Source organism: Empidonax traillii, unplaced genomic scaffold, assembly GCF_003031625.1.
Source record: "Empidonax traillii isolate 1590-97213 ecotype Southwest subspecies unplaced genomic scaffold, ASM303162v1 scaffold53:size2875158, whole genome shotgun sequence".
NCBI classification, from domain to species: domain Eukaryota; kingdom Metazoa; phylum Chordata; class Aves; order Passeriformes; family Tyrannidae; genus Empidonax; species Empidonax traillii.
Genome location: NW_020955246.1, coordinates 1,719,608 through 1,836,448, shown reverse-complemented (window position 1 = coordinate 1,836,448; position 116,841 = coordinate 1,719,608). Strand labels below are relative to the sequence as shown.

The 116,841-nt window shown below is 37.3% G+C and overlaps 1 protein-coding gene and 2 long non-coding RNA genes across 3 annotated transcripts; 1 reads left to right on the top strand and 2 right to left on the bottom strand.

Annotated features, from left to right (window-relative positions):
* Window positions 1–1,467: 1,467 nt before the first annotated feature.
* On the bottom strand, window positions 1,468–25,226 carry LOC114055319. The gene is made up of 3 exons (XR_003570707.1): window positions 25,208–25,226; window positions 6,722–6,951; window positions 1,468–1,575 (listed from the first exon to the last, which is right to left on the bottom strand). It is a non-coding gene; the product is annotated as an uncharacterized LOC114055319 (long non-coding RNA).
* Window positions 25,227–28,676: 3,450 nt separating this feature from the next.
* On the bottom strand, window positions 28,677–85,254 carry SPRED1 (sprouty related EVH1 domain containing 1). Its single transcript, XM_027879297.1, has 6 exons — window positions 84,582–85,254; window positions 51,341–51,515; window positions 44,440–44,608; window positions 43,165–43,214; window positions 34,605–34,763; window positions 28,677–30,450 (listed from the first exon to the last, which is right to left on the bottom strand). The coding sequence occupies exons 1-6, from the start codon at window positions 84,611–84,613 to the stop codon at window positions 29,791–29,793; spliced, it is 1,245 nt and encodes a 414-aa protein (XP_027735098.1). The 5' UTR covers window positions 84,614–85,254; the 3' UTR covers window positions 28,677–29,790.
* On the top strand, window positions 47,339–56,046 carry LOC114055318. Its single transcript, XR_003570706.1, has 3 exons — window positions 47,339–47,587; window positions 54,183–54,307; window positions 55,350–56,046. It is a non-coding gene; the product is annotated as an uncharacterized LOC114055318 (long non-coding RNA).
* Window positions 85,255–116,841: the final 31,587 nt, after the last annotated feature.

Genomic DNA, 116,841 nt, shown 5'->3' with positions numbered 1-116,841 from the left:
GGGATATTCCATATCGTGTGGCATCATGCTCAGTATATAAAGCTGGGGGGAAAACGGTGGAAGGGGGGATGTTTGCAGTGATGGCATTTGTCTTCTGAAGTAACTGCTGCCCTGGGGGTGACTGAACACCTGCCTGCCTGCCCATGGGAAGCAGTGAATTAATTCCTTGGTTTGCTTTGTTTGCATGCATGACTTCTGCTTTACCTATTAAACTATCTTTATCTCAATGCACAGCTGAGTCAAAAGTCTTCTAGCTTTTATTCCTTACTTCTTAACCTCTGAGTGTTCTCAATTTTACTCTTCAGATTCTCTCCCTAGTCCCACTAGTAGGGAGAAGGTGAATGGCTATGTGTTGCTTAGTTGCCAGATGGGGTTAAACCTTGACAGTCCTTTTGTTTTTTTTACCAGTGTTTTCCTGCAAGGACCTTCAGAAAGTCCAGCAGCTGAATCTGTGATGGGGACCCATAAAGACATGCAATCTGATGAAAGTAACTACAACATAGATATTCTTAATGCATGAAATCTCCACAATTTTTGAAGCAACTATTTTGCAATATTAATTATATATATTCTTTAACAGAAGACGTGGCTTTCTTGAGTGCTAAGCTTTGAAAAGTGGGAAGCAGGACAGCTGTGACATCCTCCCACACCCACGGACAGGAATCTAGAAATTAAAAACATTATTGATGGCAGTTAGTGGAAAGAAGAGCATCCTAAAGCCTGATACGCTTATGTCGACCATATGTGTGCACCAGTGCCAGTAACTCTGCGGTCTCTTTCACAGCTCTCAACTGTTGCGTACCATATGACTGAGATTTAATACGACTTTTGTTTCAAATGGGTTAACGTGATCATTTCTGTAAATGAAGGAGCATGCACCTGAGAGCAGATATTCTGAACATAAACTCTTGATCCTTTTTAAACGTTAACATCCAACTAATAGAATGAGAAAACAAGATGCAAAGAAATAGACAGACATAGCCAGTTCTCTTTGCTTTTTCTTTCCTTTTTTAAAGCTGTATCTCTGTGGTACCCACAGTGAATCATCACTGTACAGTTCTGTAGTTTTCATACCACCCAATAATGCAGGCTAAGAAAAAGAACTGGGAAAAACTGGAAGAGAAAATACCATAACGTAATCTATCAAGACTAGAAAGTAAACTGGTAATTTAAGAGATACTGTGTGGTACAAGTAGGTGGCAGCATTGTTCCCTGGATCTTTCTGCACATTTTCCTACATGCCATGAAAGTATTTTGCTAATCTGTGTTACAGGACAATACATAAATTAGTTATTTCTCCCACTGTCTTTTGATAACATTGCATATATATGATAGCCAAACACATGCATCAATCGCTGTTTTAATTGCACAGGATTTCTTTGAAAAATCATAACTTTTCTCCATAGTAGAGACATTATGTATATGAGGAAAAATAACTTTAAGTTTCACAAATTGTGTATTAACACCCACAATTGAAAGACATTTTTGCTTGTGGGCATATACTTAGGTTTTTCCCACAGGGTTGCCATTCTTTCAGTCCACAGCTTTCTCCATGACCATTTCTGAGCTTCCCATCTGTGAGAGGGGAAAAAGAATCTTGATAGCACTCCTGTGCCCTCTGCAATATACAAACATGAATATAAAAACACAAACTCACAAGCAAGAACATCAAAGGAAGATATCTCAGCATACAGCCATCACTTTCAAACAAAAGGTGCATGTAGCTTGAATTGGGTCATTGCCCTAGAGCTTTTCAACTTTTGTCAGGATTTCTTTTTCAATAGTCTGCCCGTTAGCCATCTCCCTCAGCAATCAGATAACTCTTGGTATTAGCACGAGGAAGGAGTATAGGTACATAGCCAACGTCAGAAAATTAGGATAGCGCTAGGATTGGCACTGATTTGAATCAACTTGAACTGATAAAAAATGGCAGCTGCAGCTGTCGGCACAGTGAGGTGAAGATGGGGATTTCGGGGACAGGTCTTTTGCCAATTCATATTAAATCTACAATTACAAGGTGCCTGTAATCTTACTAAAACCCAAAACACGTAACTCCATTTTCTATTGAGGTAGGTAAACCTCAACCACTTACCAAACTACTTGTATGAATGTGACAAATCACAAATGGTTATGCAGTTCAAAACTGCTTGAGCAGTGTTCTTTCTGCTGGGCTTGCAACGGGCACTGGACATTCCCATACAGCCTAATGGCAAGAATGGGGTGGAAGGGTCCTGCTTACTCCTGCAGCAGACTTCCTGGTCTGTACTGCCAACAGAGTGGGCTGTGGGTTCTACGTGGTGGGTACAATCTGCCTGCTCCTAGTATGGAAAGTAAAGTGCCCACATATGTGTTAGCTGCATGTTTCAAAAGATTTTTTGCTTTGTTCTTACATGCAGCACATAAATGAAAAATGAGATCTGAATTCAAACAAGAAGGAGACAGATATTACTTTAATGCAGAAGAGGTACAAATAATTTGTAGTACTAAAAACATGTAGCAGACAATTAATTGACCACTAGGGGGGATCATAGGAGTGGAGAAGGACTTGAATGTACTACATGATAAATTCTTTCACAGAAGCTTGCCTGTGTGCGATGTTGTATTGTATGAGCACAGTTCAGAACTTATTGAGAAAAGACAGCACTTTGTGTGTATTTAAGTTAATATAAGCAGCTTATATTGAGTTTTTAAAACAGACCAATAACAGGTTTAATTGTTGCAATGAAGGAACTTCTTTACACAGGTATTTTTTCATCAGTTTAAATTAGTATAGGATAAACCTGTTCAGCTTCCACCATCAGCAAATGAAGTAGATGTGAATGATGTGATAATAACTTCACCGAACCTGATAAGTACAAGAATCCTGCCCATCAATTTACAGGCTACCCTACTGAAATTGAAGTTGATACCCTATCATAAGCATTTGATTTAGAAATCACCCTTCTAACATCTTCCAGACCAAACCAAGCCCCCTGAAGTAGTGACATTAAAGTTTTCAATCCAAAGTTAATTCCTTCAAGAAACTATGCACAGTGATAAGTTCTGCAGAATTCAAAACTCAATTTCTTGACAATGGACTGCTCTCAAACTACTTTTCCGGGCACATCTCTCTCCACAGGTGGTGGGGGAGAGATCAGAACCAGGCAGTCATCAATACCGTGCACAACGGCTGGAACATACATCTTGACTAAGAAGATGGTGAATTTCCATTGTCCTGGAGTTGGAGTAAAATTAATAAGGCACAGTCTAGCTCTGTGATGTTACAGACTCATGTGCACATAGTTGAAGTTACTGAAATTTTTGCCATTTACTTTAGAAGTAATAGGTGTGGGACCTAAATATTTCAGTGAGATGTGCTGGTACCTTTTAGCATCACTAAATAAATATAAGTAATTTGCTTCTGTTTTGTTTCTAGTAGCATATTACGAGAAATATTATGACTATTGAAAGAACCTAGACTTCTATTGCTTAAATGGAGTCTCACATTGAATATATTAATACACGACAATATAGATCGTTTAATACAGACAATACAGGCATTGAACATAAGCAGATTTACAAAAGGGAAAGCTGAGTGACTTGTGGAATTACCATCAACTTTCACCTCTGTCAGGGGACTCAGTTTAATTGTCTTCTCACTACCAAGATAGTAATTACACTGTGAGGACTAATTACTTCTGAAGTTTCTTGTTTTGTTTTGTTTTGTTTTGTTTGTTTATTTGTTTGTTTTTAAGAGAAAGTGAGAAGATAATTTAGCCGGTAGGTGCCCAGTGAAGATGTCTTTGCAGAAGAGGCTGCAGAGTACTGGTCATAATTTTGTAGACACCATTCCATTATGAATGAGATTGAAGGCACAAACTAGTGCAACACATTAAGTGAGCAAAAAAAGACAGACCTGCAGTAAGTCTGGCCCCTGCTACAGCAAATGTTCAGCCTGGCAGGACAAAGCAATGAATATTCCAAGTTCATATTTCTCATTCTTTTAAAAATAAACTGTGCCCGTTTTGCTCTTCAGACCATATGGCATGAATCATTTCAGTGAAGCATTCATCACATCATGATTTACACTGACATTATTTCTTAGAAGTTAAGTGGTGGGGTTTCACTGTGAGGAGCTTTATGTATTAAAGCCATTCTCTGTTGTCTTTCACTTGTTTCACTGAAAGGTAACTTAATCTCAGCTCAAAACTGGAGTTACTGAAGTGAAAAAGCAAGCAGAAAGTGTTCCTGCTTTTAGGTTTTCTGTTTGAAAATTGATTTCCTTATAAATGTACACAAGCTTTTTATTTTAAGTTTTTATACTCATGTATGATGTAGGCATAGGTACTTGATTGCTATTTATTCTGTTTTCATTTTAAAAAGTACAACAGAGGTAAGTCTTATAACAGTTCTTATGCCAATGCAAATTTAATTAGAAAATGCTGAATATTTAAGTGGCAAAGAAGGTATGTGACCAGGGGTGTCAGTTATCTGAGAGGGATTCTCTGATGTCAGAAACCTGCTACTGAGTCCCGACAAGCTGTGTCAGTAACACTGGAAGGCTGCAGAGTTCTCTAGGAAAGTGTGTGTATGAGGTACACACTGTTCACAGCAGCTGTGCTGCATCCACAGGGAAACTGGGTATACAGATTTGCAGTCCCTTCTTTCAGCTCATAACTTTTTTATCATTACCTGTTTATTTATTCCATGGATTTGCCATGGAATTACATGAATTTTCTGTGTTTTTTTCCCTTCTTAGCTTCTTCCTGATGAGAAATCGGGAAGAACTTCTGCATATAGTAAGATAAAATTATTTCTCTGCTAGTCCTTTGCCTCGTGTGACCTTTGTAAATCACTTAACACCCTGTGATTCAGGTGTAAAACCAGTGTTATCTGAGTAGTAAAGATGGTAGACCAGAACTTAATACATTTAAGAAATAATAATAATAATTATTATTATACTATCCCTAACTGATAAAATGTAAAGTCTCAGAATATCTATCTTAATTAAAATAAAAGATAGGAAACAGAATATTGTTAAATGAAGGGGATAGATTACTTCTTAAAAAAACCCAAGCCAAAACATCTTCAGGTGGCAAATTTTGGGTCTTGAATGTAAAGCTGAGACTTTCAGAGTATGAGACATCCATTCCACTGGGGCTTGACTCACAAGTCATACTTCACAATTTATAGCAAAACTGGATTCTTAACATATTGGAATAAAGATTTTTAACAAGCTTCCATCTGTTAAACCATCAAGTTGGCTTGGTCTGATCATGCTTGCTGTTTTAATAAATAGCCAGCATAATTTTTCAAACCACAGCCTTCAAATTAGCTTGGAGCATTTGAACTCCACTAGTTGTGGTCAGTCCTGAAAGATTGACGTTGCTTGTACGTTTGGAGCAGCCCAGACCACAGGGAGGGCCCAACCTCCCGTCCCCGTGGCTTGGAAGAAAGGCATACCAGTGCCATTTAGGAAGGGTGGGCTGAGAAGTGACCTCAGGGATAGCCACTTCCTTGACTAATGGTATTGCAAATGAGACATAATTGGTCTCAAACAGGAAGGGAGTAAACCACTAAAGTCGGAGTGCAACTCCCTGTCTGGAAGGTGTGTTTGCCACAGCAAAAAAAAAAAAAAAAAAAAAAAAAAAAAAAAAAAAAAAAAAAAAAAAAAAATAAAAAAAAAAGCTTCTTTGTTAGCATGGGAAAATGAACTGAGGGCATATTTGTCTTTTTGTTGTGTTATTCTTTTTCAACAGCACAAATGAAAATGTCAAAAAAGAAGTGTGCATGGAATGAAAGTTTTGCTTTTCCCTCTCCAAAGTAAGACACGCTTCTGATGTAAAGGCTTCAGTAGTGCTATACAAGCAGTTTTCAGGGAGGCCAGTAATGGAAAGGCTTCAACAACCAAGATTAGAATCCAGTGTTTTGCATTCACTGCCAGAAATTCCCTCCTAGGAAGGGAATTAAGGTACAAATCAAAGTGTGACGTGAATGTAAATTGAGATAAACTTGTGATAATGAAACTGAACACAGGCTACTCACTTCTGTGTGTTTAACTTGGAAAGTAAATAATGATGTATCAATAATGAGTACTTTGTGATAATCATGTTTTGAGGGAAAAATCAACAAACAGCCCCCTACCTTACCTATCTAACACATTTATCCTAGCACTCGCTAGTGCCAAATTACCTTTCCTGTATAATCACTGTATGTGAGAATAGAGAGAATTAGTTCAATATCTTAAATGGTTTTCTCTGAACAACAGGCATTAAATTAATAATCTGCTGTATGTATGCTCATTGAAAATGAAAACTGCTAGAGTTTGTGGATAAGAATCTGAAAAGGAGCAACAGGAGTCTGTGAGAAGGAGGGAGAAGGAACATTTATAATATATATATTTTTTGATAATTTTATATATTAGTATTAAAGGTTAAAGCAAAGCATCAGTAAAGTTAAAATAAATGTTTGTGGTCCAGAGTAAAGCATTCAAGAAGCCATCAAAAAGAATTCATAATGGAGAGGTGATTTAAAAAAAAGGATTAAAAAATGGCTAAATATTAACAGCTAAAAAGATACACTAGCAAGAAAGCCTGTGCATGCTTGCATTATGTCCCATTCCTCTCAAGCCCTGAGTGATAGAAGTATCCAAAATAGGAAGTGATTTGGATGCTAACCAAGTTAAACCTATACCGTGAAAGGTTTTCTTATGAGACTATAGGAATAAATGAATTGTGCAGACTTTTGTCTCTTCTCCATCTTCTCCATTTCTACATCCATGCTCGTCAGTTTCTCATGCATGCTTTCATGGAGTGTTTGATCCAGACTTTTTCTCCTCTCCTTCTCAATCTTGTCCTTGTCCCAGTTCCCCTCATGAACTTCAAGAGACTGCAAAGCACAGGAAGTGCTAAGGATTCAGTGAAATGGTTTCTTATATAATCTGATCTGTGTGAAGCAGCTGGGATGACATGGCTGAAATAATAAAAAAATGAGTAATTAAAGGGGCATGAAGCATTTGAGCCCAAATTATTGAAATCTGACAGCACTGGAAGCAAACAAAATGTCTTATGTGGGCCTCAATGCATGCAGTTTTCCTCTCATGGAAAATCTAGTACAAGCTCGCATACATGCACACATTTATACATATACATATATATAAGAGCAAGGCCCTAACTTATATTTCAGATTGGGGTGAGGTTTCAGTTCTTAGGCTTTCTCTTTCAAAATGATTCACCTATCTACTGCTTTTGTGAAAAGTTCTTAGCATAATTCCATTGGATTCTCCTGTAAAAAAAAAAAGGTATTTTTAGAAAGCTTATTTTGCTTTGCCTTGAACTGTAGGCCTTTTTTTTTTTTTAATAGTAACTTTTTGGTTTTCTTTCACCCCTTTCACCCCCTCTGTTGCTATTCCTTGAGAACTGTGGGTGGCCGATGAAGCAGTGAGCATCACATGATGTCACTTAGCAACCTGATGTTCATAAATAGCAACAATCATTTTCTAATGGCTATTTTTCCCCATCAGGAAAAATGTTTAGATCCAGTCTATTCTGACAGTGCCAAATTCTTCTCCTGACCTTCCAGTACATTTATTGCTTTTTCTTTCCTTTTGGAGATCCAATATGACATGATAGTATCATGGCTGATGCTATTAGAATGCTTCTAATATATTTCTGAGCTTACTAGTTACACATAATGACAGTAATTTTTAGCACACAGCTCTTTAAGAACAGTGTCCTCTCCCTTTTCCCAAATGCCTGCATTGCATAAATCTCAGATGCTCTCAAAATACTGTTTGTGAAATGAAATCAGAAGGGTCATCCACAAGTGTTTTTTCTATATTTTAAATGCCTCTGGGCAATGCTCAGGAAGCTCGAAACTTTTTCAGTTCTTTCAGAAAGAATCTGGCAGGATTTGTGTGTATCCTCTTAATATTAGTATAATTGTTTGAAATAAAATACAGCTTTGCTGTAAAGGACTGTCTTTTGTCAAGTTTTTGCAAATAATTTATCTTCATTTGAGTATTAAGACAGAACTCAAAAGATAAGATTATAAACTACGAAAAGTAGAATTGTGCAAGCCTTTGAAAAGGATCTTGCAAAAAATCACTTAAGAAATATAGCAAAATTATGCAACCACCTAAGCCCTGCTTGTCCCCAAGATCTCTATCTGAGAGCATAGAAAGAAAATCAACCCCAAATCCTGTCTGTGCAGCATCAGTTCCCCTCTCCCTAACCATATGGCTGCCCCTCAAAGAGTTGGGGGCTCTGTAGCTGAGAAGGGGGAGTAATGTGGGTGAAACCACGACACTGTCATCGTTTGTGCGTGACCACTTCCACAAATCCTGCAGCTATTCAGTATATGCTCTTCTCCCTCTCACTATTTGCATTGCTAATTCATATACCAAGTAAGTAGTGGCTGAACTACATGGATAGCAAAAAGTGTCTGTTTTTCTTGCACCTTTTGGTTTTTTTATTTGATTTTTTAAAAAAAACTTAATATACCACAGAACAGAGAAGTAAGGAAGATTTGACTTCATTTCTATTTCCAAGACATCTTTGCCATTCATACCTTTTTTCTGTGGAGCTGCATTTTAATTCCATAAAACTAGGGCGGATAAGATCTTCTTCTGATAAGAACATTTATCCAGAGAGCTCTATAGTGCTCTCACATAGCTGTGCTATCTCATATCAGCAAACTTTGCTATCTGAGCCACTTTAGGCACAGCAGCTCATACCTGGAGGGTGACAGAAATAAAATTGCTACAAGCAGTCTTGAAATGTTAACTTCAATGTGTCTGGTGGAAGCCAGAAGAATAGGAACTGTGAAATACACCACTTCCTCTTGTTGGGGGAAGTGAGGACAGAGGGACCTAATCAACAGCTTTCACTCTACTAAAACCTTTAAACTCAGCTTAACAGGAGAGGCAGATAAAGTGATCCATGTAATATATTTCTACAATTTCTTCTTGCAAGCGAGTAAAGTTAAGACTAGTGTTACAAAAGATGAATTCATCCAAGCTGGGATTTTATGTAAGTTCTGAAGACTGCAAAAATGAATGAGAGATTATGGCCTCTCCAAGTGCATGCTTTGTTCCCTGCCAATGCAAGAATGTTGTTTTGTTTTGGTTTAATTCATACTTTTATTTCTATATACATGATGGGATTACTCACAGAAATTGTCACATTCAGGACGTGCTGGGTGGAGACATAAGCAGAGCAAGTCCTTAGCCTGATTACTTCCCAACATATTTTTATTTGCCTTACAATCCTTTTACACGTTACAGTGTAAATTAGAGCTGGAAAACATAGCTAAATAGAAGACAGATGTAGCAAAACTAAAATCTGAAACAGTTACGAGCTTCAATGAAGATGAGTTAGGAATATTCCTTGCCCTTTGTATGTCAGTAGATGGTGCTCTGTTTATATATGCAGACACAATGTATGTGCACAGAATGGCTTTATAGACAGTGATTATTATGTAGCCTCCTCTTGGTGCAATGGAAAGGATTTCTGGGGAGAAAAAGTATATTAAATTCAAGCTATTCATAATTTTAGTTATTTTTACTTGAAAATATACGTTTTGCCCCTTATTTTCTTTCTAACTCCTCTTTCAGTTCATGTTGGTTCAAAGAGGGGTTTTGATTCAGTAGATCCTTCTGGCTTCTGCAGCAGCATATCAGGTTGCAAATAAAAACAAACTAGTGATTAAGTTTGCTTCACAACTTAACTGATTTTCATCATAAAACCCATACACACAGCTATATGTTGCTCCATATAAAGATCCATTTCAGTCCTTAACTGAGAATGATGTTCTTTAACAGTGTCTCAAAACCCCCATTGTAGCAATAAACTTACTTTTAATACATTTTATGTTAGCTCTTGATGCTAATCTTAACCAATTATCATTTTCCTTATTTGTTCTGAACATTAGGGGACACCTATAACATATTTGTATTAAGAATACTCTTGTTGGAGCTTTTGCTCATCCTTATTTTATTTTTTTTTTTTAAATACAAACACCCATTCAGATGCCAAACTACCTAGAAGTTTTCCAATCATAAACGTGAAAAAAAAATTAGGTAGTGTTGAGACATGACCAAACTTTGAGGTATGATGTTTCCTATTTGCTTAACTAAATGAAGAGTCAGCATCTTGCAGGACAGGAAGCTTTTTGTTTGGGACCAGTTAGAAATCACAGCATGTATAAGTATGTAAGATGTCAATGGCCCACTATGGTGTCAATGGAAAAGTTCCTTTAAGACAAATTGAGTACACCTTGTAGCACTCAAGGATCATTTCACCACTCCTTTCTCACACAGGGTTGGTGCTCCTTGCTGTCAGTTTAAACATAAATATAAAATAAAGGTAGTGAAAAAGTATTTTTAGATGGAAAAAAGTGGTTTTAGTTGGTGATTCCACTGAGACACTACTTTGCCTCAAGAAGAAGAATAGGGTGGACAGAAGGGAGGAATCAGGACAACATGTTGGAGCAGTTTCCAGGCCAGTTTTCAGCTCTGTCCATATTCTTGCAGACAAGTTAATGGAGTTGCTCAAATCTTCCTCTGGGTTTTGCATGCTACCAGCTGTAATGCATGCTGTGATGTAAGCATCCAGCCTATATTCTACAAAGCATGAAAAAAGACTGAGAAGTCAAAGGCTGAAGCTTGTAAGACTGATTGATCTGAGCAAGAGGTAGCTTAGTTATCCAGTGGGAAATATCAAGGGGCATGCAAGGGTCTGTGTTGCTGTTGTTCTGAGTAACAGTGACATTTAGTTTTTAATCCCTAAAAATACAGGGTTGAAGGTGGTATACTTCAACTCACTATTTCTGCATTTTATTTGTGGGAGATACAAATTCCTACCTCTACTGTGTAGCCTTTGGTCACACCCCTCAGGTCACACCTCTTCAACAACTCCCCAGAGCCTTCTGTCAACCCCCACCCTGGCTGCTGTCCCAACATCATTTCCCCAATCCCATCCCTCCATGGCCTCCCAATTTCACCCCCATCACATCCCTATCCCCATATCACTAGGATGTCTGAGGCTTTCTCATGCAAGCCACCTTCTTAAAGATTGTCAATTATTAATAAATTGGTTTCACAGAGAAATTTCTAGAACTGAGTCCTCCCCCACCCAGCTGCATGCCTTGAAAATGTGCCTTTTTGATACAGCAGATATGTGTTTTATAGAAAGCAAACTGCACTAGAGAAATTTGTCAGAGTACCCAGTGGATGGAACAATCACCTAAGAACAATTCCAACAGCACTGATGGGGCCCAAGCCTGGGACCCACAGCCTTAGAAGGTTACTCAGACAGGCTGAACTATTGGGACTACCTCACATGCCCTTCTTACTGGAGAATTTTAGGTTATAAATCAAGACTCATATATAAAATATTATGAGGAACCTCTGTTTTGTGAATCCTGGCAGAGCCCCAGAGCTGCCAAGCAACCTGCTGTTTGATACGATTGCAACTTGATGCACCTGTAGGTCTGGCCAATAGATAACATGAAGTCACACATGAAACATTAGGTATTGAATGATTTCAGGTGCTTTTGACTGCTGAGTAGATAAGGAACTGAATGTATCTCTAAGTGTCTACAGAGACACTTGAGGAAAAAAATTCTTGCTCTGAATTTTAGCTCACAATCCCTGGTGAGACTCACTTGGCTGTCCATGAAAAGAGAATACCTCCTGGAATTATTGTAAAGGAAACCACTTGGTAAGATTCAGAAGTGTATGGGAAGTATAGCTGTGCAGAAAGTGAGGCAGGTTAGTGTGTTTGATAGAATAAGACACTTTCTTAAAATATAGATTTCAGGAAAAGAAAATACATTTTCAATCAAAAATGTTTTTTTCCTAGATCCTATAACTGTAGTAAACATTTATGAAGAAATGACCGACTTGAAGAAATGACTAAAGATTAACAGCTTTAGTTTTATATCCTAGCAGCCAAAGCAGTTTCTCACTTTGTGGAATTCATCCAGGCTTCTACTCTCTAACTTTAGTGACTTACCCCAGATTTAAACCAGTGTAAGCAAGGGCAAGTTAAAAATACTTGTGCCACAATTGGCCTTGGAAAATACATTTCTCCATGATAGACATTAAACTGACTGCTGAGGCAGACAGCATGTCTTGCCCATAATAATTTTGTATTTGCTTCTTTTCCTCAGTCCTTAAAATGAGTTCATGACTTCATAACTCTAAGAGTAAATACATTGTATAATGAATACACTTTTTATTCAATATTTGGAGGAAATTAAAGTAAATGTTGTAAGTAATAATACTGCATGGAAAAAGCAATGATAATTATCTGATGAGGGAGTTAATATGAAGGGCACTTAGTTAATCTTGTGGTCTGAAGTAAATAGCAGACAACCAAGTAAACCTAATTAACATCAAAACAAAGAGCATTAGCCCACCAGTTCTTAGCTAATTTCTTATTTTCTTCAGAATACCATTACATGAAAAGGTTAGGGCTTATATATTCAGTTAAACCTAGTTCCATAAATGGATGGTCATGCTTTAGTCAAAGTTGACCCAGACTCTCAATCTGCATTCATGCAAGCAGGCCTTGCTCACACAGACAGACCTCAGAGTTCTGCCTATCGACATTTCCACCGCATTATTCTGGTACCTGAGCACTGCACAAGGAGAGGGGCATTAGTGAGGAAAAAGACAAACCACACAACCATTGCAATAATTATGTTATCAAATTTCAGTGTGGACACATAAATGAGAGCAACCGTGCTGAAGCATCAGCACCTGGGAAAAGCTCCCAAGAACAAGTACATTTTCTTTGGATTATATATTTGGTTTTGGGGGAAGGATTTCTGACATTTTCTTTGGTGCTTTATAAAGTGAATATCCATTATGTATCATTAAATTTAATTTCTGGTCATTCTGCTGGTTGCTTCTACTGTTCATTAATCCTGGAGGATTCTACATCACTTTTAGATAGTCTTTCCATGAATAGTCTTTCCACTGTTGCTAAACATTATGAGTGTATTTTGGATGTCACATGGGTCATTTCTTCATACATTTATACACAGAGACTTGGACAGAATAACAGGGAACAAACAATAAAAAACCTTTTTAAAACTGGTTATTTTTACAAATTAACTTAAAATTGAGTGAATGGGACTCAGAAGGGGTTTTAAAAAGCAAATATTTCTTTTTATCTACATGAGCCATTTGAGGTGAACTAAGTTTTGTCTCTCAGATGAAGAGGAATACCATCTTAAAATATCTACCAGTATGATGAACTAGCATATTTTTCCTAGGGAAAAGAGTAATAAAGCATTTTTTTTTCCTGTTTATGCAGTCCATATATGTTGTCCAAGAATAAGCAGTTCACTTATTTCATTATCTTGACTGTTGAAAGGTAAAACCACTAAAATAGGGTGCCAGCCCTGAATCTTTGTCCCTCTGTAGTCCTGACCGGGCAGGTGGCCATCCCTAAGAAGAGTCAGTAGGGATTTTGCCATGTATATTAGGGGTGACTGGGAAGGCACACAGAATAGGAATTGTCCATCTGCTGGAAATCTCTGTTATGTTGATCCGTAGAAATGCTCAATTTTACCTAAGCATCTTCACCTACTACAGGAAGAAGGGAATAGAAGAAGACTGGAATAGAGAACAGCTTTTCTACTTTACATGTAGGATTTGTGCAGAATATTGTGTGCTTTGTCCATGATTCATGAATTTCAATGAGCATTAGCTATAAACTGCAGAATTTTTTTTTGTTTTGTACAGATGTCACTACGATAGAGTTTTATTAACCTTTCTATGCATTTTGTATGGTTTTACTTTGTTAACAGTATTGCCCTTTTCCTGTTGCCTTTCATGTTTGTTTTTTCTTATTTAATCCTAATGACAAAGCGGTGTCTAATTAGATTTGTAAAAAAATTACCCAAATATTAGTCTTTATTGAGAATTAATAGAATAGAGAACTCACTGTTAAGAAATAAAGCAAGTTAAGAGGGGATACGTGCACGTAGTAAAGAGGTGTCATGGAATGACAGGAAAAGGGCAGCAACTTTAAATTAAGAAAGGAAAATGATGTAATAATGATTAAACCACAAAACAGAACTCCAACACAGTGAATGAGCAATAAAAATAAGGTAATAAAAAGGAGTACTGAACTAGCTCATGAGACATGTTATTACAGTGAACATTATGCTAGCACTGTTTATTTTGCTTAGCATTATGGACACCTTCAAGGTTGCTATGACAAATGTGTGTGAGTGTTTAACGGAAAATGAACATTTTTTTTTTTTTTTAGCTAAGAAGGCATCCACCAGTTCTCTGCCTACTCAATTTCCTAAATTACGTGCCACATAAATTTAACTTTATTGGCACTGGACAAATGTTAACATTAACCACTTACTGGTTAAAACAATCTTCAAAATATTCAGTGTGTTTCTCTGTTGACATTCCTCAACCCATAAATTGTAATCCATGCAGTTTTGCTTGAAAAAAGTATTCACTCAAATTGTAAAGCACAATAACAGCACCTAAATAAGAAGTTCTACTAGCTAAAAAGATAAAATTAATATATACAGCTTCTACTAGATTTAAGGGAAATTATTTTTTTTCATAACTGGCCTTTGAATGACTTTTTCATGGCATTGAAAGAGTCTTATTCATTAAGTGACACTTAAATTTATGCAAGCTTGTTACAGCACAGGGAGTAAGGGAGGAAAAACTCAACAGGGTTTCTCCATGTGACTTACACAAACATTATCAATGTGGTTCATTCACTGAGCCAATGACAAACTCAGAGGTCTGTTACTAGCTGGAATAGATGTACTGGACCAAACAAAGAGGGAAAGTGGAACTGGGACAACCCCAGTCTGAAAGTGAGCTAAAAATAGATCACAACAAGGTCATTGGAACCCAACACACAGGAGGGTCACACATTGACAGTGCTGTTCTCCAGGTTGTAATACACTTTATAAAGATTAAACCAGGTATTTGGGATCTTTGGTGACATAGGAAGCAGATGAGGTGTTCCCACTTGGCCTGTCAGGATGTGTAAGGAGAGTTGTAGGTGGCTAGATTATCCTTGCAGCATTTGAAGCTGTGCAGGTACTGGTTGATAATGTAATTAAATAATGAAAACACTAAACGGTGAGTGGGGTCACAAAAGCTATGAGGCAAGATGAAAAGATGCTGTAAAAAGGTGAATAGAAGACCAGGGAGCCCAACTAATCAGATCTCAGCATTTCAATAGAAATGGATCAATTTCCTTTCTTGGGACCTTGAGCTGAAGGTACTCTGCCCTCTAACCTGATAACTAAAGAATTTTATGATATTATTGATGGAAACCTTGTTATACGTTTTTTCTTTCCTGAAACATTGTTTAGGACATGCTTTTTTTACCCTTTTTTTTCTGTTTGTTTCTATAGGATGACTGGAAGAAAACTGTCATGATTTGTACATCATCACTGAGGTGACTGATGAAATGTAACACTGTCACTACCAGCCTAACAAAAAGCATCAGGTGGCTTCAAGTCACAGCACAGGGGGCAAATAAAAACCTAAACTTGCTGCTCAAGAAATACTGTATGTAAGTAAACAAGTGACTGAGAACAAGAGGAAAAAAAAAAAAAAACAAACCCAGAACACTTTTCTGGGATGTACTTGGTGATGGAAGAGAAGTATAATCTCCTGGCTGTGGAGATTTTGCCTGAGATACCACAATCTTTTTCAACACCAGAGTGGATATTTTTGCCATTCTGTGGGACATGTTGTGGTTCACTCAGCTCTGCCCAGCTGAAAAGAAACTCTTCACTATGCCTCTGCAGAGTGTTGCATGAGATATTTGCATTGGTAGAAGAGCTGAAATGGTTGTGTTTGAGTTAAACACGAATAGAACTAATGCAGGGGTTGGGAAAGGCTGAATACCACACTGCTAAGGTAAACTCCATCTCAGCTGTCTCATTCTGGTCAGTTAATGGCTTGAAAAAATGGAAGCAACCTTATACAGCTGATGCTTACTTAGCATCATCCCATACTAATTTATCTGGATCTATTTCACCTGAAGAAGACTGTTAATAAGCCACCGTAACACACTGTCTACATGTCACCTAGCAGACTGATTAACTGCTGCTTGCTCACAGACATACCTAATGGACATAGGCCTTCAGCAAGCTTAAGTTTTTGGAAACACAAGTGCACAAGACTGTGCACTCAGCAATTCTTTGCATTCACCACATTGTATATGAGCCCAGTTACTTTTTTTAAGCAATTTTACATCCTGAATGGATAATATGTATGGCCACTATAAGTTGCTATATTCCAATATATAATTGATCTGGAGGATGCTATCAAAAAAACCCCAACCTGTTTGGGAAAGACTTGCAGTTTTGAATTGGCATCACAAATTACTGTTGACTGTGATCCAACAGTTCAGTATCATAAACAGAGAAAGGTAAGAAATTAATTTATCAGATTTTGTGCTGATACATGATGACATGGCAGACTTTTGAATAACTCTGCATTCTAGCTGAGTCCACTGACACTAAGAAGCACCAGTTGATACTGACCTTCTCTTGACCAGTTTTCTCCACTTTTGTAAAAAATCAAGATGAATGAACAGACAGTCTTTCACAATCCTCTTTAAACTGTCACTGTAGATGTGTTACTGACAAATTACTTACTGTCCAAAAAGGGAGGCAAAGAACTCACTGAAAAATTACATTAGCGTGTTGTTACCAACCATATCTCAGAAGTTGCTTAAAGTCTGGTGACTATCCAAGCATATCAGCAACTGATAATATTACTGCAAGTAGAGTTGATCTTCAAAGTCAAAAATAGAGTTAAGCCCTAACTACACCATGTAGTGGAAATAGAAAAAAATAAATCATTGCAACACGGACTGCAGCTGATTAAGTGCCATCTGATCATCCATGTAAATGTGCAATCTGAAATTCTCCTTGGGCTGCATCACAGATGCCAAAGTTCCACCAAATCCAGGCAGTGTGTTCACCAAATGCTCTGACAGCCAAGACTTTTATCTCAAGTGATGTTGCGATAGTATGTCAGTTGCTCTGTTTTTGCAGACATGAATCGTTAATGATGTCAACCTTTCCTAAATGATCTTCGCAACACATAGGAGCAGTTCCATTTAAATGTTCTTATAGCCAGTTACCACACACACAGTTTCAAACTGAGCACACCCGAAGACCTTTTCTACAATATAATCATTGATTACATGAGGTGAGATTTTTCACACATGCAAAATTTTCAGAAGGAAAATAATCCCTGAAGAGGTCCACACACATAGCAGGACCTAGTCTGTCCATTTACAAATCTGTATCACTTCCGCATCTTTAACTAACAGCCTAATAAGGAAGCCTACATTTGTTATAGGTCATTTGTGGAAAAACAATAGAAACAAAAATCATCACTCATTTTGTACATGCTACTCATGAATTGAAGAGCAAGCCCAGATGGTGTTCTGTTCACGTGTACAAAAAAATCTTGACTGTATTGCCTGCTCTGTGAAGAGGAAGGCTTCTACATCATCCTCAGAAGATTAAAAGTATATTTTCAAGTGCAAGTACTCAGGAAAAGAGTGAAAAATAAGCAAATCAAGGGACTTGAAATAAGCAGTTGTCCAGCGCAAGCAGCTTTGCACTCAAGATGTAACTGAAGCCTAAACCCCAGGGCTATGGTTAAAGATAACTTCTATCTCATACATCCTCTAGCCAAATAGAAATACCTGCACTGGGCAAAGCACATTGTAAATGTTAGTTTGGAAGATCTGAAACTATTCTATGTCATCTAGAAATATATAGGTCAGCTGGTTGAGTCCGTTTTCTAAATTCTTCTGAGTAATAGTAACTGTCCTAACAAACTGTTACAATACAGATCTGCTAACATTCTCACCCTTCTTTTCCCACCTTGCTGGAAAGAGCATTTTTAGGGGTTTTTTTTGGTTAATTTTGGGGTAAAAAACTTCTACTTTCCTTACACTACTGTAAAGCCTCATGGCAGCATTTACCAAAAAATGAGATTAATAAATATTGGAGGACTAAACTATCAGTGGTCAGAACTGCTCCCACACTCATAAATGTGAGTTGGTTCAGAGGTGTCAGGCTGAACAAATGAGGACTGAGGGGAGAGCAAAGACAGGACTGGTCTAAAAGGAAGAGATACTTCAGACAATAATAGAACATTTTTTGGAAAGACTGGTAGATTAATGGAGAGAAAAGCTACAGAGAGCATTAAATCATCAAGGATAGTGCAGGAAGGACTTGAGTCATGATCAGCATGTTACTGAGTAAGCTGATGAGCCAGACTTACCACTTCAGTGCTGGCTGGAGGTAAACTAGAAGGATCCATGGGCAACAAGACACCCAACAAGCAAATGATGCAGTTCAGGTACTTTTGAATTTTCCAGAAACACAAAAAGGGGCAAAGTTTTTAGAATATTTCATAATTTTAAACTTCATGAGAGAGAAACAGGACTAAGAAATGTGAACTGTCAATTATACAGTTAAAATCTACGCTAGTATTCACTTGAGACAAATGTCTGTCTAAAAATGGGATGGATGTTTGTGTGCAGTAATATTACTTCCATTTTTTAGTAGAGGCATGAAGGAGAATGACTCAGTCTCCTCAAGTCCCCACCCATCCTTTGGCTCTGGCTACTAAGAACAGTTTAAATTTTGTAGTAGGTACAGGGTCCCAGAGCCTGTGACTAGCTGCTAACTATGCCTGTGTTAACACACCCACGTCCAGTCTCACTGTGTTGCTGCTGCTTCAGTCTGAGCAGGTGCGTGTGCCTTCCAAATTAACTCTGCTCAGACACTTTTGCCTGGCTTTGCTCAGGCCTCAGGTTCCAGCCAGGTTTTAGAGATGCTTTTAAGATAGACTGCTAATCTGGAAAAGGTTTGGAGGCCCTGATTTTTTTTTTTTTTTTTTTTTTTTTTTTTTTTTTTTTTTTTTTTTTTTTTTTTTTTTTTTTTTTGGAAAATAATCTATCTTGAAATTAGTAAGCAACTCTGGGAAAACATTTTTCATGCCAAAAGGGCATGTGAAGCAGCTGATCAGTACTTATGCAAACACCTGTGCATATTTTTAAGCTTACTAACAGTTGGAATAGCTTTCCCCCTCACCTCAATACCATGTTAATACCTATTCCTTATATTAAAAAGCCTTTGTTCATGAAATATATTCATATTTTAATAATTCTAACAGTGAAAAACACTGAGTTATAATGATGACATGACTAAAATGACAGTCTCGGTAACTTGAAAATTCAAGCATTAACAGTAGTATTTGCCTCCAAATTAGAGACCAGATTTAGCACGCACAAAATTATATCACTTATTTTGAAACTGCTCTGTTGCTTCAAAAATTTTAGGTTTCTTGAAAAACAAAGCCAGAGAATTGCTGATGCAGTAACTGAGTTCTGGAGATCACCTAGTCCAACCTTCCCTCCCCAAAACAGGGTCAGTTTGAGCAGATTGAGTTCTGAACATCTCCAAGAATGGAGACTCATCCTCCTCTCTGATTAACGAGCTCCAAACGCACTAAAGCCTTCTGGATACTCCTTCACAACTATAACTTACATAAGTTTACTCTGTTAATGTAGCTAACAAAGAGATGTCTATGCAAGTCTGCCACAAGCTAGAATTACTCACAACTCCAGATACCACCACCATTTTAGAACGCAGCATTAACTGAAATGTCTGGAGAGCAGTCAACCTTCAATATCAATCAATTAGCTGTTCATCTGTGCAAATCCTAGACATGCATTATTTACAAAGAGAAATGTTCTGTACTATCACTTGGTGGATTTCTGAGACAGTGCCTATTATGGAAGAGCCAGGACCTGGATTGTATCAGACATGATCACAAAAATGCTGAGATAGAAGGGACCCACAAGGATCATTAAGTCCAACCCTAAGCCCTGCGCAGGACCATCCCCAAGAATCACAGCGTGTGCCTGAGAGGATCATTCAGATGTTTCTTGAACTCTATCAGTCTTAGCGCCATGACCACTTCCCTGGGGAGCCTGTTCCAGTGCCCAACCACTATCTGGATGAAGGACTTTTTCCTAAAATCGAACTTAAATGTCTCCAGATACAACTTCAGGCCAGTCCCTTGGGTCCTGTCACTGATCCATAGGGCAGATCAGTGTCTGCCCCTCCTCTTCCCCTCAAAAGAAAGCTGTAGACTTCAATGAGGTCTCACCTCAATCTCCTCCAGGCTGAACAGAACAAGTGACCTCAGCCGCTCCTCATACGGCTTCCCCTCAAGGCCCTTCACCATCTTCATTTACATCCTTTGGACACTCTTAAATAGCTTAATGTCTTATGTTGCAGTGCCCAAAACTGCACACAATATTCAAGGTGAGGCCACACCAGTGCAGAGCAGAGTAGAACAATCCCCTCCCTTGACCAGCTGGTGATGCTTTGCCTGATGCCCCCCGGACACAGTTGGCTCTCCTGGCTGCCAGAGCACTGCTGACTCATATTCAACTTGCTGTCAACAAGGACCCCCAGGTTCCTTTCTGTGGCACAACTTTCCAGTTTCTCATCCCTCAGTCTGTACATACATCTGGGGTTGCCCCATCCCAGGTGCAGAATTCAGCACTTTCCCTTGTTGAACTTCCTGTGGTTGGTGATTGCCCAGCCCTCTAATCATTCAGGTACACAATAAGACTCAAAGGCCCTGGGGAAGTCAAAAGGTGCACAGCTTTATTCAGAATGTTTGAAATCTCCTGTAAGTACTGCATCGCATAACTCATTCCAAAGAGGTTAATTTTGTGAACAGGGCCCAGATGATGCTCCTCTTCCTCTGCCCTCCCTCTCCATTCTCATGATTCCACACACAAAATTTAACCTCTCTCCCACAGCATACCTCTTCAGCTTGTGAGCATCACCATTCTCATTTCTCATATCTCCACTAATTTCCAGTTTTTTTAAGAACTGAAGACCACCACACCTAAATAAGAAGGAACAGTCATTTCAGTATTCTCATAACAAAAGCAGCCCTGAAAGAAAAAGAGCTCTCTTCTTCATAAAGAGCATTTTTAACACTTAGTTGTAACATCATGGAAAACAAGAAGGGTGGATCCTGCCCAGCTAGTGCCTCAACCATTCGTAGCACTGTTGAAGGCCAGTGGTGACAACTGTCCCGAACTAATTTGTTCCATCATGTTAGTTTCAACATAGTTTCAACAGTTAACATTATTTAACTGTATTACTGATGTGATTGTTAGGACACAAGAGCAAACCAAGAATTGTTTAGAGCTTCACGGTTTGGTTTCACACCTCCCCTTGGAAAGAGTCACCCAAAAATGTTCTGCAGAGTTCAGCCCATTACTTGTCTTGTAGACAGCTAAATGCAAATAGGCAAGAGACAAATGTAAACATAGGCAAAACCACATCAGACTTGGAAACCATTTCTTTGGATTGGTCAGTTTGTGGCTGCATGCCCACAGAACAGGGAAAATGTCTCAGCATTACCATATTCAAGAGTGACGCAATATTTTAAACCTTTTGGCCCTTGCAATACAACTTCTAAATACTGTTTATAATGGGCACTTGGTAATCAGCAGCTATCATCATCAGATGTACACACAGCCTGTAAAAACCCTATAGGCTGGCAGAGAAAGCTGAAGAAGACTTCAGACAACACAGAAGGAAAAAGGGAATGAATTATGGGAAAAACATAGGAAAGATCAAGTCACTATAACACTTCCCTCAAAGGCAATATAATGCAAAAATGGAAAAGCACCTAAGCACTCTGGTAGGCACAAAGAGGCAGCCAGCTCCAGCAAAGGGACAGTGATAACTAATGACAGCAGTAATATGTTTTCACAACCCTTTTTTACTTCAGAAAAAATAGTCTCATATCCTCACTTTGAAAAAAATGGTTCACTACACTACTTGCTGTTTATACGGGATACAAAACGGCAAGGTACCTACATGGATGGCTAGGAGATCTCAAAATAACTGTAAATGGATTTGTATCCTACAAATGTAGTACTGAAAGGAGAGTTCATACAGGAATGGCTTGGCAAGTTGCCATATTGGAGTAGGGGAGATTAGCCCATAACTTAAGGCCAGTTTTGCATGCAATAGGAAGTTTAATCATCTTAACAGGCTTTCTTACAGCTAATTGTAGCACTGATAAGAGAAACAGATTTGATTGATCATTAGTGTATCTATGTTTAGAGGTAACTCCTTTGCTTTCAAAGAGAAGAACTGGCTGGATGGCTAGGCCCAGAGAGTGGTGGTGAACGGGGCTGCATCCAGTTGACAGCCGATCACCCAGGGATCAGTGTTGGGCCCAGTTCTATTCAATATCTTTACTGATGATCTGGATGAGAGGATTGAGTGCACCATTAGCAAATTTGCAGATGACACCAAGTTGGGAGGGAGTGTTGATCAGTTGGAAGGCAGGAGGGCTCTTCAGAGGGACCTGGACAAGCTGGAGAGATGGGCTGATTCCAAGGGCATGAGGTTCAACAAGGCCAAGTGCCGGGTTCTGCACTTTGGCCACAACAACCCCCTGCAGCGCTACAGGCTGGAGAGCAGCCAGGCAGAAAGGGATCTGGGGGTGCTGATTGACAGGAAGCTGAACATGAGCCAGCAGTGTGCCCAGGTGGCCAAGGCCAGTGGCATCCTGGCCTGGATCAGGAACGGTGTGGCCAGCAGGATGAGGGAAGTGATCCTTCCCCTGTACTCTGTGTTGGTGAGGCCACCCCCGGAGTGCTGTGTCCAGTTCTGGGCCCCTCAGTTCAGGAAGGACATTGAGGTGCTGGAGCGGGTCCAGAGAAGAGCAACCAGGCTGGTGAAGGGACTTGAACACAAGTCCTGTGAGGAGAGGCTGAGGGAGCTGGGGTTGTTAGTCTGGAGGAGGCTCAGGGGTGACCTCATCACTCTCTACAACTACCTGAAAGGAGGTTGTAGCCAGGTGGAGGTTGGTCTCTTCTCGCAGGCAACCAGCAGTAGGACAAGAGGGCACGGGCTTAAGCTCTGCCAGGGGAGGTTTAGGTTGGATATTAGGAAGAAATTTCTTACAGAGAGAGTAATCAGACATTGGAATGGGCTGCCCAGGAAGGTGGTGGATCCACCGTTCCTGGAGATTTTTAAGATGAGACTGGTTGTGGCACTTAGTGCCATGGTCTAGTAACCACGGTGGTGCTGATTCAAGGATTGGACTTGATGATCACAGAGGTCTTTTCCAACACGGTTGATTCTATGAAACTTATTACTGATTCCACTGATTACGGTTCTACAATCACAACACTCCCAGTATTTTGCATTGTTTGAAAGCTCATTAACATCTGCATATTGTCCGTCATGGTGAAATCAGGACTATCTCATAGTGAGGTTGCACATTGTCATGGAAAGCAGCTACATCTGTCTTTCTATAAAATCTCCATTTTTAGACAGCAGATCATACTGCAACAGTTTTCATTTAGAAGTTGCTTCATTATTTACTTACCAGGGTAGGAACTAAAGGGAGCTTTCCTGGTCATGTTTTTTTTTTTCCTCTCCATCTATCCTGCCACCAAACACTGAGTTTTTTGGTCACCTTACTTATTAGTCAAAAATATATTACTCAAAACCAGAATGCAGAAGATGTTTTTGTTGAAGGTTTAAAAAAAAAACCAAACAAAACCCCAAACAGTAAATGCCAAACATGAAGTAATTGTTTCTGTGCGTTACCTCCAACTGACATAAATAATCACACATTGCTAAAACCCCTTTGGTGAGTACTGAGATGTGCCTGAAATCTGCCAAACCAGCACTTAAATGAAATCACAATTCACCTGAGAAGCTTATTCTGTCAGTCATTATTTTCTGTATTCTCAAACTTCTCCAATCAGGGCATGGATATATCAGAGATACAGGCTTCTGAAGAATGGACTTATCTCTTTTTTTCTTTCCCTTCTAAGTAAAACTAAATATTGTTATTGATTCACACTGTACATTACTCAAAGCATAATCTAGTCAAATCCCATTGTGTGTGCACACACACGCTCTCCAGCCTCAATTCTAAGGTATAAAACGGGGTATTATTTTTTTACATTATTTACTTGCTATGTCTGTTTCTAAGCTATTAAATTAGAACTCAGTGTTCTCAAATGATGGAAGTGATGATACAATCCTACAAACTGAAGTCTTTCTGTTCTGGTACAGGAGCACATATCAATCCATGGCAGTAAGCTAAAAGGTTCAAGAAACAGTGATGCTACATACTGAGTATTAACTGCTTAACGACAAAGACTAACTGGTATACTTTTATGAATTCTTTTTAGAAACTGGCGACCAGGTCTGTGATCTACAGACTGTAGTCTGTGGATTAACTTCAGTTTTTCCATTTAGTTTATGAGCTCCAGCAGCTGAGTTTGATGTAGCTGGAAAGAAAAAAGAACAAGGAAAAGAAACAAAAAAAATAAACAAATGAGAAAAAAAGAGAAGAACGAGAAAAAAGAACACAATGAGAAGAGCTCCTCACCTATCCCTTCTTCCTGTTCAAAACCACAAGACTGCATTATCCCTAACATTAAAGTGGATTTGGCTGAGTTGTAACATCAGGTTTTTAATTTGTATGAAACCACGTTTAATGCTGAGCCCAATTTCTCATATATGGTTTTCATGTATTCTATAATTTTCTCTATTAACCCCTCACCTTATTAGTCACTCAATTCATTTGTCTGCTTTATTTCTCTGGTAGAGCTGCATTTTCAAATCATCAATTAAAAGCTCAAGTATCAATAGTTAATAGTCCATGTAATGATTACACCTGGCAATAATAAAATTCTTCAAGTTAGCAACTTATCAAATGAACAGTGAGAATTACTCTATTAGCTGTAACCAATAATAAAACATTTGCAAAACCCAGAGGAAAATACATTTCAATTTAGAATAATCCATCCTAAAACCTGACCACTGAGCTTTCAAATTAGAGTCTCACAGATTTCTACTTTTTCATTTTTCTTCATGGAATAATTAGTTTTGCTTTGTTTTCTGGTGCATATCTCATTCTTTAACTTACACAAAGCTTAGTATTATATTCAGAGATACACATTTTTGTTGTGGGGCCAAATGGGACCTTAAATATATACACGGTTTATATAAAGAAATCTTGACCCCCATAGCATGATGTCAAGGACAATACTGCTGTAGATAAAAAGCAAGCTGGTATCAGCATATTTTTCTTTAAAACATTATAGCAACTCTTAAAAGTGGTTCTTACGATGGAAGATGCTGGAGCTTGAAAGTAATACTTGTATTTACTTCTTTTTGTTCTGTTCTTGAGCTGCAACGTTTTATTTCATATGCACTGTTCAGACTAATCCCAGCACAGAATGGAAAAAACATGTTAGTTGCTTCATTTTCAGATAGTTTTAATCAGGTAATTACAAGAAAAAACATTTAAACAGTTTTTATGGTGTTATCTGCTATGTCAACTTACAAGGATATGATGTAACAAACCAGTTACAAACTTAAAGACATATTTACATTATATACTTAAAGTAACAAGCTATATTCATAAAGGAAACACCTATGGGATGAGTTAACTAAATTATACATCATTTAGTAGAAACAAATAGCAGTTGAGGTTTAATGGAAACAATATACACATGAGGCACTTTGAGGTCATTAAGGTGGAAAGCAAATGGCACCAAGCAAAAGAAGGAAAACCACGTACAGCTTTTACTGCAGCTTTGAACATAAAGGCTGCTTCTTCACCAAATGCTTTGATTTCTTTAGCGAACCACAACTTTTGCAGTTAAGAGAGAGAAACCTTCAGGGAAGAAAAACCCCAGAACAAAACCCAAACAAGCCCCCTAAACCCTCTTTATTTTCATCAGTGAACCAAAGGAAATAGAAGTTTTATTCACCCAGCTGCTGGACTAACAGTACCATAAGGCATCTTTTTAAAGTTCTTGTTTTCGTTGCCAGCCTTGAGCCTGGTCTTCACTTTACTAATAAGAATGTATAGCTGTACTGGCTTCACACTGTGCCATAAGCTCAGAGAAGATTTAAAGTCTCATTTAAACCTGGGCATTATTTACATGGAAGTTCAACATTATCCTCCAGGTACACATGGACAGATCATTCTGAAGAGAACTCATCCAAAATGGGAATGTTACATTCCAACAAAAACAATTAAGGCATTCTTTAAAACACCTTTCCTTCTCTAGAGGAAACTGCATTGGTTAAGACTGTTTGGAACATCCCTTCCTTAAGTTCTGGAAGAGTTTTATGCCAACATTTGCTGCTGTTTACTAAAAAGTTACCATAATAATTGTAGAATACTATCAAAAATTGCTTTAACCGTGCACACAACTGTAGATATACCTTTCACAGCTACTGAAATGCATATGAGTGCACACACACCACCTGTGCATACTCAAAAATTGACTTCTATCACAAACCAAAAGGCCAGATTCCCTCCACATGAACATCAAAGCTTCATCGCTTTGCTGTGGGAAGAACTTCAAGAGGGGAAATAAATAAGATTAAAAAAATATTTCTTATAAACTCAGTGACAGAATCAAAAGAATTTTAATTTCATTCCTGATTTTTATGCTTCTGTGTAACAGGCCATTGTAACTATTTTAAACCTATCAAAATATATGGTTAAAGGATTTTTACTTCACTGTTCATAATGGAATCTAAGAAGCATGGTGAGATAAGGAATCACAGCAAGATTCCAAATTACAGTCCTGTAAATTCATAACTAAAGCATAACATATTTGTGTAGCTTAATCGTGCACCAATGGCCAGTTAAATGACGATGTAATCCAATACCGCGCCTGAATGCCACTTTTCCCCCAGTAGATGGTGCACGAGTGCTGCTGTCATTTAACTTCTTCCCTCACTTTCAAAGGGAAATACTTAATTTTCACGGTAACCGACGCTTTCAACAAGCGAGGGACTTAATATTCAGTGACGGTTTCCAAAGACTCCGGTCCCCTCCAAGCAACACAAAGCTCTGCTACTACGTGGCTGACGAACTACAGCTCTGACATTAAAAGCAAGGGGAAGAGTACAGATTGGGGAAGAAATTCCTCTCTTCCCAAATGTTTAATGTTTCAGAAGAGATAGGATAAATGTAACATGCCACCAAAACCAAAAGATACGCGGATGCAGCAGCCTGTTCTGGAATGGGTTTGCCACAAGTCCACCTTCCACTACCCCTCTTCCAAATACAGCAGTGGGTAAGATTCCTAACACCAGAAGAAAAAGTACATGTGCAGGCTACTAAAACCAACCCTTTTGTAATCTTGTAGCTTTGCATTCAGTTAGTTGCTCTCAAAGAAGGCATGCAGGCTGACACCTCCAGTACAAGAAGAACAAGTGACCATACGTCCGTTCAGTAACCCTTTTTTAGATGAAGCAAAGAGAAAAGCAAAAGGTGAAAACATTTTAGCAGCAAAGTGGTTAAACACAAGGTGAAAATATTAATGCACACATTCAATAAAAATATTAAAGCATATATGTTTCATATAAAATACAGTACAGGACCAGGAGTTTCACTGTGTTGTATAGTGCTCAGAGGAAACTGTTAAACTAATTTCTTTCTGAAGTATATACATAATATGATTATATAGTGTTTTTCTATACAGCCAGCAAGTTCTTTTCTTAGGTTGTTCATACCTCTTCACCTTGAACGAGGAACCTAGCATTTGGAAATTATAAATTTCTCTCATTCACTAGGAAAACACCACCTTTTTTTTAATGAAAGTTGTTTTTAAAGTTAACAGTCTATTCTAGGCAACCAAGTTTAGCTGAAAATGTGTGAAGCATGAAAACCAACCAGAGTAGCAGCTTTCAAATACATAAACAGTAAAAAGCAAGACTGCTGCTACTGTATCACATTCTTGGACTTGAGCCATCCAATCAACTCTTAATACAAAACTAGATGCTCTTTTGTAACTTCTATAGTTATCAAGATATTTGTCTTCTTTTTCAATGTGAAATAATACTTTCAGATGATCTATATACACAAGGTGGCCAATTCAAGCTGTAATATAAATATAAATGTTTTCTTTCAAAAAGTATTTTACAGAGAGATAAAGTTATTTACATTTGATCATTTTTACTTCTGGGCTACAAAGGAAAATAAAAGGGACTGATATAGGCAGAAAAATATTACACAAAATATACTGAAAAAAATGCATAGAAGTGAGAAAAGTAAGTCATGTGCATCTTTTAAAATGAATCAATTAGGTTGTTTGTTTAATAACCAAGGTATACTGAGGAGAGTCTGTCCCATTCAAGCCAAGATGTCAAATGGGCACCTTCACTGATAAATTATGACTGGTTTTAGTGTTGTACGTCTTTAACAAGAAGTAACGTTTGTTACTTCATAACAGAGCAAAACATGTAATGTTTTAAAAAGTTCTCTATGGGTTAGTTAATTCTTACCTGAAAGTTAAAGACTAAGTAAGTACAAACCCATAAGAAATAACATATACAATATATCGCCGTACATACACACACGTACACATGCTCTCTCACTCTCCCCCACCACTCCCCCACCGCCACCTTGAAAGTTCCCCAATTAAGAAGTTCATTCAGTTTTGCCTGGGCTGTAATTTATTTCTCAAGCTAAGTCTTTTGTTGTTGTTTTTTGAACAAAACACACAGTATTTTTGTTCTTGTCCGTTCAAATTAGAAAAAGTTGTGGTTCAAAATAATGAAAACGATTTCACTTTTGTTATTAATCTTTTGTTTTAATCATAGTACTTGATAAACAGCTGAACAGGATCCTAGTTTAACAGAAGGATAAACAAGAACACTGATGACAATTTGTTACAACTGCCTTAATGTACCTTTTGCTTAATGAACATATGAATATGCAAGAAAATATTTTTGGAGGACATCCCAAAAGAAAACAACTTGCTGGTTGAACAACAGAAACAACGTCCTTTTTGCTATTATGTTGAAATCAAAGTCATTTATATATAAAAATAAATGTTATGTTCTAACAAGAACATTTTAGACAATTACATCTGTGCTTAACAAAAAATATTGGTCACTTGAGACTAGAATAATTAATATTTTAAAGGTTTTAGATTATCAGAATGTATGGATACAATTCAACACAAACTGTAGCTGAAGGGAACCAGGACTGAAAATATCAATTCATCCATCTGGAATAAAAATGCAACTAAATTAACTAATTAAATATTTAAAATACTACCATGGAATGTGACAGTAGATATGGTCCATACCTACTATATCGGAGGGAAGGAAAGTTTAACATGTAATAATTCGTACCTTACACATTTAGTTAAATATAAACATTTGTTATTTATACATAAAGTCGCTTCCAAAAAACTATTAATAAGTGATTTAGTTGCACTTAAAATCAGTTTTATTTCTCATTTGCCAAGTATTAACTTTTCTTAATCTTAATCAACTGTCACTAGTGCACTTTTAGTTAAAATTTCCCGTCAGGTAAGTTTTAATCCTTTTAAAAGAGCCCCCTCACCTAAACCATGAATGTACAAAGTGGCAAAAGTTAATCTCTTTTAGTATAATCATAGTTTATATACTCATTTTATAGCCAATAATAAGAACAGGCTTTCCTTTGCAAGATCTCCTTCACAACTTGCAACAAATGCCACGCACTCAAAGGAAATAGTTAGGCGTGGCTACCACTTGTAAAATGCCAAGGTCTGACAAGTCTTGTTGCTTCCTCCACATCAAGCATCTCTTATGTGAAAGAAGATTCCCTTCAGCTTGCCAAAAAGCTTCCACAAATCCAAGTTAGATGCTTCCTGGAAACAAAGATTTTTCAGCTCTGTTTGGCACAAGACTGATTCATCCCGCAGCTTTATGCTTTCCTCCACAGCACCCACACACCTCACCACAGTGATGGCATGCTCTCAAGGGGAGGTAGCAGCACATACATGGAGCAATGAACGAGAGTGCCACCAGTGCTAACCAGCGTAAGCAGAACTTGTCATCACTAGTGTCACACGAGCAAGGATCAGAGAAATCTCCTTCAGAGTCTGACATGCAGTGATACAGCATGCTCTCTGCGCAAAGCATGCAACTAACTTGGTAGATACATCTTTTAATAGGATCTGGTGCATCTTGACATTTTCCTCTGCCATTATCTTCATGATTAAACCTTTCCTGGCAGTATATACAGCGGGAACGCTCACCATCCTCTTTTCTTCTTTTTGAGTTTTTAAATTTTGATGAGGAAGGCTGAGTTTTAAATACCACAGAGCTCTTTGAGTCTTTCAGGGAATTCAACTTAGTTCCATCCCCACATGGGTATAAATAGTCAGATTTTTTACTGTCTGATTTAGAAAATGGTATATTTGAGTCTGCATCATCCCTCTCCAGGTCGTTCTTCCACATGTCAGGATGCCTGTAGTCTGCATAACGACGTATCAAAATGTCACGAGGGTTTATCCTAACAATTTCATCTTCGTCCTGAAAACTAACGTGTCTGATTGACTTCAGTGGGACCTGAAATGGCAAAGTAAGAGAAGTTTACTACAGTGAAGTCCCAAATTTACATCCACCTACTTCAATTCATTAGTTTAGGACACCAGCAAACACCTAAGTACTTCTTAAATTCTCAGCTTGTAATGAACTGACTATAATTCAAGACTTTAAAAGGCAGGTAAGAAGGATCATGATAAACAGGTACAAAACAAACCGTAGAGAAATAAGACAGAGTACTTGTTCTACCTTACAACGAGAGGGCATGGGGGCATGAAGAAGTTGTCATCACTATTCAAAATTCATAGATTCATAGAAATTCATAGAATCATCCGAACTGAAATACTGAAGACCTTAGTAAGTGCAAGATAGCGGACTGCCACTAAGTGTTACTGAAACCACATTACAAGTGACTTCCAAGAAAAGGTGCAAATAATGACAGGACAAAAATTTAGCATGTGTATGATGGTAGCTCCTGAAAATAGCAGACAGTGCAGCAAAAAAGCAAAGGTCTCAGTACATCCTAGTACTCCTATCTTACAGACAGGCAATTATTTTCCTACACTGCAGGGCTATTATATTCACAGGCAGATTAAAAGTGGGCTTCAAATCAAATTCCACCTTTTCCTCCTCTCAAGTGCACAGCCTGTAAACCATCTCCCAGAAAGGACCAAAAAAATCACCACTCCCTAACCTATCAGCCTTACAAAGTCTCCAGAATCATGAATTATTTGGGAATGCATCTTTGGCACCAGTATGGTTGCTTTGGGAGTGTTTACCTTATTAGTACTCAAATTACTGAGAATTAATATATCACCATTCCAAAATCGAGGACAACAGTTGAACTGCATGTTCCTAATCTGTTCCAGTGTGGGACAGAAAACTACTGAAAATGATGTTAAGTTAAAACACTTCTATTTTACTTTGCATGTGTCTATGCTCCTACTACACTGAAGTATGCTAGTCCTGGTTTTGGGGTACAAGACAGAGGAGGGAGGAGGGAAGGCAGCTGGGAAAGAGGAAGAAAGAACTTCTTAAAATATGCCATCTTCTGATTACGTAAGAATTATCTGTAGCCTGCTCTAACCATCACTTCCCTGCTCAACAATCCTTGTGTGATAAGTACAGAACTGTAATTAGAGCTGCTTTGCCCTGAGACTTTCAACTGGAATATGCTAACAAGAATAATTTTTTTTTCCCTTGGCTCTAAGCCACATAGTTGGACTTCCACAAGGTCTCAAGGATACAAGAAGAAGAAAGGTTATATATCCTGTGTAGCTAACATTGCTCCTCTTCAATACTTCCCCCGGCTCCTATACAAGCAGTCAGGCTTCCCCTTTGCTTATAAAAGCAGAGTGTTTCTCAACTCTACTCTGTTTTCAAACAAGAGGAAGAGTATTGTTTAGCTATGGCTAATTGGCTTTCTTTAGCACTTTAGAGCATAAATTTATTTAAGAGAAAAAGTAGAGAAAATGTCATTAGAATCGCATATGTTACAGGCACAAAGGATCCTTACCCCACTGTCCACATAGAATATTACGCATACATTTAAGACATTAAAAAACCCCAATGTTTAAAGGAAAAAACCCCTAAAACCCCAAACAGAAAAACCCACTCTCAACCTCCCATTCCCCAGACAGCTAATAGCCATTAAAGATCACTACAAATGCTAACAACTGTAAAATCTGACCTCTCCTCAGCCTTTGAAGGCTTTTTTTTGTTTGAGCAGAACACATCATATACATAGAACTCATTTAATTTTTTCAAGTCCCCGGCCCAACACCTAAAACTACTTAAGGACTGACATGTTACAAACAAGGCACCACAACACATCCTTCATATAACTGATGTTGAGAAGTATTTTTTTAAGAAATAAAGTGGGAAATGCTAAAAACAAGCAGACCGGAGAAATGTTGGAAAAGCTTTACTTAAATGAAGTGCTTACTTGTTGGGTGTTTAATGGGACCTACGTGAACATATGAAAACTTAAAAACAATACACAATTCAAATTCAGTTAAGTACAAATACCAGCAAAATTCAATGAGAATAACACACACAGTCCTCTAAACATTCAAAATTAAAACTCAGTATAAATGCCATCTCTGTGCAACAGCTGAAGGAGGAAGGGAGGAGGAATATTACAGCAAACTGAAATTCTAAAAAGATTATGATTATGAACATGATTAGCCAGATCGAAATTAGAGAGAAAACTTGTTGACACACCTGACCCACAAGTATTGCACCTTACTTGAAGGGATGCACCTCTAAACAAGACATGGTCACTTGCTTGGTACTGCAGCCTTTGCTGTTTCTGCTCAAACAGATACACCTGACTTTGCTGAGCTTACAACTTCACAATATGAGGACACCAGCAGCAAAACACTAAATTTAAGTTAAACACGCATCCATGTATCAGAAGCCGAAAAGTTGAGGGACTTAAGTATTTTCTACTAACAGCCAAAGTACCACAAAATGTCACTAATCACCTTAGTTTGAGCACACACTTCTCAAGCTATTCAACTTATAAGCATAGTAGGAGCATTAAAATTTATTTACACAAAACTGAAACAAAATAGGTAATTAGCTCAAGATCTGCTGTGCCACCTGATCACATGCATGGAGTTTAGCTGAGACAGTGCAGTGTGTGCACATACAGAATGTGAGCTTTTGTTGACTTGCCTATGTTCTAAATGTGTGTACCACATTACCATGCAAAAAGCATGGAATATCAGTTGCAGATAGTGACACTATACGATAAGAGTATTCTAAAAAAATATCTACTTAAATTTTCATGCAATCTCCCATAACTTCAGTTTTCAATTGGAGCATTGTAATTTCAGAAAAATTACTCTTTAATTTCTATCAGAGAGACACAAACTACCCAGTATACCACATCTTAAATTATCATTTAATCAGTAGCCAGTTTTTTACATGCTCTCAAAACAGGTATTTTAAGCTACTGCACTTTTCTTTACAACTCAGTGAAGACTAACAGCATATGCATCATTGGTTACCGTAGCTATTAAATGTTAGCTGCAATAACCTAATCACCTATCCATTCTATTCTAAAAAATATTTACAATTCCATTTGCAAGTAAATGGGAAGAGGGAAAAGTATGTACCTCTTGATGAACAGAACAAAAATATGAGGTGACTTATACAAAGAGATAATCAGAGTGGATCAATGATTAAAATAGAAGTTCACAATTTTAAGCTCTTTACTTAGTTCTCCAGATGATATTGCTCACTTCTTTTGCCCAATAAAACAGCTTAAGAGCAGCTGATGCAAGACTTTAATACAATCCTATCTTTCTCTGCAAAAATGACTGAGGGTACTAAAAGGTTCTATTTCAAGGAACAGAAATATTTTCTGACAAGTCTTCAAAACTACTTGAACTTGCAGTCATCTTTCACTGCTGTTATTCAGCATATTCTAAAAGCTTCCCATGTGTTTGCTTCTTGACATAAAAGCTTCCCATGCTTCTAGACATAAGACCCTCAAATTAATTACTATCCAACTTACTGTTAAGTCTACTTCTACAGGTAACAAAAACTGTCAAATTCTCTGAGCTTTAGAAAAAAGCAAAATGTATAGTGTTAAAGGAAAAGCTGTACCAATGGCTGAATACTTTTTATACATAACTGATATATTATTTTCCTTGTGAACCAAAATAGAGTATTTTAGTTTAAATAGGCAGTTAGAAAAGATAAGCAATGTTTCACTAAAAAGATTTAGCAGAAGTTCACTACTTTGCAGTGCATCCAAGAAATCAATTTTAAAGACACTTTTAGGTATTTCTAATCAAAACATTATTAGTATACATATAATCAAGATTGAGCTCATGGCCAAATAACATTTTCCGAAAATTTTTAAATAGCTTCTCAAGGCTGCAGATACTGAAGTCTGTAATACAAAAACTGAATTCAAAGAAAATAAAGATTTATTAATGTAGTCTGGTGCAACACAAACACAGCTAAACACCTTCACAAAGCTTTATCTCTGCCATAATAATGCTATAATATTTCAGCTGCAAAGCCTTTATTGGTAATTTCAAGAAGTTGAGAGTATAATGCTACACACAGGGACTTAGAACAAAGTGATTTCTTGTCAGAAACTACCTACTGTTCCATTAATACAGCAAGCAAATAAGAACTACTGCTTTTATTGGTATTCTTACCTGGTTAGGTTGGTTAGGAAAACAGGCTCTCCTGGTGTTGCAATCCTCAAACGTTGAAGACCTTAAATTCGCACTGTTGTAGGTTTCGCTGGTTACTACAGTTTCGTGTTGAAAAAGGTGATCTTTCATTAATGAACCTGATGTATTTTCTTGAGCAGTCTAGAACACATAAGAACTCCCTTGAAATGATTTTGCATTTATACAAAAAACACACCAAACCCACCAAGTTCACACATAAATGTGTTAATATTCTATATAATGTGATGGAGGCATTTAAAAATAGAAGTATTTTTAAAGCACTTAGAAGTAGGCAAGTATTTTCTTTACCATGAGTCAGCCTTGGAAAATACAGTTTCTTTTCTGCAGAAGGTATACAACTTGGGCACTTCAGATACACACCATCCAACCTCAGTTGCCAAATCAGACTTCTTTAAAGGAGAGATTAGCCCAGTCTCTCAGATTATGTTTTCTCAAACTACCCATGAGGCTGCCAGTATTTATAAAAATACAACTGGAGAAAAAAAATTTCTGAGACTAATAAGGCAAAAGCTAGTAAGACCTTTTATTAATTAAAAGCAAGATCAGCTGGAAAGGATCAGAAAGTCAGATTTAACATATATTAATTAACAATATCTAATTACAGCAAGTGTGTATTAAACAACTAATGACTGACTTTTAAATAAATTAAGGTTATATCAGGCAATTTGATACAAAAGTGAGACCACGTGGCAACATATAATGAGATATCTGCAGGACCTGTGCCATTCAGAATAAAGAAAACGAAGTATGTTTGGGTGGAATACTGGCTTGTGAGGTGGTGCAATTTCTGAAATGAATAGAAAACCAAACAGCCCTCATTCTTTAACCTTAACTGACTGGTGTATAGTTAGGATACAGCAGAGCATTTTGATACTAATCCCACTGGGCTGCCAAAAATGTACTGTAGGATGTTTTGTTTGTATTGAGAGATGCTGTAAAGTTAACCAACCAGCTGTCATCATCTGATAGCACTGAGAAAATTCTGGTATCATCCAACTTCCAGCAATGAGAATGTTTCAGCTTTATTACAAGGATCTGTATATATCAAGAAAACATTAAGAGGAAAAGAATAAAAATACTGCAGAAAACTACTGAGGCAGAGGCAAACCTCAGTTTTTGACAAAACCAAAAGTTTTGTCAGGTTCATTTATCAAAATATTTAAGGAACTTATTCTGGGATTACATTAGCACCTCATATAGGTAAAAGCCCAGTGTATGAAGTTCTAAGACTATTTAGAGAAACTGGAAGTAGCTGGTCTGTAGGTGATTTTTAGGAGAAAGGAAATCATCACATCACTAAGAATCTATGTATTGCTCAAAAGCACTGAGTGGAAGAACATTAAATTTATTAATTAATTAATGATCATATAAATTAATACTAGAAAGCATACAGCCCAAGAAAGATAACAGCTCACTCAATCAGGTTAAAGTTCCCATGAAAAATTGTGAAGACAGGCAAAACTTTTTGCAGATCCTTGAGCGTGACAACACCAATAAGCAATTGACCTTGTTATTGTCAAAATTCGATATTCTGGTCAAACACTCTTGGGAAATGAGTATAAAAGAAATGTTGAAATGACCGGCAATTAGACTTCATAGGTGTACATTTATTTTAAGAGCAAAAAGCATCAGATATTAGTGCAATATTAAATATCTTCCTAGCAGGAGGCACTCCTGCAGGTATATTGCCCAGTGACATAAAAAGCTTCTAAAACAGTGGTTCAAACCACAAAAGAGCTGTGTTCAAAACGAGGAAGAAATGCCTACAACTATTTTTGGTTTGAGCAATGTTAAAAATGATAACAAACATTTAAGCTAACAGCTAGAAGCCATTTTACAGAAACCACAGCGATAAGTACCCTGTTTCCCTCTTGCTCCCCTCCCCCTGCTATTATAAATATGAAAGGTCTAGGGAGATGGGAGTAAGCTGCAAAAGCTACTACTCCTTCCTTCCAAGGGAAAAAAGACATAATACCCGTAAGCCAGTCCTTATCCCTGGGTGAGATTTGCAACTGCCTGCATTATTTCCTGTCCCTGAAGGTGATTCACATCTTCTTTCTTCAGCAGTAAACTACATACACTATAGAGCAAAAAGGACACACGTACAGGCAGACACACGCACTCAGCCCTTGGCAGTCAAGAAAGGCTCCATCTAATGAAGGACACAGGCAACGATCATCTATTACAGTGCTAACTAGCAGCGCCAGAAAATGATGTATGAAAAACAAACTGTACTCTTGAAGCAAACTTTTGTGCCCTATACACAGCAATTATCAAAGAATGCTTTTAGAAAATTCCAAAACAGACATCACAAGTCAAGCTAATTGACTTCAAGGACAAATTTCGGGGCGGCAGGAGACAGAGAAAGGCACCTGGCCTTTTGCAAGGCAGGAACTCATAAGACAACCTTTCCAATAGCACAATACTCAGCTTACCAATCTAGATACTACGAGTAAGTGGACACAGCCAAACTTCTGATATTTATGAAAACCAAAAAGCCATCAGGTCAATTATGATCTTTTTTGACCAATAAATATTCACTATGCAGAACAACAGAAATGCCAGATGAACATCCTGAAGTCTGTGTTTTTAATTAAACTATACTTTAGATACAATCAAACCACGTTTATTCGTATCCAGAAAGCTTTTCCTTGAACAACACTTCCTACTCCAATCTGATGTTTTATGACAAGGTCATAAACACCTGAAAACCCACATTTATAATGGAAACACTGACAATCTGAAGTAGGAGGCCCTAGAAACAAAAATGCTTTTGTGTTGAAAATGCATTTTAGTAAAAAGCAAACATATAAGGTTTTCCACAAGAACTAAGCTTGTTATATTAAATATACAGAATATCACACACAAACACAGATGCACATGTTCCCCTTTTCTACTGTCCAAAGCAATTACACCGCCCACATTCGATATCCTTTAACCACAGCCTGCAAAGTACAGTACTGGCATAGGTTATTCAGTATCATCTGTAAAGTAACCTACGCCAGTTTTTAATGCACAACGGAAATCTGGTTTGCTCCCAGCTGCTGGTATAATAATTACTGTCCTATGGTTGCTAAGAGATACTCTGAATTTTTTTCCAAGACTACTAAAACATTTCTGTGAGCACAGGCAAAAGGATGCTGGGTAAAGCAATAAAATGACTCCAGCTGTAGCTCTCCAGCAGAATTCAAAGCCAGATGACAGCTGTAGAGAAAATGAAAACCAGACTGAGCTTCTCTTCTTCAAATTTTCTCTCCTTACTTCTCCCAGTTTGCCAGAGTTAAGTCTGGGAGAGGATTCAACATTGTTCTGCAAACATTGTTAAAAATGTTCTGCTTTAAGTAAGTTTAATGATTACACAGAAGGATGGACGAGAGACCACATTTCTGTTGCATCCCAGTTCTTGCATTTCCTTCCCATGAGGCCTGAAAATCTGCTGTTTGATGCTAACCAACACAAGAATGTTTAAATGTTTTTTTCCTTAATTTTTCAATTGTGAATAAATGATACAGGTTTCAAAAACACCTGAATAACTTCCTTCTGCTTTAGCTATTTCTAAGACTGATGGAGCAATATATTTGGCAAAGAAACTATTATTTTCAGGTATGTGTTTCTGATATGGGGTGAAATATGAACTAGATTACTCAGAATATTTTGTACAGCATGAAGTAAATAAGACATTTGACATGCCTCTTTCTTTGAAGGTTGTTCTACTTGAATATACACAGCACACTAAATGCAAAGAGGTTGTTAGGGTGAGGAAAAAAAATATAATTACTCCTGTTTCTAGAATATAATTCCAACAAAAAAAGCTTAATAAACCCAAATATTTTAGCATAGCATATGATTAGATTTATTTTAAATTGATAATATGAATTAGTATTACTTTTAGTTTTAGGAACTGGGCCTAGTAGATTTATTAATTGTACTAAATATTGCTAATCTTTAATGCTTTACCACGTAGTACTGTCTTCTCCATAAAAATAAGGGTAAATTATTTCACATTTTCTTACAAGTCATAATGTTATTTTTGTATTATGTATTATTTTTGTAAAATAAAACTTCTCAAACACTTTGTTACAGACAAAATAAATTGAGTAGTCACTAAATAATGCACTTATGAAGAGGTCACTAAATAGTGTATTTACAGAGAGGCACATGAACTGTTACTGTCCTTCCTGACTGCACCAAAACCACTTACGATGTAAGTTGCAGGCCCTTTCCAGCTCTGTATTAACAAAAAGCCCAACGTACTTACTTCTGAAAGAACAAGCCAAACTTTTTCTTCTGCTTATAATTTATCAGTCTACAGTTTTCTTCTGCCAGTAGTAAGAAACTCAAAAGCATAAATGATCCATTTCTTACTACTTCAAAACTGTTAAAATGTGCTGATAGCCTATAAATAACACCAGTATGGCTGAATCAACAAAACCTGAAAGAAATTAAGACTGCTCTATTTTTCAGTTCTCAAAAGCAAGACTTACGCACTTCAGGATCCAAAACCCACATAAAAATAATTTAAAATGCATGAGTTCTAGATTTCATTTAGTTAGATTTACTTTTAAGAAAAAAAATCCGATTTTTATGTTTTGTTTGGGTTTTTTTCAGTTAAGCAAGATGAGTTTTAGAGCAAGAAGTTTATATTTGGTAGAGGAAAAGAATATAAGCCAATCTTTTAACAAGCAAACTGACTTAAACAAGCTGCTCATCTATTACATTCAAAATGCATCATTTTATACCAAAATCATCTAAACTTCCTACCCAAACAAATTTCCAGTGTATATTCCCATGTAAGTATATATACAGTTGCAGGCTCAATTTACCAACATTGCAGGAAGTCAGATAGCTCTTCATTAACTTATTTGTGTATTTCTATTTGAGATTAATCAGTTAAGACTAAAGGTTTATTTGATGATATAAGCAATTCGCATCTAATAGGTTAACTAACAACTAGTAATAATCGTAATAATTTAAGTAATCTTTAGAAGCAAGTATGAATTTTTATTGTATTCTTTTATTGTATGCTTTTAATACTGAGACTAGCCTTATTTGTGAACTCAGAACAGCTAAAGAAACTATAATGAAGCTATGTCTTCTTAAAATGATAAATTTCATCTTCAGTAAAAAGAATGCTTTCTCTGTTTGATTTACAAAATGTAAATAAAAACCAAAATATCTAGTAACCCAAGATACAACATAGGAAGCCAAATGCTAGCCTAGAAAGCACAAGATATAAGTTCAGTTTCTGGATCTGCACTTACAAGATGCACATCTAACTTTTGGACAATCGCTGTTTCTGCTTGCTATTTCTATAAAATGTAATAATAATTATTACTAGGAGGCACTGAGGTTGGACAACACCACCACTGAGAAGATCAGTTTTGATCTTATTTGGATTATTTTATTTGCTCTCTGTAGCACCAAATATAACCAGCCAGTAAAATAACTTATGAAGCATGTTTAGCTTCTTTCATCACTGGTCATCTTTGTTGGAAAAAAATCAAAAACACTGTTAATGAAATTTATGTACAAACTACATACTATATCCATACTTTAAATACATACTAAATACAGGATTCCTGTTGACTAAAGCTGTACAGGCAAAACCGCTCTTATACTCTTATTCACACTCTAAAATGCCCTTGCATAGGTATACTCCAAAATTTACTCAAAAATATTATTAGAGACTTGGGAAAAGAGCTTATAAAACAGTGAAACAAAAAATCATTAGGCTTTTTAAACTACATAGAGGCAGAAAGCGGTGGGGGGAAAGTCAACATGACTCTTCAAATACACAATGCATTATCTTTAATGAAAAATGGTCTTATCCACCAGTTAAAAAAACCCAGGGTATCAAGTCTCATTTACAACAGTATCAATCTGGGAAGGGAAAGGAATTAATAACATGAAGGAGAATGCACACTCTTTGGTATTTCAAAGGTATTCTTGGTAACTAGACCTGGTGCCTGTAACTAAAATGCAGCTTTTCTACACTGACATTCATAACCCTGCAATTACAGCTTTGTTACTGATACATAAACCTAGTTTCGATGACGCACAGCTAAAGCAGGGTACGTTCAGTCTTCCCTGCACCTTTTTTTCCTCCCTTCTGATATTATTATTGACAGGCAATCATTTATTTTACTTTGATATGTAGAGATAAGGTAAGAGATACTGGCTAGCTTTTTGCCTTTAGAAAGCAAGCAATTCTTGCCACCTATCCATGGCACAAATCCCCAAACGCAATGTGTACAATTACATTTTATATCTATAATGTAAAAAACATGGTTCTACCACGTAAAAGACAGTTTGTACCACGTAAGATTGTTCGTACCTGTAATGTATATATATAGTGTACATATATATACATACAAATCTGTTTTATAAAGAATATTTTTAAAATATATGTGCTTTTTAAAAACATATATATTTATAATAAATATAAATAATAAATATATATAAAGTAAACCAATATTTAGCTATGTAAATAGATGATGCATTTATATTCACATGTATATGGAATAGTTGTTGTAAATACACTTTTCTCCACTTTTTCAATAACAAACTTTGTAACTCTATGGAATCACAGATATTTGCTTCAATTTTGGCACCCTTATAAAGAAATACAATAACTAGACAGCAAAATCAAGAGGCAATTTGTTTGTTCTAATCTCATTAGGCCTGAAGAAATTGTTCAATTATTAATCCTTGCAACAAAGTATGTTTAAGCAAATCTTTTAAGAGCTGATTAAGGACTGAATTAACTGGCACACATCCTCCATCCTGTAAAAACCTCATTCGTTTTTTAAAATCTGAAATATCTAATATTTATAGCAATTTTACTTTCAAGTGTCTTAAAATAAAGCACTGCAAATAAAGAACAACAGGTGGTTGCACAGCCAACACTCACAAAAAGAAATAAATTTTTTCTATCTTAAAATGGAAAGAAATCAGGAGACTTCTGCATTGCCACTGCATTGCAGTATCCTTTCTAAACACTTGACTCTCAGTCATAATTTCATTCTTACCCATATATTCTAAGTCTGCTGCTAATTTTTTTGATTTTGTGTTGCAGAGGTTCTACACTCAATCTGTCTACACTGATGAAGAATTTATGCTGGCATATATGGCAAAACTATTTCCCTCAAGAAACCACTTAGGAAAACTATCAATTTTCTGAGTAGCCACTAAGACCCCTGAATCAACTTGTTTATTTATCACCCTCGTATTAATTTAAATATTTGCACTCTGAAAACTGAGTATGTGTGTGAATAAAGGCAAGGCTTTCCCTAAAACTGTAAATAAGACGGAAGAGATAACAAGCATATATAGACAGGAGGAGGATTTACTCACTTTTATTACAGTTATTTACTCTGTGTGTGTGTATATACATATAACTACCTCTATTTCTAGATATAGATATTTGTAATATTTGTTTATACTGGTTTATACTGTTTATACTGGTTTATACTGTTTATACATGAATTCTTGGCTATTACCAGGCAGTGCTACACATCAATGTTGCAGTACTTACAGTATGTGATATGGTATTTGTGTAAAGCACTATAACTCTGAAGCACGGTTGGACATAAATTTTTACCTCTTAAGCCATTATGACCTATAGAAATGGAATAGTGCAAATAAAGATCCATAAAAACCTGAATCTCAACAAGTGACTATCTTCAGTGCGCTTTTAAAAATTGTCTGAACTTCTGCCCTTGTTTGGACTAGATTCTTTTATCTCAGCATCTTTTTAACTCTAACCATACAATGAAGTGTCTTATCACTGCAGAGTGATATCTAAGAAAACAAATAGGATATGCAAGTAAAAAGAATCTTGATTCCTCTCTTTTGTTCTTTCCAAAAGAATATTTCAAGTTCCAAAAAATTTAAAGAGGACATAACATGAACAGACATTTTGAATTTAAAAATTAAACTCAGGATGGTTAATCATCCTATCGATTAAATCACAGAATCATAGAATCAGATGGGTTGGAAAGGACCTCTGAGATCATCAAGTCCAACCCTTGATCCACTACCACCACAGTTACTAGACCCTGGAACTCAGTGCCACATCCAGTCTCTTCTTAAACACCTCCAGGGACGGAGAATCCACCACCTCTCTGGGCAGCCCATTCCAGTGTCTGATTACCCTCTCTGTAAAGAATTTCTTCCTAATATCTAACCTAAACCTTCCCTGGCAGAGCTTGAGACCATGCCCTCTTGCCTTACTGATAGCTGCCTGGGAAAAGGGACCAACATCCACCTGGCTACAACCTCCTTTCAGGTAGTTGTAGAGAGTGATGAGGTCTCCTCTGAGCCTTCTCCAGGATAGTGCCTACTTCGTTTAGGACAGACAATACCGTAAGCCTTCTAGATAATTATTCAGGAATTTATTTCATTAAACTGAATTTTGCTATTGCTCTTATTTTACTTCTTCTCACTAATGGGAACAAAATCTGTTCAGTATTTTTCTAAAAAATAAAAAAAAAAATCACAATTCATTTAAAAATTTACTCACTTGAAAGCAGTCCTCTGCCACTTCAACATCATTTTGGGAGGATGGATAACCTACACAAAAAGAAGAAAAAACGCAAAGTAGACAAGGTTATTTTCTTTTTATTTACAGCTTACTGCTTCCAATAGTCCACACATCTTTCAATATCCAGCTATGATGATATAAAATTCTTGTTTACTTTTTCAAACCTATTAACCACTGTATTTCAAGTTGATTTAAGTAAGCATCTTACTTATTTCATTTCTACATTCTGTATGTTATATACTGAGTATTCCTACCCACACTGATCTCTCACTGTTCACACGTTTCTTGTGAAAGCATTTTCAAAGTGTCATCAGCAGTCAGAAGCAAGGGAGTATGTTCCTTTTAATGTAGCATTTTGAAAATTAAAGGCAGATATATTTGGTTGGCATGAATGCACACTGTGCTGCATTTTGCTATAAAATCAGCAGAAATTGGAACTGTAAGACCCTAAGAGAGAATTACTCTCATGTTCTCTAATTATCTTGAAGGGATATGTATGGTATCAACACAATTCAAAAGAAGTCATTCTACTATGTCAAAAAGTATTTCCCTTCAGAAGTATGTTTCTCCCTTTCTTAACAGGACAACACGTTAAATCCCTAACATTACTTTTTACAAGCCTGAAAGAGATGTTCTTTCAATTCAAGATACCTGTTTTCTTCCCTCCCTCTCTCAGTACAGTAATACATTTATCATATTTTCAGCTCAGAATGTAGGCTTGGTGATGATATCAGTGAAGCTCTGGAACCAGTTAGCCATATTACTATTTGAGCAAATTCTTCTATTGTTCCATAAATACCTGTCCTCAGAACTACACTGTCAGCTGTTAGTAAACAAACAAAACTATTAACTGAAAGTATGTGCAGATAAAGAGAGAACTCAACAGGTTGCAAACATAGCTTATCCTCTAAGAACACAGCAGATGTCAAAAGCTTTTGAGAATAAGATCCAAGTGAGACAATATAACAATTTAGCTTCCTCCACTTCTTCATATCTAAAAGAATGAGGCAACACTTTATTATGTAGGGATATTTCAGGAAATTACCTTATTAGTGTCTGTGAAACAATTTAAGACACTTGGATGAATGGTACTTTAGAAATACCAGAAGTGCTATTAAAAACTGTTAATACTATAGATCAATCCATGTTCTTAAATACTGGCAGCATTGATGTTACACAAAGTGCTTTGACATCTCATTTAGTAAACACTCAATATCTCTCTGCCCGACCAAGTCCTTCACCTGAAATATGTACCTTGAGAAATATCCTCTACTGCTCTCCGAATACCTCTATCAAATGCTCTTGCATCAGCAGGACTCTGAAATGTGAGGCCAAACTTTTTGTCATCAATCTTCCAGTGGTAAAAAGTAGGAGTAACTTTGTTGTAAACGAGGTCTTTCTTTAGTGTGCATTCCAAGACCACCTTCCAAAAAGAAAAGAGAAAGAAAAGATATCAGTGACCAATACACATGAGAACAAAAGGCAGTCATACATCATAAGAGCAGATAGAAATCTCTCTTTAAATTTCTTCCTGTTACAAGGATGTAATTTTAACCTAATTTCCTTAATGGACAAATTATTCAATATCAGTTGCTGATAAGGTGGTAAGGATTAAGAACAGTATTTGTATACTAAGTCAATCTTTCCATTTGAAAATCTCACAAATAAAGTATCTCATACCTGCAGCAAGCACTTCTGTCAGAAACAAGTTGGTAGATATTCAGCAAATTAAATAGGACACATCCCCTAAAAAAACATTACTGTGCTGATATCAAATTTTACTGTATCACTGGGAATTTTATTTATATACTTATTCCATAAAATTTTTCTAACTTCATGCTGCTTTCAAATCACATCAGATTTCTCCTAGAAAGGCTACTAGACAAGTGAAAATAAAACAATTGTTTTTTAAGAACTGTAACTAATAAAAGCTAAAATTTTCATCACTGTATTACTGCCTGAACCTAGACAAAAATACATTTATGGCTCATGTTCTACTATAACAAAACCAGTAACTACAAATAATGAACAGATTTGTCTACAAAATCATTAAAGATATACATGCACATTCAGTTATGAAACAAAGTCACAGTCTTCACATAGAATCACAGAGTGGTTTGGGTTGGCAGGTACCTCAAATATCACTTAGTTCCAACTTCTCTGGACAACCTGTTCCAGTGCCTCACCACCCTCACAGTAAAGAATTTTTTCCTAATATCTAATCTAAATCTACCCTCTTTCAATTTGAAGCCATTCCCCCATGTCGACGCTCTTGTAAATAGTCCGTCTCCATCTTCCTTGTAGTCTCCCTTTGTGTACCAGAAGGTCTCATCATTTCCCCACTTTAAATAGTCTGGTTTTAAAAATATATTTGCATATTTCCTTTACTGGCTAAAATTATTTTAAGCACCATTGTTACACTTTTGAGTTTTTCTTGGTTTTAAAAAAACAAATGTGAACAATAAAGCATGGACGGAGACACAATGATCTGCTCCTGTAGCACTAGGTATAATAAAGCTCACAGAAGAATAACTTATCTCTGTATTACTGTTTGATGCTGAAAACCTACACTGACAGATTAATGAGAAATTTTAGTATTCTATCATTTTAACATTAAAGCATTTTCAGAACTTTAATGTTTAGTTTTGTTACATATGCAGCTTTTTTGAGAAAAAATACAAAATTCCTCACAGGATGTGGTAAAATTAGTTTAATTATAGATCTAACTGAGAAAAAAATCCTCAAATTTTAAAAAACTATGTCTGTACTTAGGTTATTCTTACATATTCCTTGTGTTCCTCCTCTCCTTCATATTTAATTATTATATAGACAAATAGGGGTTTTCTTTTGCTCTTTATTATTTATTCTCCCTAGACCACACCAGTAATCATTGATTGTTACTGACTTTTACCTGTCTCTAGAAGGATGACAGTCTTTCTGCACGTATAGACTCTTTCAGCATTAAAATAATTTTTGTTATGCCACTTGAATTCCCTAAATGGTCAACAATATGTAGGTAAAACTGTCTACGAGAGAACATAAAAAGGAATCTAACTATTTGCTGTAGGCGTGCAGGAAAAGGTGCTGCAGAAAGAGAAATGTCATGCTGCAGTTCTAAGGTGTGTTAAACGTTTGTTCTTTGTTCCTTCAGATGATCTTAAACTTGCTACTTCCTTAAAGGAGGAGTTAAAAATGAAGATTGCTCGTTTCAGTGCCTTTTTTAGGTCTGTGAGCTCTTTTGTGGGATCTCTAATACATTAACACCAACTACTTTCATGCTGTATTTTGTGTGCACTTTCATCCAAAACATCAATAAAAAGTACTGCAAGCCTGATTTTACAGCACCTCAATGAACATCTGGCCCCAAAGGAATTAATGCAGATTACTTTATCCTGAAAATTCATAGCTGGTGACAATTTTAGCACTGGAGACAAATATTTTACTGAGTAGAAGCTATGATTTCCAAAGATAGCCACACCAAACCAGAAAACCCCCAGATGGACTCCCTTCAACCCAAAAAGCAACACGGTATCACACACACCCCATATCCAGCCACCCCACCATTTTATATAACAAGATATCATTAACAAAACAAGTAAACATTCTATCCAACATTAATTGTTTTCAACTTAAGGAAATAACGAATTTGATGGGATGACACTGATTTTTCACATCTAAAGCTGCATCAAGTTAACACAGTAGATATAAGTGAAAGGGCACTGAAAAACAAAAAATTTGTTGCACCAAAATTGTAATGGACATATAACTGACAAAAAAATTGACATGTTATCAGATATAAGAATCCATATAGGCAAGACTTCACACCTGCCCCACCTGAGAGAAAACTCAAAAACTGTAGGTCAAACAGCAAGGTGATCTAAGCCCATCAAAATCAATCTTTTCTCAAACTTTAAATCCAATTTAAAAAGTAAACAATTTAAAAAGTAAACAATTTAAAAAGTAAGTTTTTAAAAAGTAAGTTTTTAAACAGCAGATTTTTAGAAGACAATGGTATTTATATTTAGCTTTAGCTTTGTATCTCTCCCTTTACACAATTACCTGTTCTTCAAAGGAAAGATTTTAAACTTTGTCACTCCTGACTCATGATCCAAAAGATACTAATGCCTTTTTTTTTTTTTTTTTTCCTCCTTTAGTAAAAACTTGCATGGCAAAAGACTGGAATAGAAAATAAAACGGAAGTCTACTAGACTTTTCATTCAAGAATGTAAAATTCACCAAAGGCTAAAAACCTGTAAGTTTGAGCCCAAAGTATGTTTAACACTAGTGCTATTAGGATAGAAGAGAGCCACTGTAAACACAGTAAGTGAGAGCAGCAGACCTGACGAGGTTGGGATGGAGCACAATTATTCCAAGCAGACTGGCTGGAACCAGATCTAGGAAGGTGAGTATAATAAAGGAGGAAATGTGTAATTATGTAAAAAGTCTTCACGAAATACCCTTAACATTCCAACATAGATCTAAACAACCTGATCAAACCAGCAGAGAACATTCTTTCGCATAAATTAATGCAATGGTGCCACCACTTTGATTTTCTTCCCAGATAACTAGGATGCTTTTTGTGAATGCCACACGATGTTTTAAATAGCTCTGTACCGCACAAAAATTTTGGACGTTCTACGTGTAGTCTGAAGCTCATTCATAGAAGGGCTCATAGCAACCTAACTTTCAGGTATACAAAGAAATTAAGAGAACTCTCTCCAACAAGGAACTTCAATATTTTGAAGTTTGATCCTGAAGTATTTAATTTATACAGCTGACTTACAGCTGAGATCTACAGTCCTAATTAAATGCCTACACAGTCTGTAAAATACATGGAAATATCTGGCACACTGGAATGGAACTGCAGTGCAGTGTCAAAAGCCGCACTTGAGAGAAGCAGGAACTAAAGCTAGTTCATTCCTTTTCAGCATAAACATTCAAAAGGTATCTGGAAAATACCTCCATCAAATAACTCACCTGTGGATTTCAAGTCGCTTTGGAATGAATTTCACCTTTCTACTGACACTTAGGTTAAACAGTTATACTCACATTATGATCCCCATGTATCTTAGGTAAAAGCCCAAATTCCATTTGCTCTCTAACCCCAGGTATTTCAGAAACTATGCTTCCCTGTGCCCCAGAAAAGTGCTCCAAGTTCCACACTCTAGGTTTTCAAAAGTTCACAAAAGAAAAGACTTACCAGTCAGAGGAAATCAAAATATAATCTAGTTTTGAAGATATTTTAACAATGTAAAATGTGACTTGAGGAGAGAGGGGGAACTTCATTTGTAAAGATGACTTTCTTTTATAATCCACAGAAATATTTTCAGAAACAGCTGTATGTACCTTTCAAAGAAGTGAGTGAACTGAAAACCACGGTCCAGGTGACTAAGCTCTAATGATTTCTAGTTATTACAATAGACTAAACATTCCTGAATGTTTAAGTGTTCTAACTCTGAATAACTGATGTATTCAAAATGGTTTAGGAGGTTTTTATAAAAAAATATATTGTTACTTTCTCTTTCCAAATACAACAGCAGAGCAACCAACTAAACAACATACAAATAACTTCAAAGATTATTCAGTCATACAGGTTTACCAAGGGCATTCTAAAATGAGATTAGAGTGATACTGGAGCACAGAAACAGCAGATTCAGTATAATACTTCCTCAAAATCTCAATATGATCACAATATTTGGTCTCTAATCCATAGCAAATACAATAACAACTTTATTTTCAATTAAAAAATATACTTTATCACTACTATGAAATATAATAGCCAACTGTCAGTTCTATTTGGACTAAAAATTCAATTGTTTGGCTTTATTAAGGAAAAGGTTAAAAAATGTGCTTTTACAGTGACTCCACAGGAATATCCTAAGAACAAATGTAAAATCATTAACTATATTGAAAGCATAATGATCAGTACAGTTCTAGAATCAGTGACTGGATCCCTGTCCAACAGAATTTGTCTTTCAGTCCCTGCTACCTATTGCCCTTCCGAATAAGCCTCATGACCTAACGATGTCCTTCCTTATCTTGGTGTAGGATCTTGCTTCTTTTATGTCAAGAGAGGTCTTGTTGCATAACATACAACTTTGTTGTTAATTCATTACACATTAGCTGTTGCTTATAAGCACATTATCTGATGTCTGTGGAAATGTGCATACACAGCGTCCTTTTACTCAGTTATTAAAGAACCTCTGGCTCTCCAATATTCTTCCCGACACCCTAAATCTGTATTTGTTAGTTCCCTGAGCTCTTCATTCACTATACACTGGAGAGATGTTCTTCCTAGCTTCATTTCTTTTATCTTCTATCCTGTGTTTTTGAGGGGCTGACTTCCAACAGCAACTTCCTGAAACTGCTGCAAGATCACAGTCTGCCCTGACAGACTAGTAGAGGTCACATTTGGGGGCAAGCAGGGGGAGGACAGATGGACACAGGATGGGACACACAAAAAAATCCCAAACCGAAACAAACTGTTCAAGACAATAAAGTTTTGGAAAATGTATTCACGCTAACATGAACTTGATTTTGGACAGGAAGAGGAGCAGCAACATTTAAAACCTTCTACCAGAAGTGGAAACAAAACAAGGCTTGCTCAGGGGAAACAGGAGAGTGCAAGCAGATCAGGACACTGATGTCTTGACATTTTCATATGCATGCAGGCGAAACATTAAACTAGCCTTCAGTTCCAAGCATTTTATTACCCTCACATTCTTAAGGCAAGCTGCAAAGGTTCCAAGTATTAAGAATTACAAGAAAATTATCAAGTATCTCTAAATGTAATTAGCTTCTCAAAAAAACAGCCTTAATAAGGCTAAAAAAAAAGTTCTAAGGGGAACTACTGCAAAGTGAGGAAGGAACTGCAGGTGCACATAGCTGTGCAGGAACACAGGGTACTCTGGTAATAGCACTACGCCTCGCTGAAACAACTGAGTCAGCAGAATTTCTATTTATATGCTCTCTTCCTACAATAGTCACAGTCAAGGCAGGAAACTCAGCAAGGGAGTTTCTGCCTCAAGGGAGAAACTGCTGTGCTTGAGAAAGGAGTAGTGTGGTATAAGGTAGTTCTACCTTTTAAGCTAATACTGGAGTCAAAATCCACTGGCAGAAAAGAATTAGTTCTTGATAAAAGTCATTAAGATGGAGCTTTTGTGCCTTCTCTACATCTCTTTGTTTCTACAATAAGACACAGCCTCATTCAGAAACCTATTTGGTACACAAGTAACCAATCAATTCTTAGTAAGCACATTTTGTCTTCCACAGGTCTTCATGTGGAAATGGCTGAGATCCTACACCAGTTTTCCTTTTGTGAGGCTGATTTTCATGATGCTATTTAACACACGTTTATTAGTGGGATTTTATTTTAGGTAGCTGAGGAATGAATACTGCCTGTGTGTTCACCAAACTAGAGCAATTTTTGGACTTGTTTGCTTAAGCTCTCTTCCAATACAAAGTTGTTCTCATGTCAAATGGCTACTTTCTGTCATAGCCAAATTCCACAACTAGCCAAATCATTACCAAGGAATTCCTTCTGATTTCACATTCTTAACAAATTATCTCATTTTCAACACTCATATTAAATGTAGTATCAGTGGTACATAAACAAGATAACAAGATTTAAACCTCCACCAGGAAAAAAAAAAAGGAATATGTTTCCCCAAATGAATGGAAATCTGCAATGAAAAAAAAAAAAAGTAAAGTTCCTAAAAGATGAATGTGCATAATTTTAAAAAAACAAGGTATTACATCTAAAACAAACAATTGGATCTTTAGGTATATAAACAGTGACACAAAAAAGCTCAGCAACGGCATTAGTCTGAGAATATAAATTTACTTTCTAGTCTACAGGCAACAATAAGCAGGCATCTATACTTATGTCCTATGTAGTTTTAATATCACAGAATCACACAATCCGCTGAGTTGGAAGGGACCATGTCCAACCCTTAGCCATCCGTAAGAGTAATACCATGTGCCTGAGAGTATCATCCAAATGCTTCTCGAACTCTGTCAGGCTTGGTGCTGTGACTGCTTCCCTGGGGAGCCTGTTCCAGTGCCCAACCACCTTCTTGGGTGAAGAACCTTTTTCTAATATCCACCCAAAACCTCCCCTGACAACTATGATCATTAAATGGAGGTAAATTGTTACCGTTTTATCCCTGAGTCGTTCTCCATGGATAAGAAAATCAGCACAGCTATTCTCTTCCTGGGGAATGACTTTGAAGACTGTGACACAGCTTAGTCCACCCCCTCCAAGTGGTAACCATCCACCACTTGAGTCATCCCGGGTCATCACCACAGCTCGCACTCGTGCATAACTATTACTGAAAGAGATGCAAAAGAAGAAATTAGTTTTTCAAAATCAGAAATCAGCGGTTTAGTTAAAAACAAAACAACAAACCCATAACGAAGGTCACAATAATTAACACTGTCTTTCCACAACTGTCATCCTAGAACAAACCCATAGACCACACTTTAAAAAATGTTCCTCTGTACTTTTATGACTCCATCAGAACTTTCTGGAGCTTACATGTGATTTCTTGTAAAGAAACTTAATCAGAGAATATAGTTCCCAAGTCAAAACTGATATTTTCCTAAAAACTTTAGTCAGTAATCTAGCTAGAGGGTCAGGAAGAGAGTAAGAATCAACGTCCGATTTATTTTAGACTAATCATGAAGCCAGTCAGTCACTACGAAATTGCACAAAAAAAGAGAACAAGAAAGCAGAAAGAGGTCAGGCCTTCTGTCACTGAAATCTAAACAAGAACAGGCTTCTAGCCAGAAAACCCTGCTTCCCTTTGTCCATCCCTCCTCCCCACACATATAACCTGTCCTTTGCAAGGGTAGGTCAGGACACACTGTGGGGTTCAACAACAGAACCAATTACAGTTACTTAAAATCATTATTTGCAGTATCTACTAGCTGATTCTCTCCTGTAGTGAAAGCATTTTACAACTGAACAGCTTTTTTCCATCATTTAGCATTTTTATAAAATACACAAATGATTATCATGTCATTACTTAGGAGCCAAATTGCTTTTTCAGAAAGGAAAAAGAGGTTTTGGTGATCTCTCTCTCTCATTTTATTCCTTCCTTTTAAATTAAATGACAATTTTAACTTTGGTTATGAATTTGCCAGTATATCAGTTGGAAAACCCCATGGCTTGCCAAGATGTTGTAAGATCCTATATTCAAAGCAATGGTTTACTGCATGAATGTAACAGTCGATGAATGAACATTCAATCACCTTAAAATAAATATGATTCATGTTATCTTTTGCAACATATTCTAGATTGAGGGTTTAAGTACTTATGCCAGTTGGCATTAGTGATGTCAAATTTAGGGGCTGAAAAGAAAATATTAGAAGAAGAAAAAGTTGTTCCTTTTGCACAAAATTACTTGTGATAAAACCATTCACCAAGCTGCTGTACTTTTAAAAGATCACTGCTTTACTTTTTTCCCCAAACTATACTAAAATAACCAAGGTAGGCTTTTTTGTGCAATTAATAGATTACATTCTCACACACACATATGATTCACACGTATGATTCACTTGTGTGTATATATATATATATATATGAAAGAATTTTGCTGCAAGCATCTAAAGCTTAGATACATAATGGTTTGCAAAACAGAAAATAAAACAAGACTATAAATCTATGTTTACAGGCAGCTGAATTTGTTAATAGGTTTTGTTTGCCCTCTCCAAGCAAATCCCAGCCCCCTCCTCTCTCTAAAAATCATAGTTAAAATGACAGTTCAGTCAATGTTTCTCACCATTTCTGTACCAATTTACTTCAGTAAGTACTCAAACACAGCAAATATAATGAAGAAAAATCCAATCCTTCTTCATATGCATCTATCACAATTCTAATATCTGCAAACAAAAATGTCTTTATCTTGATGCTTAATACTATTACTGAAAGTTGAATCATTCATTCATTGGTCTCTATCACCCTATTCATTATGATACAAGTTCAAATTGTAGTTGTACACTTCAGAAACAGGTAGTCTTTCATCTCATTTCTCTCAGAAGAGCCTCTTCTGACAGAAACTGAGGACATTGGGACTTTCCTCTGAAACAGTACACAGAATGCATCAATTGATTAAGTCTACACACTGTCTATGCTATTGTCCATTCAAGTGAAACACAAATTTAGCTCTGAAGTTATTAATTCTATAAACTGTATATCAGACTTTTTTTTTCTTTTGTAGATCAATAGACTGCAGCAAGAGTTCAACAGGTAACATTTAATGAATAACCTCTTAAACTGAGGGAGTTTTTCCATACAACCTCCCTGTAAATTAAATAGACAAATTCATTACTGTACTTGCAACAATGCCAAAGATTACAAAGATTTTTTAGTTTTTTGTTTCTGTTGGTGACTGTTTTTTAAATTATTTTTTATATTTGAATGGAACTCACAATTGTTAACAAATGCTATTTTTAGTGACAATACAAGTTAGTTTGCAATTAGCCACGATGCAGTGGCAGTATTTATAAATGACTTCCCTTTCCAAAATCCTCTGTAAACAAAACAGCATCTGTCCGTCTCACTCCTGGTGTTACCAAAAGCACTCAGATGTCTTCTATCTGTAGGTATTATAACCCCACCTACTCCTGGGAACTTCAGAACAAATTCCTAAACTGGCCTAGCTTAGCAGTGGGAAAAAAGGGCAGACAAGGCTCCAGTGTTTTCCTAACACAGCCTAACCTTTTTACCTACTCTTGCATGTTCAGCAGCTCTATCAGGAATACCTGAACAAAAGAAAAAACAAACGAACAGGGTAATCAGTTGAGCATTGCTCTTCTGAAGCCTTTTACCAGAGCTACCATGAGCATGTGAAATGGAGCATGAAGAGCAGCACTGCAACAGCAGGCCCAAACCTACTGTACTGCAGCCAACTTTTCCTGAGACTCCCTGATTTTTGTTGTGGCCACTTGCTCTTGAGGCAGAGCAAGGTTTACATGAAATAGCATTCTGGCTATAGCAGCATACTGCTTCCCAAAAGTCAGTGCTGAGCACCAGTGAAGAGTGGGGACAAAAATATTGTCCAAGATCTGTTTCTAACAACTAATGAAACAGATTTTTCTCTCTATTGTCCAAATGCCTCAGGTAAGGAGGTAAGAGTACAATATTCTTCTGTGGTTACAGGAAGTTATAAATTGAGATAAAGGAGAAAAAGAAAAAAAAGAAAAGGTTATCTACAGTGTTTTTCCCCCTAGTAAAGGCTTACTGGAGAGTACAGCATAAGTTTGAATACTAAACCTATTAAAACTGAAATAAGGTAATTTGAAGATAGCATAGACATAGATATAGTGTGAAGTTTCACTCTAAAAATATTACAAATGAAAATGATTCTTGTACCAAAATCAAAAGCTGCAGTGGTGTGAACCAAGCAGCCTGAGAAAGCATTGGTGCAAAAACCAAAGGGTTACAAACCATAAGTCGATAGGAAAGAGAGACTTAGAGTCCTTGCCTGCCATCAGCCTTATTTTAAGAGCATTAAAATCTGACAGCAGGTTTTAAAGTCTCTCTTCCCCTCCACTAAATGCTGTGTGTTTATGTCGTTGTAATGCTCTTGGACCCAAATTGACTTATGACCTGGATGACCAAACTGCTGTTCAAGCCCAGGAAGTATGTCACTGGCCAAGACAGGCTGGGACCTGCAGCTCAGCAGCTAAGGAACAATCCTGCTTTCAGTGTATGGGGGAGGAACACAACTGTATTTTCATCAGTGGTTGTTTATTTTTTTAAATAATTTATTTTGATAATTATTATTTCTTATGTTTACTAACAAGCTAATAAAAGATACTAAATGTTATTACATTTGTCCTTTCTTCCACTAGCCAATGAAAAGAGAATGAAGGTTAAGAATTTTCTGCCAAAATACTTTTCCCCAGAGAAAAGGGGAAGAAATATTTGAGGGGGGAAAAAAAGCAAAAAAGCAGCCATCTTGTTGCTTTACATTTATTTTAACCTAGTTTCAACAGTACCCAAATATTCCCTCTCCTGATTCATACTAAACATCACTATTCCTTTATTTGTATTGCATCTTGCAGATTTCAATTTTAATATAGGACTGAAAAATAATAACAGTGATTTCAAAAATGTTTGTTAAAACAATTGTACTATAGTTGCAAATTGGTTTTTTTAGTACTATAAAGCTCCTACCATTACCATCAAGAAACCTGGATATGCAAGTGGAATTTAAACTGAACCACAGGAGAAAATGACCCTCTTAGATTTGGTAAAAATATTTAGAATTATGGTTTCTTTCAAAGCTGGAAAGCAGATTTGCAGTAAAGGATCTCCAAGCTGAATGTAAGTCAAAAACATTCCCCGGGGACAAAGGAGGCCAACGATATCCCAGCTGCATTAGAAGTGTTGCCAGCAGGCCTCAGGAGGTGATCCTGCCCCTCTTCTCAGCGCTAGCGAGGCCAGATTTGGAGAGCTGTGTCCAGTGTTGGGCTCCCAAATCCATGAAAAACATGGAGCTCCTGGAGTGGGTCCAGCAGAGTGCAATAAAAATGATTAAGGGACTGAAGCGCCTGTCATATGAGGGAAGGCTGAAGGAGCTGGACCTGCTCAGCCTTGAGAAGAGAAGACTCGTGGGTATCTTATCAATGTATACAAACACCTGAGGGGAGGGCACAAAGAGGATGGAGATGGGCTCCTTTCAGAGGTGCCCAGTCAGAGGACCAGAGGACACGAGCACAAACTGAAACACAGGAGGTTCCATTTGAAGATCAGCAACTACTTTTTCACTGTGAGGATGCCTGAGTGCTGGCACAGGTTGTCCAGAGAAGTTGTAGTATCTCCATACTTGGAGAGTTTCAAAGATATTTGGACACAGTCCTTGAGCAGCAGGGGTGGACAAGATGAACTCCAGAGGTGCCTTCCAATCTCTTTTTTTTTTTAAATTTAATATCATATTTCAAAGCACAGCAATTTCAATAAAATATCATTTCATAAATATAACCAATACAGGTTTATTTATGAGAATTCATGATACTTCAAAGCAAGAGTTGTTAATGTGCACAACTGCTATTTAAACACTTCTGACAAGGGGGAAAAAACAGGTGTTCTGAAAAATCGTGACACACTGCTATGAGATTACACTATCTTTGCTGGCATGCAAGTAACAGCTCCAGGTTGATCTGCAAATGTGAAATGGTCATGGATCAAGGTTCTTTACCTTTGACTGGCACTTTACACACGTACTTTAACCCCTCCAACTTCTGGTGCAATATACTTCTGTGTTTGTGGCCTTACTCAAAGAGCATACATGAATCACACTTGGCTTTTTATGGTCCTTATTATCCAAAAAGCTTAGCAGAAGGTTTTATGATTTTCAGCTAGAAAAGTGCTCATGAGTACCCAATATCAGACCATTGAGATAAGTCTGTTTTACTTGCACATAGCCTTTTTTGAGTATTGACTCAATTTAGAAAAAAAAATAACGTTACTAGTATCACATAAGTGTATCAGTACACTGATGATGTTATAAACCCCTTGTTACTAAAGACTTAGAGGATGAGTGTCACCAGCACAAAACATTAATGACTTGGCGAAAACAGAAAGAGACGCAAATATAACGTGAGTACTAAAGAAGACATATTTTACATCAAGAAAACATATGACAGTACATATTTTTTAACAGAGGAAATTGCTATAATTGCAGCTACATGAGGCTCTGCCTAATATGACTATTACCTTTCTCCTCTCAAAGTCATACCAGCAAATCAAAGTATAAACCAAACTCTTACACTGGTAGAACCCAAAACTTGGCAGATTTTCTCCTTTAAAAAGAGGCAAAAGGGATTCTTCAGAGTAAACAGTAACCATACATGGCTACTACGTCTAGGAAGTTTATTTATGTGGGGAGTCTAGTAAGCAAAGACATGCATTTCCATGAAGAATTACATACAAGTGCTGTTACATTTAGGATATTGGTACCTACATTGATTTACTGAAGTGCTTTGGATTTTGTCAAAATGCCTGAATGAAACATTCCTGCTCAAACAAAAAAAAACACAAAACAAACAAACAAACAAACAAAAAAAAAAAAAACACAAAACAACAAAAAAATCTTACAGAAACCTGAATCACCAAGTAAAATGGCTTGAAACCAAAATCGTAGAAGGGAAAAGCTTCATGGGAAACTGTATTACATATGGAGGGGATAACTGGTATCCTGAAAGAGCCCAAAGTACATGACTGCAATTATTATTTAGCAGAAGAGGCTTATCAAATAAGAGATTTGACAGTGCACCTGCAATTCAAAAGGGAAAATGAGATACAAATGAACAAGTGTCCAGAAAGGGAAAGTGTCAAAACAGTATATTGCTCTCGTGAAGTATTCTCTTGGACACAATATCAGAATAAATTAAAAAGAAGGAATGGATTTCTAATGCTCCTATTTTAATATAGACAATTTAAGATTTGTGGTCATGTAAAGTAATCAATACTGCAAGGAAGAATGGCTACTGCTGTAAGCACTTTTTGCACATGAAGAATGAAGAGGCTGTTAATGAGAACCATCAAAATTACATACAAAGTAGGTATTTGACATTTCTGTGAACAACATTTTAGCTCTGCTGCCCAGCATCTTCTGTTGTTTAATAACTGTAGTGAGCTTCTATTGGTTCTGTATGTTATCCATGAGGGCATGTTAAATGAAGTAATATTTTAGCAGACTAAAGATCACAATGCATATTTGGACTCCATCTCTTTTAAAGAAATTGCAGTTATCCTAATAGAATGGATTCTGTAACACCATCTGGTCAAGGCATATTACTTGGAAAATGGCATCTGATATAAAATACAAAATCAAATAAAAACCCCAAACAAACTTATTTTTCTTTCTACCCTTCCCGACAGAAGTTAAAAGAATCATAGTAACATTTAAAGATTGGTCTACAGGTTTTGGACATGTATAGCAGAACTACATAAACAGCATTCTTCCCACAGCTGCTTGCTTAACAACAGAGGACTACTGATACGAAGGACTCCTGGATTAAATTCCATCCAATTTAGGTAGATAGGATAACATAATTTGAGTGGTCAGATCCTGGTACTCATGTGCCACACAAGTTTAATGGGCTTCCTCCAGAAAACCCTGGTTTTGTCTCATTTTTAAAAGCTGATAGCCATAACTTTCTTACCAAGGTCTTGGGTACTGATGCCATGTATTAATTTTGATTTGCTTACCATGGAAACATATAGATAAAGATGAAAGAGCTCACAAATAAAAACAAGAGATAGAGGTTAAAAGGCTTAGGATTTTTTTTTAGATAAGTTAACATTTCTTTCCAACCTTCAAAAACAAAGGAATGTCTAAAGAATCCATGGAAGATGAGCTTTTCATTTTCTCCAGCTCTTCAGCGAACTCAAGACAAGAACAAGGCTGCAGCCTAAGGCAGATTCCACTGAAACTAAGACAACTTGACACTTGCAGTAAATGTCGTCAGACAACGTCCATCCAGCTTAGAAAGAATTTTTTTTTAAAATGAAGCTTACAGATTCAATTGTGCTTTTTATTTTCCTGGGAACAGCAATGATTACTACAGTTTAGGATAACATAAATTATGGAAAGTTTTTCAGGTAGTAGTTGTATCTGAACAGGTCAGAATTCTCTCTTCTCTCAGAGGGATTTTCCTCCAGCCTTACGTGCTCACAAAGTCAAAGTACCAACTATGCAAGTACAATTAGATTACCCTCATAGCTAAAGCTATTGGTCCTCTAGTTACTGAGATTACAGATGGCAGCACTGGAGATCCCGTTAACAGGAGATACGAACACATTAATCAACAAGTCATTTTGTAATAAAGTTCTTGACTGCTAAGATAAGATGAAGGTAACTAACACCTTCCTTAGCTACCCTAAAGTATGACAGGTTGTACTAAATATCTTATTTTCAAACAAGCATCTGTATACTTTTTATTTCACTGCTTGTTGTATTTAGGAATTGTACCTCACAAATGTCCAGAAAAATATTATTTTCCTCCTAACATGTCCTTTATTCAGCAAAATAAAGGACGAACCTGTTACACTTTTTCTAACACACCAGAAAACACTGTCACGGATTTTTTTATTTACTATGTCTGAATTTGTCAGTTTACCCTGGACTATACACTCTTTGGAACAGGGACCATCTCTAACGAGTGTAATTCAATAAAGACACAAGTGTAAGTTGGTGTACAGAGCTTAGGTGGTAACTGCTACATACTCTTGATATTTTGGCAATACATTATGGAAGAAAAAAATCACCAGGCCCATTGACCTTACTCACCTAAAACAACACTTGATATCAGGCAGAAAAGCACAAAATTTAAATTTATTCTTAGCATATTAAAAGAAATTTATGAAAGGTCCAGATCATTCCTGGCATGAATTTCTCACTCAGCCTGCACAGAAAAGGAACAGAATCTTGAACCAAATAAAGCATATCCACACTTATAAAAATAATCTTCCTTTAACAGCCTTTCTGAGCTGTGAGATTGCTAATGAATGTTGTATACAAACAACATTCATGTATTTTAAAACTATGTGAATTGAAACTGTAGCATCATTCATTGATATTGTTAAATCTAAAGCTTGTCTCAACAGTTACACTGACCTGGTTTTTTAAGGACTTTAATCAGTCAATATGAAAGCATTTGAAAGTAAATTACATTTTAAGAAAATCCCTAGAGCTAAATTCCCCCTTTTAACGCAGTAAGAAAACAGTAAACATTCAAAAGGACGTTTTGAGTGCACAAACAGACGAATTGTGTCTGCACTAACAAAACAGAAAGACTACAAGCGAAACTGCAAAATCCTTAACAAATAACACCAGAGTAAAAAAGGAAGTCTGAACGAGCCTTAAGAAAAATAAGCTCATAAACCTACAGGTCTATTTTAAAGGTGTATGTTCACTGACCAAAAGGAAGCTACTATTCCCTTGCTATGCAGCACCACACTTTGTGGTTTGAGTCAGTCTTTTTTGTAGCTTTAACAAAGCATGAATATTCGGGAGAGAGGAAATAAACTGAAACAGAAAAGTCAAAAACAAATGCAAAGATTTCTATTACAATAATCCATCAAACGAGAAGAAACAAAATATTATTAAGATTACACAAAATGTTCTGATGGTAGGCTGTTCCTATTTGCCATATGTCAGAATGAATAATGTGACTTATATAGCCAACATATAATTGTATGATCTATGTTTGATAATCTCAGTAATAATTAGCAGCCTAACCAGCACTCTTAAGCAAAGAAACAGGTGATTCACAAGGCCTAAGGTCAGAACATATGGATACTAATAGTGCATTAAAAAATGGTAGAGCTAAGCCTTTGTTTACTACATTCTCCACTGCAACTACTACTGTAATACTTTTTACAAGTTTCTGCGAAAAACTGCAAATAATTAATATGTGGGTCATGCATGAACATAACACAGAGCAAACTTGCACACTAAAAGGCCTCTCAGTTCAAAATGAGGATTATTTAAGTTCTATTATTTGCTGCTATTCCAGAAGAGAAGTTTAGAAAATTGTAACCAACTGCAAAGAAAAAGAACAAAAGATAGACATGCATTCCCCCTCCCCATCAAATATGTAATAGACCAAAATAAGAACATATTCACACTTTATAAATAATAGCTAGTCATGAAAACTCCTACAATATATGTATCTGAATCTCTCACTCTACTCAGCAACTGACAAGGGGTCCACCAGATACAGCTTCCTAGTTTTTGCAACAACACAACCTTAAGCAAATGGTTACAACATGGAGATAATGAGATAATTTAGTCTTATAACTCTGTGTTGTTGTTTCCTGCTTGGACTTTTAAAACCATTAATACTACCAGAATAGTAACAGCTTTAAACTGATGGAGGACAGGTTTAAGTTAGACATTAGGGAGAAGTTCTTTACTAGGAGGGTAGTGAGGCACTGGAACAGGTTGCCCAGAGAAGTGGTGAACAGTTGATCCCTGGAAGTGTTCAAGGCCAGCTTGGATGGGGCTTTGAACCCAGGTGTAGTGGAAGATGTCCCTACCCATGGCAGGGGGCTGGAACTAGATGATCTCCAAGGTCCCTTCTAATGCAAATAATTCCATGATTCTGTGATAAATTATGGGTTTAGGATGGAACTTCACCACAAGGAGGAAGTTCTGAAAAGGGTGATTGGAGACAGCTAATTGAATTGCTCAAAATATATTAGAATCCAAGTGCAACATGACACAAGCTCAAAACGGTTTTTAGACAGTAGAATCCAAGTCAGAGTGAAAGAAAGGTCTTTTAGCTTCAGCCAACCTGTGAGGCAAAAATGTCACGAAGGAACAACTATGCAGATTTTTTTTTTTTTTTTTGGTGCAGCTCTGACATCTATGTTGCACAGTTTTACTGAACAAAAATGACTGCTATCCAATGTAAAAATGTTTCTAGTGGCTGTTTGCCATTTCTATTACACAAAATAGGATATAATCAAATATCCAGACTAAAGTATGAAATTGAAAAATCTTACTAGGTTGATGCGATATACATTAAGCCATTCCAGAAATATTAGTGTTCTTGTATTTAGTAGCACTGGAAATGAATTCTGATTGCATAACTGAAGAAACAGAGCCAGAAAAATAAATATCTCTGCTTAGAGAGACAAAAGAGGACATCACATATTCAATAAACATAAGGAAAAACTAAAGTGGTGGAATGAACAAACAGGTGTCAAACTCAAGAAACTTAATTTGGTTGTTTCGTTTGTATTGGGCATTTTGCTATACACTTTTACTCCTATTCCAGCAACAGAAAGACTTTCCCTATTCATATTCCAAGCACAGGGTCTACTATTAAAACAGTGAAAACCGCAAATAATTTTCCCTTTTTTATAAATAGCAATGAATTTTGAGTACTCTTATCTGCAAGGATACTGTTCAAGTAATCCAAATAAGTGAGAAGTCATTAACTGTTTTATTAGCTGAAGAAAAGCAATCAACATTTTATTATACATCCTAAAAAGCAAGGTCAAAAGACCAAGAGCATATTACAATTAACTGCTTTAGTGGTGCTAACAAATAATCTCTAATTTTTCAGCCAAATTTTTCACTACTTAGGAATTTAAACCTCAAGTACCAGCTGTATCATAGAAGTTCATCTGACAGAATTCTGTAGACTTTGTTCAAAACCCTACATTGGGAATGCATTCATCACATATGACTTTTACATACAGAAGGTACAACAGTGCTTTTGAGGGCTCTACTTCTTTTATTGGTCATTCAAATATCAAAAAGTTTTGTTGGGAGAGAAGAAAAAACATTCTCTAATCACGCAATAATTACGAGACAGAATTAATTTGCCTGTGATTTTAATAACACTGTGAGGAATGGATAGAAGACTTTTTTAGTTCTTAAAAATAATAATCGTAATAATAGAAGTGACTATTTTAGTTAAAGAATTCTAGCACTGTCACTCTGCAATTTTAGCTACCTGATGACTAAAGTAGCTCACCCTTGTGTTCTTGACCCATGTGTTAACTGGGAAGCGCTGTGTGACCAGAACTCAACACATCCATCTCAAAGAGGCTTAGAGAGACAAAAGGGGACATCACATAGTTTCATAAAAAAGATTAAGTTAAAAAAGTGATATTGACTAATCCACACAAAAAGCCAATTGAAAAAAAAAAAACAAAAACAACCAAACAAAACAAACAACAGAAAAACCCCCACAAACCCAAACCAAAAAGCAGCTGACAGAGTTGTTTCATTAGGAAGCACAAAAAAGAAGAGATTGCCTAAGAATTATTTAAGGGGAAGAAGAAGGAGCTAAAAATGCCAGAACTCAAGTAACAAAAGTGAAGTAATAGATGTTTCAAAAGTCAGTGACATGAAAAGACTGGGGGAGGATATATGGCTCGCATAAATTCTTCCCTACCAAGTAAGTAACATTAGGGGGGAAAAAAAGAAAAAGGAAGAAAAAATTAGAAAAAATAAAATACAGTAAAACAAGGGATGTAGGAGGAATAGAAAAGAGAGACGAAACAGCATCTCCTTTTCTCAGACATGAGAAAAAATTTGGTGCCCTTCATCAATGAGATTCATAATCACAACGCATATCACTATTTAACATTCAATTTTTACACTATGGTTTCCTATAATACACTGATTTTCTTTTCCTAAATTAAAAGGGCAGAATAAAATCCTGTAGCTAAATTTAAACTAGAAAAAAATCTATTACCCCGGTTCCAAATAAAAATAAATAAAATAAAAAATAGTAATTTCTCATTTTTAACTGTGTAGTGATTAAGTGATTTCCAGCAAATACAAGTTGTTGTATTACAATCAATATCATATTAACAGTTTTAAGTAAACAGGTGGAAAACTGCTAAGCATCATGGAGTGGAAAGAAAGGTTCTAAGAAGCATTTCCACAGTGAGTAAGCAGAGACAGCTGAAAACGCACAGTAATCAGATTTCTTTTAATCTTTCCTGTAACTACTCTCTGCAGCCTGATCTCAGGAGGTCCTTTAACAAAGACAAGAGAGAATACAAAACTACTGACAGTTCTACACTATCTTCTACTAACAAATCCAAGGCAACTTGCATACCTGCACCACAATTACCGTTATAAGCACTTTAATGTGATCTGGCGCTGTTGCCACTCTCTATCCTTCTCTTGCCTGGTAATTTATTCCTACCATGCACTTTCTCCACTTCTTCTGCAGCTTTACAGTGATCAGCACTGGGAAAGCTCACATGAATCCAGACGAAAGGGTAACTTCAGAACAATTAGACAACCTTAATCAGTAAATTACTGATTTTGTCACAAGGCCATCCCATAACTGCTCAGAGTGGTTCTGCAGATACGATATTTCAACGTAAGTTCCAGAGCAGTGACTGAACACGTGTATGAGTGTTTGCTTCACTATCAGCAGCTGCTGCCAACTCATTCATGTAAGTCTGTATGGATCAGAAAAAGAAGGGGTCAGTCACGTTACAGCCCAGTTGGAGCTTGCCTGCTTATCTACATTATATATGTATTTTGAGATTAAGACAACTAATAATACAAACACCCAGGACTTAAGTCACAAAGTTTGGCACAATTGACCTTTTTCTGCAGTATCAATGTAACTTAGGTCTTAAATTTTCCTCTTTTTTTTTGGTTTCATATGTGTGGAATTACGAGGACAAAACACGTGAAAAGGTTATGAATAGTTTTCCTCCTAAGAAATGTAGATTTTCTTTTTTGGAATTCTTAACGCGAGAGGTTTTGGTCCTCTTTGTATTTAGTAAAGCACAGTTTATAGGCTAACAAAACAAACTGAATTTCCTTTATGTAATTACCAAATACACAAAGGAAAAGCACTCTTGATTCCCAAAGATGCAAAGGGATTAACTCTGGTAGCACAAAAAATAGGTATCCTGAACACTGCAAAAAGTTTACCCCACAATGTGATGAGAGAAACCACAATTTTTAAGAAATACAACTGAAAATACATCACAAGATGCAAATCAATTATAAGCACATATAAGCCACATGTAGCTTTAAATTTCCCTATCATTAATCCATGTAGAAGCTAATATTTTCAATACAGAGACAAAAGAAACAAGTACTATCTTGCTGCACACTGAAACACTGATATAGCATATCTGGCCAAACTTTCATCCACATAAACCAATAATTTTACAAAAAATTAAAGATTATAGTCCTACTATATGAATTTAGAAGTCTGAATGCAAACTGCAACAAGACTCAGGAAGGGTTAAGCATACTCAGTCTGGATCTCTTCACTGAAAAAGAACTGTAGCAGCCTCTTTTTGGAAGTTTAATATACACCAAACAAATGTGATTTGCCTGAAGTGATTCATCACTTCATCTTCATTGATGCACAGTCACCAATATTCAAGGAAATATCACACAGAAAAAAAGATTTACAATAGAAAAGTAGCCTTTAAAAACAACCTAGAAAAATTCACTTGGCAACTGAACCTTTTCTGCTACAAAACATTTATTCATATTAGAGAATAACAAAAACTGCAGACATGACTATACTGTTAACTAACTAGTTGTAAAGGAGACTTTAAATTTAAATTGAGACTCGTAAATTTACTGGTACAACACATTTTCCAAATTGCAATACTACTGGCATTGTGAACCACTGCTGCTTGTTACCACTTTCTTCCCCAGTTTGTGCTCTTGCATTATTATGCCAAGCGCATAAGGAAGAGGAAATACTAATCTCCCCTCTACAAAAGACGAAGAAGAAAAAACCCACAAAACATGAAAACTCTACAAGTTTTGCAGCTATTCATCTTTAATAAGGATCATTATTTACAGAAAGTTATTCAGTATTCATTGAGAATGCAAAGAAATACAAAATCCATGAATTTCAACCTTTAAGCACTGGGTTCCAATATACTGGAATTCAGAAAAAAAACAGCTTCCAGACTTCACTCATGTAAGCATTTTGACACAGACAGACGATGCATTTCCAGGAGACAAATTAAAGGGCAATGCTCCATACGATAAGAGTACAATATACTACGTATACCACGTAAATGCTACATAGATCTCTTATTTTGTGAGTTCCTTATTAATTGGAAGGTGTTATTTACAGGTAATGTCTAAACAGTCATACATGTAGAGCTCTAACAGTAATTCAGGATCTGTAGGTCTGCATTAAAAATTATTCACTTCTGTGGGATAATGGGAAGGCAACTAAACCTATGCACCTAAATCCAACGTGAATTCTCACCCCTTTCTTCTCCAGTCTTGAGGCACAACTCTCCTATTTCCTTTGTTCAGAATGCAACTGTGAACTGGTTGTGCAACCAAAACAGAAAATCCATCATCCCAAAAAGATTGTTCTGACAGATCAGTGCCGCAGATTACCTACAGTCATGTGCCCTTTATATCTAAGGTTAAGGCTGTGTAGGTGAATGCAAACTATTGCTTTCAGTGGCAGCCCATAACTGTACCTCATCATTAGAAATGCAGGTTTACGCAGTTTTTTTATCTAAACTATTCATTTTGAGGGAGGCATTTATGTATAAAATCATCTTTAATCCACACAAAAGCCATAGAAGTTGCTCTCTAGTTTATACAGGTTTTTTTAATTCTAAATAGATTACTCTTTTGTTTCTCTTGTTTACTGTTTTAACTCAGTAAAGCAGTAAAGGTTTAAATCCAACTGAAATTGATGACCAATATCATAGCTACTTACATAACATAAAAATCCATTTGTCCCTCCTGTACACTCTGGGAACAAATAGACAACATTACCCCTTTGCTTTAAGGGACTCATAAACCAAGAAAAAATTTCTGTTGCATTTGGCATATTTTTCAGTCACTGCAGAACTATTTATACACTGGGTGTAAACCTTAGGAAAGTCTCAATCAGTCAGGGTACTGCTACAGTAGTGTTTTCCAGATACTCCTGTAGTGCACACATTCAATTGCACATAAAGTTTGAAAAAAAACAGAAGTTAAAAATAAAAAAAAAATCAAGCTATAATTATTTTCACACAACTAGAGTCTGAGAGCACCATGGCCTTGTTTCAGATATGAAATACATACTTCTATAATTTTAATTTGAAAATAGCCCTGTAAGTCCATTTATGCATTTACTCTTCATACTCATGTTCCAGCTTCCTCAGCAGCATATACACGGTTAAAACCCGATGCCTATTAGAATAAACTTCTGGTGGGAAGTGCTAAGAATTCACCCCACTGCCTACAAATCTATCCAGAAATCTGTTCTCACTCCTACTTCCTCCTGTCTGTTCCTTTCTGAAACAGCAGTAGGGGGGTTGGGAGTTTGCCTTTCCTCTACCGGATCACAGTTGTGTACATGAACTATACCAGACCATATGGCAATCTCCCTCAATTTGTAAGAGGCAAAACAAGCTCCCTACCAAGCCAATCTGAAGAGAAGCAGGTAAGGGTTAAAGCCTAACAGATACCAGCATCCACATGCCTATGTTCACAGAGACCAGTTACTACATCTTGCCTATATATTAGTGTAAAAAGTAAGAAATATAGAAAATGTTGCTTCATGAGCAGCCCTGTCCATACTAGCACAAACATTTACAGCATGCTTCAGCTTCTCTCATAAAACTACCCAGCTGCCTATGCAACGTCAAGTAGTTAAGAGAAAAATCAAGGACTTGAATGCATTGTTCAGCACACAACATGGGTTTGACACAAAGAAAATTACTGTATCAAAGAAAAAACAGTGCCTGTTTGATGAGCAATCCACGCAGAGGATAAGCCCACCTGTGGGAGAGTAAGACCAAAAAGAAAGGTTGAAAGCTGAAAAGAAACCTCTATAGCTGCCTGGAAGTTGCCAGGCAAGGCCAGGCCAAGAAGAAAGGTAGTGGAGATGGATTTTCCCTTCTTGAGGGGAAAGCATTAAAGTTTTATTGAAAACCAAATAGCAAAAATCCAATAGGAAAACCACCCCAAGACACAGCATCTCAGTAGATGGTCTACTACTCACTCTCAGTGAAAAGCAGTAAAGTTTCTCAAAAAAGCCCAACCTTTAGATGCACAAAGTTGTGTTTAACTCAGTTAAAACTAGGATTGTCTGATTAAATACAATGACATAGGATCTTGCTGATTTCCTTTGCCGGGAAGTTAAAACCAATTTTTACAGAGACTTTATTTTCAATCCACCAAACTAATAATTGCCTTTCACAATAGCTTTTAGCCCAGTAAGAAAGTTCTTATGTAAAATAGTACAAAATTTTGTCAACATTTTTATACCAAGTTTTAGGGAACATGAGTTACATGAACATGCAAGGAAGTGACTTGACAGAAAACACCTCCCTCAGCTGGAGCCGTGTGATTTTTACTGTTAGTTTAATTCAACTAGTAATTATATTTGTATAACACTGTAATCTAATTTTCTTATTTTACCTTTTCTGCTCACTGCTATGCTCTTAAGTTCTTTACTACACATAGCTAGCTTATGGAGAATAACAAGAAGTAGCTCTACCAAAGGGAGCAGGGAGATAAACGAAAGCAGCAGAAGACATTGTCTATTACCAGCCCTAAAGAAATACAAAAAACAGAGAAATCAACTGTCAACTAGCTGGAGAAACATCCAAGCTCTGCCTATATTGACACATAAAGAGCCAAACTAAACCACAGTTTGCCATTGCATCATTTCTTCATCCATATCCTACACAATGTACAGACAGACATGGGCTATACAGGATAACATTGCAGAATATCCTGCCTTTAACTTATTGGTATTAATGCACCTGTGACCTGCAACCAAAGCCCCATGACATTTGATACTCTAATACCAGAAGTGTTATTGTAAACAATCATTCAGTCCTCAAGTATTCATCCCTCTCTTTTAAGAAATTGAACATTTCCCTCTCTCCAAATCTACAAAACTACATTAAAAAAACCCCCGAAACATAAGCAATTAAAGAAACAAGGAATGAAGTGGTCAATGGTTTTAACAAAATCTCTAAGCACTCAACTAAGAGGAAGTCTGACCACATCTGTATCTCCCTTAGAGAGCAAAAATCATCCTCTACTGAAACACTGTTCTACACATGACAAAAGGCTGCCACTTCCAGAATACCAAGGAAAAACTATTTTCTTTTCATTGGTAAGCAGCTATGAAAAGATGGTATCTTTCTATTTTCTTGGCTCTTTATGTCATAATAGCATATTATGATGATTACGCATCTAAAAACTTAAGGGTTCAAATGCTGGAGTGAAAAAGTTGAAGGATTATAACCCTCTCTCACTTAAACGATGCAATGAATATTGGTAAGAGGATGTCAAAGATGCCAGTAGCCTATAACCAACCAACCAACCAACAAAAAAACACCAACAAAACCCCCAACAAAACCCGAATAAACCCATCTTTGGCAGAAACTTCAAAATCTGTGTTTAACAGCAATGAGTTAAAATACTAAATAATCTAAAAATTAAAATACTAAATCTTACAAGTCCTATAGGGCAATATAGATTTCAGAAAGCTCACAGAACCTCTTTAGGAACAAGATTCTCCAATTCACACAACAATAATTTGAGGTTCAGTTAGTATCAAGAACCATTATTTCTTAAAGGGCTTTTCCCAGACAGATTATAAGTCAAATAGATTTAACCCCAAAGATGTAACATGATCTTATAATAGTTATGACTAAATTACAAGTTTTAAAGTAGACAGCCATCAAAGTAAGGACAATGAGCAATCATGGGTTCAGGAAATGTACATTGCCCCATAGTCAGCTAATGGCAACTTTAATAGGATGTGATGGATTTTTCTCCACCAGCAGAAAATACTGCCTGCATTTCTGCTTCAACAACCCACGCCAGCTGACTAATGGAGTTATATTTTTGTCTCGTATGAGGATGGTTACTTGCCCATCCTCTAGCAGTTGCAAAATGAAACATTAACAGCAGCTGAGGGGCGAACAGAAAAGCTGCTCTATTTGGTAGCCAAGACCCAAAGTACAGGCCTTTCCTCTTGAACAGTGGAGCTCATTTTCTGTCACAGTGACAAAAAGACACAGCCCAAAACAAAGCCACTTTTAGGGCCTGAAGTAGCTAACTGAAGATACTTTTAAGGAATAATAAATCTCCATAGGGAATAAAAGTAAAGGATTCACAGAAATTAAAAATAGAGTTCTTGGACAGATAAGAGCCCTTGGGAACTTAGAAGCTGTTGCTGAAAAGGAATCCTGGTAGATACAAACAGGTTTCTTAAAACAACTCTTATCAAGTACTATTAAATATAAAACTCTTCAGCTCAGCATAGTAACAATCTGAATTGTAACACACCAATCCCAAACAAGCACTTCTGCCACACTACCAAATAATCAGCATATGCCTGCAACTAGAAACATCTTTTTATGCAAGCACTTGGGCTTCAGTCCTGCAAAAATTTAAATATATCACTCTAAGCAGACCTACAGATCTCTGTGGAAGTCTGTAGAGTTTATCACACACATAAAAGCTAACACATATTTATAAGTCTTGCAGGATAATTGCTTTTGGCAGAATATAAATAACACTGCTCTAATGTGTTTCAGCATCATGGTCTCCTGCTTTAGGAGCCAGACATTCTGGTGAAGCCTGTCATTCTTCATATAAAGAATGGCAGCTGCATAGCCCACAGAGACATTTAAACTTCTCTTTGCATTTTCTTTAAAGTTTCAGAATAGTGTTTGGGCATTCCTTAAAAGTAGCAAGAAAGCTTAAAAGTGAAGCTGATAAAAATTGCCTAAAAATGTTTTCTTACTAGTGCCATGGATACCAGTGATAGGACTAGAAGCAATTCTTAGACAAACTATCTATAGCTTCCAACACTTCCAAACAGTACATCAGTTAGGCTGTGGAGTTTACTAGGTATTTTTCCAGAATCCAATGCACTGGGTGATAGGGCAATAACTCAAAAAGAGAAGTCATATTAATAAAGGACTCTAATGTTCAATGTACTATATACTTCAATGAAAAAAACCTGCAAATCTGCTACAAGAAGATATTTCAAGTAGCAAGACAGGCATCTGAAATAATTTTAGAAACTTAATGCCAGCAGTTTGCCTAATTGATTTTAAATGCATGCCTAAAACTAGACATTCGATTTCTCTCCTTGTCAGTCTTCTTTATCTTTTCAGCATTGTCTTACTGTCTCTATTGCCTTTAATCTTAACTTTTAGCAAGGATAGACCTGAATAAAGAAAAGAAACTTTGGTAACTGTCAATGCCATTGAGAATTAAAAGAAAAGTATCTATCACTTCCTGCAGTCACTACTGCTTCTGCAAGCCCCAGCTGGGACAGCAGAACTGTCTCGGCAGAAGGTCTAGCTCAAATAAGGGGAAGGGAATTAATATATTTTGTAGGCATAGGTAGCCCTTACAGAGGCTTTACTTTTGCCCTTCAACATGCATCCCCCCCATTTTTATTTGATACCTTCATCTCTCTAACACCACCTTGAAAAAACAAGAGTTTCACTGAAGATACATCATCAAGATTTTACAGCTGAGAAAGTGTTTCATGCAACAAAACCAGCCCTGGTGTAATTTAATTCTACTCCAACACCACTAATAGGATGAGGAGAAAAAACTTAATTTAAAATACTCAGCAGCTCTCTCAAAGCCCTGTGATTTCACATTAACAGTCTGTATTGCCCTGGCCTAAATAAACATTGAGTAGAATTTCCTTGAATTCAATTTATTTCCATTAAACATATTTTGTCTGCAGTTAATTGGAACACACAGATAAATTCTGAAGTATTTACTTAACTTTTAATCAATAAATCCTTTGTTTGAATCTCACTTGTATCTAGTGTAAAACAGCATCTTAAAAAAACCACACACACAAAAAAATGAACAGCAAAACAAAAAACAAACACGCCCACTTTCCAAGTGTTAAGGAATGAAGACTGAAGGAAGGTGACACAGGCAATCCCCTCCCTACTTCATGAGGTCCTTGCTCAAGGCCAAAGCCCAAGAGCACCAGCACCTTTCAGTCCCTTTCTCCATCTGCTAAGGCACTACTTTAGCATCAGAACACCTAGAGCTGACGCTGACATGACCATATATTCAATGCATTTTCTAACAAAACTGAATTGCTAAGTTCTTCCCTAGAACATCATGCTTACCAGTTTTCCTCATCCCCTTATTCATGTGATTATTGTGAGACAAACCTTTAAAGAAAAGAAATACCCATGCAGTACACAGATAATGAAGTACTTCATTTAGATATCAAGATTAACTTAAAGTTCTAAAATAGAAGCATGAGCAGAAAATTATACCAAAATATTAAAACTGAATAAACTGGAATAGCAAATTCAATTCACTTTAACTTCTTGATGCCTGAAAACACAACACTTGAACTAAGAACAGATAAACCATCCAAAACTAAATTAATGCTAAAGTCAAATGAAGTCCTCCCATACAACTACATGGCAAAGTTTCCTGTCAAAGAATCCAAAACCAAATAATGTATTTCAGCTCAAACCTTCTAATGAGGAAAACAGATGCATATGGAATTTAACCAAGTTCCATTAAAAGTAGAAAAGTCAGAGAAAGGATGACAACAAGAATTTTTGCCAGAGCCTTTATGGCAACTCTTATGTTTTTCTGTAAAGCATTAATATATCAAGGTAGCAGCAGGATTAACATCTTAAGATAATAAAGTACTAATATTATTCATTTGTGATGCTTTTGGAACACTCTGTGCAGATATTAATTGCAACTCTGAAGATCTTCAATATGTATTGAGTTTCTCAAACATTTTTAAAGGAAGACTTTCAGTCTCCCAACAAAGGAGAAACTGTGGCTGACCCCTCTGAACCACCACCTGCCTTGTCACAAAAACTTCCCCAAATCATTTCAAACCACAGATCTGCTTTATTATTAAAAAGCAAACAAGGGAGTATTTAAGTTCAGTGGATTTAAATAAATCTACTCCCACTCTCCCTCATTAACTGATTTCAACTGTAAATTTGCTTCAGGTGCTTTAAGAAGTAACTAGTAACTACATAGAGACAAAGTTATTTTTTTTGTCAAAATGACAACACTAGTACTATTATATTTAGTGAAACTGCTCATGTTCTTACACAACTGTAGCTTATTTTGAAATACTTCACAGGTTAACAGAAATGGACTGGAAAAAAACCCCAACAACCCCAAAAAACCCTCAAACGTATTCTGAAAAGTATTTCAGATTATGTAGTCTATCAAAACCCATTAAAACAAACCCACCTATAGCACATATTAGTTACATCATTACAAATCTTCGTACTGCCTGGGGGAGGAGGCATTTAAAAAGAAATTCATACTTACCTCTCAAAAACACCCATAGAATTATGAAGATTTGCTTGTGAGTACCCTTTCCTGCATAGTTTTACAAAGGAGCAGCAACTTCCAGACCCTTCAGAGCCACAGATAAATAATTTTGTGCAATCTTAAATAATATGATTAATACTGAATTCAACTTAACTCCTCTGGATCTTGGAACCTCACTTGATAGCAGCCTCAACCATGAGACTGGGCAACTGCTGCTACAAGGCTAGTATTGAAATGAATAAAGCACACAGACAACATTTTCCTTTGTGAAGAAAATGGTATATAATGGAGCTCGTGAGACTGAAGATTAATGAAGAGAAGTTTTATCATTAGCAAAAACAAACCTTAAAAATGATAGACAGAACTAATACATAACCCTCCCTACCTCTGCTGTCAGATACTAGAGCAATTTCTGATCATTCTCTCATGGGAGTTAAAGGCATACAAACACTACCTGGCTATTCAAAGTGTGAGAAGTACTGATCCAAGCTTCTTATGATCTACTGGAATATTGTATGAAGAATGGGTTAGACCAAAAGATCTTCCTACTTTTTGACCAGCACTGTTATTGACAAAGGACATATTCCAGAGACAAACAAAAGTAGATTCTGACGAAATTATCTGCAGAGCTACAGTAAGAATTCATTGCAGAGGAAAGCAAAAATGGTTCTTTGGAGAACACCATTTTCCAGTGTAAATAAAAGATAATAGAAGTTATATCCTACTGTAAACACAAAACAACAAAATTTTTTTTTGGTTACTGATAAAAACTTGAACAGCATCTTTCAATTCAACCGTTAAGACTGAATTTGTCAGGAATCAAATATACACTTTATTATGTAGACAAAATAAGGGAATATTTGTCTCAGTCAAGGAGTAAGAACACTGAAAAAAATCCCCTCTCACCAAATACACCCTAGATCACACTTATTAACGGTGTAACTGGGAAATGGCAGTTATGTTTTCTCCACTGTAAAACACATAGTTATAAGTTAGCAAAGAAACAAAAAATGTAGAAAGCAGATAATCTCTACCATAGGATATTACAATTTCTGTACTATCTGATTGTAATTGCCTTTAAAACTGTGAAGCAATCTCAGAAAACCTGACCAAAATCACACTTGCCTTTGAAAAGTGACACTTGTTCCTTCCTCCTTTGCCATGTGAAATTTAATCAGCATACCTCTTGCAACTTCTCTACTCACATGAGCTTTTTCTAAAGCACATGGCAAAAGTTTGGATCATTGTGCCCTATTTGGGATGATAAATGCATCAAAGCTCATTGTTTGCATACTCTTGATGAAAGGAGCATGAGCATTTTAAAACTAACCTAAAGCTTTTACTTACAGCATAGATAGGCCAAAACATAGAAAAGCCAATCCTGTATCTGCCAGTAGCTCCTCAGGCCTAAAAAGCAGCTGAAATAACAGACTTGGTAAACTTATTTCCAGTTATTCCTCAAGTTTGATCCGTACGTTTTGATTCTGTTCAGAAAAGGAGATATACCTATAACTGTAGGTCTACTTCAGGAAGATTTGTTTCCAAATATTAAAAAAGTTGAATTTTCTGTAGCAAAAAAGCAACTCAATATTGATTTTTGATATTTCTGTAATGTCGACTTCTTTTACTGCTGAAAGCACAATGAACTCATAGTCTGTGCGAAGCATTCTGTCTTTCTACAGCAAAGGAAACACATGTTTTTATTTGGGTTATGTTTTTATTGTTCCAGAGCAGTAAAAAACAGGCTTCTTCCTACCATTGCTCAAGGTTAAAACCCTGGTATTAAGACCTGTAAGGGTACTCAGTGGACCAGTGAAAACATCTCAAAGAGACACTAACCAGTGTTTTACTTTCCAGAGAAGCTTTTCAGGATAAGTGTATGAGAACACTAATACAGAGAAATACTCAGAAAAAAATTCTTCCTAAAAAATGCTAAAACAAACCCAAAACCTACAGGGATGGGTCTCTAAAAGTAAAACATACCTCAAAACATGGAAAAGGCATGCCATTTCACAAGTAACAATCAAATGAAAAAAAAACCAACCAACCAAAAAGACCCAAAAAACCACTACAAAGAAATAAACCCAACAAATAACCAAGTAATCAATGCAAAATCCCTACAGTTTTAAAAAGGTACAGTAGAGGAGGAAAGAGAGGGGAGAACCTGAAAAGGCTTCTCTAATTAGCTAACTAAGCTTATCAGTTTTCCCCTAGTTAACCACAACTTACTCCAGGATAAGGAGAATAAAAGGCTCCCACAGGAATTACACCATACTAAACTACAGCACTCTAAATGGTTCTGGAAAAGCTTCCAGACCTGTTCTTCATATACAATTCAACTAATAGATGAAGAAGAGCTCATGTTTTCTACCTTGCTTCAGGGCAATGAATGTGGACATATTCTCCTTTTGCAGGATTTGCAGGTGGTCATAAATGAGAAATGAAAGCTATTGAATTCATGCACCATCAGCCTAGGGAGTTCAAAGAAAAACAAAATCAGGTTTGTATCAGTGACAAATATAAAATGTGCTTGCCCAAGCATCTCCTTTACACCATGCAGAATACCCTAAATATATGATGGAAGATACTTAAAAGGCATGTGATAAGGCAACGCTGCTTCAACTTCTGAAACTATTACCAAAAAGTCATCTTCACCCCTCAGACAACTTGGGAAGAGGGAAGCATGTAATCCCATTTCAAGATTCCCTAAGCCTGCCTGCAGCCAAGAGGCTGGGGTGGAGGTATGGTCACAGACTCAGTTTTCAGTGCCCCAGGCAGATGCTTAACTGATTTCTGCAAATCCTCCATTACCTAATGCGGGGTTGTTAACATGCACGATTATTCTCCATCACCATAGTAACAGAGCACGTACATTTTAAGGTGCATATGGGGGCTCTTCTAGAGGATGTGTCAAGTTGAATACAGCTAGGACAATATAAGATATTTTAAGCCAGCCCCGTTCAGTACAAAAACAGAAATTATGAAAGTACTGTGCTAGAGATCATCACAAGACTGCTCAAGTAGTGGTTACACATCCATTAAAAAGTTTTCTGGAGGCTGAAAGAAGTAGGAGATTAAGCAAGATTCTGTCAAGACACTTATGGGCCTTAATGCATTAAAACAGCTGTCTAATAATGGTCTGATTTTACACACACTGACTTCTTCAGGAACCACAGAGCATAACATAGTAAAAGATATTGTGAACAACACAGTTTACCCACAAGTTGTCCTGCCTGCCCTTCCCCTTCACCCTCCACAAAAAAAAAAAGAGGTAAGAAAAAAGATCCAGATAGAAAACATAGTTACTGATTAAGAAATGATAAACAACTGGTATTTTTATTTCAATGAGAGCTGCAAGTACCTTGCACTTATATGCTTGAAGTATGACGCTTCCTGAAGGGTACAAGGGACACCACAGAAACCCTTATGGCAGGTGCCTCCACAGCAAATAGGCAAATAAGCCCATACATGCCAACAGCCAACCCCTAACAAACCTGTCACTGTTTTACCTTTCAATATTAGTATTTTCAGAATTTGAACGCTTATTAAGATGCAATCTTCAATTACATAGCACCCCCTGTGTGTGACGAGAAGGTGCAGTCCTCCTCTCTGGCACAAGAGGAACAGCAAATGAGGCAAGCAAGGGTCTGAAATAAAGAAAATTGGTATTTCCTAGTATTGAAGGTTTGGGAGCAGAACCCAGGCTGTCTGATTACGTTTCTGGATCTGCCTTATTATCAAAATTTATACTCCCTGGCCACATGGATTGTGTCTGTTCAAACAATCTCAGCTCTCAAGCCTGAAAATTCTCAAGCATTTCATTTTGCAACTTTGCATTCTCTTGGCATGCCCTTTATGTACCATTGGTACTAGCAATCAATTTCTTCTCCATTTTTTTTCTTTAAAATCTTGCAAAATTAGAAACAGCAACCCCCAATTTTTTTTTGTATCATCAGTAGCACAGACATCAGTAGCATTTGAACTACAAGTGGAATTTGTAACGAGACAGATAATTGCCCTCAGAAGAGGGAACAAACATACCTATCCTAAGTCTGTCCTACTAGGAAACTTGCAAATTATTCTAAAGTGAGCAAAGATAAGTGATTATCAACAACGGCAACTACTTAAAAACATACAGCTTTGGTCCCTAAGGTCAGCTTCTTCTATAGATTAAAAAAACCCTCAAGACTCCCCATTTTAAATGTATGGGTCTCAACTCTAAGTCCTGAATTAGCTTCTTTACACCTTTTAAAAACTGTGTTCCTGTTCAAGATTCAACATATACTGGCCTCAATCACAGGCTTCATATTAAGGTGTGCTGGACTGGGATCCACAGTAATGTAAGCACATCATGCATAGAAAAAAATACCCAGGGCTCAGAATACCTTATCATATCTGAGAGGTTGAAAAGTTTCTAAATCAGAGCAGGTTCTGTACTCCCACCTTTCACTACCCTTCAAGAGGTTAAAGGGAGAGAAACAATTTCTGCCCTCAAGGTTTATACCATTTCACCAAAACAGTTCTGCATAATTTCTGAAGGAAAAAAAAAGCCAGGCAGGAATCCTTACTGACAGCTGTATCTTACAGTCCGGGTTTATTCAGTCTGATTCAGAAACAATTTTTAATAAAGCTGACACTAGTTTTCAGTAATGACTTGTTTCATTAATGAAATTCTTGATGCTCCTTGTTGGTATGCTTGTTCGTTCACAGCATTTGACTTAAAACTGAAATACATCAGTTTCATTTTTGCTTTGACAAACTTTAGCTTAGAATTGCAATTGGTCAGCAGGACCCAAAGATCTATTTATTTGGTACTGTTTTCCTGGAGTTTCTTAAAAAGACAACTCCTCCATAGACTTTAATGACACCTGCTCTCACAAACCATTCAAACCAACTCTGTCGCACAAAACCATTCAAGCCAAACATCTGGGTCACAGAATTTCTTCTGGGGTTCTGAATAAACGAGTGTTAAACTTGCTGCAACAGAATTAGACTTCCTTACCTAATTAAATTATCACCAACAGCAGTAGTCAAGACACAACAATTAATACATCTGGAGGAGGAGAGAAGAAGAAACAGATTCTTTACCACCTCATTTTTAAGACGGTTCAGATGTTTCAATTATACACATTTGGGGAATTCTTGCATAGTGCACACATGAAAAATATTTCCTTCTAATGGAAGCTTCTTCTAAAAGCAACGCAGAATGGAACACAGTAACTGATCAAGTTTCTTTGGCCTATTTTCCCTCCTTGAATTGCATTATTTAGTGTCACATGACAGTGAGTTCTTGGAGAAAAAAATGCTTTTGAGTGATCTCCTTGTATAGATGCATTTATCATCACTACATTGGGACATTATTATTATCATCATCTATTTTCCCCACCTTATTTGGAACATTGGGAGCTAGCACCTGCAATGGCATAGCAAGTCAGTTGTTACTAAATCAGAATCACATTTATAAACAAATCTTAATACTCAGAGCATTAAATGCACATTTTTTTTGTCCCTCACCATATATAAAGATTAGTAAGTTGCTTATTTTTTTAAATTCTTCTCTTGTCATATGTAGGGGAAAATTAAAATAAAGCAATGAATATAAATAAACATTTTTTTTAACAAACTGATGTCACAGATATCACAATGAACATTAGATGGAAGACAAAGCTTGAAAAGATTTGAAAACACATGCACTTAAAATGTCTGCTTACTTTGTACAAGTAAGTGTTGTAATAACCCTAACCCAACGCCACTGGAATCTTATGGATTGATTCCTATTACAATTTTCAAGTAGGGGAAGTACTGGACTTACTTTAGTACAATATAACATAAAATACGTTACCATATACAACATGTTATCACCTCATGAATGAGAAATACCATAGGGAGTAGTGACAGCCAACAGATTTTACTAGAGCATAGTCTAAACATTAGCAGGCAAAAAAAAAAAAAATCTTCTCTTACAGAGTACAAAAAAAAATGCAACAGAAGTATGTATTGCTATTGTCTTAAGACTAGAAATATATGTCAATAAAAAAGAGCATCCAGTCTTCTTCCTTCCCTCAAAGCAATGCTGAAGATTATTTCTGCTGACTACCAAGACTGGTCAGGGGACACACCTAACAAAGTATTAGAAAGTATAAAAAATGTTGTAAATGTCTTTTCATCTTATTGAATTTTAATTTGGAATATTTGTACCACATTACCTACCTGCAAATAATTAAATAAATACTTAACAACAGAAAGTGCTTTCAGAAAAAGGCATGAATATTTTTAATAGGGAGAAGAAGGAACAAATTTTATATTTTTGGGGACCATTTAATTTCTGTTTACGATCAATTCCAGCCATTCAGTAACTGTGCAAATGGTGTTAGCTAAAATTTACTTGCTTAAATGTTGTTGTACACTAGAACAGAAAGGAAAAAGACAAAAGATTTTTCCTTTTTATGGCCATAAAGCAACTGAGATCCTGAATAAAATGGCAACTTCCAGACATCTTTCAAATTCCTTTAAGGAAACTGCAAAACGTTCCAACTGAGAAAGAAAAGCAAGAGGAAGAAGGCAGACATTTAAACATTTGAACAACAGCATTTAAGACAACGTACACTGTATGCCCTATCATAGTTACTTATTTTGAATCAGGGAAGTGAAAATCAGAAAAAGACAAAATTATTTCCTCTGCCTCCTTTTTAAGTTTGTATCAATACTCTAAAAAGTATTTTTTATTTCTGGTGTTTGTTGTAACCCCATCAAGGTATCACCAATACATACGGTTTCTCCAGATACACACAAGAATGAGTAAATAACAAAAAAAACTGCCAGTGTTTAGCCTAAAAACCACCAGATAGCCCTCAGCTTTAATCCTGTGACTTCCAATCCTGTCAACATATATTCATTTCAAGAAAGGTCTCTACTTTTAAAAGTCACGCTGACATCCTCACTGTCACTTTAACACTTCAAGAGCACTGAATTTTAAATGAACAAACATGAGAAACACTCATCATTCTTTAATTCAAATATTATTGCTGGCTCCAGTTATGCTGAAACATCTCGAAAGCATTTTTCTGCAGTATCACAGTAATCAAAGACTGTTGCTAGAGTGAAGCTTTTAATAAAACAACAAAACCACACCAAACTGACTCTCAGATTATGTAACATGCAAATTCAGCTTCACCTTCAAAATAGCGTCATGTAACATAAAGCCAAACAGACAGCACGAAGCAGTTCATAAGACTGGAAATGCTTCCCAGGGACTCTATAAGGAACCATTCTCTCAAAAGAAAATACATCAGAATTGCAATGATTAAATACAATCAACTGGGTTAGAAGATGCTTTCCTTAAAAAAAAACCTACTTCTTTTTACAAATGTCTTTCATTAAGGGATGAAAAATTTCAAAGTCTATATATTCCTCAAATAGCAGAAAAATACTAGCCTGCTGAAAAATGTTAAAATCCTCACAGAACTAATAAACCTGAAGTAATTAGCATTACTTTCTGTGATACAATTTCATGTTCATCTTTCAGTATCTGAGCTTGTAATACAAATTCAACCCAATTCTGAATCACAAATGAAGTACAAATGGTACTTCCATATATATTGAAGGAAGACATGAACAAGTACCTTATTAAAAAATATAGTTCAGCTTTACTTTTCAAATCAACACTTGAAGATGTTTATAGCTTCATAATCTAGAGGCTGTTAAGCACACAGCATTACTATATACTCTGTATTTCTTTAACTTATAATTTCTTTATTAAATTATCTAGGAAAATTAGTATATTACCCATATTTATGTGGTAAAACAATTAGCATATGACAGTTTGAATCTGAAAAAATACAGTATGTAAAAGCACCTCTGAATACAATTCCAGAGCACAAGCATTCCCTGAAAAAGAAAGTGGCCACCTGAAATACAGAGGAAGGTAAACAAGCCAGTAAAGCAGTGTTCCTACTTTTCAATAGCAGTAACTCAGACTCCATCTTAAGCCTGTCATCCTTCATCCCTACTGAATGGGGACTACACAACATAACAGTTATTCTGTTGTACCTAACACTGAATTCAGTAGCATTTTATTCAGTAATAAAATCTGCTCCCAAAACAGGAATTTGGTACAGCGCTCACTGACCTCCCTGCTTTGACATTATTATGTTAAGTTGGATAAATAGCAAATCAACTTGTGAGTCCACAAATCTACAAATTCCTTCATTGAAAAACTGACAGTATTTGTGAACACACTGCATTGATGCTGTCCACACTGACTGTAAAACACCACTGAGGGGGAAAAAGACTATAATTATCTGGAAGTACAGAAATACTTCCACCTAACTAATGTTTCATGTAACACCACCTGACATATACAATAACATTATTACAAGAACAATGTAAAAATCACCAATGAAGACTCATCTGTAGCAACGAGAATTTTATAAGGCTGCCTTCCATATGTTCATGATCGAGAAGAAACCTAGTAGCACTTAATGCAGCTTTTTAATTAATCTTTCCCACCACCACTGAGAATTTAACATCATTAACTGAGGTCAGACTCTAGACACCACAAATATTTATATCTTACTCCATAAAATGAAGTTTTATAAACAAATGTTCAATTACCAGAATATTCGCGATAGCCACAATAACAGAAAATGCATTGCAAATTACCCGTATTCACTCTTATATGACAAAAGATCTGTTAATGAGCTCAAGGCCATTGATATCATCAATGATACTGATAAAATTAAACACAACGAATTTTCAATATATGATCAATTTCAATTTGTGGGTCTGTCCTGTTTTCACAAATGGTTTATCTGGAGGTTCAATCAAATTTCCCAACCATTTAAAGTGACACACTTGTGCTGTGTGCAAAAGCAACCAGAGAGAAATGATGACTCGGGCCTCACCAAAAATGCTGTCAAAAAAAGCAGTGCAACTGAGAAACATTTTTCTTTTTTTTTTTTCCTAATATTCTAATAACTGAAGTAGAAATGAATAAAAATCTATTATTTGAGAAAAATCACTCTTTATAGTCCTTTGTAAGAGTATACACATTTCATTCTATAGCTGAATAAACTCAAACCAAATACTGTATGTGAGCTTTCCTTTCTCATATTAAGTAAAGGTTAGTAATATTTCAGGTACTCTCTTAGGCTGCAGTAACAACAGGCCTCCTCCACTCCATGAATGTATAATTAAGGATAACCTCAGTGTAATTTGTTAGGATAATGAAATAGGTACTCATGAGCAACGAACATCACCATTTTAATTCTGGCAACCACAAAACAGTTACATCAAACAAATACACTGTCTGCTTTAGAGATTCATCATCAGTAGATTTAATTCAATTTTATTATCTTTTTAATTTTCAATATATTTAAAATCAAAGTTATCCCATAATAAAACATTTTCAGTATTCTGATATTTCAGAGGTCCCTTTAGCCATGGCATAGGTTAAGGAAAAATGACTGCTTATCTGCTGTAAAATTCTCAAAGTAGACAAAAATGAAACACAGTGCTTATTTCTGTCAATTTAGTTGTCTTCACTGTCACCTGTATTTCACAATGGGCAACATTTTCAGATGCCTCATTAGGTATGACCAACTTCCTTCTGCACCAGGTTGATATTTTGCATATCTAAGACAGTATTGTTTAATAAAATGTTAATTACTCCAAATGAATTAACATAGTGTCTTGAAAACACGTTCATAATAATGAATATGATTTTCAGTATTCTATTTCTGGGTCAATATTTCTGGAAGGGAAAATATTTCAACATTTTCTGAATATAACTCTTCCTAGCTTAGATGGTACAGCGAGAAGGTACTTCTGAATTAATGGTCCTTTATAGGAAAAGGACAAGCTTTAACCATAAAAATAAGCCTTCTCGTTCCCTCCACAGCCCCTTCTACAGGGACTTCCCATGCTCTCAGCCATAGGCCGTCTTTCTGTTGTCTTCTTCGATAAACCTGCCGGCCTGGCTGCCTCTCCCTTCCCATGCAGGTCTGATCTGCGAGGCTGCTGAATGCAGACACTGTACTGCACTGTGAATGGACAGCCAGGTATTTTATGAATGGAGCGGATCACGTGCTCCCAGCACCTCCCCGAGCTGATATTTCCCACATAACTGTGTCAACAAGCAGCGAACAGCACATATTAATACAGCAGGTCCTGGAGACCTTCCGCTGTCGGCCGCGGCCGCAGGCCGGTCCTCGGCGCGGGAGCATCCGCTCCGGGAGCTCCGCAGGGCAGGTTCCGCCGCAGGTCAGCGGTGGTGACAGCAATTCTCTTTCTGTAATTTTTTTTTTTTTTATGAATGGAGATTGTGGTATGCAAATGAGAGCGATTCACAAAAAAAGGAAACATGGCGGCGGCGGCCCCGGCTCCGGCCCCGCGGGCGGCCCAGTGGCTGCCCCGGCCCGGTTCGCCCCGGCCCGCTCAGCGCCGCGGGCGGCAGCGCCCCGAGCCCCGTCCCGCTGGGTCCCGCTCCCCGCCGGGCTCGGCCCTCGCTGCTCCCCGGGGACCCGAAGGCCCCTTTCGGGGAACGCACGGGAAGGTGTGCAGGCTCTGCCTGGAGGAAGGCAGTGAAATCGGAAATCCGTTTTTCCTGCCGGAGGAGCCCCGTCCGCACCCTGCCTGGCAGCCTGGCTGCTCCCCTGCCCCTCACCGCTACCCCCAGACACAACAGGCGCAGCGCTCCCTCTCCACCGCCATGGCCGCGGCAGTCACCGCATCATTCATAAAATCAGCCCGAGCAAACACCGACATCGCAAATCGTAACGCTACGGCTCGCAGACCGCAGCAATCAACGCTAAACTTCCCGATCACGGGAAAAGTTTCAAGATACTTTATATTCCTTTTTCAATGCCATAAAGAACTCGGATGTTTTCTGACAAATATTTATCGCCTCCGACCCAAAATGTATTTCAACGACAGATTACATTCAAGGGGATACAGCCGCACACACACACAATCTCCTCTGGATTCCCTCCAAACCAGTCACAGTAAAAATATTAAGAGATCCTTGAACTGTCCCTTTCCTCTCTGTGGAGAAATAAAAAAAATTTAAAAAAAATAATAATAATAAAAAAAGAAGTCACAAGTGCTCATTAAAAGTAAAAAAAAAAAAAAAGAGCTTTAGGGTAGGTTTAAGCTGTATTTACACTGACTGACTCATCCAATTAAAATTCAGAAGCAGTTTCCTGCAGGATGAAGCTCCCACACACTAGTTTCCATGTGAAATATCTACAAGTAATAGGATATTATCAGAGGTGGTACGTGCCGATATCTCTCTGGGCATACTAAACCCATCCTCCCGCTCCAAGACACCATCGTTATCTGCACCGTTTTCTATCGGCCTTTAACTAAACCAAGCTTTTCTGACCGCCGGCTCGCAGCTCTTCCAAACTAAGCTCCTTCACAAAGAGGGAGCTTCTGGGCTTCCATGAAGGCGAGCAGCAATGCGCAGTCCGCGCAGGGGTACGACAGGACACGTACGTGCTCGGGCAAAGGCCCCGCGGGGCGCGGAGCCGAAGGGACGCACTAAGCCCCCTCCCCATCCCGGGGCGCAGGGGAGGTGAGGGCACGGCCACTTACTCGTTGTTAGAAGTCGCCGTCTCTTCGCTCATTTTCTCCTCACCACGATCCGACAGGCACACGGAGCAGCACCGACGCAGCCAGGGCGCAGCCAGAACTCACCAGAAACTTCACCATTGTTACCCCCCCGGTCCGCCGCCCCCGGCCAGGGCACGGGCCGTGCGGTGAAGTGAGGGAGAGGAGGGGAAGAGGGGGAGGAGAGCGGTCTTTATCCTGGAAACACGAAATCCTGTTGTCCGGCGGTGCAGCGTATTTCCCCTGTCTTAGAGATGGTGGTGGTAAAGGTAGTGGTGCAAACAGCAGCAACAACCACGGATCTTCTGTTCTTGAGCTGCTCCCGGTTAAAGGGGGACAGAGTTGTAGAAACAAGGGATGGCTCCCTGCCGCAAAAAGCTGCACCGCACTGTCCTGCCGCTGCAGCTCATCTCCCGTTGCAGCCGCCTTCGCTGCTGCCCTCCTCCTCCTCCTTCTCCTCCTCCTGCTGCTCGGCCGCCTCCCTCCCTGCCCTCCCGCCTCCCGCGCACAGCCGGGGCAGGCGGCGGCACAAATTCCTCCAGACACCGGAGCCGCCACAGGCCGGGACAGGCGGGGAGGGAAGGGGGGGAAAGGGAAATGGGGGGCAGAGAAGCTCGGCGGGGCTCTCCCACCCCCTCCAAAGCGACGCCGAGCACTGCGGAGGGAAGACGCGCCGGCCCCAAGGAGAAGGCTGGTGACGGGGGGAGGGAGGCGTTTTAAACCAGCCTGGGGGTGGGAAGGGGGGGGACGGCGGAGAACAAGGATGCGTCACGGCTGTTTGTGTGAGGAGAGGCGCGGGGAGGGAGGGGGAGTGGAGCTGCCAGGGCGAGAGAGAAGCCCCCGGCCGCAGGACGAAGGGGAGAAGAGGGAGAAAGCCCGCAGGGAAGTTCAGCGGCGGCGCTTCCTCCCCAGCAGCAACTCCATTAGCGGCCGCTGCCACCGCCTCGGCTCCTCGCGCCCGCCCCCGCCTCCTCCTCCCAGGAAAACTGGGCGGAAGCGTTGACTTCAGGCTCCTTCCGCCGCCACAGCTTGATCCAAAATAACCACGGGGGAAAGGGAGGCGGGAGAGCGGAGAGAAGAGCGAGGGGAGGAAAGTAATCCCCTTGACCTGCGCCCGCCAGGAGACGAGCCCGCGCCGCCGCCTTCCCTGCGGCGCCCGGCACTGCCCGGCGCCCGAGTTTCCTGAAAGTAGTTCCCTCCCCCTGGCTCTGCCTCACGCGCGGCCCGCGGAGACGCCGCTGCCGCACACGCACGCACGGCGCCGCGGAGGGATACGCGGCTGCCCCGCCGCCGCTCCGCCTTACGCGGGGGCCGCGGGGCAGGCGCTCCCGGGCCCCGGGCCCGGCGTGGGGCGGGGGCGCAGCGACAGCGCGGCGGGCGGGCCGGGCACGGCGCGGGGACGCGCAGAGCCCCGGACCGCCGCTGCGGGCCGGGGAGGGCGTCCCGGGGAGTGGTGTGAGGGAGTGGGCCGCCGGCGGCGAGGGGCCTGGCCCGTCCGCCTGCAGCGGCGAGGGGCTCGCGGCGGGCGCGGCTGAGCGCTGCGTTCTCCGCATTCGGGCTGGGCTCCCACTGTTTTACTACTTTTTTCCTTAACTCTGTAACTCTGCGGTTTTAAGTGGGTGACGGCACGGGAGGGTGCGTGTAAACCCGAGTTGTCCTTTTTCTAAGCGCACATCGAGAGGAAGCATTTGTAGTTGATCCAGGTAAAGCAGTGAAATCAAGAAGCAGCAGCAACCGAATCCCTTTTCAGGAACTTAACATTTTAAATGTGCTGCTTGATCTGATGAAAAAGTGGAGCAGTGCTGCAAACCCCGAAGACTCAAAAATCATGAGTCAGACCATCAAGTAAATTAGGTTATAATAAAAGATTATACTGTGGTTTTGTCAGTTGGATTTTGATTTCTTCCTGCTTAGTCTTTGTATGTATGCTTGCCAGCTGATATATTTCATTGTCCAAAATTCATGGAGAACCAAAACCAGTAGTGCTGCTGTAAGAGACATCACTTTCTCAATGTACATTTATTATTTCCAGCTTCTTGTGTTCTTCCTCGCTTTTTCACAGCTGTTCTCAGAGCCTTCTCTGTCAACTGTAATCTCGTTTAGTTTTTTCATGCAACTGGGAGATTTTTTTTTTTTTTCCCAACTGTGGTGGTGCCATAGGAATGGTGATGAGTGTTCTGTCTTCCTGTTTGAAAAAGATGGGGCAAGATCCCCTGGTAATAATAATGTCTCTGATTCCCACACTACCATTAGCTAATTGTTTTTCCCAAGGAAGGGAGAGACAGGAACATGGGAAATCAGGAGAAGGAGTTTTCACTGTTTCAAGGGAACCTGGAGTGCCTCACATCGTTGAAGGCCTAACTATAAACTTGCAGCATCTGTTTGAATGCACAGACACTGGTCAGTATTGCATTTCTGAAGGGTATTTGTTAAGGAAATTGTTCATTTTCACTAAGAATATACAGTTTTGGTCAGGTTTTTATTTTGCAGGATGTTATTTTAAACATCAGTCTATTTTTATCTTACATAGCAGGCAAGGAAAGGCTCATTTCATTTATAGATGGTTTATGTTTGTTGCAGTATTCCTATGGATTAAAATTTCACGTTTCTATGAAAGGGTTCTACCATAAACATAATGGAACAATTACAGTAAACTGCTATCATACTTTCTCTGATAAAGATCCTAAATAAATAAAATAAAGATCCTAAATAAAATTTATTTCTGATTTTCTTCTGTCTTCAAAGTTGAAATATTTAACACTCTGTAAGTTGATGTTTTGATAAGTTAAGTTGATTAATGTGATCCTGTATAAGAATGCTTAAGAATCAGTTCAGTTTGTCAGATGGGGGTATAGCTCTATTCACTGCGCCAGAAGAATGAGACACGATGATGACAAAAAAGATCATTAATTTAGGTGTGCCTTTTTTATTTTAATTCTTTAAATATATTCAACGTAAAAATTATTTTCATAGTGGCAGTTCATTAATATATGTATGTTTTGTAATATACCTCAAATAATTTCAAATCATTTCAGTCTCCTTAAGGTTTTCATGAGTGTCTTTATTAAGAATAAAATTTGTATTCAATTGCCAATATGTGAACTCATCTTGCAACATTTATTTGTCTGCGTGAAGGAGGTAAGCGGAGAAGGACCCACAACTTCTTCACTTATGGTAGCTGTTTGACTTCTGCAAGCAGTGTCATGCTGCAGTATATGAATCAGAGGTCTTGCAAGCAGTTTCTCTCATCATCTGAATATCATAAAGACGACAGAAAATCTGAACTGGTCTGCATCTCGATTTTGAAATCCCGTTTTTTGTTTACCTCTGCCCAGGTTAGAGAGGTTGAAGAACACAGTCCTGGAGTACTGGTGTTCTTTTGCTGACCAGCAGTTGGTTTTGGGGCTTTCCAGATTTGATTTTTTTGAGCAGAATTAAATGATCAAGTGTCTTCAATGCAAGTGGTCATTTCAGAAGTACATGTGAGCCCTGCCTGTGCAAACAAGGCAAAAGTGCATTAGGCATATGTGTCACCATTCAGAAACCTCAGACAAATGACTACTTTGTGTCCCAAGCACCACATGTTTTGGGGCCTTGTCTTTTTTTGTACATTCTGTGCCTCTTTGCTTTCTCTCGTTACAAACTGTACAATTTAAATGTCCTGAGTTGAAAGCTGGCCTTCCTCCCTATGACCTGGAAAAGTTACCTCTAAAAAGAAAAACTGGTAGGTTTGACTGGAACTGCTGAAATGTACTTACTTTTTCGTGTAGGTACGGGGGTGACTCCTTAGCTAAACACAAGATATGCCCAGTATGGAATAGGGTAAATATGGTTTTAAATAATGATTTTTTACATTGCATTTGCTGTTTTCCCATATCCAGTGCCTCTTTAGCTGCGCTTTACCAAAACTAATTTATATGTCTATGCTCTGCTGTAACATTTTGACAGCTGTGGACTTTGAAATGGAAAAGGGGGAGGCAACAGTTACTGTTAAAGCAAAATGAAGGCAACCTATGTTATTAGGAAGCCATATAACATACAAGAAGAAATCTATCTAAGTGAAATAGTATGTATTCTGAATTTCTGTATTTTTGTAATTTCCACACATGTATGCATCCCAAACTCATCAGCTTTTGTGCTTTTGTGACTAACATTAGACTTGAAAATGCTCAGTTAACCAGGAGTAAGTATGATGAGGCAGCAGTCAGCTCTGTGTTACAAAATATAGTTACTGGACGAAGTGGGACTTCTCATGTAGCATTTCTCATATGTTACAACTGAATGTAGAGCCCGAATACGTTTGTCCCAATCAGCTTATTTACCATTCCTTGAAATGTCTTCATGTGTGTCTGTGAATGTCGCTGATGAAAGAAGTGGTTGGGAATGGACCTGGAGTGTAGCAGGACTCTGAGTCTGTGGCAGAAGAATTATATATAGATGTATTATGGAGGTTAGGTTGCATAATTCTGATCAGCATGGCATTCACATCTTAAAATCCATAATAGGATCAGTGGAAGTTAAGTAATGGCAATCCAGATTAGTCAGTCATTGCAGAATTTAAGTGACCAATTCATTGCTCTAACTCCCAAATATGAAAGTTTTGAATCCTACCTCCAGAAAACACAGTGATACTTACATTTGTATGCAGATGCCAATGATAACTTTACAAAAAGTGGAAGTCAGATGGATGTTCTGCCATTTTGAGGAAAATTATTAGATGTCGTTTGGAAATTTCTTCTGTAGTAGCTTTCATTCACAATCCTAGTGTGAGTTAAACACTGAGTGGTCATTACACACATTTTAAAAAGGATTTAGCTAGACTGAGCTGATTAAATCTCTATTAGTATATCAGCAAAGTCAGATTTTGTTAAGTTCTAAGCAGAAATCCTATTATTGCATACAGGATAAAAAAGTTGCTTGTTCTACTTGATGCTACTGCCTTAAAAATGTGTTCCAGCAAGATACAAAACAATGTTAGAGTCTATCAATTCCAGGGTATTTGAGATGGATCTAACTCATCAGAATGGCAAAATTTCATAAATTATTCCGCTTACTGATTTTCAGTAATCTAGAACTATCTATGCTGGATGGAAAAATGCTAGCAATTGCTGCTATGTGTTCGAAAAATGGAGACCTGGGTGGGAGGATGGGGGACACATCTTGTGTGTTTTCAGATGTACGAGCTGTTGTGTCTTTGATGTGGCAGATGTGGCTGATGTGTACAGCAACTGCAGTGGTGATCTGCGGTATCAGTTGTTCAGGGAGTTTATTCTGTCCTTTTTGAGCATGCTCACAGGATGTTTTGGGATAAGCATATGTTTGATTTTGGTGATACCTTATATGCCGTAAGGTATGGCCAGCTAGGGCAGCACCGCCACTGAAAGAAGCGGCCTCACCTTCCTCCTACTCTGTTCCCTTCCCTATCTTGCACCTTAGGTGGCCTACATATTTGTGTGTTGGGCAATGAACTGCACTGGGAAATTAACCCAGATTAAAACTAGTGGGGAAAAAAAACACACTGAATAATCTCAGTATTTCCAGTTAACTATATGACCCATGCTCACCCAAGAATGGATAACATGGAAGGGGGAGCAAGAAGATGGTGACAGTGTGAAACTGCTTTTTTTGGAGGCAGTGGTGATTTTTGCCAACTGTGTGGCTTGGTAGAATACCATAAAATTTGGGTAAATACAAGGAAGAAAACAGGCAATATAACTACACTGAAAATGACTGCAATCTCATTTGTTCACAAATGGTTAAGAAGTAAATATTCTGTGAAGAACATGCAAAAATCTTATTTAGAATCTCGCTCCTAATATAAGAATTCTTTTTTTTTTTTTTTTTTTTTTTAGTCACCTAGAAAATCAATCCTTAGGATCCTCCAAAGGGAAAGTCCCAAATATATTCAGAAATTACAGTGGTACCTGCTGGCCAGCAGTTAGCAACAGATCCGTTGCCGTCATTTCAGCCCATATAAAATAGGAACCAGAGACATGTTTCTGTACCATATGCAGAAATGTGCTGTCTAGGGGAAACTGTGGTCTAATGCACTGAACACAAGAATGACCCATCAGCAGTTCTGTTCTCCTCCCAGCCCTGCCACCCCTGTGCTGTGTAGTCTTTGGCAATTAACTTTAAAGATGTGCAGGGTATGGCACAATGGAACAAGAGCTTGCAATGCAGTTGAAGAGACTTCAGCTGAGACACTGTGGTCAGGTTTACTCAAACTTTTAATTCATTTCAGGGCACAGCTGGGAGATTAGTTTCAACTTACCACTGCAGGGAGTTAAAGCAGACCTGTTTCTTTTGCAGTAAAATGAACAAGGAGCATTTACACAACTGTTTAATGTGTTCAGCCATGAGAAAGTAGGTTCCTACGTCACTTGACTTTAATGGGAGGACAATTCTTATTCCATCCCGATTTCTCTCACTTCTAGAAATGAGAGTGGAAATATCCACTATATTTTTAAAAGTCCCTCAGATATTCAAAGAGATACATAATTTTGTCAAGGTTTTCCATTCCAATAGAAGCAGAAAGGAATCAGGAATGGATATACAAGGTCTGAATGGAGTGTTAACTCAAGCATAAGTGAATGTTGTACATAGTCTTTGCTTTAGAGAATAGACTGCACAGTAACAGGATTGCAAGGAGCGACCTTGCCGTACACCACTTTAGGTGCCCAGTTACTCCAATACCCTTTTCCACCATGCTTATTTTTGCCATTTCATCAAAATCATTTAGTATAAAAGAATGTTAAACCCAGAGACTTTCTGTACTGTGCTTGCTTATTTTTCTACAAATGGGCTTACGCTGTAAACCAGTGTGACGACTACCCTGTATGTGCCATTATTTTTAGGAGTCATACAGAGTTGTGCTGAATTAACTCATGTACCATCAAAGAAATTCAATTTAATCATTATACATGCGTGCTACCTCTTTTAGAAAAACTTTGAGTTGGGGAAGGAGAGGAAGAATTTAAAATACCAATATAAACTAATTTAAAAGTGAAGCAACCAGTATAGATGCAGTTTTTGATACTTATACTGCATGTTTCCATTCCTACTTCTTTACTATGGTGCACATTCATTCTTTTTATTTAAAACCTTTTCTTTGTTTAAAGTAATGGAGATTATGAACATTATTTCAGAATTGTAGTCTATTTTGGATCTGGACTATTTTTATTTCCAATTGCTTAAGAGATTTTTTTTTTCCCAAGGTCTTGAAGCAAAAAGTCTTCTTACTTCCCCAGTTCTAGCTCATCATGTGTAACCCTAAAAAGTCACTGCTTCCAGTTATCAGCACTCAGACTGGGATGTATCTCTGGTTTAGTGCCTACCTTAGACCAGACATTGAACTTTTAGATGGCTAGGTGAACCCTATTTATGGGCTCTTTCTATACTGTAAAAAATGATCAGTCTGGCAAATTGGCGTAATACTCTAGGGTCTCTCAGATCCAGAATTGCTCTGATGTCTCTCAGCTGAGAAACAAAACAAGGTCCTGATTAGCAGTGTTTATTAAAAGCCCTGTGGCACTTTTTGCCCGAGCTGACTATAGATGGGTAATCACATCCACAGTTACGTAATGAAGATAAACATTTCACGGCATTATAAACTCTCCTGCTGTGAAGCATAAGCCACCCACCAACTGCCTGATTTTAGGAAGAACCCTCTCTATTACATAAGTGTTCAGTATGGGGGTTTCTTGCACCTGCCTCTGAAGCATCTGGTACTTGTCACCTTCAAAAACAGGATTCAAGACTCGATGGACAACTAATCTGAGCCAATCTGGCAATTTTTATGCAACCAAAGGCTCTTTGTGACAGGGGGACGTGTCATAGTTCTCGCTGATGTATCTGCTGAATTCCCAGGGTTATTTAAAGTGTGTATTGTATATTCTTCCTTAAAAATTCATTTTTAAGCTGCTTGATACAAGGTAATATTGTAGGAATCACTGTACAAATGTGAGAGTGGGACTGTATTCATATGTGTGATTGTGGGTGACTTTTAAGTACATTTCTGTTCATGAAGAAGCAATGAATTGCTAGCAGAGAAAGTGGGAGTACTATTACATAAGTTGGAGCTATCCAGGATATCTTTAACTCGTTCTCATATGCTTTGTGCATTTTTCCTCTCCTTGCAGAAAGTGCAGAACAGGTGTAACTATTTAACATTGCCTGTATCTCACCTTAGATTCAACTCGTCCCTGCAGTGTTTAGTTAGCGTGGATTCCTGACTGCTCTCTCAAGCAGATCACACAAATGCTACCAAAATGCTTGTGAAAGAATTTATACACGAGATTTGTATGAAGGGACTTATAGGAAAAAAAAAATTTAGATACCTTCTATTGAAGTATCATCTTTGATTTCAAATCAATCTTCAAATCCCAGATAGGAAACCTGTTATTTTTCATGAGGCTGTATTAAGCTCTGGGATGGTAAATGGTCATGTTAAATTCAAAGAATTTTCTTTGTAGCCCATATTTAAATCTCACGGAGGTTTCTAAGAGTTAAGGTCATGCATAACAGTAATGGCATTCTTAACCACTTTGTGGCTTTAAGGTAGTGTAACTTGCTGCCTGTATTGAAACATATCTAAGCATTTCCTAAACAAAAGTCTTGTAGTGCACAGCAACAGAGTGAAACATTTTGTTGTTAACAATATCATATCTAATTGAAACATAATGCTCTTTTAGTAAAACAAAAAAATTGGCAGCGTTAGATGCTGCGTACGTATTCCTCGGAAATGATATTTAATATTTTAAACATCAGATTAATCTGAAACTCTTCAACCAATATAGTGCTTGAAAAACTCTCCAAATATTTTCGTCCATCGCTGTGGGTTCCAAATGTATCAGCTCTTTGTCTTTTTCCTAGTTGCACTGATTGCAACTGTCACTGAGTCACACAGCTTGCTTTGGGCCTGCAGCCAAGTTGATTACAACAACAACTTGTGAACCATAAAAAGGTAGTCTCAGATCTCAGAGAGGGCTGATTTATAAAGAGAAAGGACACACTAAATCCTTCTGAAAAAGGCTGGACTCAATAAATATTATTTTTACATCCTTCTCACTATTTTCCTAAGAAAGAAATTAATTACTGAGGTGAAATTAATTCTTTTGAGACTTTGCAGTCAGCTAGAAGTGAAAAAGATGTTGAAGCTGTCTGTAGATTGTCAGATATTAAGGCAGTACATGTTAGTGCACAGATCACAGACACACAAATTTAGGGACAAATGTGCCAAAATAATTTATTACTTCCTTTTAGCATATTTCAGTGTTATCTATTTCTCCGTAAAATGACTGCTCACCAGCTCTCTAGGAATATTTGAAGTCTCCAGAGCTATAACAATAAAACTAACAACTTTCTTTATATAGTAACATTTACACAGGTTGTCTTTATACAATGGATGTTAAACACACCAAGTAGGAAGGAATGAAATTATTGGCTTTTGGGGAGCCCTGTAAAGCACTATTATTAAAATAATATCACAACCTTTTTGGACAACTGACAAAAAAGTTTCTTCCTATCTTTCACAGCACAGTCTGGCAAACAGAAATCATTTGGGAAAAAATACTTAAGTTCCCAATATTTTAACCCATGTATTTTATTTGCATTAATTCGATGGGGTTGGGTATATAGATAACTTTTAAAAGATTCAGTCCATCTGATGAAACACCATTTCGTTTGAAAAATGAGGTTTTGCATAGGTAAGTTAAAATAATTCTATAAAGTATATGAGGAGCAAAACATTAACTTATGTGGCTCTGCTGACATGAGCACCTATGCTAGATAATTTTTCTATTGTACTGACCTGTTAGTGTTAGAACAACCTGTTGTGTTAGAACAACTCAACATGTTTCTCCTCCATGCTCACAGTGGGAAGCTGATTTCTGCCTTCATTCTCTAATTAAGAAAAACTATCCTAATATCCAGCCTAAATTTATTCATAATCAGATTATACCCATGTGTTCTTATGACAACACTGTCTGCTAGCTTAAATAGTTGTTTTCCCCCTTCATATATTTCTAGTCCATTATTATATCAATCCCCATACTCTAGATGAGCCAGACCACAATCTTCCATTTTCTTCTCATATGCCAAACTCTCCATTTCCAAGACCAGTTGAATAGCCCATCTCTGCAACTGCTTTAGTGTGAATTCATCCTTCTTGAACATGAAACACAGTAATTGTGCAGAATAGTTCATATGAGGTAGTGCCAGGGTCTGCACTAATGATATTAACCCTTCCCTGTACCTGATACAGCTTATGAATGTATTTCTCTTTTTATTTGGTTATAGCAGATTGGTAGCTCAAATAGTTTTGTATCCAGTTACTGTGTACATGTCATTCTCCTCCTGAGTTACCTGTAGCTAAGAAGCTCAGATTTTACAGTAAAACTTTTGTTCTTAGTTTCTAAATGCTGGATTTTAGCCTTTGAATTCATTCCTGTTACTCCAGTCCTCAGTTACCCAGTTTTTCTGGTGTGATATTCTCCTCTGTTGCAATCACTTTGCTTTGTCAGTTCGTCTCATAACCACAGATGTTTTCTGTGACGTCTACATCCATCCAGATGCAAACAGGACTAATCTCAAGAGCAGTACTGTAGGAACTCTGCTTGCTGCCTCTTTCCAGCTTGATGCTTTACTTTCAACAATTGATGGGAAACATCTGCACTTTGTAAGGTGACATGGAGACCACTGCTCCTGCATATATTTTTTAATGAGATTCGAAGATGCATTTTTTAAACAGAAGAATTAGAGACAGGATAACCAATTTTTTTTTTCCAAAGATATTAGGCCTTAGAGCTGTTTTTCTCCATCAAAGTTCCCCCTGCTACCTCAGACTGCTAAAATTTGTAGGCAATTCACTAGTTTATATGAAAGCATTTTAACAAATTCAGAACAATTAAAGGAAAATAAACTGTGTTAATATTCAGATTAAGTATAAAGAAGTGTGATCTAATTGTGATGCTTCATTTGATTTAGAATTCTGATTAGAAGGCATCAGAAAACCTACAACGTCTCCCCTTTCATCCGAGTCTGATTAAAAAACTGTGAAACTAAAACTAAAAGCTTTGTGAGAAAGAAGGTTGTCAGGTTCACTCAGATCCAGAAATTCAAATGTGTCTTGGAACAGTAAGGGAGAAACCATATTAGTTTCAGTTTAATCTGCAAATCAGCAAGCTGCATCAGAATTAGCAACAATTTATATAATTCTTTACAGTTTTAGTATACCAGGCTGAATAAAGAGTAACACCTCTTATCTACCTTCTCTTATTTCTTAGATTGTAAACTATTTTGAGGTAGGAGTAGTTTTAAAATTATTCTGTTTCCATAGTGGTTAGAAAAATGGACTCTTAGTTGGCACTATTGTAGGAAACACCATTTATGAAGAGGTATGGACAAAAACTGTCCTGTTGTCAATGAATCATGGATAATAGTAATGCTTTACATATTTCATCCTAGCCTCCACATTCTGTAAGGATAAAAAAAAATCTCTCACTGTAAATAACAAAGTACATATATCTGTTGTACAAAGAGCAGTGTTCACTTAAGGTAATGACTGAATCCAATTCACAAATATAAAAAAAATATAGTAAGATTTTGGAAACTATTTTTAATTCTTTCTATCATACACACCAGCTGCAACATGTATGATATGACATTCCTATATCTCTGATCTGTATAAAAGGAGAGGGGAATTTTAAACTCTATTCTTGATTTTCTGAGATTGATTAAAATGCTTCAGCACAGCTGAATTGTGCAGGTGTAAATTGTCTGTGTGTGGGAGGAAGACAGAATTGCTTCTCCTCAGCCTGATCTGACTTATACTACAGCAAAGAGCCTTTTCTCCTTTACAAAATGTGTGGTAGTTAAGAAGCATCCTGCTCCTCTTGTGATCTGGGGTACTGACAGAGTGTTTCCAGTTATTCATTCTAGATGGAAATGCAGACAAGTACAATGCAGAACACATGGTTGGAAATGTGCTCTGGGTTTTTAATAGAATTCTTCCATTGCTCAATCAATCTTCTAAATGTCCGTGAAATACCCTTGTTTTTAAACTGTGTTTCATACACACGTTCATGGACACGCATGTACAGCCATGCACGCACAAGCAAGTGTGTGCACATACATACATACACATGCACAAACACATATCTCATGAATGAGTCACAGAATCACAGACTGGGTAAAATTGGAAGGGATGTGGTGGTTTAACACCAGCTGTGAATTAAAATCCAAAGAAGTTACTCCCCTTCCCCATAGCCCCCATCTGGTGAGAGAGGGACAAAGGCAGAGACTGTGGGTTGGGAGAACAATTTACTCGAAGTAAATAGCAGTGGAATAAGAAATGCACAGTAATAGCAACAGTATTAATAATATTGTATACAAAACAGAAGGCACTTTATACTTGAAAGGTGTTCATCACCTTGACTCAGTTCTGTGTGGCTGTGGAGACAAAGACAAGATTGTGAGCACTCTCACTCTCTGTCCCTGCCAGAGACAATGAAAAACAATGATGGAAGACTCTCCCAAAAAGCTGGATTGTCCGTGTTCCACCACCCACTTTTCTGGACTTCTGGGCTCAGATGTGTTCTGCAGTCCTTGGCTGAGGCTGGCAAAGCTGGGCTTGGGTTCACCACTGCTCTGTTCCCACACTGCACCATTTGGCTCACCAGTGCTTTTTGGACCCACGTCCTGGCTGCATTCACTGGTTTTCTCAGAGCCACATCCTGCCTGCATTTGTCATCTAGAGCTGCATTCCCAAGGAATGGCAAGGGACAGCTGGTGGTAGTGGAGAGACAGATTCCACAGTGCTACCACAGCTGGTAACTTCACTGAGGACGAGAGGGAACAAAATGGTGCACTTATGGTGTGTACTCACCTTTCTTCCCTCTCAAGCCACCCCCCCAGCCATGACATGGATGGTATAAAAGAGCAACCTAGTCATGCCCACACATCTCTTAGCCTCACCCCCCTCCCTGCAACTAGGACAAAGGACCACAGTGGGTCATCTGGGCCAACCTCCCCACTCAGTCAGGGTCATCCTAGAGCACATGACACAGGATTGCACCCAGATGGTTCTTGAATATCTCCAGTGAGAGAGACTCCAGAATCTCTGTGGGCAATCTGTTCCAGTGTTCAGTCACCTGCACATGAAGAAGTTCTTCCTCATATTCAAGTGGAACTTTCTAAGCATAAATTTCTGCCCATTGCCTCTTGTCCTATTGCTCAGCACCCCTGAGGAGAGCCTGGCTCCATCCTCTTGAACCCCTCCTTTCAGACAAGATCCTGCCTAGTTGTGTCTTCTCGAGGCTGAACAGGCCCAGATCCCTCAGCCTATCCTCGTAAGAGATGCTTCAGTTGTTCCTGAAAATTTGTATCTCAGTTGTTCCTGAAAAATTAAGCATTTAGAAATTAATAAACCTTTTCAGCTATTTTCCTTTCTTTATATTATACCTCCTTGGCAGTCTCTGATGCTGCTGGTGTCAGAATGTCTGCAGCTCTCAAAGATCTGGGCTTCACTGCCCTGGCCATTGAATGTGCACATTGAGAATAATCCAATAAGGAGTGGAAGTTCAATGGTGTTTACAGACAGAAATGAGAGACACTTATAACAATTATCTGTTCATTGCTTGGAGATGGATAGGGAGACTAGGCTGTGAGTGGGGCACCTAGATCATCAGAGGACTGAGGATATGTGCTTTATATCTTTTTCTCCTGTGATTAGCCCAAGGTGGTACTGAGTCTCTGTGGTAAGGACATAAATTGATTCCATATCTCTTGATTTCACTCTAATATGTTAACCGCACATTATTCTCCTACTGTTACTAGAAAATATGTACCTGAAAATGCTGTGTATTTGAGATTACTGGGAACCATTATTTGGTTTAACTGACTATGAATCAATTTCGAACAGTAAGAGTGGGAATAAAAAGTGAGCACTAAAAGGGGATTGGTAAAGCATTTTGGGAAATTAAGAAATTAAACCCCAAGAGAACATCCAAGAGCAAAACTTTCTTGGAAGTCAATGGAGAGAGCAGCTGACTGACATATATTTTACAGAGAACTCAAATCCACCTCTGTGCAAGATCACTTGTTAATGTAAAAGCAAATAACCTTTTTTTTTTTTTTTCAGTCATCTGACTAGAAAGAAACTTGCTGTGCACAGGACACACACTCCTGGATTGCTGCAAAGGGCCATCTGGTGGAAAATACATTTCAAGGATGTTCTTTGGACTCTTGTCTATTTAGATTCCCATCAATGAATTCTCGAGATACCATCTCTTTGGTGATATGCCCTCCCGAATGAACATAGTAATTACCTCTCTTGAAGTAGCAAATACCATCTGAGCAACACTCCTATAACCACAGATCAGGTTTCAAAACAGAGAAAGAAAGTCAATTTCCATTCAGGAATGAGGAGGAGTCAAGCAAAACAGTAATTCATCACATTTGTCTATTTTATGTTCCCCAATCTCCTGAAACCATAGGAAAAATTTTGCTGTGGTGTGTTTCACAGTGTTAATGATCAGATAGGACAAATGATATCTGTTAAAGTTTTTAAAAGTCGAGGAACAGACAAACTAGGACAAAGAAAGAATCAATGAGGGCATTTTTCTTGATCTGGTGCTAAATTTCTTAGTAGTTACAAGCTTTCACAGGTCAGCTGCTGTATTTTGAGGTGGAGAACTTGGATATCACATGCAGCAATACCTTTCTGCAGTTTCTTTTTTAGTTTAGCATTTATGTAGATAACATTGACTGTAACAGTTAATTTGCACTTTTAGGCAATAATTATTTATGGTTTACTATCTTATATGTATTTTCAAGCTCTATGTCATATGAATTCTATTGGTAGGAATTTTCTGTCCTCCGCTGTATTAGTGATTAACAAATTTTACAAATATTCAAACTTCCAAATATGCATATGTTTACATATACACTTTCAGTTTTGCTATTAGAAATGTTACTGTGTTTTGTGTGGTTTATAGAAGGTTTGGGAAATTTCTACCTAGTGTGAGAATGTAAAATTATATTACTGGAGAAACATTAGCTTATGGCACCCATAAATATACAAGAAATGTAAAGAAAACATATTCTTCTAGATTACAGGATATATGCTCTTTGATATTTTCTGCCAACCAACCAGTGCAAGGGATGTTTCCAGAGGAAAGACACCCTTACTGGGAAAATATAGTTTTGCAATAATTTGCTACAAAACACTATCTTGATCTCATGATTTAGGTACAAGCTAAGGTAGCCCTGAAGCTGTCTGACTTAGGGACCAGCAACTTCAAGATTTTGGAAATGCAAAAGGAGCAGCCTCTTGCCACTGCTAATCTCTAAACATTTCAACTGCATCCAGCTAGGTTCAGATAGATCACGGTGTCTGTCCTTTAGTCTTTATACAACCCTTTTTCCTTTAATTAATAATGTCAATGCTTTTATTTTATTTTCCATTAGTAGTTGTAATCAATGGCTTTCAGGTTTGATGAGTGGCTGACATTTGTTTTGGGAGTACCTCAAACTGTCAAACCATTACTATCTCCTATGTGGGCCGTGACTATATTTCAGGGCTCATACATATGCTAATTAATATATGGTGACTGCTTCTATTAAATGAAACACATGGAAGAAGCTCTACCAGCATCTTAATGAATCTTCTGAGAATGATTTTCTTGTGCCTTGCTGAAGGTCCCAGATCTTTCATTTTCAATCTACCACTTACATTTCCATGGACTTTAGTCATTAGCTCACAGAAAAGGTGAAGAAATATGCAGCCCCAGATTTTTATGCATGCTCTTGCTTTCCAAATCCCACAAAGATTCTTCAAACAATGTAGAACACAGCAAATTTCTTATCCAAGTCAAGGTATTGGAAATGAAAATAGTTAGATAATAAAAAAAAAAAGCCGTTGTAAAATTATTTACATTTATGCTTCAAATATTCTCATGGGATTCAGAAACACAGAATAGATGTTGCTCTCAAATTACTCACAGGATTGCTATAGAAGTCATCCTGCTATTCTTAGAAACAGTTCTGAGAACATTTCTTTTGCTTCACCATTGCGAATAAATCCTACTTCATCTCAAAACCCACAGAGACTCAGAAGCCCTTTCTGTGCCACCTTCAGATTGATCAGGATACCCCATTCCATCATTTTGGATGAATGACTGAATCTTTCCAAGCAAGTTTGTTAGTAACACATAACTACCACCCAGGTAACAGAACTGGTGCTCTCTCTTATTGATGAGCAAATAATCCCCAGCTGGAAAAAGCAGTAGCAAGTATCAGGTGATACACAAAAGGCTGGAGAGTCAATATTAATCAGCCAATGTGATGAAGAACTGAGCTGGAGTATTTTTCTCTAGCTTCAAATCATTCTCTTTATCTTTGATATTACATTGGAGTTTTTTTGCATAAATCATGGTTCTCAGGCTGCACCTCACAAAATGTGATCAGCATTTAAAATAAAATCCCTTTTCTGATAAGTTTGACTGAAAAAATATAGTTTAGGGAGAGATTCCTATACAGGATAAGACTTCTACTCCGGTTTGTATCAATTTGACAGATTTCTTTTTATATTTCAAAACTGTCCCTGACTTGGCTTCACACTTTTCTGCATTTGTATTTGGTCTTCCCACCTATTTCCCAGTTTTAGATATTTCTCTCACTTCTTTTTCTTCCCTTTTCTTCTGTGAATCATTCTTCTATGTATACTACACATCCTTTCTCCCAAACATATGTGTTTGGTAGCTCTTACAGGGATATTAGAATTCATGAAAATTGCAATAATGTTCCTGAAAAGGTTACAGAGTATTAACATTTTCATAATGGTATCACTGAAGATCTGATTTTTCTATTTTAGATACACTTTCTCTGCAACATATTAGTGATTTATTATATTTAGTATGATATATAAATCTTTCATGTTTTTTTCATGTAACAAAAAATACATGAATAAACAAGTTCTTAACAATCAGAAAGAGGAGTTATGTCTGCAGAGAACAGAAATGTCCACAAAGACTGGCAGGTCCATGAGACTATCTGCATGAGAAAGCCTTTCCTAGTAAAACCATGCAATCATACCACGCAGAATATTCCTATGAATGAGACATTTGCTTGGGATTTATTTTGCCACTTCCATGTTGTGCTATTTTGGCATGACGTTCACTAGGCTTTTGAGGTCTGAAACAAACTTACAATAAAACGCTGGGTTTTTTAGTGTAGTTATAAGACACTCCCAGCATAAAGTCCACTGCCGCCTCATACACCACAAGTTGGCAAATGATTTGGGATCACATTTGCCTGTTGCTATTTTCTTAAGGTAATTTGAATTTTTTTTTTTTTTTTTTTTTTTTTTTTTTTTTGCATTTAAAATCCTTGTATTTTTAATAGAGGAGTGTGACCTACCAGAAACTAACATAAAAAAATATTCAGGATATATAAAGACAAAGCAAAAAGGAGAGAAGTCTGAGGAGAATGGTGTTATGTTCTTTGAAAAGACACTTGGGGAAACCCACTGCTAAAATATAACTTGTGCCCATCCTTATTCCTCTCATTTGAAATGCAGTACTAGATGTTATCTGAGATTAGAAAACACACAAAACCAAATCTACATATGCAACTAATTTAATCAAAAGCATGGGAGGGGTGACTAGAAGAGATGAAATGCCAAAAACATACTTTGCCACAAGAAGAAGTGGAGCTGGGAGTGGAGGAAAAAAATTAGTCCATACGGTTTCATTATTGATATGCAGTGTCTTTGTCATCTGCTAAGCACAGGGAGATGCAACTTGAAGTATTTTGTCCTGGCTGAGCTTTCCAATGATTGCTTTCCCATATTTCTCTTTAAAGAAAGGTAAGTCACCAAGGACTACTGCATAACAACATTTTCTCATTATTCAAGTAAAGGCTGTGCCACCAGTCCCCTCCAAATATAGCTTAAGTCTATGGAGAGGACAAGAGAGCATGGGATGTTTCTCACTGTGCAGTAAGATGGTCTGCTTGCCTGAGGCATTTAGAGGGAGTCTTTAAGCAACACAATTTTTCTTCTGATCCTGGCAAAGATTCAGTAGTAAAACCACACTGTCCATGCAAGATCCCGTGGATCAGGGTAAGCTTCCTGTTGACAGGACACATGCATGAGGCCATATGGAGCTTGCCTAAAGTGATAGGAGTTACCATGTTCAGGGAACTGGGCCAGGCAAGCTCTACGAGATGGACCTTGCAGTTATGCAGACACTGATGAGATATTTTCCCACTGACCGTAACTGTGTTCTGTATCCCAGATTCTCTTGGATTATAAAGTAAGGATATTGGAAGACAGGGGCAGATCCATTAATGCAGTTCCCTAGGATCAGGAAGGAAATCAAGCAGGAGGTACAGAACAGCCTAGAATTCATGTTTTTTGTCTTTCAAATAATGTTTTAATAGTTGATACCATTGCCATTATTTCTCTTGAGCTACAACTTCAGGTTGGAGGTCATGCAGCACAACAACATTGCTGGCAGTCTTTTTGTTGGGATTCGATTTGGCACAGAAGTGTGGGATGGAGTATGAAGGGGCCATGGGACCTGGCTGGCATGTAATACAGCACAAGTGTACAGTGAACAGCACAGAATTCGTCCTCTGGGTTGTCTCATTGTTCTTCTAGTGCTTTATCACATCTGCGTGGGATGTGTTTTTCCCTGCTATGAGAAATAAATTTAACTCGCAGTGCTCTTATTACTCAAATGGGGTGAGGCATACATGTTTAATATCAGTGCTGTCATTTTTGGAAAGCTTTGCAGATTATATTTCCTGCTGTGTTCAGAATTCTCATCTGTTCAATAAAACAGTTTTTACCCCTGTCCACTCCCCTGGGCAATCACAATTGCCAATTTACAAATCAAAATACTCCAGATCTTTTGAGCCTCTTCCTCTTAGAAAAGGCAAATCTAGTGCCAGTACTAATAGACAGTGTTAGTGCCAAGCTTCTGCTTGATCCAGTCATAGATTTTGATCAAACTTTCAGAACTGAGTAAAGCATTAAACACATTTCTTCCACTATTCATTTTTAGTGAATTATTCAGTAAGTCTAAAGCAATAATTGGCTGCTGTATGTTGTTAAAGATAACATTCCCCTCTGCTGAGCCACAAGTATGAATATTAAAAGAGACATCTAATTCAGATTCAAGCAGATAAGGTTGTTATATAGCTGTTTTTTTCAGGTGGGTCAATAGCTAACCTCACCACTTATGGGTAAGAACATTTTAATCCACAAAAGGATTTAACATCTAAACGATGTTTACATGAGTTTTACCAGCAAATTTAACAAGATCAGGATTAATTCTCAAACCATTGAAAATCTGAGCAAATGCACTTTTTACCTCCCAGATTTTTATCACTTCTGTGTTACTGGTTACAGGTAAGTTCAAGTCCCTGAAAGGGCAAGTATCTGTCATTTAGCCCTCTTGGAAAGGTTCTTGTATATAAGCTGCAATTTGCACCTCCTTAATTCAGTAAAAACTGTATGAATACCTCTCATTAGTGCAGGGAGCTATCCTGTGCTCTAGGGTAGTCTAATCAATTGCCAGTTTTTAACTTCTGAATCAAAGTTGCTTATTAGACATTCAGGAACAAATCTATATACATGCAAAAGTCTAATTTTTAAAGGAACTCAAATATGTTAGAAATAATTCTGCTTATTAGGAAGGAAAATAAGCAAACCCCAAAAATCTGAAGTAAAAAATGTGCTCCTAAGCTGAAATTATTCTAAGTTTGCAGGAAAATTTAAATATTATCTCTAATTTCATGCAAAGTGGTTAAAGTATTACCATTATAGTTGCAAATGTTTGCCCTTGCTCTGCGTGAGTATAATGACAGCCAGGCCTCAACTGATCAGAATAATTAAATCATATGGTGATGATACAGCAAATAAACATTACAAAGAAAGTAATATAGTTTCTTTCATTAACTCTGCATGGCATACTCTCTGGCTGAGTATAAGAATGTAAAAAAAATGTGTAACATAACACCTTATCGTGAAAATATTGCATGTTTAATGAACTGAAACCTGATCATTTATTTAACAGTTATCTTTCTGTAGAAAAGACTTTAACTATGTTTGAGTACATTAAAATACACAGTAAATATTCCCTAAGTTTTAAATCCACATTTCGTGCGGCAAGCAGGGAATAACTCTGTGTGCCATATTATTATCCTGGAACTTCTGCTTCCTAGCGAAGGTCAGTCAGATTGGTTGTACCGATAAGACTGAGGTCTTAGGAATTTAGGGAGCCATTTGTGGATTGGATATTTGTGTGTATTTACCAGTTTTCATCTTCATGTATGCATGTGTTTCTGTACACACACATGCACATACACAATAGGAGATGAAGAAGAACATTATAGAGTAACTTGCAAGTTAGTAACTTTATAGAACACCTAATGAAGAGAATGTTACCTAAAGTATCCTGCAAAAGCTGTATCTATGGCTTTGCTGTAATGGATGAGGTTGTGGTGACTGTATGTTTTTTTACAATGAGGATAGGAATGTTCAAATAAGTACCCCTAAGGTAGATTTGGGAAAGCTCATTAAAGGAGTCTGTGTGCTGTAGAGTTTATCCTCACCGTTAACCTGAATTAGTCTATTTTTAGTGCAAAGAAAAAGAGACTAAATGTGATTATATCAAGTTTGGAATAGCAGCTCTCCCCACTTAGGCAAAGGCAATAAAGCCCTGAAGGTAGCACAGTTACTAAGGGTTTCAGGAAGGGCTTTGTTTGGTTTAAAGGATGGAAAATAAGGTAACTGATTTTATTAATGAATAAAACCAATTTTGGGCCAGTAATATATAAAAAAAATCCCCAAACCCATTTAATAAAGTTTCGTAGTACAAACTGTCATATTTTATAACTGAACTCAAATAGACTGGCAGCTATTGCCTGACCAGTTATATTTTTCTGAAATTACAATTACATTGAAAAAAGATACAGGAAGAAAAGTTTTTCTTACTCTTCTGCCTATCAGAGTCTCCACCTTAGTCATTCTTTTTTCCTACAGAGCAGCATCTGGCTGCTAATGTGTTAGCATTTCTCTTAACATTATTTTAAAGTGTTCAAGAAATACATCCTACAGAGCCTGCTGCTGGTAAGAGGCTTATTTCTAAACAGTACTTTTCTCCAACAAAAGTCGAAAAACTGAGCTAGGTTTGGTAGCTCTGTAACTACAGTAACCTGTGCATGTCTACGCTGCTGGAAGTCCATACAGGTTATCTTTTGTCCAGTAACACAACTTTTGTCAGGTCTGAGATCACAGACATTTGGGTACTGTTGGTGCTCAGAAACTGTTTGGTATTTTTCACATGAAGGAAACAATACATACATGCATACATACATACATACTACTACCACCACTGAAATAGACAAGTGTAAAGCATACCTCTATCTCCAGCACCGAAAATGGTTCCTGAGATGCATGGAGTTACAACTCTGAAAAGGCTTGAAGTTTGAATCCAGCCAATCTGGTCTCAGTATCTCCCTTGGTGTTTTCCTTGTTGTCTTCCAGATACAAGGTATATTTTCTTCTATACTATGTATATTTTCTTTTGGGTCCAGGGTGTTTTGATGGTGACGAGCAGTCACCGTAGTATCTCATAGTGCTCTTTCTGAACCCACACTATTATCTGTATTTTATGCTGGAGTTGTAAGATTTAGTTTAGAATATTTGTACAGCCCCTTGAGGTTTTTATGCAAAAGGTATAGTGGAGATAGAAGTTTCTTTCAAAAATGAAACTTTTATGATGATCCTTTGATACTGCAAAACATGGTTTAATTTTTCCTAATTGTAAGTCAATTTAAAAAAGGAAACTAAGCTCTGACTTATGTACCATGTACATATGACTTATGTACCAGAAGCACTTACAACTCAGAAATTATGCTACTAACATAGAATTAATGAGGTGGACACATTTAACTTTTTCAAAACAAGCTTTTTCTGAAGCAAAATTAACACTAGTAACTGATTTGAAATGTGTTCCTTTTTTTTTTTTTTTTTTAAGTAAACATGATTGTTTCTAAACCCTAATTAAGAGAATCTTTGGCCCAAAGCAACAGGATAAACCATGAAATAATGAAGTAAATAAATAAATAAGTAACAGTATAACCCCCCTTGTTTGTGTGTGAATTTGTATGTTTTATCCCATGGAGCATGTAATATAACCAAAATAATATTTGCCCTGGCTTTTCTTCTTCAAATTCTGTTTGCCATTGCTCTTTGTGGTGAGTAATGATTTGCACTGGAACTGAGTGCAGTGAGTGGAAAGTAACATCTCCACATTAAGGAGCATTTTATACCCAGTTTAGGCTACATTTGTGCAATTGCTATGCAGGAAGAATGAGTGAAGCCCTTCAACTGTAAAAGTGGATGATTCAGCAAACTATATGAGTCACCCTTACTTTGCTGAGCAGATTTTTGATCTTAATGATTGTCTACACCATTCTGAGAAAGCATCCTGAAGGGAAGCTGTAAGTAAAGTAATTCTGACCCAGTGCACCCCTACTTTGTAGGAAAAAGCTACATATTCCCTACAGTCATCTTATCTGGATCTAGCTACCAGGTTATAAACTGTTTAAATCAAGATTTGTCTGACTACAACAGAAACCATATTTTCAGGTTTGCTGTCCACATACTTAAACCCACCATCGGCAAATAAATCTGCAGGACAGAATGATTTTATTTAGCAAATCACTCATTTATCACTGGGACAATGGTCATTCCTACCAACCAATTTCAGCAGTTAGGCTGGTGACCAGGTCTTCGCATGGAAATCCCAGGTGAAGGACTTGTTCTGCATCTCGTGCATGAAAGCACAAAAGGACAGGAAAGCCAAAAGAAGACATTCAGAAAGTGTTTTCAATTCTTTTTAATGGTCAAATTTAACTCTCTAGTTACAGAAAAGCATTCTACAGTTATCATATTTATAAAATACTTTCTGGAATGACCTCCATGTAAATTGAATTACCAAATCAATTGTTGTCTCCCTATGAGCAAAGCTCATCAGTTGGAATTGCAGGGGTTTTTTTCTCAAACAGAAGTTTTCTTTGCAGGTCATAAAAAGTTCAGTGCTAAATGAGAAACTTTTCAAAGATTGTGTCCAATTACAAACCAGTAATTTAGGTCAGCATGACTGCGTGGCCAATTTGTATGGCAAGATGATGCAAAGACTGGGTAACTGAGTTCACTGCAAAAAATCGGTATTCTTTTTTTAAGTAAACTAATTTTACAAGAGTAGTTACTTCTATATTTATTAAATTATTTATCCTAGTAAAGAGCACTGTCCAATCTAAGATTATTTAGTTTCTTATCTACCCTATTTACAGAATTGTCAATGACCTGCATGTGCAAAGCAGTAAAAGATTCATTGCTGTCCTGTGTTGAGAAGTGTCTGCCAGAACTGCACATGCTGTCCTTTAAATCTGAGGTACTTTTTGGTTAAGAAAAGCTTTACTTGACAAATTCCAGTCTTAATGCTACCAATGTGCATACTAAATGTGGAAACCTTTTAAATCCTCTAACATTCCTTTTATATGCCAGATCACAGACTAAAGATGAACAATGGTATCCATTTTGCTGGAACTCATCAGGTAGAGCACTCCTCTGTGCTATCCACTAGCTAGCAAGTATGTCTGTCACCTGTGAATGGGTAATTACTTGGAGAGCAACAACTGCAGTCCAGCAAGTTTTGGTATCTGCAAAAATGTTTTGATTTTGTGATGAATAGCATAGAAACCTTTTGTTTATATATCTTTAGCGTACTTTAGTATCACAGTGATCACAATCACTATAATAAAACTCGGGGACTAAAGAAACATTTTTTCAGTTTATCTCCTAATACTTTGCAAAGAAGTACAGTTTAACACTATTTTATAGCTGGAGAAACTCAGAGTGTGAAAGATAAAGTGCCAAGACTGAGGCCATGAAAACAGCTAAGCAGAGACAGAAAACAATTGAAGCTGTCTATGTTGCAGTACTTTAGCCACAGTCACGAAGAATTTATATAATTTTGGATAGAAGAGATTCAAACATTGGACTCTGCTGTGAGTTTGGGAATTTTGAGTTGTGATCTCAGCTGGGATCAGTCTCTGACTTATGGTTATTTAATACTAGGCTATTCTTGGAAGAATGAAAATATACATACTGTGCCTTATAAATTGGCTAATACTGAAGCATGCTTGAAGGCACAAAGAAGAGAGGGTAGCTGAAGAGGGATGTGAACACAGCTAAAAAAAGTCTGTGTGTTTATTAAATCTGGGGGCTAGAATACAATCCAGTCCCACTAGAAGGTGACAGGTCACATTCTCCTTTTAAATGAGCTGATTTGGGAAAAGAATAAAGAGTGGACCAAGAAAAAACTTTTCATTCAGTGAAGTTAAAGGGTCACTGGTTAAACTCCACATTTCAGGCAGAGATGAGTCTGACAGGAATTTACCTGCTTTCTCCCAGAGAGCTGTTCATGCCAAGCCTTTGGAAAAGGGAAAGCCGAACATTTATAGCTACTGAAACTACCCTCTGAAAGAGAAAGGAATTATCTTTCTATAAAGCCTATCAACAGTTGAAACTGTTTTGTCTCACTGGGTTAGTCCAGAGCTGCTAAGCAGGTCTGTGGATGAGTACCTTCATATTACAGATGAGAAATGCAAAGACTACTCAAACTATTGCATCAAGTAAAGAAACTTGATTTGTGGCCTTCATAAATGCAGTCTTCTATTTAAACAAGAAGGCGGCTTTTGGATTGATTAACCATGCCAAGAAGGGATTTGAGAATACCAGAGTAGAAACCACTAGCATTGCTCTAGTTCAAAAAGACAATTGTTAAGTAAATAGAACTTTCAAAGCAAAACCTTTGCTCTGCATAGCAAATAAGCACTTATTCAGGCATATAAATGGAAGAGAGGCATCTCAAGTATTTTCTGAAGGTAACTTAGGGGCACTTAGCACTGCTGTTATATGCCAGAGTTGGTACCCCAGCTAGATTTATAGAAGTGGTCAAAAGAGATTTTGAGAAACTAGATAAAGGTTCTCTAGAACCATAAAGAAGACTGAAGATGAACCTGGAAAAGGAAAAATTGCTAGGAAGCAGTTCAGATCTATTTTTCGTTCTTATTATTTTCTAGTCTTGCATTTGAGGAACATGGAAAGATTCTTGCTAAAACTGAAAAAGGATAGTAGGAAAAAATCACAGAAAAAGCTGTGTAGTACACAATTCAATTACGTGTGCATATATTTGAAGTTCTATACTAAGAAAGAAGAGATGACAATGAGGAACATGAGGAAGTACTGGGAAGAGGATGCACAAGTTCTGAGGGGAATAACTGTTGCTCATTTCTCTTCCCGGTCAGTCTGCTTTCAGGTGAATTACTGACAAGATGTGTCACAAGTTATGTCTCTGTCACTGTAAGGGTTCTGATTAAAGTGAACATCACGCACATAATTGGCTCAGGTGTGTTGCTAGTGCTGGGTTGGTCAGGAAAGGTGGGGTCCCAGCTGAGCAGGAAGTGTAGCAGCACAGGGACCTGCAATGCCTCTGGCAGGGTAGAGCTCTGAACACTCTATACTCTCATACCTCCCCACTGTCACCCACATGCTGTCCATGGCTCTGCTCTTTTAGCCAGCTGATACAGGACCACATCCACAACTGGGACTCCATAGGTTTTTGGGTACTATTACTGGAGAAGGAAGCAATGTGGATGTTCTGCATGGAAAGGATTAAGTGCACTCATTGTCTGGTAATTCTCTACTCAAAGCACAGCATAAATTCACTTGTGCAGCTGAGGTATGACTTCTGGAAGCCGCTTCATCATGTTCTGTCCCCTACCATGCATTTCCTGCTTAACAGAGGCCACCACCAGTTTCCAGGAATATTTAACAGGATACAATTAGATATTTTTTCCTCTATATACATTGAACATATTTAGAAAAACACATAAATGATTATGTGTATCAGCTTCTTTTTTTTTTTTTTTTTTTTTTTTTTAATTATTGTGGAGGAATGTGATCTCATCTCCAAAAAGTGGACAAATTTGTCAAACACATTTTTTTTTTTGCAAATTTTGACTTATGTCTCCACAAAAATAAATTATTCTCAAAACTAACAGAATTTTCCTATTAACCGTTCCCATTTCCAAATGGAAGTGAATTGCTTTTAGAGACTTTTAGACCCAAATAAATAAAGCTAAATTCGTTGGATAAACTGAATGACATATTACACATCTCTTAAAAAAATACATATTTTGTGAAAAAAATGAATAATTAATATTAAAAAGACCATAGACACAAACATTTAAAGCCAGACAGAGACTTCAACACATAGTATAAAGGCATGTACCACCACTGTAGTGTAATTCCGTAGTTCTTAAAATTACAGTCTATTATATTGTGCCAATCATTTTCTAAATCTACCATCAAAACCACATACCTCACTAAGAGGCCTTTTTTTTGTAAAGGCAGCAAACCTGTTATTTTTCAGACTTAAAGCCATATGGTCTCTCTCAGACTTTCCTCTACAGCACAAATTCGCTTGTAATATTGAGATTAATTCTCTGTTCAGTAAATGCTTATGAATCACACCTTTACCCATCTGTCATCCTGTGTCAAAGAAGTGGTGCTCCTGTATCTACAAACATTTCATTCACCTTGGATTTTTGAGTGATGGCCTCAGACTACATTTTCCACAAATGTTATGTTTTTTTATTCTTCTGTTTCTCTCATGTGTTCATCTTCTTATGGTGAATGCACTGAAATGTGATTGCAATGGGTGACCTGATTCAAGGTAGATTTTCTGAGAACAGGCCAAATGATCCCATTTCAATAGACAATAGATCAGAAACTCTCCTCCCCAGAAGTTCTCTACATTGCCATTAGGAGCTTATACTTGTATCTAAATATTACTTTGGATTTTTTAATTAATTGTATTCTGACAAGAACTGATTTTCTGGCCATATGATAATAATGTCCTCAGGTTGCTTGTAAAATGGTTTAGAAAAGACAGTTCTGTGTTGAGTTTTGATTATTTTTAAAGCGTATTTTAACAATGGTGAATATGTTGCAATTTCCAATCTCACAGTGAGAGAAATAAGTAAGGTTGCTATTTAGAGAGGAGACATTTCTTTTCTCTCTGTGTTTCTCTCTGTGTGTATGTATGTACACAGGGCTTTCCATAGTCCTTGGTGATGTTAGTCCTTTGCTGGAGCTTGTAAAGCCAGCTGTATAACAAGAGTAATATGACACTGGGAGGAGATTAAAGAACACAAATCAAAAATGTTCTTTGTTTCTGCTGTTCTACTTTTAATAGATACAGGTTGAAACTAATTGGGCACCACACTTAGAATATCCCAAGACCTGTTCTTGTTCCTGTTTTCAGAGGTCTTGCCACTGCTATGATAGAAGTACAAATTACTGGCTTTACTTCCCATCCTTTTTTTTTTTTCTTTTTATGTAAAAGACTGCTGACATTTCAAATGACAAATCTAGTTTCCTCTAGTTCTCAAAAGAGGAAGTCTGACTTCAGTGAACATGTGAATCAGAAACTACTGCCAAATGGAAATGGTGTCTTCTGGGGCAAAAGCTTCAAAGAATGGATCCTATATTAGCAGCACTGAACTTACTACATAGCTTGAACACAAAGCCAGATAATGACCTTCAAATCTGAATACGCAAAAGGTACCTTCACTGGCAGGTCTCCCAACTCTCACAAAAAAAAAAAAGGCTTTGGCAGCCAAACTAAGGAAGTTCTGCTGTCACTCCCATGTCCATTAGACAAGGAAAAGCTCAGATACATAAAAAAGGGCAATGTAAGTGGGTGGCATGGTGAATATAATTTTTACCTGTCTTTTCAAGTTCTGAGAGTAATCACTGGATAAATTCAGTAACAAACCACAAGGATCATTTGGTAACTCACCTTACTTTGTTAAAGCTAAATGTTAGGGAATCAGGAGTTCAGTGCATAAGGTCACCCATTAGGTTCACAGACAAAGCCTTTCAGTATCTGAAGAGGGAAAAAATCTTTTGTTCTACTGAAAGAGATTGCACTGTTTCTTTCTTATTTGCCTCTACAGGGTTCTCTTTCACAAACTTTACTATGATTGGGATGCAAATGAAAAGAGAGGGTGGGGAAACAGAAATAATGGCCCATGACAGAGTAGTTTAAAATAGAGTGAAATCCAAATGCAAGTGTAAATAATAATAATAATAATAATAAAAGCAATATGAATAAAAGTAGAATTCACATCTACTCAGCATAGTCATGTTGTTTCTATTGTGGGAGTGACAACAGACTCCAGCAGAAACAAGGATTACAACTGTGTTTACTGCTGCTCCAAGACAGAATGTAACAGGTATCTCTGCCACCAAGAACTTCTAAGTACAGCATAATTTTGTTCAGCACCTTTACAGAAGAATATGTTCTGAGAGAAAGTCATGTCTCTTTGAAAGGGGGAAGACACCGTAGAATATTACTTACTGCCACAAAAGGAATTGTGTCAGAAATGCTTTCACTGATTCCACTGCAAATAGAACAAATTTATATCTTTTTCACATAGTTCTCTTTAGAGATCATGTTATTTGCAGTACTCGGGAAAGTACAGCTTTTTTAACCCCCTATTATAGAACAATACTGAGTGGCCTTAAAGCAGAAGTGTCCAGTGTGTTCTGTAAAACACTATATAATGTTTAGAACACTATATCGCTATATAAATCATCTTTATTATCACAAAAGAAAGCATCCAATTAGAAACAGACATCTGAAATTTCAAGTGATGGAATGGTAGAGCCCAGAGATTGGTAAAGTGAGAAAAGGCATAATGACACAGTTGTGCTGGGCTGGTGCATTATTTAGTACCAGGGCAACTGTGAATCAGAAAAATGTTGTTTGCCAAATAAGTTTTTTGCCTTAGTGGTCTGGATGCAGTTACAAGGTAACTGTGAATGACAGTCTTGGCATATAAATGGTTAGCAGATATTCATTCCAGAATTTAGGCAGCTGTCTGGTGCAACACGATATATTTTGTAAGTAGTTTCCCATATAAGATGTCTCACAGAAGGCTTTACAGCTAATCATCCTTTCTATATGCACACACAAGAGGATACCAGTTGCAATATAATCCGTATTTGGCATAGGCAGACATGGTATAGGTAGAATCGAATGAATTAGGATCCACTGTAAAAGCAGACACTCATAAACAACTGCTAATTAAGAGTTTATCAGTATGTCACTATGCATAACAAACCCTAATATTTCAGTAAAGCATAGTGGAGTGTGCAAGCTCAGCTGTCATATCTTATCAGATTGGAGGCTTATGCGAGGTAAGGCCATGACTGCATACATCACTGTGCTGTACATGGGAGTAGCAGGGTACAGTACGACAGGACGGTTCTGCTGTAAATCCCCACCACTGCTTGCATTTTTCAGAATTGAAGCCTTACAAAAATGCCTACTCTAAGCAACCTTTTACCTTTAGTAAGGTCTTTGTTCTAAAAATAGAAAGCAAGAACAAAGTATAAGGTATTAATATGAAAAAGCATACATTATCAGAAGAGAGATGCTTTCACAACACTGAAGATGCAGCTGAACAAAGCAACAGTGTCTTTAACTTCTACTAGACACTCAACATTGTGCATAAGCTGTGATTGTATGAAGCATAAGCACATCACTCTTTCAATGGGAGAAACATGACAGAACCAAAGTACTTATTATGCCAATATGAAAAATATTCTTCTTTCCTTCCATTTTCTGTTAGTCCTACAGAACTCACATTTTTTTCAGCACAAAGGTGCAAAGATTTCACAGCAATGATATGATATAGATACTTTCTATTTAACACTTCAGTTTGTGATCCCTTCATTGTGATCGCTAATTGTGCAGCTTAATGCTCATTTTAAGTCTCACAACTTCGCGATATTGCTGAGAGGTTGGCTGGGACAGAGTCAAAGTGTCCTGAATGATCAGGTTTCAGTTTGGCAGCTGTGAGTCTCTAACTGTTTGATATCTGTATCATTACAAAAAGTCTTGTTCCCAAGTTTCCTTATCTGTTTTCTCAGGATAAAAAGAAGATTCATTACTCATGCTTGAAATCTTTCAAGTGGCTTCTGCCTGGCTTCTGGATTGCCAGGGGCATTAGGCAGAAAGTGATGCTGAAATCCAGAAACTCTGAGGGAATAAGAAAAGCCTTTGATCTGTAAAACCTTCTTAAAGAAAGGAAAGAGACTTTCCCTTTTGTCGATGAGAAAGCAGACATGACGAAACCATTTGCTTTTTGAAAAGGGGAAATGTGCTTCTGAGCAACATCAGAATCCTACTGACTTTAATTTAAATCCTTCCAGTATTTATTTACATGGACTAATTGTTTGCAGTCTCTATCAATTGCAGGAGCTAGTGACCATGAAATTAAGCTATTAGAGGTTAAGTCCAAAGCAGAATGGGCAAGTAGGCCCATGGAACTTGTTACCAAAGGACACTATGAGTTCAGGAAGTTTACAGGGTTTCAGGGTAATGTTGGCTAATCAGGAAAGAGACCTGTTGGTGGATTACTGAACAAATGGTATCAGGATTAGGAAGCCTTCAAATCTGAAAAAACCCAAGAGGCTGGGAAAGTGCTGGAGAGTACGTGTTTGATCCACTTTTACTGGGTTTTATGCATTTAGTAATGGACATTGTGGGAGATAGAATATGGGGCTAGACAAGCCCTAGGCTCTTATGTAAAGAAATTTCGGAATTCCAAACTGCTGGTTGTCTGACTCTTCCAAATACCAGGGAATGTTGATAATATACTCCTCCTGTTCTTCCACTCTTCTGTGGGTCCCTGCAGCTGACCAGTGCTGGAGACAGGATGTGGGGCTACATGGTCCTTCAGATCTATTATAGCTGTTCCTAGGGTCAAGAACAGCAATCTAATTTAGTCCTCTACTCTTCCAGTCACCATTTTTATTGAAACTTTTCAGAGGCATCTTCTGACATATCTACTACTTTTCATCTGTCAAATAGTCTCTGTCGGTCATTCCAGAAAAAGGAAATAAAACCAGAGTACTTAGGAGAATGACTGTGATTGTGGCTTGGTTCCACAGCTGCAAAGCTTTGAACCCTGCCACTATTCACAGTGCCACTGAATATAAAACCATTAGAATCGCTCTCAAAATTTTTGAGAAAAGTTGCTTATATAAACAACTCTTTTATCTTCAAACAATGTCTTTTGATCTAAATACTGCACCTATGATCAAAAATTTCTCCTTGTTATGTGGCTTAAAATAAATAAACAAATTACAATAGAAAAATTGCGGCAGACTCTTTTGCTTAATTTCCTGAAAATACAGAAGTGGCTTTTTGGTGGGACTTTCCGACATATGTACTCAAATCAGTTTTCTCTGAAACCACAAAAATGTCTCAAAGTTTATGCCTGTTTGTAATTGTGCATTTTAGAACATTTCTGATTCTCTGTTAGTCAGAACTTGATGAAATATTACAGGAATGTGTGCTTCATTCTTTTTTTAATGCTAAAGCTAGCAAAGGATGATTTTCAAAAAATATCCAAGTCAGGCATCCAAGTTCTTTTTCATAAGTGACTTTCCCATTCAGAAGCCTAAGTTACAATGAAAATCACATTCATGTATTCATGAGATGCTTAATTGAAGAAATAAATGTTTTAAGTAATTAACTAGGACTGTTTCCACACTTTAGGAAATGTGTCATCTAAGGTCACCAACTAAGCTTGTAGGAAAGGTTTTTTTTCTGCCCATATTAGTAGCACATGCAAAATATATGGGAAAAGGTCTACAGAAATTACCAGAATGGGAATTCAAAATACAATTATAATAATGTCAGAACAGAGAGACTTTTTTTTTCACCACCTTCTACATTATGAAATTTATTAACATCCAGGCTTAAAAGCTGATCCAATGAGGCCTATATATTTTGCATCTTGTCCACAAACATATTGCAAGTAAGCTGTGGTCACATTTTCCTAGTCTCACGTCAGATACTGGAAATCTAAAATCTGAGTGTAAAACTGTCTTCAGCATGTAAAAGTCTGTTCTATATGCTTAAAACAGCAACTATTCTGCAATGTAACTGATTCTATCAGTTATATGCATTTATTATTTCATTGAAGATATGTAAAGATTTTGCAAGAAGGCACAATCATAGAATCATAGAACGGTTTGGGTTGGAAGGGACCTTAAAGGTCATCCAGTTCCGTTCCCCCTGCCATG

Bases quoted from the DNA above. Each gene is read 5' to 3' on its own strand.
- SPRED1 (XM_027879297.1), bottom strand. From the start codon at position 84,613: ATGAGCGAAGAGACGGCGACTTCTAACAACGA. The intron at 51,516-84,581 runs GTAAGTGGCCGT...CATCTCTTTCAG, and splicing joins ACGGCGACTTCTAACAACGA to TAATAGTTATGCACGAGTGC. The intron at 44,609-51,340 runs GTAACAATTTAC...TCTTTTTGGAAG, and splicing joins AACGACTCAGGGATAAAACG to GTGGTCTTGGAATGCACACT.